We start from the raw sequence: 107244 nt of genomic DNA on the forward strand, positions 1-107244 counted from the left end.
TACTCAAAGCCAAATTTCCCTGCTACTCCAGGTATCTCTTGACTTCCTACTTTTGCATTCTAGTCCCTTATGATGAAAAGGACATCTTTTGGGGGTGTTAGTTCTAGAAGGTCTTGTAGGTCTTCATAGAACTATTCAACTTTAGCTTCTTTAGAATTACTGGTTGGGGCATAGACTTGGATTACTGTGATATTGAATGGTCTGCCTTGAAAGCAAACCGAGATCCTTCTGTCATTTTTGAGACTGCATCCAAGTATTGCATTTTGGACTCTTTTGTTGACTATAAGGGCTACTCCAATTCTTCTAAGGGATTCCTGCCCACAGTAGTGGTCTGAGTTAGATTAGCCCGTTCCAGTGTGGAAAGGCAATGTGAGGTACATGGTTTCAAGTACAACGAGGTACGGGGGCTTTTACTGACTCTGTCAAAGCCTGACTGTGTGGCCCACAGTAAACTGAGGAAAATTCTGAAAGAGACGGGAATGCCAGACCAGCTGACCTGCCTCCTGAGAAACCTGTATGCAGGTCAGGAAGCAACAGTTAGAACTGGACATGGAATGACAGACTGGTTCCAAATAGGAAAAGGAGTACGTCAAGGTTGTATATTGTCACTCTGCTTATTTAACTTATATGCAGAGTACATCATGAGGAACGCTGGGCTGGAGGAAGCACAAGCTGGAAACAAGATTGCTGGGAGAAATATCAATAACCTCAGATATGCAGATGACACCACCCTTATGGCAGAAAGTGAAGAAGAACTAAAAAGCCTCTTGATGAAACTGAAAGAGGAGAGTGAAAAAGTTTGCTTAAAGCTCAACATTCAGAAAACTAAGATCATGGCATCTGGTCCCATCACTTCAAGGGAAATAGATGGGGAAACAGTGGAACCAGTGGCAAACTTTATTTTTGGGGGCTCCAACATCACTGCAGATGGTGACTGCAGCCATGAAATTAAAAGACGTTTACTCCTTGGAAAAAAAGTAATGACCAGCCTAGACAGCATATTCAAAAACAGAGACATTACTTTGTCAACAAAGGTCTGTCTAGCCAGGGCTTTGGTTTTTCCAGTGGTCATGTATGGATGTGAGAGTTGGACTGGGAAGAAAGCTGAGCGCCGAAGAATTGATGTTTTTGAACTGTGGTGTTGGAGAAGACTCTTGAAATTCCCTTGGATAGCAAGGAGATCCACCCAGTCCATCCTAAAGGAGGTCAGTCCTGAATATTCATTGGAAGGACTGATATTGAAGATGAAGCTCCAATACTTTGGCCGCCTGATGCGAAGAGCTGACTCGTTTGTAAAGACCGTGATGCTGGGAAAGATTGAAGGCAGGAGGAGAAGGGGACGACAGAGAATGAGATGGATGGATGGCATCACCGACTCTGTGGACGTGAGTTTGAGTGAACTCCAGGAGTTGGTGATGGACAGGGAGACCTGGAGTGCTGCAGTCCATGGGGTTGTAAAGAATCTGACACGACTGAGTGACTGAACTGAACTGAACTGAAGGGGACTTTCAGGGTTCAGAGGGAGCATGTGGGGTGACCCCAGCCCAGACTTTGGGACGAGACAATCTGAGGACCTTCCTGGAGAATGTGACAGAAGGAGCAGGGATTGGTGGTGGTTTAGTCACCAGTTCGTGTCTGACACTTGTGACCCCTGGACTGTGGCCTGCCAGGCTCCCTTGTCCATGGAATTTCCCAAACTGGAAGAGTACTGGGGTGGGTTGCCGTTTCCTTCTCCAGGGGATCTTCCCAACCCAGGGATTGAACCCTGGTCTCCTGCACTGCACTGAGCCACAAGGAGGAGGATGAAGAGTGTTCCAGGAGAGGGAACAGCATCTGCAGAGGCCTCCGGGTAGAAAAGACGGAGATGCCCCAGAGGAAAAGAAATGATTCTGTCTGGGAGGATTCCTCCAGCCCCTTCCTGTCAAGGACGGGAAAGTCCTCACCAGCCTCAGGCTCCTGAGGGTTTTCTCCCAACCCCAGCAGCAGCTGAGGGTGTCAGCCCATGATCGGGCGGGGGCCTCCTCCCTTAGGGCAAAGGTTACCTGTGCAGGTCACGAGGGCTCCCCCCAGGGGTCAGCACCTTGGGCCCCCATTCCTGGCTGCTTCCAGGAGCAGCCCCACCCCTGCTCGGTGCTCCCCTGGACCTCTCTGTCCCCTGGACCTCTGCAGGGGTGTGGGAGGCAGGTGCCTCGGGAGTGCAGGGTGTGCCTTTGTGCCCCGCCTGGGGCGGTGTCGATAACCCCGGCCCCCAGGCCAAATCCAGTGCAGTCTGTCTTTGTCAATAAGGTTTTACTGCAAACAGCCGTGCCCTTTCACTGACATGGCTTCTACAGTTGTTTCTCTGTTACGACAGAAGACAGTAGCTTCCAGGGAGCTCATATGGCCTGAAAAAGTAGACTGCAGACCTCTGGGCTCAGTGCACAGAGTACTTCAAAGCTTGTAAGGACCCTCAGTAAATTCCTGGAGACCTGCTGCTCCCCACACTTCCCTGAAATCCCGTCTCAGCAAAGCACTGGTCTCATGGCTTTGTCATGGCTGAGGCCTGTTGACCAGTTTCCTGAGGACTCTCCTGCAAGGGAGATTTTCAAGCAGAGCTTTTGGTGGGCAGGGAGGAGGAGATGGGGGCTTCTTAACCCTTGACGTGAGTTGAGGCCAGATGGCCAGGGAGAGCCTGGAGGGTCTCACAAAAACAGCAGCTGTGCGGGGCGGGGTGGCTGCAAACGAGAAGGGCCGGGTCACGGGGAGGCCAGGGCGGGAGCGGGCAGCAGGCTCGAGGCTCAGCCCTGGGGACAGTGAAATGGAGACGCCTGTCAAGTGATCCCGCTCCCTGGTGGCCGCCTTGTCCGTCAGCACCCCTAATCCCGCAGAGTTTGACAGCTCTCTGCCGGCCCACGACGACAGCTGACGGCCTTCATCGTGAGGCTGGACCAGCCTGGGACGGGGCGGAAAGGAAAGCCAGCGAGGCCGGGGAGCCAGGGCCTCTCTTGGGAGGGTGTGAGGTTGGCTGGCCCCACTCTGGGGACGGCCGCGCCTGCGGCTGGAAGGCAGCCTCTGGGAGAGGACTGAGTCTGACCACCACCAGCCAGGAGCATCGCCCCAGGCCCATCTCTCCAAGTGGCTGAAGCGCAGTCCCTGGAGCTGGACAGCCAGGCGGGAAACCCAGCCCTGCCACTTCCTGCTCTGGGACTTTGATCAGATAATTTAACCTCTCTCTAGCTCCATTTCCACACTTGCAAAATGAGGATGAAATAACACCTGCCTTGCAGGGTTACTGGGAATGGTAAGTGAGATGATCTTTGAATACCATGTAGCAGAGTGGCTGGCGTAGGTGTGGGGGTCCCATCCAGTTAGTCAGCGCTTTCTCCTAATTTACACTCACTTGCTATTGTTCAAGCATCACAACAAGTAGTTAGCAAAAGAAGTGGCAGATACTTCCTCTGATTTAGACCTTGAGGGGCCCCGACGCCTCAGTGTTTGCTCTGGGGCACAGCCTGTGATAGAACATTCTAGAACAGGACGGCAGGCCTTCCTACCCCCTCTGCTCTGAGCAATCCAGGGCTCTGTGGGCAGGCCCGGAAGGTCAGTGCACCTGAACCCTGGAGGCACCTCGGACTTCCAGGATCCAGAGCCTTCTGACTCCGAGGCCGTGGAGAGAGAAGCAAGCTCTGACTGTGATGCTCACATCATGAGCGCACTGACCCGGCCGGGGCCCCACCCCGCTGCCCCTGGCAGGGCAGACTCTGCCCCACGCTAAGGGGCTGCCTCTCTGCCCTCAGGGCACCAACAGCTGCAGGGATCTCCCATCCAGCCGGCAGCTGAAGCCCCCAGAACCTCTCCCTCCCTCTCTTGGTGTTTGGGGCAAAACCTCTCAAATATGACTCCATTCTAAAGCAGTCAGTAAGCACCTACTGCGTGCCAGCCACCGTGTCCGGCGCTCTACTCAGGCTGGGGCATCCAGGGGGCTCGTGCCAAGAGGGGGACCCCAGTCGCACTCGAGTCACCACATCCGGAGCACGTGTTCCTGCCGGCTTCCCGGGACAGGTTTTCGGTTCAGGGTAACTGAAAGAGAAGGAGGCCTCTGTCTGAGCCAGCTGCCCTTGGCCGTGATTGATGGCCTCTATTAACAGCAGGCTGTAAACTGATCGAGCGCGCGGGGCCGAGCGCTCCCCCCTCGGCGAACCCCCACCAGGGAACACTCTTCACCCCCCAGCCTGCTGGCCCTGGCGTGAGGACAGCGTCAGAGAACACTCCACCATGCTGAATTGCTCCTGAAGCCCAAGCCAACCCACTAGCCCCTGGGGAGAAAAGCCCAAACCCTGGAAGCCGACCTCTTGTGGGGGGCGGGGGGCAGGCTGGTCAGGGAGGACATTCCGGAGCGACCCTGGCCGGCAGGTGTGTCCCTCGGGCAGGTCACACGCCCTGTCTGGCCTCAGAGTCCGGTGTGTCACAGGAGCCTCCTCCTCATGGGGACCTTTACAGTGTTTCTCTCTCCGCCGTCCTGCTCAGCATCCCTGAGACAGGGCCTGCGAATCAGAAGCCCTCACCCAGGATAGCACCCCTACCTCCTCCCCTCCCCTGAACAAGCAGGTAGCTGGGTGTCCTTCAAGTCGATACAGACTTTGCAAAGGGAAAATAGCAGGCAAGCCAGAGGGGTGTGAGGGTCCCAGGCAGAGGATGGCTCTCTACTCCGGACAGATGGGCTTTAACTTTCCAAACTCAGTGGGGTCTCTCATCCTTACAAGGCAGTGGGATGCAATGGGCTTGGTTTCACCCATTGAACAGGTGGGAAAACTGAGCCCAGAGAGAGGCTGCAACCTGGAGCAGAAGCAGCCCCACTCCCGAGGCTCAGTCCAAGGGTGGCCTGAACCGGGTCCTGAACCGGCCCCACCCCTGCCCCATCCCTCCGGCTGTGAGAGGCACACAGGGAGGAGCGATGACCGTTGAAAGCCAGGATGAGTATCTCCAGGGACCCGCTGGAGCGGTGACCTCAGGGCTCAGAAAATCAGGCCAGAGCCCTCGGCCAGCGCCCCCGCGGCACCCTGCTGCTTCCTGCCCCAAGTCTCTGCTTCCAGCTGCCCTCTTGGGTGGGCTAGCACTGGAGCTGGGACCCCCACGGAACCACACCGGCCACCCTGTGGCTCCAGGAAAGGGAGGAGACCTCCCCCAGTTTTCTCCCCTGTGTCTGCCAGACCCAGGCCCAGGGCCCGGCCAGGAAGGCCCAGAGCTGGGCAGCGGCTGCAGGGCGGGCCCAGGGACCTGTCACATTTTTTGGGGGTTAATTACCACTGCTTGGAATCTGAGCTGTGCCCGTCTGGGCACAACAAGCTTTGTGGCCGGGTAGGGGCCCTTAGTCTTTCTCAGGTGACAGCTGCTGGCCCTGGACAGAACTGTCCTCATTCTGGAGGCGCCACCTCCCTGGGGGACCCTAGCTGTCAGGTCATGAGCAAGGCCTTGCAGGTGGAGGGTGGAGATCGGACCGTCAAGGTGTGAAGTGGCCCATGGGTGGCGTGGGGGCCACGCGAGGGTAGCGGGGGCCCAGGCCAGAAGGGCGTCCTCCGGGGCCCGGCCAGTCAGCCAGGCCGGCCCCAGGCGCGGCACTTGCCCTTTGCATCTGAAGGGGCAAGCATGTAACCTTTCCATTTTTGCACCAGCTTAAAGAGTCTCGGTGCCCAGCACAGCGCTGGATGCTCGGCAGGCACCCGACACCGCTGTGGATGGCGCGTCCACCCGCCCACCTGTCCCCCAGCAGTGTCGTGTGCCCGGCACTTTGGCACCCCCAGCCCCTGCCCCCCCAGGGGTGAGGACGCATCACATGTGCTGCTGGTGAAAACCGAAGCATCCAGGGGGATGCATTTTCACTTCTAAAGATAAGCTAGAGCCGGCTGGGGAGATTCTTGATGAGATGTGTCACATACTCATTCTCTCGGCACCGAGGTGTCACCCTGGGGCGAGAGAGGAGGGTGGCTGCGCGGGGAGCCTGGCTGTCGCTTCCCCTCTCCGGGAGCGGCGTCCCGTCCCTCTGTCCGCAATTCCCTGTGTGCTGATGACTCCAGCCCAGGCCCACTGTTTTATCTCCAGAGGCCCACCCACCCCGGCACTGTTGCTTGAGAAGTTTGTCTTTCCTCCATTGCTTTTACGCTTCTGTCAAAAATCGGTCACATATGTTTGCGTGGACCGATTCCTGGGTCTTCTGTCTGTTCCACTGATCTACGCGTCCGTTCCTCCTCCAACGGCACCCAGTCTTGATAACTGGGTCTTTTAAAAAGGTTCCCGGTGTGTAGCAGATGCTTAGAAACGGGCATCATCATTCGCTCGTTCATCGGACATACATATAAACATCGCTATGAATAGAATTGCTGATATTCTTTCTGTTTCACTTGCAGGAAAATGTACCTTATCCAGAGGCCAAAATTTTAGGAACCCAAGGCTCTCTGAGTCCTAGAAATGACTACCAAAAATGTCTCTGCATTTAAAGAACCAAAACGTGTGCATGTAGAATTTAATTTACAGAAAAATGGATTCCAAATGGTAGAGTCCGATCTGCTGATACTCAGGAAAAGTACCCAGGAGTTACTGGAGCAGCATCTCCCAAAGTATGTTCCTTGGTACATGAGTCTTTAAAGATGCTTCTCAAAAAAAAAAAAAAGAATTTATCGTCAAAATGTTGGGGAAATATTATACACAGTTGTATGATTTTTAAAGGGATTCACAATGTGTGTTACCACATTAAAGCATTCTAAAACACCCTGCAGTAAAATCCATTTGTGCAATTTGCTTTAAACCAAGGAGCTTCCCAAGGGGCCTCCCGGGGGCACCAGTGGTAAAGAACCCCTTGCCAGTGCAGGAGACGTAACAGACTCAGGAGATGTAAGAGACACGGGTTCAATCCCTGGGTTGGGAAGATCCCCTGGAGGAGAAAATGGCCACCCACTCCAGTATTCTTGCTGGGAAAATCCCATGGACAGAGGAGCCTGGCGGGCTATAGTCCATGGGGTCGCAAAGTCGGAGACAACTGAAGTGACTGAGCATGCAAGGCTTCCCAAACCAAGTTATTTTCATAGAAACCACATTTCTCCACCCCCGACAGTAACATCCCGTGACACTATTCCTGGCAACATATTTTGAAAAACACTGCCATAGGGGGTTGCCAGCAAGTCCACAGCATGTTAGGAGTCTGGGGCTCACACAGGAGCATTGTTCACAGTGTGATCTGAGGCCCCAGGGCGTTCCCAAGGCTCTCCCGGGGGAGACCAAACTGTTTTCCCAGCAATTCTAAGAGGGCGTTTGCCTTGCTCACCCTCATTCCGCTGCAAGTGCACCGTGCTCGTCCCCAGAGGGCGGGTGACATGTGGTCTCACAAGGGGCTGAGGGCAGAAGCACACGTGTGAACCCAGCTGTCGCCTACTAAACCAGACGCAGAGGAGGTTTACCAAAAAATGTCAAACAATGCCACTCTTCTCACTTGATTTTTTTTCTTTTGGAAAATGTAAGTTTTTAGAAAGCTATTTATTGATTTTGTTATTACTTTTGGCTGCGCTGGATCTTCGTTGCCACGTGCAGGCTTTCTCCAGCTGCAGCCGGGGCTGCGCTCTGCGGACGTGCAGAGGCTCTAGGTGCACAGGCCTCAGAGGCTGCAGCTCACGGCCTCAGCAGCTGTGGCGGGGGTGCAGCAGGTGTGGCCTGCAGGCTCCAGAGCTCAGGCTCAGTAGCTGCGGGGCAAAGGCTGAGCTGCTCCACAGTATGTGAAATCTTCCCGGACCAGCGACCAGGAACCTGTGTCTCCTGTGTTGGCAGGCAGATTCACAGCCACCGGACCAGAGAAGCCCTATTACCATCACTTTAAAACAAACACATGTGAAATTTCTGTTGTCATTTTAATGCTGTAAATATTGAAAGATATGGCCATAAACACAAAGCTTTTTGGGGTCCTCAGTAATTTTGAAGAGTGTAAAGGGGATGTGAAAATGAGGAAGACACTCCTGTATCGCTTACTGTACTCAGCCGTTTAAATCAACACTTCTCCAGATGTGTGAGTTTCCACAAAGCAAGCGATTCCCCAATGCTCGCTGACGCTAACGGATTAGAGCAGACTCACAGGCTCAGGCTCAGGCCCCCAAGGTGGACTCGTCTCCCCAACTTCAGTAACGAGGCTTGGTGATCCCTGGGCTTCTGACTCATTGGTGTAGACAAGGTGTTTTTCCACGGCCTAAACTGTCCCTCCTGCCCCCACACGACAGGCATTCTCTCTCTGCCCCAGCCTGCTCCCCAAAGCAGCCACTCTGACCTCCAAAATGAGCTGAGGTCTCCATAGAGAGAGCCCCAACTGTTCCAAGTGCTTTGAAAACGTAGACACATTATACTGTGAAAGTAGGTCACTTTATGCACATTTAATGGATGTGGAAATGGAGGCTCCCTAAAGGATAAACCAGCCACCCAAATTCCTATAACTAGGAAGGGAAGAACTAGGATTGGGTGCCTCCTGCCGGTCCTCCTGCTGGGAGGACTTAAATTCTACCCAATCCCAGACACAGGGACCCTGCAGGTGCTGAGAATACAGGGAGGGCCACCGATCAACAGGAGGAACCAACACAAACCCAACGACCCCCACAGGAAGCGCCCCCCCTGTCCATAGTGCCCGCGGATGGCTGGGCCCGACCACTTCAGGCTGCCTGGACCCAGCTGGCCCCCATGCAGGCCGCATTAAGCACCCCCCCCCCCCGACTCCAGAATCCCAAAATAAGGACTGAAAGGGTCTTTGCATCCAACCAAAGCATTTCACAGACAAGGAAGCTGAGGGCGGACTGTCTTCCAGGTTCACACCACTTAGTGGCCGAGCAGGGTCAAAGCCGGGTGTCCTCACCGGGGTCGGCGTCCCAGACTGGGAGGCGGACCGAGCCCAACCCTGCCCCTCAGCGGCCCAGAGGCCCACCGCCCACCCCCGCCTCCCGCACACCCTGCCCGCGCCGGCGGGGTCCAGAACCCGCACCGGGCAGGGGACAGGCTGGGGGCTGCAGGGCGCACCCTTCACGGGTCCGGTCCCGCCTCGCCGCCCTGGTCCCTCCCCGGTGGGACGAGCAAGGGGAGGGCCGCCTCTGCAGCAAAGATGCGACTCAAATAGCATTTCCGGATTGCGAGTGCGGAGACAGCCCTTGAGTCTGCTTTTATTGTTGTCGTTGTTTATCAAGTCCTTCCTTTATAAAACGGCAAGACTGAACAGCCCAGGTCCTCTCCAGAACCCCGGCTTTTAAATACTGCAAGGGGCGACCTCGGCGCTGGAACTCTGCTGCCGCAAGGAGGCCAGTCCCCTCCCGCGGCTCGTTCACTTGGCCGACGCTCCCTTTTCCTGTCTGGTCGGGTTGAGAAATGCCTCCCTCTCCCTTGCGCGGAGCCTCGGCGCCCCGGCGGAGGCGGGCCTTGTTGCCCTGGAGACAGCCAGGTAACGCTGAGCGGTCGCCCCGGCAGCCAATAGACGCGTGAGGGGCGGGGCCAGCCGGGTCTTGTGCCGCCGCGGCGGGGCTTGCAGGTTGGCGGGCGCGTGTTGGGGGAGGGGTCGCGGGGGTCGCGGGGGTCCTGGGGTCCCGGATCCGCGGCCTGGTCGTGGGATCGGGGCTCGGAGACTCAGCGCCCCAGGGCCTCCTCCGGCCGGGGGGAGGAGCCGCGGGCGGCGATGGCGGAGGGTGGGGAGACGCGAGGCAGGGGTCGCCCGCCGGCCTCGTCCCGGAGACCCGAGGCCCTCGCTCCCGCCCAGGAAGCCCCGCCGCCGAGCGCGCCCGGTGGGCAGTGGGAGACCGAGGCCCGGGCAAGAGGGAAGCGCCTGAGCGGCCGGGCTCGGCAGGCCCGGGACCCCGGGCCCAGCCCCCGCCCTCTTCCCGTGCCGGAGCAGGCCGGTTCGCTCTGGGGCCGGGGGTGCCGCGTGTTCAGCCGCCCCTTCCCCGCCTGCGCATTTCTTTTCCAGGTGGCGGATCTTGCCGGCCCCGTGAAGGTCCCAGAAGCATGAAGCTCCTGTGTGTGGTGGCCGTGGTCGGAAGTCTGTTGGTGCCCCCAGCCCAAGCCAACAAGGTGCGGCGCCCATGCACAGCCAACCCTGCCTGTGCCCCGGCGTCCCGGAGGAGGGTGGAGGGGCTACTGCCCCAGCCCGGCCCCTCGCTGCCCTGTGGGCGGGCCGTGCCGGGGTGGGGGCGTGCTGTCTCGGGCCTAGGCTGCAGGCCCCTGGGGGAGGGTGGTCTGCGGGACCCACGTCTGAATCTGAAACGCCCAAGGTGGAGTTCTAGCCAGGGTCCTGTGTTTGGGAAAGCTGTCTAGGCTCTGGGTGCCTTCCTTTCCTCTTGGATGTCTTTGGAGTGGTGCCAGTGGCACCGCTGTGCGGGGAGCTTCAAGTCGCCTAAGGAGTGGGTGTAATGGAAGGGGTGTGAGGTTTGTGCAGATGCAGGTTTCTGGGTGGAGAGGCCCCACCTCTGAGCAAAGATTCGAGATCACTTTCATTCTTTAGGGGTAATGGCCCGGAGCTGGTAGGTCTCTGGAATTTGAGATTGTGAAAATCACTGAGGCTTTTAATCGGAGTCTGTGGTTTGCCTCCAGTTCCTCTTGGCAATTCCTAACTGGAATGAAGATTCTGTGTTGTAGTCTTTGACCTGTTCCAGAGAGGGAGAACTTGCAGAGGGTTTGCTCGAGCATTTCCACGCGAAACGCCTGGTCTCTGTGGTCCACCCCGGCCTTTCCCTTCCCTGACCCTTGCCTAGGAAGGTGGAGGTGGGGTGGGGAGGAGAGGCCGGCCACTAGGATTGCTGGACCCCGGCACACACAGGTGTGAGGCCCAGGGCAAGGGGCTGCCACCTCGCTTGCCCCCTTGAAGCCGTGGGTGTCATTTCTGCCCCAGCAGTTTCTTGAGGACCCTGTGGTGTAGCAGCCTTCTTCCAGATGTCATTCCTGCTGAACTTGGGCCGGGGAGAAGGTCAGGAGCATTCATATGGTCACCTGGAAGTTGAGAGTCTTGCTAGAACTTGAATCCAGCAACCCTGCCCACCTGACCTGCGACTTCTCTTGCAGAGTTCTGAAGATATCCGTTGTAAATGCATCTGTCCGCCGTATAGGAACATCAGCGGGCACATTTACAACCAGAATGTGTCACAGAAGGACTGGTAAGGTGTTGCCCAGGCTGGCCCTTGAGGTTGCGGGTGCTGACTGGGCCTTGTGGACCCCAGAGAATGAGCTTGCTCCCCCTTTTCCACGGAGAGCCTTACAAAGAATATTTTGTCCCTGATCACACATTCGATTGGAAATAAAATCCAGATGTCTTTAATTCCACCTGAGGGGTTCCTGGTCCGAGGAGTGGATTTCGCTTTGATTTGGGTGGGTGTTCACATCTGCAGAATGGTAACACGTTGGGAGAGAGGGGTTTTCGGGCCACGTATGGTGGGAGCTTTCTCGAAGCTCTGTTAGCTGCGGTCTTTGGTGCCACTGTCATAACCTTGTGAGGCAGCGCTCCCATTACAGCTGCAGAGACTGAGGCTCAGAGAGAAGTCCGTTCTGCTTCTGGAGTCTTGAATCCACTTCTGGATGCGTCTTCAAAAAAGAGGGAAATAAATAAGCTTTCATTCAGAGAAAGGAGGCCTGCCTGTTGAAGGGACGTCTCAACATGCTGTCCTGGCAAGAGTGGTTTAAGGAACTGTAGTCGAAAGGAGAGGCCTTGGGGGCACACTTACCTGAAAGGCCGGGGAGTGGTGGTGTGCTCCGGGGGGGCTCCATGCGGTGCGCTAGGACGGGGCCAGTGAGGTGAGCGCCAGGGCACCAGGTTTCAGCGTGCTGTGAGGGGCCTCATCCAGGCTATGTCAGGAGCTGGGGCGCCTCGTCCTGAGGGCTCTGAGCACAGGGGGGCTGACGCCTGGGCCAGGTCCCTGTGGGTGGGGTACGGTCACATGGGGGGGTGGCCCAGGACCACCAGCACCCCCTCCCTTGAGATGTTTGGGTTCTTCTTGTGGTTGTTCCCAGCTTTACTGAGATAAATCAGACATACGACGTCGTGTAAGTTTTCAATGGAAGCATGACTTGATACGCACACATTGTGGAGTGAGGTTAGCTGACACCTCCACTGCCTTGCATGGTTACTGGGGCGGGGTGGGGGTGGTAGGTCGTTTAGGATCTACTCTCTTAGCTCTCCTGTGTATGTAATACAGTGTTGCTAACTGCGGTCTCTCACTGTACAGTTGATCCACCACGGCCCCCCCCCCCAAAAAAAGATTTGGATTCAGTGACTGTGGGAGGTGGCGCACAGCAACTGTGACGCAGTGCCGTGGCTCAGGTAGCGCGTGGGGATTTGAACCCATCCCGCCAGTCCTGAGTCGTCAGAGTATGTGATTTTCTGAGAACCATTCTGGTTAGATGCAGACCCTGGATCCAGTCTGCCCGCCTTCAAACATAGCTCTGCTCCTTGTTCATTGGGAAGCTGGTCGCTTAATCCCCAGTTTGTTCCGTTCCCTCATCTGTAAAGTGGTGGCAGTATCTTGAGTATTAGAGACAAGTGTGTGTGTGTGCGCGCGCATGCTTGTGCCATGCGTGCACAAGAACAGCACTTGCAATAGTTCGTGGCGCGTGGTGAGTGCTGTATGAATGTTGGCTGATAGTCATGTATATTGTGGCAGTCTGAGCAGTCAGAGAGAATTTCCAGACACAGAGTATTATAGAAAGGAGTGTTTATTAAGAGCAAAGAGCAGAGATGATGTGGGCACTGCAAGCATAGTGAGCCAACCCTCTGACAGACCAGGGAGAGTCGATGCTTTTTGTGGGTTGTCGTCATTGTTGTTAAGTCTCTAAGTCGTGTCCAACTCTGTGACCCCATGGGCGATAGCCTGCTAGGCTCTTCTGTCCATGGGATTCTCCAGGCAAGAATACTGGAGTAGGTAGTCATTTCCTCCCCCAGGGGATCTTCCCAACCCAGGGATCAAACCCGGGTATCTTGCATTGTAGGCAGATTCTTCTTTGTCTGAGCCACCAGGGAAGTCCCTTTGTATTGTGTGGTTTTCATTTAATGACATTAGGAATAAATGGATAGACTGTCCCAGCCTGACACCAGGTAATAAGGCTATACCCCTCAGGCCCTGGGGCAAGAGTAAGGCCTGAAAACGCAAGTGTGGATTCCCCTGGAGAACAGGGTCCTACCTGGACCTCTCAGGCTGCGGTTTATCTTCCTGAGAAGTCAGTGTTAGGGGATTCCAGTTCCATGAAGGCTGGTGGGTGGAAACATGCTGGGACATTAGACCCCAGGGTTCTGGGACCCCGTGACCCTGGCCGTGGGCTGTCATGAGGGGAGCATCGCAGGCTGCCTGGAGTCCCTTCAGGAGGAGTGGGGCCTGGCCCTGTGATTCCTGACCCTGGTGCCAGGGCTAGAGGAGCCCAGCCGTGCCCTCAGGCCCTCCCACTGGCCCCTCTGCAGCGGGGGCATGCCTGTGTGCTCCCCTGGTTGGGCAGGTGAAGCCTGGGCGTCTGTGCTGAGCAGGCCTGTTCCTATGTTGCCAGCACTCTGCCATCTTGTGGGGGTTCCCGTCGCTGCGAGGGGCAGAGACCCCGAAACCTTCACCCTGAGGGTGGGGCAGTCCTGGAGCAGCAAAACACCTGAGAAGCTGGCTAGGGCAAGTCTTCCATATTTCTAAAAAGAGAACCTTTTTTAAAATAAATCTGTTTTGGAATACACGGTGTAAAGCAGTCAGGACTGCCCTCCCTCCAGCCTCCTGCACGGAGGGCCCTAGGGTGCCCCAGGGAGCATAGTTCAGCCTGCTCTGTCTATGAGGACTCCGAGGCCCAGAGAAGTTATGCACATCACCTGCAGGAAACAGCCTTCAACCAGCTTGTCTCCCTGTGACCCTCTCCCCTAAGGTGTTGTAACTGTTCCCCCTAAAGGGACATGTCATGGTTTCACCAATTCTCTGGGGGAGAACACATCCCTTGTGGGGAACCCATAAATCCTACTGACCTGCCAGAGTGACCCCCCAGACCCAGGGAGGAATCCGGGTCTCCAGAGGCTGGCCTTTGAGATGGGAGGTCCCAGGAGTGATGACCCAGTGCCGGGAGTGGGCCTGACCCTGTCCGTCTGTCGGCCCCTCCCTCGGCGCTGCACTGAGTTAAATAGGGAGCCACATGCCCAGCACGAGAACTAGAGTCATCAGGGGTTTAGGTAAAATCACCACATACTGGACTTTTAAGGGGACAGAGGCATTGGAGGACATGCCATCCCACACTGTTGGTGCCTCTGCCAGAAACCCAGCCCCAGCCTGAGGGACCCTGGGCAGCTCAGGACAGGCTGATTGATTTCAAGGATTCAGGTCAGAGCTGGAAGGGAGGGCCTAGAGGGTCATCTGGCACTACCCTTGCAGCTCCCCGGAAGGGTAAGGCCGGGGATCAGACTCAGGGCACAGTAAGAGTCAGGCTAGGGCACGGTCGCCGTTGGCAGGGCCCCCGGCTGAGATCGCAGTGGGAGGGGGTAGGGAAGTGGGGTTCAGAGACCTGGAAGGAGACCAAGTCACTGGTGGGCAGTTTGGTGTGTTCATGGGTCAGGTGTGGCGCCAGGCCTGGCCTGGTCAGAGGCGGGGCTAGTGGAGGCGCTGTCTGCGGCAGGGGCAGATCTTGGCCCCTCGGGACCGGAGGTGGGGGGCGGTGGAGTTTACGCCAGTGGGGCCCTCACCCGGTGAGTCAGGGAGGGCACGGGCCCTGAGGCTGTGGGTTGGGAAAGGGGCTCTGCCCCCCAACCCATCAGAGACCCTGCCCTCCCTGGCGAGCCCTCCCCTGCCCTGCGCCTGGCCCCCACAGCCCTCTGTCTGTTGCAGCAACTGCCTGCACGTGGTGGAGCCCATGCCGGTGCCCGGCCATGACGTGGAGGCCTACTGCCTGCTGTGCGAGTGCAAGTACGAGGAGCGAAGCACCACCACCATCAAGGTGCCCGGCCTGCCCCGCCCACTCCCTGTGACTGGCCCCGCCCACTCCCTGTGACGCGGCCCCGCCCAGCCGCGCGGCCCCGCCCCGGCACAGCCGCGGCCCCACCCACCCCTGTGGCCCCGCCCCTAGTTTCTCGCTTCCTCTGGAGCCTCACCCCCTGTCGGAGCCGCTCTCCCCTCTGACAGCATCGCAGTTGCAGGGGGAACCCGGGAGAGGGGCTGGAGGCCCCGCCCCCTACTTTTCCCTTTTCCCCTTCCCTCCTGCCGTTTGTTCAGTGGACAGTTTCAGGGTTCCCATTGTGCCCTGGGCACCATGCGCCATATTGGAAGGGGAGGTAGCTGCCCTCTGGAGCCCCCAGTCTGGTTAAGCTTCCAGAGCAACACCAAAGCCGCAGGCCCGCAGGACGGGTCCCAGACCCCCGCTTTGCTGCCCCTGAACCCCGTTCCCATGGGTCACTGGGTGAACTCAGCAGAGCTGGTGGGAGGCTGGGAGAGGCCTGGTCCCTGGCCCCTGCCTCTGCTCCAGGCAGGCTGTCTCCTCCCGCTCCACCCCTACCGTGGTGAGCCAGGCTGTGCTTGCTGGTTTCCAGCATAAGCTCCTCCTGGTCCAGCCAGCCTTTAAGCCTATTTCTGTGTGTGCTGTGAAGGGTCTGGAAATAATAGTGTCAGGAAAGAACCCTCAAGAATCTGACAGCACTGCTGAGCCCTCATGGTCTCTCGCCTCGGTGCTGCCAGAGGACCGGTGGTTCTCGTGGGGTCCCCTCCGTCGAGGGCGCGGTCAGTGAAGGTGGGGTGCGCCGTCTCTCCACGTCCGAGGTCTCCTGGCCCATCTGCAGGCACCAGTGGAGGCCACACGGCCCACAGTCCACAGGGCAGCTGGGTCTCTCCCGCACACAGGTCATCATCGTCATCTACCTGTCGGTGGTGGGTGCCCTCCTGCTCTACATGGCCTTCCTGATGCTGGTGGACCCTCTGATCCGGAAGCCGGACGCCTACACCGAGCGGCTGCACAACGAGGAGGAGAGCGAGGTATGGGCTCTGCCGGCCCCCATGCCCCCACGCAGCCTCCCTGGTCCCTGGGCGGGGGCCGTGCCCCGGGCCTCCGCTCAGCGTCCTCCCTTCTGCAGTGTTTCCTCGGGGAGGGCTGCCCTTTGCCCTCCCAGGCGCAGCAGGGCCACCCAGAGCTCCGCTGACCTGGTATCAGGCAGCCTTGGCACACTGGCAGAGGGGCAGTGAGCCCGCCCACACGTGGGTGCTCAGGCCTACTGTCCGGCTGACAGTGGGCCTGGAGCGGGCGCCTGGAGAGTCAGCAGAGCCCAGGGGGACAGAGGAGGCCTGGCAGCTCTTTATGGGCGTAGGGGCAGGGCACGCAAGGCGCAGGGCGCTGATAATGTCGGGGGCTCCTGGCCCATGCCCCTGGGTCTCGCCCCTCGGCCCTGCACAGCCTCACCTGTGCCCAAGACGGGTGAGGGAAGAGCCCCAGCATCTCCAGGGGGCGGGGCTCAGGACACCTCGGGGCCTGGGATCAGGCTCCTGTGGGCAGGGGCCCACGGGCAGCCCGCTGCTTCAGGAGACGCTCCTGCGTTCATCCGGGGGGAACCAGGCCATGCATCCCCAGGGGGCTGGACCAGGGCCATCTGGTGGTGGAGGGTCTCGCTGAGCCCGGGGAGAGTTAGCAGAAAACATGGAAAGATGTTTAGCATGAAAGAAAAACAAGTCCAGACTGAAGAAGGTGTGTGAGAGTCTTCCTCCAGGGTGTCACATGGAGCTCGGCATCAGCCTGGTTTACGTAAAACCAGAGCAGAAGGACCAGAGCCGGGAGGTTAGTGCCAGGTCAGAGGGCCGCTTCTCGCAGAGATGGGGTGATCTGGGATGAGGGGGCTCTGGTGAGGGGGTGAGTGGTCATTCAGGGCACCAGGCTTAGGCTGCCCTGCCACTGGCCTGCCCCCCTTGAGAGCGTCCTATGCAGTGTGTGCCCGGAGCAGGGAAGAGCAGGTCCCCACCCAGAAGGTCCGGGGCTGGGACCTCAGGGTGAGGCTCCCGGCCGGGTGGGGCCGTGGCGGGTCCTTGGGCCTCCTGGCCCCTCCAGGGTGCACACCCCCAGCCTCCTGCTGACACGTGCTTAGCAGGGTGGAGCCGGGCCAGGAGGTGGCGGAGCTGGAAGTTGGGTGGTCCACGTCCAAAAGGAAGCCTTGAGCGCCTACCTGGTGATTAATGCGCGGTAATAGCAGCTCTGCTGGGGAGGAGCCCATGGCTGAGCACCGGGCGATTAGGGGGAGGCGGTAATTGCAGTCCTGGCTGGGAGCGGCTGAGAGATGGGCGATGATTACACACCCCGCTGCCTCCCAGAATGCGTGCCTCCGGGCTGCGGGGCCCCAGGGGCGGGCGGCCTGTGCGGCTCTGTGTGGCTCTGTGTGCGCCCCGTCCTGGTAACCCGGCCCCTCTGTCCCCTTCTCTTCCTCCCGCTGTGCCCAGGTCCTGCAGGTGCCTGTGTGGGCACACAGACCTCTGGCTGAGCCCAGTGGGGGTGCAGGAGGGGTGTTAGGAGATGCGCATGGGGGGCTCCTGACAGGCAGGAGTGGGGACTTCCTCTTGTCTTGGTGTCAGTGGGTGAGGGCTTCCTGGCAGTGGCGCTCCGGGGCGGGGTGCTCGAGTGCCTAGGGTGCTGGGGCTGAGTGAGTGGGTACAGGGTGTCTCCCTGTGCAGTGCACGTAGGGTCGGGGAGGAGGGCCTGCCAGGCTCAGGCTGTGTGTCCGGGTGACTGGGGACTGAAGAGCACGCCCCTTGGAAGGATGGGGTCCCCCTGACGCTGGGAGCCAGCCTTCATCCCAAGAGGAAGAAAGGCTCTAGGCCTGGGCAACTCAGTGACCTTGAGGCAAAGGCCCCCTGCCCCTGCTCCGGGAGTCCCAGGATGGGTGCCCCTTGGTTCAGTGCCCCGTTCCCGTAGCCGGGAGCTCCTGCCCTGGGGCTCAAGGACGAGCAGGAAGGGGAGGCCTTGCCCACTGCCTGCAGGAGATGAAAGCCTCGCTCCCTTTGAAGGCGCCGGCGGGCCTCCGTGGGCCCGGCGCGGGGCGCTGCCTCCCCGGGATTCCAGCGGCATCGGCAGTAATCCCTGGGCTCAGACGCCCTTTGAAAGGAGGAAGCCAGCCTGTTTGCTGGGCAGAGATGGCAAACAGGGCCGCGTCATACGTGCAGTTTGGGCCCCTTTGAAGACAGGAGGGAGGGTTTCTGCACCTCGCAGCGTGGGCCTGAGCTCTGAGGGTCCCCCGAGATCACAGCCCGCGGGGCGGAGGAGGAGGGAGAAGGGCTTGTGGAGGACACAACCGTGCTGGCAGCCGGGGACCCTGGCCTCCGAGTAGCCCTCTGCTGAGCGGAGGGGAGCCTGAGATGGGCAGGGCACAGGCCTGCTGAGCCCAGAGTGGCTGGGGCAGGGCCAGTGGGCACCCCTGGAACAGCTGTCAGCACCTCGCGGCCTGGCCGCTGGGGACGTGGTGCTGGGGTTGCGGTCACAGGTGGAGCCTGCTCTGCACAGGCCGTCCCAGGGTTGACCCGGTCAGTTCTCCAAGTCTGAGCTCCTGTCCCCGCATAGCTGCTGCAGCACTGTATGTGTGACGTTATTGGCATCTGTGCAGCCTTGAGGAGACCCCTCAGTGGGGCCCCAACACAAAGCAGGACCCTGACTGCTGGAGGGGAGGCCCGGCTGCGAGTGGTCATGGGGCACAGTGAGGCCAGAGGCCTGGGGCTAGGGAGGCCAGCCCGAGGGCTTGAGCGCAGGGCTCAGGATGCACAGGTCCAAGTCAGCTATGGCCTTGGGCAGCAGGAGCCGCAGCCAGGCCGGCCTCCAAGCCTGGGGACAGTGCAGGCGACGCGCGTCGGGTGCCCATCCTGCTGCCCACCTTCCTCTCGGTCAACGGGGCTCCCCTCCTGCCCTCAGTGTCCAGACGGCCAGCTCTGGCATGGGGGCACCTGTCCGTCTGTCCTGCTCTGTGCGTCTCTAGGACAGCTGTGGCGTCTCTAATTCCCAGTAATCAGACTGTTAGCAGTGGAAGCGCAAAGCTGCCTAGCTGCCGGTCTCCTGCTTAGGAGCTGTTTATCAAGACTTCAGGTGGAGGAGAAACTGCGGTCTTGCGGGGATGTGGTGAATCTCAGCTGCTGGCTTAATGCCCCGCTCTTGGCTCCCTCTGCCCCCCCAAGACGGGACAGGGGAGCACCTAGGGTGAGGACAGCCTGCCCCCAGCTCCCAGAGGGACAAGAGGCCAGGCGGGTGGGCGGGGCGAGGGTCCCTGGGTCCCTGGAGCCACTGTGGCTCAGTCCTGGGGGGCCCACCGCCTCCCATGGCGGCCTTCAGCAGCCCCTCATCTGGACGCCCACGCAGAGCCTGCTCCTGCGCCCGGAAGGAGGGGCCCGACCCCTGCCTGGGGCTCCCAGAGTGGGTCTCAGGCTGACAGTTGTTGCTGTGGATTGAACACTTGCAGTCTGCCAGGTGCCGCTGACCACCGTGCTCGTTGTCCCTGAGAAGCCGTGCTGCAGCACCGTCCACGGCGGGGAGCAGGGTCAGAGAGCAGGGTGGTGTTCGGCACTGTGCCCCCGTCAGAGCCCAGGCGCAGAGGCAGGTTTGAGCCCACGGCCGTGCCCCCACTCTGGACTACTAGGAGCAGGGACTCCGAGCTCCTGCGGGCTGCAGCTCCGGTGGCCAGTGTGTAACCGCCGTACTGGACATCAGCGCGGCGAGTCCTGACCAGCACCGGAGACAGGGAGCAGGGCAGGGGGTGTCTGCTGCCTCCCACAGTGTCGTGTGTGTGTGTGTGTGTGTGTCATGTGAGGGTGTGTGCGTGTGTCATGTGAGGGTGTGTGTGTGTGTCGTGTGAGGGTGTGTGTGTGTGTCGTGTGAGGGGGTGTGTGTGTAGTGTGAGGGGGGTGTGTGTGTGTCGTGTGAGGGGGTGTGTTGTGTGAGGGTGTGTGTGTGTGTGCCGTGTGAGGGTGTGTGTGTGTCGTGTGAGGGGGTGTGTATGTGTCGTGTGAGGTTGTGTGTGTGTCGTGTGAGGGTGTGTGTGTGTGTCGTGTGAGGGTGTGTGTGTGTGTCGTGTGAGGGTGTGTGTGTGTGTGTGTGTGTGTGTCATGTGAGGTTGTGTGTGTGTGTGCCGTGTGAGGGTGTGTGTGTGTGTGTCGTGTGAGGGGGTGTGTGTGTGTCGTGTGAGGGGGTGTGTGTTGTGTGAGGGTGTGTGTGTGTGTTTGTCGTGTGAGGGTGTGTGTGTGTGGTGTGAGGGTGTGTGTGTGGTGTGAGGGTGTGTGTGTGTGTGTGTGGTGTGAGGGTGTGTGTGTGGTGTGAGGGTGTGTGTGTGTGTCGTGTGAGGGTGTGTGTGTCGTGTGAGGGGGTGTGTGTGTGTGTGTGTGTGTCATGTGAGGGTGTGTATGTGTGCCGTGTGAGGGTGTGTGTGTGTGTGTCGTGTGAGGGGGTGTGTGTGTGTCGTGTGAGGGGGTGTGTGTTGTGTGAGGGTGTGTGTGTGTGTGTGTGGTGTGAGGGTGTGTGTGTGTGTGTGGTGTGAGGGTGTGTGTGTGTGTGTGGTGTGAGGGTGTGTGTGTGTGTGTGTGGTGTGAGGGTGTGTGTGTGTGTGTGGTGTGAGGGTGTGTGTGTGTGTGTGGTGTGAGGGTGTGTGTGTGTTGTGTGAGGGTGTGTGTGTGTTTGTCGTGTGAGGGGGTGTGTGTGTGTTGTGTGAGGGTGTGTGTGTGTGTTTGTCGTGTGAGGGTGTGTGTGTGTGTGTGCCGTGTGAGGGTGTGTGTGTGGTGTGAGGGTGTGTGTGTGTGTCGTGTGAGGGTGTGTGTGTGTGCCGTGTGTGTGTGTGTGTGTGGTGTGTCGGTGTGCGTGTGTGTGTCCACACTGGATCGCCTGGTGCATGTGATTCCTGCCTACGGTTTAGTCAAGTTGAAGCAGACGGGCTTTATTAAGCTGGCGCTGGGGGAGGTGAGGTCGCTCATTAGGGACACGCAGCTGCTGAGTGGCTGGGGGTGGAGAGCGTGCCCCTCGGCGCCCAGGCCCGGAACCCGGGGGTCCTGACACGCTGCCCACTCGGCCCTGTGGCTGCGGTCCTTGCCCAGCTGGGCCAGGTGCGCGTCCTCGGGGTCCGGGGCAGCGGGCTCCCGCGGGGCTGGCCTGCCGGCATCACCCCTCCCGCTGGTGCTTAACCTGCTGTCCCTCGCCCCCCACACCCCACCCCCTCCCCCGCCTGGCAGCTGCATGGTGACAGAAGCCGTGCCAGCTTGGGGCATTAGCAGAGTTGCATTTACTGGGTGGCTCTGGGCTTGGAGAGGAGTGCTAATCCCTTAAGAGATGTGTGGCAGGGGATGAGAGGCAGGCAGAGCTGGGGAGGAAATCCCCCGGGCTGTGGGCCTGGCCCTCGGCTCTAATTCCCCCAAAGATCAGCTCGGGTCCTGCAGGAAATGCGCGGGCTCTGGAGCCTCAGAGGCAGAGGTGGTAATTAGGAGACCACGCTGCCTTTGACAACAGCCACAGCGTGAGGGCGGGTGCAGGGCGGCTGGGGGAGGCTGCGAGCCCCGGGGTGGAGGGGCTCCGGAGGGCGCGCAGGCAGGCCCCCCACGCTGCCTCTGCCAGACGCTGTCCCGGGAGCGGGCTGGGGTCCCGGCCCCCGCAGGGCAGCCCCGGGGGTCTCCCCGCCGTCTCTGGCCAGCACGGCCGGGTGTTCTGCAGCCTGGTCCCAGCCACGGGGCCACGTGCTCGCGTTTCCTCACGTGACAAGCCGATTGAGCCTGTGCTGACCAGGCGGGCCTGAGGCCGAGTCTCTGTGCCCCCTTGAGGGCCAGGGATGCCTGGGGTGCAGCTGGGCCTGGCCTGAGCCCCGCTTCCTGGAGTCCTCGCGTGCCCTCCAGCCGCTGCCCTGTGCTGGCAGGGCCCCCAGGGAGGCCGGACTTGAGGGCCGCTCTCCCCGCACCCCTTCTGTGTCAGGCGTTTGAGAACCCCTGCTCTCCTTCCCACGACAGGACGCTCGCTCTGCGGCGGCTGCCGCCACCTTCGGGCCCCGGGCGAACACGGTCCTGGAGCGCGTGGAGGGCGCGCAGCAGCGTTGGAAGCTGCAGGTGCAGGAGCAGCGGAAGACCGTCTTCGACCGGCACAAGATGCTCAGCTAGGCCGGCCCCAGCCTCCGGGGCTGGACGGAGCCGGCCGCTCTCCCAGCTCCGTGCCACTCTCTGGGCCCTCCCGTTCTATCCCCGGGCAGCTCTCGTTCTCCCCATCTTTTGAAATGCCGTGCTCAGCTGGGTGATCCAGGGAGGGCGCTGGTTCCCCGCTCAGGTGGTCTCAGGGTGGAGGGAAGGGGTCCACAGCAAGCCAGGGCCCTTGGGGCTGGAGCAGGCCTGCCTCCTGGCTGGGCCCTCCCCACCCCAGCCTGCACACCACCCTCCCGGCTCCAGACCCTGGGGGCTAGGTCATTGGGAGCTGCCTCCTGACCGGACCCAGCAGCCCTCGGGATGGCCCTGCTGGGAGGGCTGGGTGCTCAGCCCAGTGGTCCTCAGGGCCCCTGGTTGTGTTCTGACGAGGGTGGGCAGAGCGTGGGGCCCTGCTCACTCTGCCCCTGGCCCCCGCTGTCACCTCAGGAAGCCAGGCTGCCCCCCTGCCCCATCCCTGCCCTGCAGGCTGCAGTTGCTGAGCCACTGGTGGGACCACAGGACCCCGAGGCCGCGCGGTGGCCCCAGGCCCCTGGGCCCCGTCCTCAGATCGCCACTCGTCCCTGAGTTTCAGCGTCCCTGTGCATGGAGACAGCTGTCCTTCTGTTCCTCGCCATCATTAAATTGTCTTTTTTTTCTCTTCCTTTGTGGATTTCCAGAGATCCTGAGAGCTCAGTGTCTCACAGGCGGACCCGGGGGGCCCGGCGGGGGTGGCTGCTCCCCTCAGGCTGTGTCCCGTGCAAGGAGCAGGGGTGGGCTGGCCCAGGCGCTCTCGCGAGTTTGCGTTTCGTCTTCCTGAGTCTCTGAGTGAACAGCCTCTGATGTCAGCACCTTACAGATGCCGTGCCCGGCGCTCACTGAGAAACGTGCTGTTTGTCGTTCAGTTGTTAAGTCATTGCGACCCCATGGACTGCAGCGCCGCAGGCTCCGTGTCCGCCACGTTTCCCCAAATGAAAACCAGCTGGTGCTCAGGGGAGCAGGGCCTGCAGGGGAGGCCACGCTCCGGGAGAGGCACCCAGCACCCCGAGGGCTGAGTCGCTGCCACACGTCCCCAGCGTGCAGTGAGGGGCGTGTCCGGCAGAAACAAGGACCTGGAGGCCCAGTGGGATCTGTTTGAATTTCCCCACTTGGGGTCTGCCTGGGTCAGTGTGTTGAGGACCTGGTGTGGAGCCCTGGGCCAGGGTCTTGGTGAGGTGGGCGTTTCAGGTGGCAGCAATGTGCCAAGTTCAGAGCCAAGTGCAGGTACCGGGGGGTGTGGGTGGGATGACGTGTCGATGGGGCTGGCACTGGAAGCCAGTGAGGGATGTTCAGAGGGGCGGGTTTGACTGGGATCCTCTGCCAGCAGGAGGCTCGTGGCGGGTGGGTGGGAGGTACACGCCCACAGGTGGCCGGCGGAGGGCCTGGAGCCGGCCGGGTCATGTGCTGCTTTGTGGGCCTCAGTGAGCCTGAGAATTCTTCCGCGATGAGGATGCTTTCCACAGGTTGGCAGACGGGTGGGTCAGCTTATCAAGAATAACCCATCCAGAACAGATTCCCAGACACCCTGTAGTCCCACCATGGGCGGAACTGGGTACCCTGCATCCCTGAGTCTCGGTTGAGTCCTGCAAGCACCCTGAGCTGCCTTCTGTGGCAGGCAGCTGCTGGTGACTGTCAGGAAGCCCGGTACGTGAAAAAACAGGTAAATGTTGAGGAGTGCCTCTTCACTTCCCCTGAGGATTCAGCCATCAGCCCAGCCTCTCTAAGCGCTTGGAGTTCACACGCAAACTGCTGTCAGACGCCCTCCCTAATGTGCCTCGATGGCCTGTGCGTGACCCCAGAGCAGGGTTCCCGCAGCCAGCTCGCTGATGCCAGCTGGAACTCTTCACTTTGTGAGATGAACTCGAGGGTTGTGTGCAGAAATCCTGTTCGTGTCCCATCAGACCCGCAGCCACACTGATCTACGAGCAGTTTCTGCCACTCAGAGACAGACGGGTTGGGTTTGGCCCTGGGGACCGAGCCTCGTGTGAGTGCATGCAGTCACTCAGTGGTGTCTCTGTGTGACCCCATGGACTGTAGTCGTCCAGGCTCTGTCCATGGGGTTCTCCAGGCCAGGATACTGGAATGAGTTGCCATGCTCTTCTCCAGGGGATCTTCCCGACCCAGGGATGAAACCCGGGTCTCCTGCATTGCAGGTGGATTCTTAACCTTCTGAGCCACCAGGGAAGCCCTTGAATACTGGAGTGGGTAGCCTATCCCTTCTAAGGCAGATTCTTAGCCAGTATGGTCAGTCATCCCATACGGGAGGGGGAGGGGCTCGCCCACTCCCAGAGCCCCTACCTCTGCTCCTCATCCCGGTCAGCCTAAGCGCCTTGGTTCTCTTGCTTCCTTGTGTCCATTCTCACCCTGAAGCCCCCACTGTGGGTGTTCAGCCTGGCATGTGCCCCGGGCAGTGCAGTGCTTCTCCCAAGACTGAGCAGGGCCCCTCGGGTTCACGGTCTGCACCACGTCTCCCAGCCCTCCAAGGTGCTGTTAGCCCTTGGCATTAATCCTGGGCCACCTTCCTGCTTTTTCCCCCTCTCCCCCTCCCCCGGCAAATCCTCCCCGGCTGCTTCAGGAAAAGCAAGGCCATTAGGCGTGCTCTCACGGCTTCCTTACCCCCACCTGCAAAGACTCCTTCCTGCTTATCTTGACTGCTTCGCTTTGATCCTGGAGATGGCGTGTCGACACCTCCTGTTCAAAGCCAGCCCAGCTGTCCCCTCTCCCTGGGACTTCCATCACCTCCACGCTAGTCCTGCTTCCAGTCCTTTCCAGACTATCAACACGCTCACGTCTCCTGCCTGGAAGACCCGTCCATGGCCTCCATGCTCACCTCTGGCTCCAGGGGGTCCCCTCCCCGTCCCCGGTCACTCCTGACCCGAGCCGTCCACGGGCCGGGGCGCTGGTAACCATCCCTGTGGGACCCCGGGCACGTCCCCCGGCTCAGCACTCCAGCCCCCTGCTGCTCTGTGAGGGGTCCTCCTCCCCAATTCTGCAGTTTTCCAGGTGGTCCTATTCAGCCCGCTCAGCTCCATCTACAGTTTAATGTCTGAGTTCTCTTCCTGACACTGTTCTCACCTGTGGTTTTGTGGTCTTATGCCCGTCGCTAGCCCAGACTTGACCCCTATCTCCAGACCATCTGCCTGGCTTTCAGCCGGACCCTCCCTTCGGGGACCACAGAGACTGTCAAAATTGGTACATCCAAAAAGTAAACTCAACCTGTCCCGGAAATGGGCTGCTTTTAAGTTCCTTCATCTGGGCGGGTGGTGCTCCTACTGGCCGAGACGCTCAGGCCGGAAACCCGCTACACTTTGCAGCCCGTGGGATCCCAGTTCCCCGATAGGCCTCCTGGGAAACTTCCTGGGGCCTGAATTCTTCACTGAGGCCCTTGTCCACCTGCCTCTCTGGCCTTTAACCCCAGGTGGATTGGTGGGAGTTGCTGGTGGGGCCCCCGAGGCCCCTGGGAAGGGTGTTGGTGGCCCCCAGACATGGGCTCACAGTGGGGGTGCCACTGTAAGTGCCCAGATGGCCTGTGTCCCCAGCAGGCGGTGCTGGTAGGAGCTGCCTCCTCCCCCAGGCTCCCAAGGGCCACTGCCCTGTCGTGGGGGGCTGGAGAGCGGGCAGAGAGGGATGCCCGGGTCTGGTTTCTCTGCCCATCCCTGAGGACCTTTTCTCTGGTGCCAGGCAACTCCAGTGGGCCAAGGACCTGGCAGGGTGGGTGTGCAGAGCTGGCCTGGAAGCGGGATGGGCCTGGCTTCCTGACCCTGCTCAGCCCTTCCAACCTGTCATGTCTGAGCCCGTCTCTCCACAGTATCCCGTGGCGCACAGCCTCATCAGATGAGGGGCAAGGATGGAAACCCCCAGAAGGCCGGTCTGCCATCTAGTAACATGGGCAGGGTGTTAGAAGTGGGTGCAGACCCCAGCTCTGCCTCTCTACACGGCTATGTAAGGAACACTGTGTGTGTAAAACGCCTAGAACCACCCTGCACTCATGGCATCCCTAAGACAGCATGCCCCCCCCGCCCAGCCAGGCAGGGCCTGTGCCTCCCAGAGGGCTGTCCTCGCCGAGAGAGCGGGGCCTAGGATGCCAGAGACCCTGGCCCGTCACTGGCCCACCTGTGGGAGCCCTGAACTTCCCGGGGGGCGGGGATGCTGCGGCCCTCACCCGGGTGTGGAGCGAGTGGCTGCAGGCGGGCTGACCCGAGGGACTCCTGCATCCAGGCGGCACAGTGGCTGAGGCTCCCCTGGGCGTCAGCAGCCCGGCCCGGCCCGCCGCCCCTTGTGTGTGACCAGCGCAGACACGCCCTCCAAACAGGAGGACCTGGAGCCAGCCCCTGGTTCCCCGAGTGCCGCCACTCGTGCGAGACGACTCCAGGTGATGCCCGGGAGAGCGCTTTTTACTCTAGTGGTTACGTGGTCATGTTAATAAATTAGCTCAGAATGTCATTAGCACAAACTGCATGACTTTGTGAGTGTCAATGTGAAGGGTGCGTGAAAGGCAGCAGGTGGGCACGTGTGTGGCAAAGGATCAGGAGCTCAGAAATTCCAGAAGGGGCAACATGTGGTGCTGCCGGCTCGGGAGCCCCGCGCCAGGTGGCTTCCGGGCTGCCATCGGCTCCGACACCTCTCGGCTGCCGTGTGCCCGTTGGCCTCGTGGGTGACAGGGCGCCGGGAGGGCATCTCGTGGGTGACGGCACCAGGAGGGCGTCCCGTCCAGCTCTGCTGACTGGGCGCCACAGCGGGGCTCAGAGCAGTCTCCGCACGGACCTTGACGCGGAAACCCCGGGCTTCCCCAGTCGGGAGAGGATTTGCCGTGTAGTGGCCAGGTCTGGTGGCACCGGGTCAGACTGCCTGGGTCCGGTCCCAGCGCTGGCCCTTCCAGCTGCGTGGCCCGGGGAAGATCTGTGTCTCTGTTTCCTCAGCTGGAAGAACGGGAAGAGGAATTCATGTCACAGGTGAGCGTGTAAATGCCCAGTGGGCGTGACTTGTGTGTGCATCAAATGTGAGATGTGTCTCCCCACCGTGGCTCCCGGGGTGCAGCAAGCCTGTCCACAAGGAAGCAGCTTGGGGCTCAGCCTGGGGTGAGGTGACAAGGAGGGGCCGAAACACAGGGCTCCCCTCCCATCTTCCCCAGGGCAGTGGGCTTCGTGTCAGGGCTGGGCGCTCAGGCCCAAAGCCACACCAGCCCAGCCTAGGCCACGTCTGTCCACTCTGGGTGCCAGCTTTCTCCATTGACCACTGAGAAGGGCGGCCTGGGTGGCTTCCAAGAGCCCCTCCGGCTTGGTGCCCGGGAGTCCTGGCAGGGTGCCCGGCGGTCCCCAGCCCTGGAGCTGCGTCCCAGAGGGGCCACTGTCCTAGCTCCCGGTCAGCACCGGGGGTGCCCAGTGACCGCCCACACAAACTGGTCTCGCTGCAGTCCCCCTGGAGACAGGGCTGTCTTCCCCTAAGCGCGAGGACTTCCCCGTGGGAGACCCTGCGTCCTCCCGGGTCCCCGGCCAGGCACTCCCTGAGCCCCGGTCCACGTCCTGCTGCTGCACAGGTGCCCGGTTGAGAGGCTCTCCAGCCATGGGCCGGCTGCATCGTCCCTCCCTTGGCCCTGGGCAGGCAGCCCTGGAGGACAGCATTCCCACTGCCCTGGGCTCCGGCCAGGGCTGCGTGTGTGTCCCTGGGACGCGGGAGCCAATCATCAGAGGCGGGGCGGCCCCCTCTCCCCTCACCCGGGGCCCATCCCAGATCAGAGTCGCCCCCAGCCCGCCCCCCGCCATCCCCTTCTGGGTGTGTCGCCGTTTGAAGCTTAATCAGGTAGAGTGTACCTGGCTCCTGAGCCGGGCGGGAAGCCAGCCAGAGGCGGCCGAGGACGCGGCAGGGGCCAGCGGGCCCTTCCGGAAAACTGGTCCCTGTTCTGCAGTGGAGCTGCCGTGCGGGGAGCAGCCCAGAGGGAACGGCCTCCTGGCACCCGGCCGGGGGACGCTCAGCCACCTGCAGGGAGGGCAGGCGCCCACGCCAAGGACAGCAGACGGGCCAGCCGTGTGGCTGGGGGCATCACTGCCAGCGGGGTCTGTCCGTGGGCTCACCCTCGGGGCCACTGCCTGCTGCCCGCCAGTCACCGGAGACTGACGTGTGAGCCTTCTGGGTGGAGATCGTCCCGGGAGTCGTCCTGGAAAGGAGCTGCAGGTGAGGGGTGAGGGCCGGGGGAGGCTGGGCCTGGGGCTGACAGGGGAGTGGGCCCAGGGCTGCAGAAAGCCATGCGGCAGGCTGGCGGGGTCTCATCATAGTCCTGTCTCTTAGGGGCTGAGGGACCACAGGCCGCTGGCTGGGCTGGCTTCCCCCATCACCTGTTAAATGGCACCTGCCTCGTCCCACTGCGGTGAGGGTCAGATGAGCCAAGAGGTCACACTTGTGTCCAGCACAGAACAGGGGCTAGAGAAGTGCTTCTGTTGCTGTTTCAATCCTGCTATTCATGCAAGCGTGGGATTGCTTAAGCTCATGGAAGCTCCCCAAGCCTCGGTTTCCCCATCTGCAAAATGGGGATGAAAAGTCACCACCAGGGGTTTAAATAGTTTCAAGCACATGGCAGGTGACCTGTGAGGGCTCCCTGTCAAGACAGTTGAGGTCTGTCCCCGTTCAACCCCCACATTCCCTGCATTCAGGGCCCAGGCTTTTTACCCCGCTGCCGAAGGAAGCCTCTGCATAGAAAAATTTCACATTTTCGGCCCAAGGCCTCTGCAGAGCTGCTCTGCACGGACGTTAGGCGGCAGATGTGGCTTGTGAGAGCGCCTGCTTTCCAGTGGCACGCTCCAATCATCCTGGGGCCCTCATGTGTGACCACACACGCGGGCACCCCTGGGGACCGGGAGAGGGGCCTGCCCTGCAGGAGGCGGCTGGGACGTGGCAGCCACGGGCCTTCTGCGGGAGCGAGGCACACAGGCGGTGGGGGAACAGCAGGCCGGAGCCCCTTAGGGAGAGTGTCCCCAGAGGCACAGGCCTGAGGATTCGGGGAGAAGGAGAAAGCAGAGGGCAGGAGGGCGCGGGGGCATTGTGGACACGGAGAGACCCATACTGTCTGCGGGGAGGATGGGTGGCCGGGGGTCGGGGTGCCCCAGAAGGGGAGCTGCCCAGCTGAGAGGGGAGACGGGGAGGAGAGGGGGTCCGCAGGGCTGAGGGCCGGGCTGGGGGTGCAGGGGTGCGGGCAGCAGGCACAAGGGCATGTCGTCCGAGGGCGCAGTGGTTCAAGTGACCTCTGGACGAGGGGACTGAGTGTGGAGGAGTACGTCCGGGTGGGCGTGCGGGCAGCAGCGGCCGGGACGCTTCCTTGCGGGGTCCCCCAGGGTGGTGCTGCCCCACAGCAGAGGGCCAGGTGGGCTCCAGGTCCTGGCTGGAAGGGACCGTAGAGGCCGTGGTTGTAATCACGTTTCAGCCAGACGCAGAGAGCTCCGATTCTAAAACGTGGAAACCTGAGACAGACGGGAGGGTCCAGGAGCATCCTGAACCCACAGGAGAGGGACCCGGGGGTACATGCTAGCCGACGTCCTCCCAAGGACTCGGGGTGAGGACCCTTCCTCATAGGGACGTGCGGATGGCCGGGACGCGGGCATGCCTGTGACCCAGGGGAGTGAGCTGCTCCCTGCAGACCCAGGCCACGGCGCTGTGTTCCCAATGGCCCACGGCCCAGCATCACCTCCCACTGACAGATACCCTGGATCCACGTGGCGGAGGGCGGGGGAGGCTCAGGAAATCTTGAACTTCTATTCTGTGGCCCCTGAAGGTTTTTTCCCATGTGACCCCCAGCCACCTAGAAGGGAGGCTCCTATGTGCAGTGAAGGGAGCGGAACTTCCTCCTCTGAGTCCGCGACAGCCTGGGCCTCGGGCACCTGGGGTTGGCGCGGGGCTGGAGCAGCAGCCCTGGAGGCACGCTGCTGGCCTGGCAGGCAGCCCGCGGGGCTGGAGGCTTCCATGCTGCCCCCCAGCTCAGGGCGACTGGTTGCCGGGTCAGGCAGCAATCCCCGCAGAGTCGCCTGGTTTAGGCTTACGGTGCCTTTATGGCCCCCAGAGGGTGATTTCCCTTCCTCTCTCTTCTCCCTGGAATCAGCCCTGACTAATCTCAAGTGTTCTGAGCCCCCTGGAGGACAAGCCCTGTGCCGGCAGTGACCGGAGGGCCTCGCGGGACGTGCATGGGCAGCAGCGTGCATCCCTCTGGGCGCTGGAGCCCGGGCGCTCGCTGCCCTTGTAGCCGGGGTCCCGCCTTTGCGTCCCTCTCCCAGCCCCCACCCCACACCCCAGCCCCACCCTCTCCCACGAGGCTTTGGGCGTCTCTGACCTCTCGCTACGCACACGCTCTCTGGAGCGTGCCGACAAACCGCTTTGCCTTGGTGAGGCTTGTCACGTTCGCACTTGGGGGCTCTGGGCTGAGCGTCCAGCCATCCTGGCTCCTACGCTGTAGCCCTCCCCACCTCCACTTTGTGTGCAGCTTACAGTCGGGGGCAAGGGACAACCTCCTGAACCCCTTCCTTCTGCGTCTCAGGCTTCTCCTGTCTTCGGGCTGTTAAGAAACACCCATTCCTGGCAGCCTGAGGACGCCCGGCCAGCCCCAAGGTGTACGCGTTTCTCTCGGATGCCACGTTGAAAACCCATCAGCTGTGTGACCCTGGGAAGGTCACTTTGCCTCTCTGCGCCTCAGCTTTCCTATGTGTAAAGCAAGGGTGACGACCGTCCCTGCTTGGAGGATTCAGTGACTGTGCACGCGTGTGCATGCGTGTGCCGGCGTGTTCACGCAAGGGTGTCACTGAGGAGCGCGCCTCACACGGAGGACACCGCCCTGTGTCTTCACTCGCTCCTCGCCTCCTTCGGCTCTTACCTCTCAGATGCATGTAGTGAGCAGCGTTTACTCGGGAGCCCCAGGCCTGGGGGTGGATCTCCGCTCTGCCCTGTGCCAGCTGTGTGACCCTGGGCAGCTGTGTGACCTCCTTGGGCCTCCGCGTCCTCGTTGGTAACAAGGGGCCATGGGCCCCCCAGAGCTGTAGGGAGCACGCTCAGTGCGGAAGTGAAGTGGAAGGCACGGCCCGGCCTCATCCACGCCCCCACCCGGCACAGCAGTTGCAGGTGGTCCCCTGTGAGTGTCCCAGAAGGGGGTCAGGGGAGGTTTGGCGGGTGGATTCACCCGGCGGGAAGGTGCACACTGAATGCATACACCGTATTCAGAGACGTGTGTGAATGCAGTTACCCTGGTCCTTCCAAGACCTGAGAAAGGGCCGGGCCCTCGTGTACAGTCTCCCCTCCAGATGATCCCCGCTCAGACGTGGCTCTGGGAGCCGCTGGATGCGGCGCTGGGCAGGGTTGGCACCTGCTGCCTCAGGCCCGTCAGAGCCACATCCCAGGATCGTAGTGTTCCGGGGGTCCTCCCAGGGCCAGGCCAGCCATGCTGGCAGTACCAGCTGCCAGGGATCCCTGGCACGGGACTCACGTACAGCTGAGGTGTCAGTGCCCCCATTCTGCAGGTGTGCAAACTGAGGTCTGTGCCGTGGCTCCCTCACCAGCCAGGCAGAGTCAGGACCCGGTCCAGGAGGCCCAGCTGCAGCCCCGCCTTCCCCTTATGGGGCTGCCGCTCACCCAGGGCTCCTGGGCCGTGAGCTGTTCCTGGGAGCCCAATATTCCTCCTGGGGGCTGGGGGCAGTTGCCTTCAAAATCAACCCCTGTGACTCCCAAGCATCATAAATTCTGGGTGCAGTCAGGGAGTTAGGAAGGATTAGCCCCTCTGCCAACGCTGGCCCCCACAAAAACCTGTAAAGATGAAGACTCTTCCCCCAAGAGTGGGGTGCCCCTGCGTGGCTAAGGAGGTACTCAGGCCTCAGCCTGGACAGAGCCTGGTGAGCCGACCCCCGCTGTGTGACCCGAGCGCTCCCACAGCCTCTCTGAGCCGCCAGCTCCTCCTCTGTAACAGGCTGAGGGCTCTGGGCCATAGAGAGCAGGGCGCCCACCAGGCTGTCCTCGGAAGAGCCCCGTCCACGGCCTTCCTTTTGCGCTCCCCTCCCACTTCCAGAGTCCCGGCAGGGCGCCCACTCAGGGCCTCCTCTCCAGAAGTGGCTGCAGGCGGCAGCCTGGGGCAAACCGTGACGAGGAGGGTGGTGTGGGCGACTCTGGGCTCGGGGCTCACAAACAGCACTGCCTCACTCGTTCATCACACGCCAGCGGGCACAGGGGTTCAAACTAGGCACCCGAGCCCGGCGGCTGCCCAGGGAACAGGGCAGCCTCAAGGGCAGTCATGGGCTCGTGGCCGCCAGGCCTGTTGCCCCTTCTCCTTGGTCGGATCCAGAGTATCTTGGAGATTCTGAAACGATCATTGTTGAGTTGAGCCTATTGAATATTGGGGTGAGAAGTGAGGTGATCCTCCTAGAAATAATTACCGGCTATCAGTCTCCCAAGGGAGACTGCGACATTTCTTATTTAAAAAAAGAAAAAGCATTTGCTTGTGCTGGAGATTTTAAGGTGAAATTCCTTGAAATGTATTCTATCCAAAGTTAGGAGGCTTGAGAGGCCCACTGGGGGTCTCTGGGTTAAAGGCAAGCAGCTGTCTCCACTGCGGGTCTTTCTCTGGGACGCATCTCCAGGACAGGATGAAAGGGCGTTTCTCAAAGTGTCTGACTGCGGAGCACTCTGGGAACGCTCTCAGCAGACACCTTGCCTGGAGGCGGGCGGGGGGGGGGGTGCAGCACATGCATGCTGTCACTCTAAGTCCCTGGTTTCCTTACAGATTCTCCCAGTTCAGGGCACCAGGGGCAGGGGAGGCTCTGAAAGATGTCTTCGTAAAGTGCCAACATGCTCCATCAAGCGTGATCTGCTGTAGGAACCCCCGAGTGGAAGGAGAGGCAGGGGGGTCAGAGAGCTCGCCCCATGCCAAGCCTACTTCCAGGCCCATTCTTCCAGATCTACTTCTGGGTCTGAAGTGACACATTCAGCCCATTTCTGGCCTCAGTCCCCCACCTCTGGCTCCAGTCCAGACAGTGAGAGAGGCTGGAAAGGTGGAATTGTGTTATCTGCCCTGTAGATGGCCCAGCCCACTCAGAGCTCACAGCCCAATGGCTGGATCGTGATGGGTCATCCCCCCCAGGGCTGCCCGTGACAAGCAGCAAACATCTCTGCGGCAGGTACTATGCATGTCAAAGATGAAGCGAAGACCGGAGTTCTTGCACCTTCTGTTTACAGCCTGGGTCCAGGGGCCGTGTCAGCAGGGGCTCCAAGCAGAGGGCTCTCTAGCAGCCTCCAGGACCTGAGAAGGCCCTCACGCATCACCCTGAAGAGAGCCTGGTGAAGGCCCACTGGGGGTCTCTGGGTTAAAGGCAAGCAGCTCTCCACTGCGGGCCTTTCTCTGGGACGCATCTCCAGGTCAGGATGAAGGGGCTCGTTTCTCAAAGTGTCTGACCGCGGAACACTCTGGGGAACGCTCTCAGCAGACACCTGCGGTGGAGGCTAAGCAGACGCGTGCTGTCACTCCAAGTCCTCGGCTTCCTTACAGGAAAGGAAGAGCATAGGGCCAGGGGAAGGGGGTGGGGGGCCAGGTGACAGTAGACACCTCAGAAAGGGAGGACCCGGGTGGGCAGGCCGTGCTCCAGAAGCCATCAACGGGAAGCTGAGATGATGTGCCGTGGGGGTGGGGGAGTGGTGGGCAATGAGAGCCTCTGGCAGGATGCGGACAAGGAGCTAATGGGGGGGCGGCAAATGCACCCGATGCAGAATTGCGAGCAGCGAGGACTGGGGGAACGGAGCCCAGGAGACCCCACTGGTGGCTGCCTGACCAGCGCCCAGGGCAAGGAGCCCTGCCCGCGAGGAGCCATGTCCCTGGAAGGGCGGAAAGTGTTGCTTCAAGCCCTCCTTTACTAGCCACCAGTGCCTCAGGGGCGGGGACAGACCCCAGGCACTTTTTCAGAAGCACGCTTTTAGCTACTAAGTTGATTCATACTGACACAATCTGCTGGGGGTTTTTGTTTAAAGTCCAAAATGTGTTTAATGATACATATTTTCTATATCTGTATGTAATAAACAGTTAACTGATGTGAGCTGACCTACCCCCTCTGGGAGAAAAGTCATCGATGTTAATGGAAAACCTCATGGCTCTTCTTGAGGATCCTCCCTTAAGCTGAATTTTCCAAAAGCTCTGGGGACTCAGGTTGGGGGAGTCACAGTGGATTCCGGACCCTGAATTTCAACAAACTGCAACTGCTATTGCTCCTCACCGCCACATGGTGTCACTGTCGACAAGGGTTCCGCCCAGTCAGGGAGCAGAGGCCACAGACCGGCCCCCAGCTGCTGGTCAGATCCCACTGGGGTTCTGCAGATGGAGGAGGAGCCCGGTTCTGGAGTTCTTAAGCTCAGGCAGGGGCCTCTTCCCCGGGTTCCCAGGGGTTCAGCTTCAGGTACTTGACTTTTTACCTGGTCCTCCCCTCCCACGGCCATCCTCCTTAGAGCATCTTCAAGGGGCATTATCGCCCCAGGACCACCTGGGGACCTCTGGCACCGCTCTGACCTGGCAGGAGCTCAAACAGCACCCTCATTTGAACCTGCAGTAGAACAGCCCCTCCGACAGGAAGCATAGATTAGTAAGAGCCCCATGTTAGGTCAGCGCTGCTCTTCTGAACTTTTGATTCAAATGGTAAACTCTAGGAGAAACAGAGGGGGAGCTGGGGTGGGTGATAGTTCATGAGATCACTGACTGCGGGGCCTTGGGCAAGTAACTTCACCTGTTGACCGGATGAAATGAGCGTCCCTGGGGGCTCAGTCAGTGAAGAATCTGCCTGCAGTGCAGGAGACCTGAGTTCCATCCCTGGGTGGGGAAGATCCCCTAGAGAAGAGAAAGGCAACCACTCCAGTATTCTTGCCTGGAGAATCCCATGGACAGAGGAGCCTGGAGGGCGACAGTCCACGGGGCCACCAGAGTAGGACACACGACTCGGCGACTAAAGCACCACCACCTCCCAAGAATGGTGTAGGAATAGATGTGATGTCTCACTTAAAGCACTTGGCACGAAGCCATGCACATCAAGGGTGATAAACGACAGCTGTTACTATTTCACGTGTTTTGTGCCTGGCTCCGTCCCAGTTCCCAGGGCAGTCCCATGCACAGATGCCCTCCTGAGGATAACCTACACCCTATGTCCTTCTGCTCCTCACCAGGGTAGAGCTTCCACAGAGGAAAACACGGCTCACAGCCCACCTGCTGCCGTGGCCTCAACTGAGCTCACTGCCGTGTTATCCGTCAGTCAGGTCAGTTCAGTTCAGTCGCTCAGTCGTGTCCGACTCTCTGCGACCCCATGGACCGAAGCACGCCAGGCCTCCCTGTCCATCACCAACTCCCAGAGCTTACTCAACCTCATGTCCATTGAGTCGGTGATGCCATCCAACCATCTCATCCTCTGTTGTCCCCTTCTCCTCCCGCCCTCAATCTTTCCCAGCATCAGGGTCTTTTCAAATGAGTCAGTTCTTCGCATCAGGTGGCCAAAGGATTGGAGTTTCAGCTTCAGCATCAGTCCTTACAATGAACACCCAGGACAGATTTCCTTTAGGATGGACTGGTTGGACCTCCTTGCAGTCCAAGGGACTCTCAAGAGTCTTCTCCAACACCACAGTTCAAAAGCCTCAATTCTGCGGCAATCAGCTTTCTTTATAGGTCTTTATAGCCGCATTATCAGTCCTTGTCTAACAGGAAAGAGAGACCTGGTTCAAGAAACACACGGTCAAGCTGTGAGGTTTCTTGCTTCAGTGACTAAGTGAATAGGTACTGAATACTGAATCAACTCAAACAGACACTAAGCTGTATTTATTAAAACTGTCATTAAATGTAAATAAATGTCTGACCTCTATCAAATTATATTTAAATAAATTGAATATGAATAGCCAGGGGTCACATGGGAGAGGACAGTCTGGATCTCGTATTTTTAGAGAACAAGAGGACTGATTGCAAATAACTCCGAGCACCCCGCCCATGCCCCGCGCTGGCAAGGGCCTGAGGGGCGCCACCTCAGAGGGAGAGGACGCCTGCTCTCTGGCGGCTTACTGTCTGGCTGAAGACTCAGAACGCCCACGTCGGGGGCTGGAGAATTCAGACAATCAGCACAGGCGGGACAGCGAAGCAGAGGGGCCACAACAGGCCGGGTCTGTGTCAGCCGAGGGGTGAGGTCAGCAGCAGGCAGAGTGTCAGGGCAGCTGGTCCTGACAGAGCGAAGGGGCCGTTTGGAAGAGATCATCTGGAACCATCCCTTGAAGGAAACTTCCCTCCCCCGCTTGGAGGCCATGGAGCAAGGAAGGGATGTGTGGTTTTGTCCCGAAGCCTCATGCCCTCTTTCGAGACTAGATGCTTAGGGGACTGTTGACTCCCCAGTTCCCCTCTGCAGAGGGCGGAGCTAGCTGGCCCAGCCTGGGAGCTGGAGGAGGGAGTGATGAGAAGGTGCAGGGGCCTCTCAGGGGTCTGAGCACGTCCCCCATCGGGGACAGAGCTGGCCTTCTGTCACACGGAAGGCCTAGCCCGGCTTCCGGGCCCCCCCTGCCCCATCACTGCCCATGGGGGTGGTGGGACCCTGAGGTCTCCGGAGGGGAGGGCACGATAGCAGAGCATGTCACGGGGCAGAGGGTACCGACGGGACACGGCAGACACACAGGGAGAGGGCAGGTCAGTGACGACAGAGTGGGATCTGATAACCGCGGGTGAGGGGGCTGCGGAAGGGGTGGTAGCCCCTAAACGCAGCCCAGGCCAATCATTTCTAAAGCAGCAGCGCCCTGGAGTCTGGGAAAGGCTGTGTGTAACAGTCCCGCGACCAGCCCAGCTTCCTGCCTCATCCAGCCTGTCATTCAACAAGCACTTTTCTGTGTAGACTGGGCAGCCAGGCTCTGCGCACAGGGAGGCAGGCGGGACAAACCCAGGGGGTCGAGCCGGCACACGCCCCCTCCCCCCCTCCCCCAGCTCCCCAACCCTCCTCCAGGCTGGGGGCCTCCAGGTGTGAGGCCCCGCAGGTGGGAATGACCAGACGTGCCCCTCATTCTCAACTGAGAGGACATCGCCGGGCAGGCCCTGGAGGCGGTGTCTTCCGGTGTGTTTCTTTTCCTGCTTGGTTCTCAGACAGTGCTATTCTCCTGGGAAGGATGTTTTAAATCTCTCCCTACTGGAGACCGTGGCTCAGAGAGGTCACCCCAGCAAGAAGGGGTGAACGGGGATCCAAACCCTGCTCCGCGAGTGTCTTCAGCAGCCCACCGCCTCCGCTCCTGATGCTTACAATCGGCTTGGAGGGTCGCGGGGGTGGGGGTGGGGGACACAAAGGAGCCCCCAAAGAAAGTCCTTTTCTAACTGACATGTCCACTCTCCTCTTTAGAGGCGGTTCCCCGGGAGCCTCTGCGGCGCGGCGCACTCCAGGCAGCAGGCCAAGGTCCCCGAGGGCGGCGAGGACCAAGAGCCCAGCGCGGGGCGGCCGGAGCCACAGGGTTGCGTCCCTGGGAAGGTCCGCGCCCGGCCCGGGATCCCGCCTCTGCGCGGCCGCCCAGTCCGCCTCGATGGCGCGCCTTAGGGGGACCTCCGAGCCTTCCCCCAGAGCGGAAAGAAGCGCTGACCAGTCCGTGCGCCCCGAGCCGCGGCCGGCGATGTGACTCGCCCCGCGCGCAGGGCGCGCAGACCCCGAGCCGGGGCGACTCGGGGCTCGCTCGGTCCGGCTCCGCGCGGCACCATGAACGACGACTTCTGCCGGGCGCTGGCGGCCCCCGGGTGCCTGCCGCTGGGCATCGGGCCCCCTCCGCGGCCGGCGCCCCCGGCCGGCGCCGAGCCCCTGGGCGCCGTGCCCCTCCTGCTCTACCCGGGCGCCGCCGGGCCGCCCTACTGCGACGCCTACGCGGCCGCCTTCCCGGGCGCGCCCTTCCCCGGCGCCCTGGGCGCCTGCGACTACCCCTTCGAGCCCGCCTTCATCCAGAAGCGCAACGAGCGCGAGCGCCAGCGCGTCCGCTGCGTCAACGAGGGCTACGCGCGCCTCCGCGGCCACCTGCCCGGCGCGCTGGCCGAGAAGCGGCTCAGCAAGGTGGAGACCCTGCGCGCCGCCATCCGCTACATCAAGCACCTGCAGGAGCTGCTGGGCGCCGCCCCCGACGGCGCCGCGCCCCGCGAGCCCCGGGCGGCGCCCTCGCTGGCTCCCGACTCGGCCGAGCCCTCCTGCGGCTCCTCCTCGCCCTTCTTCGAGTCGGAGGAGTGCCCCCACTGAGCAGGCGGGGGCCGCCCGGGCTCGGGGGGCTCCGGGTCCCCGGGGTCCCCGCCGTCCGACGCTCCGGGGTCCGCCGCATCCTCCCCGCGCCAGCGCCACCCCGGCCCCGGCCCTTACAGCTGGCGGACAAGGGCAGGAGAGAGGCCACCCCGGGTTCGGGCTCCGGCTTGGCCTCGACCCCGCGCGGGAACAGGTTTAAGCCCAGGTTCCAGTGTGTACCGGGCCATGGCGGCCCTGATCTGTACCCCGGGGCCACAGGCGCAGCCCAGAAGGCGAGCCTGCTTTGATGGGCGGGCCTCGCCTGGACTCTCCAGGAGATGGCCTCAGACACCAGCGTCTCTTTGGGAGCTTGCCAGCCCGCCTCCCAGGGACACCCGGAGGGTGAGCTGCAGGCCAGGCAGCCTTTCCCGTCATACTGTACTGTGTGGGCATGCGGGCCACGTGGGTGGACGGCACTGTGTTTGCACCAAGGGGCCAAATAAAGAGGCTGCGTTCCGCGGTTCCGGGTCATTGTCCGCCCGCTTTTCCCTGGCGACCCAGTGTCCTTCCTCTCAGAGCACTTGCCTCCGGCGTGTGTGGGGCGTTCTGTTCGCTTATGCATTCAGCTGACGTTTCCGCAGAGCTCAGTACCTTCCAGGGGCAGTACACGGAGGGGGCAGAGTCCCAGGAGCAGACACCTGCCCCTCGCACAGTTAGGGGCGGTGGGGTGGGGTGGGGAGCAAAGGTGTGCACACCCAGGAGCCCACCACCCGGGGACGCAGGGGTGAGAGTGGAGGGTCTTGGCCAGACAGCTGCAGGTCGAGATGGCAGGGAGGGTTGTGGACTCCTACTGAGCCAGGCCACCCAGCACCTTTTCCGGACGGTGTCTTGGGGTGGGGAGGGGGACTCATCTTGACCCCCAGGAGCTGGTGTCGGTGGCCCCTCAGTGGGCTCAGTGAGGCTGGGGGCTCCAGATCACTTCCTGAGCTCTCTGTCCGCCGCTCCAGCCTGGGCCCATGTATGACCCTCCCCCTGCCTCCTTGGGGACATACCAGGATGCCGCCGGCTGGGCTGGGGAGGGGTGACAGCTGCCTGGCTGTGGAGCCCAGGGCTGGCCAGCGGGGAGCCAGAGGAGGCTAATTTTACCCCCGGAGCAGGGAGAGTGATCCCGCCCCGCCCGCTTGGCTCAGCAGGGCAGGCGCCCCAGCTTGGCAGCCCAGTCCGGGAGGCAGGGGCGCTGGGACGCAGGGAGGAGAGGGCAGCGGTGGGGGAGCAAGACAGGCCAAGGCCGCGGGAACCATGGAGCCATCCCCGGCCCACGACGAGGGCCTGCGGAGGAAGCAAGCCAAGAAGCCCGTCCCAGAGGCCCTGCCCAGGCCGCCCCGGGCCTTGTTCTGCTTGACCCTCCAGAACCCCGTGCGGAAAGCCTGCATCAGCGTCGTCGAGTGGAAGTATCCTTCAGGGCCCGCGTGGAGGGGGGGGGCTCAGCAAATACAGGCTCGGGGGCCGGCCCCGGGGCCCGGGGGTGCAGCCGGGGGGCCTCTGGGAAGCCAGCCCTGACGCAGGCGCAGGGCCCGAATGCCGCCTCAGGAAGGTGCTGGAAGGTGTGGAGGCCCTGACATGGGACGGGGTGGCGGGGGCCGGCAGGCCGGCTGGGAGGCCGGTGGGGTGGGCACCGAGCTCTGTGCGGACATCAGGCCCAGCTGGGCCACACACCCTGGGCACAGGGACGTGACCCCCTCCACGCTGGCATCAGCTCTGGGAGGAAGAATGGTGAAAACACCCGGCTTGCTGGGGCCGGGGTACAGATATGTGGGCAGAGGGAAGGCCGTTGTCATGGGGGTGCTGAGCGCACGGGCTGGGAATATTCGGAATAGTTCTGAGGGGTTTTGGAAGACTGGGCTCCCACCAGCTGTTGCCTAGAAGAAAGAGAGTGAGGGAGCTCAGGGGTTAGGGAACGCGGAGCCGGGACGCCTGGTGGGACCGGGCCTGCCCCCACACGCCGCGCTCACCCTGGGCCCCTGCCCGCTCCATCTGGGGGAAGGGGGCCTCTCTTGCCTGCCTCCCGGTGCCTCTCTAGGCCTCTGCCCTGAGCCCTCCTCTCTTCAAACCAGAGGAAGGGGGCTGGGAAGGGCACAGGGCCCTCCTGTGAGCCGTGGACACAGGACACACCCCCCGCTGTCCGCTCACGCACAGCTCCACTCCTCGTCATCACCCCTCAACCCCCGCCACCCCCACCTCCCATGGCGGCCTCCCCCAGGGTCCCTACTGCTCACCAGCAAGTCCAGGGAGCCTGGGGGTGTCCTCTGGAAAACGGCTGGCTCACCCTGTGCAGAGGACACTGAGACCTGGGGGTGCAGATGCCGTGGGGTTGTCTCCCCTGCTCAGACTGCAGAGGCCAGGTTTCAGGGTGCACAGCCACTCCCAGTCCCACCCCGGGGGCCTCGCCCGGCTCACAGCAGCCCAGCCTCCCTGGCTGCTCCTCCGAGGCCCCGAGGACTGTCTGACTGTAGCGCCTTCGAGGGGACAGAGGGGTGGGGGGCTGGGCAAGGGGTGGGAGTGTATTGACTGAGATGGGATTCAAGACTCCCTGAGCGTTAGAGCTGAGTAGCCCCAGACGGGAGCCAGTGCCTCACGGTCCGTGAACGTCTCAGTCAACCCCCTGTTGGAGGAGGGTCCCTGCCCGCACCCCCCAGGAGCAGAAGTGCGATGTGGGCCCGTCGCCCGGCCTTGTCGTCCACAGAGACCCCCAGCGCACTCCCCGCTCTGCCCGCAAGCCCCGCGCGTCACCGCCTCCTTAACTCCACCCCAGGCCCTTCGAGAGCATCATCTTATTCACCATCTTCGCCAACTGCGTGGCCCTGGCCGTGTACCTGCCCATGCCGGAGGACGACAACAGCAGGCTGAACCTCGGCCTGGTAAGAGGGCGGGTCCTCCGCTGCTGGCCTGCTGCCGGCGGGGGTGCTGGGGCTTCACTCCCCACCCCCCGGGAGGGTAGAGACCCCTGTCCCCGAGACCTGCAGGGCGGGCTGAGCGGCTCTGAGCTCCGCAGGAAACCTGGCTGGGCTGCATTCCGTCATATCAGCAGCCAGTACTGAGCAAGGACCTGCCGTGCCAGCTCCGTGCTAAGTGCCGAGGCAGGCCGAGCGCGGGCTGGGAAGGAATGTCCAGACTCGGGAGCATTTCAGAAGGGAATGAGTTTGCTAAGAACAAAGATGAGACCTCCTAACAGACCTGAGAGAGGCAGCGCTTTCCTGGTTTAGAAGCCAATTTTCATGGCCTCAAGACAAAGAAAATTCCTGCTGGAAGGTTGCTGTTAGGTGGTTGGTTAGGGTGGACTTCCCAGGTGGCACTAGGGGTGAAAACCCCACCTGCCAAAGCAGAAGGCGTACAGGACATGGGTTCATCCCTGGGTCGGGAAGGTCCCCTGGGGGAGGGCAGGGCAACCCGCTCCAGTATCTTGCCTGGAGAACCCCATGGACAGGGGAGCCTGGGGGGCTACAGTCCACAGGGCCTCAAAGAGTCAGACACGACTGAGTCAACTTAGCTCGCAAGCACGCATGATTGGTTAGGGCATTAGAGGGTGGGCATGCGGGTCAGCGTTTTGGCCTAACTTGGAGTCAGGAAGCTTGTTAGTGATGATCAGGGGACTTTGGCATGGGTTACAAAGGGCCTCGGTCAGCTTTGGAGGTGACCTTGGCTCTGGCTCCACTTCTGTGGCTCTGGGTCCTTGCACCTGTGGCCTTGGGACTCACCGCTAAGCACCGTGTGAGAGTGGACTGTGTCCTCCGCACCCCAGCCCCTAAACCAGTCCCATTTGACAGATGCAGAAACTGAGGCTTAGTGAGGCCAGTGATGGGCTGAATGCTGATTTCCCTTCCCTGGATGTGACTCGGAAGAAACTTGCTTCTGTGGAGCTTGCTTTTCTGGGAGAGTTTGCGTTAGCACCACCCTCCCTTCGGCCCAGCACCCACAACACGTCCACAGGCCAGGAAATGCCGCAGCTGGAGGGGGTTTTCCAGGGTCAGGTTGTCCGGCTCCTGCCCACCTCAGTCTGTTTGTGATGAGAAAACTGAGGCTTGGAGAGGATAAAAGATGGACTTACCTGAAAACCAGATCATGGTCAAATGCCCGACATTGCCCAAGTGCTTATTAGACGCCCAGTTCTGCACTAAATGTTTTGCATTATTGTCTCTTTTCCTCCCCCGTGAAGTCGTTAGACTCAGGGTGTCTGGGTACCCTGCCCAGGGTCCCCCCACATGTCTGTCTTCCCAGATAGTCTCAGACTCGGGCTCTGACTTTCAGACTTGACTGGATTGCTGTGCCGCCAACGTGGCGACAACCCGGACGCCCCGGGAAGCCCCTGGAGACTGTGGCCCCAGGCATCTACCACCCAGGCTCCCGGGGGACAGGGCATTGGCCCCCCCCATTTCAGCAGGCTTTTCGGGCACTAACTCTGCGGGGAGGGCAGGAGGAAGCCGGCCGCATGCATCCAGGGCCTGGAAGGACAGCGTTGTCTCTGCCTCTGCGTGGCGCTGCTTTCCATGGGATCCATGTATCTTGGGTTGGGGAGAAGCTGGGAGTCTAAGTGTGTGCTTGGCTATAACTGGAAAAATGCAGAGAGTGGGATCCAACGTGGGCAAGGTGGCTGTGGGGAGGCGCTCCTCGGAGCCCTGGGTCCCCAGGACGGGTCCCTTCTCTATGCCCTGCGTCTACCCCACCCTTCAGGGGTTTGTGTCTAGGGTCGTCGGTTCCGTTTCAACTCCCTAAGAGGTTGACGGCTTTGGAAAGGCTCTCCATCCTCTGGAGAGCGTCAGAGATCTTAGCGGGCACATCGCCTTCCATCTTGAAACAAAGCAGCCCCCTCAAAGAGTCCAGACGGTGCTGTAGGTTGACAGCCTATAGAGACGAGACAATGTGCCCCCAGGCAGGACCATGCGGGAAGACTTCCCAGAGAGCCACCGCCTTGGCGAGGGTCGGAGCTGGACGGGCTGTTGCTCGTCCATAAGGGACCCCCACTGTGATGGCCCGAGAGAGCAGGGACGCTGATGGTCCCACGGCTGGCTCCCCTCTGAGGCCTCCCACCCCCACTTGTCTGTTACGTGTTCAGAGGTCTTTTTCTCTTCTTCCCACGATTGACTGACTGCCTTACAAGAATCTGAGGAAGGCCAGGGAACTCCCAACCCCCACCCCCAGCCATCCAGCAGAGCCACGGCTGGGAGAAGGGAGGCCCCCGGACCGCCATTCACTCTCTTCTTCGTTTAAGAAACATTTGTCGAGTGTCTGTTACGTCCCCGGCACGTACGGGGGACAGCCTTGTGAGCCAGAGTTCCCATCTTCACAGAGATCAGTCCAGTCCATCAAACAAGCAGTTAAAAAGACAGGAGATGTGCGGGGTCGGGGGGCACGAGCATGCTGTCCTGAAGGAAAAGCTGGGTGAGCCAGCTGGGCCACCCCAGGGAGGCCCCAGGGGGTGGCAGGCCTGACCTGGGCCGGGAGGGCAGAGCCGGCGTCCCGGAGTGTGACCTGCTCGGGCGGGCCCTGTGCTCGGGGACGACGCTCTGCCGTCGTGGTTGCAGTGAATCATTTCATCATCTCGTCTTCATGTTTTGTAAACGGGGCCCAGCAGGGGCAGGTGCACGGACCGGGAACTGGGGGCAGTGGCTCGCTCATGGTCCCACCGTCCGCTACCTCCCTGCCTTCCCTGCCTTGAAGGACAGACTCTCAGCTCAGGCCCCGCCCGCTGGGGCCCTGGGTACCCTGGCAGGACCTGCCCGAGGTCCTGGGAGGGTAAGGTTTGTGCCCATGTGCCGTGTGGCGTGTCCGGACAGCTGTCCCCAGCTGGGGCTGCCTGTACCACGGCCCGGTCAGAGGTGCCCTGCAGGGTCCGGTCCCGCCCCCACCCCTCCGGCGCTCAGTGTACCCCTGGGGGAGGCCTGTCCCCCTCAGGCAGAAGCAGTGGGCTTGTGTGCAGGGGGACGCCCAGTTCCACACCCACCTCAGGCCGGGGTGCAGCTGGGTCACAGGGTGGGGAGTACCTGGGTGAGTCTGTACCCGCCAACATTAAACAGGCCGAAGCCCCCCACCAGGAGAGGCTGCTGGGGGAGCGCGGTGGCAGGAAGGCGTCCCAACACCTTCAATGGCACTGGTCCTGGGCCAGGCCTGCACATGCCCCGTCCCCGGGCACACCCGTCCTGGAGCGGTCCAGAGGGGCGCCGGGGCTGCAAGGACCCCAGGCCTGAGGAGAAGGGGCCCCAGGCGAGGGCCACGCGGACACAGGGCCTGGGGCATGAGGTGGAGACGTGAGCTGGGGTCAGAGTGGTTCTCAGGCGCCTCAGAGAGTGGGCTGGGGGCGGGGACGGCAACGCTGTGTCCGGTGACCAGAGGCCTTGGAGCCGGGGGGTTGGGTTAGGAGGTGGGCTCCGTGGACCTGGCGCCTGATGGGCGTGGGATGGAGTGTTGGGGGGGAGGCGGGGGTTTCAGGGAGGGTGACGAGCAGGCAGTGGTGTCGCAGGCGTTCCTGGGGGAGGGGACAGCCAGGGCCACCCCCGGCCCTGCAGGTGGGGCCCGAGCCCTCCGGCCCTTGGACGTGTGAGTTGGAGCCCTCGGCCACAGGGGCTCTCCCACTGGGGGTGACTGCGGGCGGGCAGGGGTGGGCCTCACACGGCCCCGGGCTGCTGGCCCCTCCCTCGGGAGCGGAGCCCTGACACCTGTCGGAAACGAGCGCCCCTGGGAGGCCGGGGCCCCTCCGGGTGCCACTCCGGCCCCACCCACCAGCTCTCACCCAGGCTGACAGGCTGAGCTGGGGGCCCCCGTGATGCTGCGTCAGGGGGAAGCCCGGGGTCAGAGCAGCAGGGGAAGCAGAGGCCCAGAGGCGGCCAGGAGGCCTGGGGAGATGCTGTGCTCAGAGGCCTGTGAAGGTGGGATCAGTGCCCACGTCCCAGCCGCTGTGATGGCGTCCCAGCTGGCAGTGGGGACGTGGGCCCTGCCTCAGCCAGGCTGGAGACGCAGATGGTGGCTCAGACAGGGGGCCCTGGGGCTGCAGCTGTGTGGTCTCGGGCGAGTTGCTTCGCTTCTCTGCGCCCTCAGCTGTGAAAGGGGTTAGCACCGTGAACTTCTGAGAAGGTTGTGCATGAGTCAAGACCTTGTGGGCTGTGCTAGCTACCTCATCTATCAACACAGGAGCCTTTATTGTGCTGGGTCTCAGTACCCCTGTGCGCGCTTCCCAGCCAAAGAGCCCCGGTCACAGAGGCCCTGGGCTGTTCTGGACTCAAAGGATGCAACTCGTAGCGATGAGCAAAGGATTATCTCAGACAAACTCTTCCTCTTCACCCAACCCACCATCCGTGTCCGACCTCTTTAACCCTTTTCTTCTCCTTCCGACATCTGACTTATCTGGACAGCTTTGCTGGCCTCCACCCCCTCCTCCAGCCGAACTCCGTCATCACCATCTTCGTCTTGGGTGTCATGCATTGGGCACCTGCCCTGTGCCAGGCACTGCACTGACGCGCCCAGGGCCTTGTCCCCCTGAACGCCCGCCGTGGCCCCACAGGGCAGCACAGTTTTATCAATGAGTAAAGGGAGTGCCCGTCCAGTGGGCTCTGCAGGCAAACCTGGACCCTTGGTTGGGCACTGCGTGTGGCTCCCTCCGCATCAGAAGGGGATGCAGGAGGTCTCTGCTTCCCTGGGGAGTGGTCCCAGGCAGGGCAGGAGGAGGGGGCGTCCAGGAGAGCAGCTCCCGGCACCTCCCTAGGAGCCCTCTCTCTAGACTGTGGAGTTTCTGCCTCGCAGGCCAGGGAGGATGCTCAGAGATCCAGCCCCGCCTCCACGACCCCCGAGGGCAGGCTGCTTTATACCTGCAGGCCTGGCCGACCTGACTGTGCCAGGGCTCCCCCAGCCTAGTGCAGGGTGCGGACACGGTCACACAGGGCCAGCATGTGTCAGGAGAGCAGGAGGACGGAAGAGGCCCTGAGCCATCCTGGGGCCGGTGGAGGGGCAGGCAGATGGAAGCCCAACTAGGGCCCAGGACCCCGGGAGGTCAGCTCTGACACTCTAAGGCCCACCTGCTCCCTGAAGCCTGAAGGGGCCCTGCCCCAGGGGTCTCCTGACTGAACTAATGAAAGGAAACCTTTGGGAGCGTCTCCAGCCAGCCAGGCCAGGCCGAGGGGACCCACGTGGAAAAACAGCGGTGGCAGTGACCAGAGTGACCAGTTCTGGGACAGGCTAGAAACATTGCTTTAGCTGCTTATCTGTGCCCACAGCAGAAAGTAAAGACATGACCCTGATTAAAATAGAGAAGGAACACATGTCGTAGGTTGATTCAACGCATAGAGACCCAGGAGGAGAGTACAGCTGGTTCAAAGAGAATTCGAGAAACAGAAATCTATGACCCTGGAGAAAAAAATTACAGGCTAGGGTTGCCGGGTGAGACACACAGCGGGCCGGCGTCCTACAGGGTGCGTCCATCAGGGACGGTGTCTATCAGGCAGGAATCTGTGTTCCTACTGGGCAGAATCCTGAGAGTCAGAGGGACAGCCCCAGGTCAGTGTTTTCCAGGGTGGGAAGGGGAGGGGCTCTCGGTGACAATCTAGAAACTGTCGGCAGCGTGTGTCCTGGGCCTATATCCTGAGTGTGTTTCCTGGGCCTGTGTCCTGAGTGTGCGTCCTGAGCATGTGTAAGCGTGCGTCCTGGGCTTGTGTCCTGAGCATGTGTCTTGGGTGTGTGTCCTGTGTGTCCTGAACGTGTGTCCTGAGCGTGTGTTCTGGGCGTGTACCTCGGGCGTGTGTCCCGAGTGTGTGACCTGAGTGTGTGTCCCTAGCATGTATTCCAGGCATGTGGTCCGAGCGTGAGTCCCAGGCATGTGTCCCGGGCGTGTGTCCTGAGCGTGCCACTCACGTCTACAGGGCAGAGGCCGGGGGTCTGCTCTGCTGCCCCCAGTGCACAGGACTGCCCCCTCCTGCCGACCAAGAGCCGTCCACCCGCAGGAGAGGCGGGGAGGAGGCCCCAGCAGACCCCTTGGCCAGGCCTGCTAGTGGAGGTTCCAGCAGGGGCCCAGTGCCAATTTCCGAGGTCTGGAGGGTTTGCTGATGCCGGTCAGGCTGGCCTGGGGTGGCCAGGGGGCTAAGGGGCTGGCCCTCCCCGCCCCTGCCCTGCGCCTGCTGGCCATCGGGCCCCTGACATTCCTGGGCTCGGGTTGCCGTCTTTTTATAGGGTCCGGAATGCGCCTGCTGCCACTGGGCCTGCCCCACCTCCCCAGGAAGTGGCCCACGCTGGCCTTGCCCATCAGAGACCCCGGGCCGGCCGGGCACAGGGTCCAAGCCCAGGCCACTGCTCGGGGGTCTGGTGAAATGCCTGCCCTCTCCCGCTGGGGGGCTCAGAGTTCCCCACGCTCCTCCGTGACCCCTCAGCCCAGGTGCTGTGTGGGCACCGAGAGGGTGGATGGACAGAGTCGGAGCTGCCCTACACGCCTGGCCCAAGCTGGTCGGCCCCAGGGGGCCCGGTGGGGCCCAGGTCTCAGGCAGCCGCAGTGCCTGCCGTCCCTGCCCCGGTCTGGCTCAGGCGCAGCTCCCTGCAGCCTGTGAGCCCCAGCCAGGGGGTCGGTCCCTGTCCTCCAGAACTGTTGGGGGAGCCTGTCTGTCCGGCCACACGGGGGTGGCTGGTCCGTCCCGTCTGTCCCCTCCCTGTGTTCCCAGCCCACTGCCAAGCCCTGAGGAACCCAGGCTTGGAGGACAGAGGACAGGATCTGACGAGCCCCCTGGGGGTCCCCGTGTGAATTTTCTCCCCTCCCAGCATGATGTGGTGGTTGAGGTCATGGGGCCTGGGTTCTCATCACGGCCCTGCCAGTCGGCTGCTGTGTGATCCTGGAGAAATTACCTAAACCCTCTGTGCTTTGGTTTCCTTGTCCGTTCGGTGGGGGTAGGAGTGCCGCCCTTCCAGGCTCCTGTGAGGATGACGTGCGTGCGTGTGTGCATGCATGTGTGTGTGCACGTGTGTGCATGTGTGTACATGTGTGTGCACGCGTCTGAACGCACATGTGTCTGTGTGTGTGCATGTGTGTGCATGTGTGTGTGACTACAGCAGGGCCTGGCACACCAGCTCAGTGAAGCAGCGCAGCTGCCAGCACGCCGGCCCAGGCCCCGTCTCCTGCCCACAACGTGGGTGCCTCGATTTCTTGCCCCCTCAGGTGACCGGGCTCCCCCTGCAGCCCTCAGCCCTGCCACCCTCCTCGGGACACACTTCTGACCCCTCACTCTGGCGCGGGCCCCGCAGGAGCTGGCTCTCCTCCTGGGAAGGGAAGCAGAGGCCGGAGGAGGGGTCTCAGGTCCCGTCCATGCGGGGAGGGTGCGTCAGGATGAATGCAGCCACTGCCCTCCCGCCAGCGGGCCCTCCTCCCAGCCTGGAGGCTGAGGGGTCCTGCAGACACACCCCAGGGCCTGCACTCCCAGGCAGTGGCGCCGCAGGCCAGCTCCCCAGGACCCCTGGGGCTGAGCCAGGGCAGGTGGGCCAGGGCCTCACCCCTTCGACCCACCTCCCTCACCTCCGCGCAGGAAAAGCAGCAGAGCAGGGGTGCCCAAGAGTTACCCCCTGGGTACCGGCTTTGCCTGGGCCCTACGCCCACCCCTCTGGGATGGACAGAACTGGACCGTGCTTGGTCTCCGCTCTCTCACTCTGCGGCCTGGCCCCGGTCTCAGGTGGCACCCGGGAGCGGCGGCCGTGGCCCTGTCCACCCTCGAGACCACAGCGTTCTAGACATGTGGTTCCCTAGGCTGCTCTCTGCTGTCCCTGTGGGCAGTTCAGGAAGCAGTAGTCCTTGGCAGGGCTGCCCCCTGCCATCTCGGGGGTCCCCCGGTGCCCTCAGGCCCTGCCACCGCTCAGGGTGCTGTGAGGAAGCAGGCCCTTGAACCTCCAAACCCTGGGCTGAGACTCTGTTTTGCTGGGGAGACGGCCCCCCACTTCAAGCCCTCCCACACACCGGGGCAGGGGACTTTAGGAGACAAACCTCCCGAACTGCCCCCTACACCTCCCAGGGCAGCGGGCCCAGCATCTGCTTGGGGAGCAGATCGGGGAGGACCCAGTGTGGGCAGCATCTTGGAGCGGCAGCAGCTGGGGGCCTGCTCCGAGCACAGCCGTGAGACCCCACCGGCACCCTCTGCACACAGGCTCCCTCTCTCAGCCAAACCCGCTCCGGCCCACTGACGCAGATGGTCCTAACAGTGAACGGCTGTGAGTGGAAAAGTGGAATGCTCCACGCTCACCCAGCAAGATTTGTGTCCGAATAGGTAACAGTGCCTGGGCCCTAAGGCAGGAGCCTCAGGCCTGGGGGTTGGGGAGGCCCTGCTGCCTTTGGAACTGTGACTGGAGCTGCCCGGCTCCATCACCCTGCCCCGGACCAGCCTGCAGGGCCTTTCTGTGGACCCTGCAGAGTCCAGAGCCCTCCAAGGGGCTGCTGGCGTCAGGGACCCGGGGTCCGGGCTTGCTGTGCTAAAGGCCCCAGTGTGGCCAGACAGGGGGATTGAGGCCCGCAGACCCCCGGACGGAGCCCCGCCCTGCCCCTATCTCGCCACGGAGGCTGGGGCCTCAGGGCACGGAGAGTTGGGCCAGGATGGCTGACCCTTGGAGACAGAGGCAGCAGCAGTATGGGGTGCTGTCTGAGCCCCGCTGTTCTCAGCACAGGGCTTCCAGGGGTCTGGCTCCGACACCCCCAGGAGCAGGTGAGTCAGGGTCACAGAGCAGGCCCACCTCCAGCCAACACTGGCCGGCCCTGGAGCCTCAGTGAGCGGCCCGTCTGTGGAGGGATGTTTGCTAGTTAAGGCCCGTCCTTGCAGGGGTTTCACTGGGGGCTCAGTGATACCTCAGAGATGGGATTTTCTCTGTCTGTGATACTGGAAAGCCTGGTTAGACCCTTGGGTCAGAAAGATGCCCTGGAGGAGGGCTCGGCCACCTGCTCCAGTGCTCCTGCCTAGAGAATCCCGTGGACAGAGGAGCCTCGCGGGCTGCAGTCCATGGGGTCACACAGCGTCGGACGTGACTGGAGCGACTCAGCACGTGTTTCAGGGAGCTGATGGTCTCGGCTTCTGGTCAGACAGGCTAGTGGTGCTCGCCAGGGCAGTGCCGGGGCTCTGGGGTGGGCACTGTCTCCCTGCGTGGGTGTCAGAGCCTGGGGTCCAGCGTCCCCTCTCAGAAACGGAGATGGCGAGGCCTCTGAGGCATGCGGCGTCAGAGATGGGATTTTCTGTTGTATTCATTCAGCAAATGTTCCTTGAGGCCCTACTGTGTGCCAGGTGGTCCCACGTGCTCCAGCGTGGAGCTTTGCGGACGGCCTGTGAGGCCAGAGCCGTCTGTGGCTGGCGTGTCCCATCCTCTGTGGTCTGATGGGCGCTTCTCCCCCGCGGACCTCGACGGCGCCGAGCTGTGCAGGCTGGCCTCGGGGCTCACCGCGTGGCTTCAACGAGTCCGCCTTGGCCTGTGACCTGCCCGTGTGCCTGGGGGTCATGCGTGTTGCTCTGACAGCTTTCAGAGGCCACTTCTGGAGCCTGCATGGTGCCCACCGCAGGCAAGGACCGAGGCCTGGGGACACCGACGCCCACAGATACCCATGTGGCCGCTGGGTGCCAGACGCAGGGGACGAGGCAGTGGCTCCAGGCTGTACAGTCAGGTGGGCGGACGGTCAGGAAGGACGAGAAGGGGCGTGGCAAGCGGGGACGGCTGCTGACAAACAGCCCAAGCTGGGGATGAAAACAGCAGGGGAAGGGAAGGAGGGGTCCTGGGCCCCAGCGATGACGCTGGAGTTGGGGGTCCCAGAGAGAGAAGGGTGCCGTCATGGGGCTCTCTTGGAAGGATGGTCCCGGCAGGGCAACAGCAAGGGCAGAAGCCCTGAGCCCCGGAGCCTTCAGTGGAGTTTCGGGGGAGCTGTGCCTGGCGTGGGAGTGGGGGTGGAGTCCTGCCACGAAACCTCCCCTCACCCCCCACCAGCAGAGACTCAGGGACTCCACCTAAGGTGACCTTTGCCCGCTCCCCAATCCCATTGCTGATGGGGACCGCCGCCTCTTCTGTTCAGCGGCAGGGACACCACGGGCAGGCCCAAGCTTTGGTACCCCACGTGTGGTCTCGGGGGCTGCAGCTGAGGGAGGGGTGGTGAAGAGCGGCCCCGTGTTTGCGGAGACAGCGGGACACACGGGAGGAACTCGCCCCGGGAGCTCAGAGGGCTGTTGGCGGGTGCGAGGTCTGCTGGGCTGAGGGGCAAGCAGAGGGGCGGGGGCGGTGGGAGATCCGGGGGCCTGGATGTCATGTGGGGGGTGTCCGGGGGTCGTGCGGGCCTAGGAGGCACGGGGGCACAGGTTGTGTGAGTTTGGGGGCAGGCGGATCAGAAAACATTAGGGTGCAGAAAGGTTTGGACGTGGTGGGTGCTGGGGCCCAGGGCAGAGAAGTAGGAGGCGTCCAGGGAGAGCCAGGTGGGAGTTCCACTCAACAAGTTGGTGCCATCGGCTGGGCCGGGACCGTATGGAGGAGCGGGATCCGGGGAGGGGCGTTCAGGTCAGAGGCGGGACACACGGGGCCCAGCCCTGGCAGCCCCTGGACACAACCATGGACCACGGCTCCAGTGGAGCAGTGCAGGGGGACACAGGCGCGGCCGAAGGGAAGGGGGTGCGGGGGGAGCAGGCAGCCAGGGAGCTCCGGGAAGACTGGCCACTGGGGACTTCAGATGGCCTCCAGGTGGCACTTAGTGAGCAGCGGGGAGAGAGCCAGGGCTGGGGGGCTGGGGTGAGTGACTCCACGTGACCCCAATCCTGTGGTGAAGGAAGGGCCTGGCCCCCTGCCTCCGGCAGGATACACATGCCCACAGGGTGCCCACACAGAGTTCGGTAGCTCCACGCGCTTCAGGGTTGGGCCGGGAGCTAACGGCCGCGGACCCTGAGTGACCCGGGGCCTCGATAAGCTCCCTGGTGGCCAAGCGGAAGCAGGATGGGCAGGGGCAGGTGCAGGTGCCTCCCCACCACCCGCCCCTGTGCGTGGCCGGCCGCCTGGCCTGTGAGCTCTGCAGCTATTCTGGGCCCTGTTTTCCCTCTGCTAAGCCCACTTCTGCCCCCGGGATGGCAGCTGCTAGAGCGTTTAAATGCTGACTTGACTTCACTCACTGCTCCTTCTGCACCCTCGGGCTGCCGGACACCCAGTGGCCTGCCCTGCAGGGGACGGGACCCCCGACTGCCTCAGCTCTGCTGTGCCGCCCCCACCCTCGCAGGGAGGGCCCTGGACAGTGACCCCCCAGGGCGATGGCCCCAGTTCCCAGCTGCCTCACTTAGCTCAAGCACAGGCCCTACACAAGCCCTTCAGTAGGATGGTGCAGCCTTGCTTTCCAGTCCTACCTGCCATTTTCTGGAAGAAGGAGAAAGCTTTGGGCTTACAAGTTGGTGGAAGAAATAAGGGGCCCGTTAAGGAAAGCAGGCTTAGCCCATAGCCTCAGGTTCCCCCCTCTGGATAGAAGGGGAAATCATGCTTTTAGGAAAATTCTTTAAATACTAAATGGGGAGGTCTCTGCGACCTGATCTGTGTGAATGAGCTGTTGGGGACCTTGCGTCCCACGCCTACCCTCTTGGAAGTAAAAGTGAATTCCCTTCTGGGTCGCTAGCCAGGTGGCCCTAACGTAGCAATGGCTCTGCTGGGTGCTGGCCTGGCGGGGGCAGGTGACCCATGGGGATACAGGTGTGGGTGGTGGGGCTCAGGCCTCCTTGGGGGTCGGCTCTGGAGGACGCTCTCTGTGCTCCTGTGGTCGGTCGTGCAGGGCCATCCAGGGGTCGAGCCTGTGAGGGGCGTGGGGCAGGGGCAGGTACAGAGCTCTGAAGCCTAGCTCAGAAGATGGTGGTGTCAGCCTGGAGCCCTGACAGGGTGAGCTGCTACTTTGGAAATAGCTGCCTCCTGGACCCGGGGAGAGGGAGGGGTGACTGGGCCAGGGTGGGCATGGGGCGGGGACAGCAGAGGCCTGGAGGAGCCCCCCTTTCAGTTGGGGGCTGGGCAGTGGGGGCTGAGCCAGGAGCCTTAGCCCCTGAACTGTGGGGCCCCCTCCACGGCAGTGACCCTGCAACGCCCCCCCCACCAGAGTGATGGTGCTTGTGCCCGCCAAGTGGTGCCTGTCGGCTTTGGATGGGCCGAGGGGGGTCACAGAAAGTGGATGAAAGGGAAGACTCTGACCAGCCCGGAAAGCCCCTCCTGAACCCCAGTGAGTGCTCCCCCATCCTCCTCCCGTGAGTCCTCGGGATGAGGGAGAAGACGCCCACACGGGAGCCACCTGGGGCCTTCATCTGGGGGCTGTTCAGACTGTTCATTCGTTCGTCCCTTTCTAGCCTGGAGATGTAGAGTCATTTTTTTGAAAAAGAGGAACTTCCCTGGTGGTCCAGTGATTGACTCTGCCCTTCCACTTCAGGGGCCGTCATTTTGGTCCCTGGTCCTTGAACCAAGTTTCCACAAGGTAGCGTGGCCAAAAAAATAAAAGAGCAAAAAATCAACACCCCCCCCCACCGCCCCAGTAGTTTATATGGGGTCGCGGAGAGTCGGACATGACTGAGCGACTGAACTGAACTGAACTGAACTGAAGACAGGAAAGGAACCAGATAGAAACATGTGTGGCTTTTTCAGCTGGGGATACGCTCAGAAGACGGAGTGGGAGTGGGAGGAGGAGCAGAGCTTGTCCGAGGCGGCCCCAGGGCCTGGTGTGGCCCCCTGGGGAGGGGCCGTGCGGGAGGGCGGGGCCGTGCGGGAGGGCGGGGCCGTGCGGGAGGGAGGGGCCGTGCGGGAGGGAGGGGCCGTGCGGGGGGGCGGGGCCGTGCGGGAGGGCGGGGCCGTGCGGGAGGGCGGGGCCGTGCGGGAGGGAGGGGCCGTGCGGGAGGGCGGGGCCGTGCGGGAGGGCGGGGCCGTGCGGGAGGGAGGGGCCGTGCGGGAGGGAGGGGCCGTGCGGGAGGGCGGGGCCGTGCGGGAGGGCGGGGCCGTGCGGGAGGGCGGCAGGGCGGGGTCCCGAGGCGGCTGAGCCCCGGTGTGACCCCCTCGCCCCGCAGGAAAAGCTGGAGTACTTCTTCCTCGTCGTCTTCTCCGTCGAGGCCGCCATGAAGATCATCGCCTACGGCTTCCTGTTCCACCAGGACGCCTACCTGCGCAGCGGCTGGAACGTGCTGGACTTCATCATCGTCTTCCTGGGGTGAGTGAGGCTGGGGTGCGGGGCTGAGCCTGGCGGAGACCCCAGGGCCCCGAGGCGGGTGCAGCAGTGAGCAGGGTGGGGGCAGTGGGGGCGCCAGCAAGTCGCACCCTCCCCAGCCAGGCACAGCCAGCCTGCTTGCTCTCTGCACACACGGCTGGAAACGTGTGCATGCTTCCAGGGCCCAGCAGTTTCTGGATGTTCATAAATTTCTCAGCCTTCGTGACCATCTCTCCACGGACTGGTGTGGAGCACGTGTCACTTGAGTTCACGAGAATGGACACTTGGTAACCTGCAGGAGTCTGCTTGGGCTTCCCAGGTGGCGCTGGTGGTAAAGAACCCACCTGCGAATGCAGGAGACATGAGACGCAGTAATTCGGTCCCTGGGTCGGGAAGATCCCCTGGAGGAGGGGAACACGACAAGCCGCTCCGGTATTCTTGTCTGGAGAATCTCATGGACAGAGGAGCCTCGTGCACTCCTGGAGCACAGTCCATGGGGTCACAAAGACTCAGACACGACTGATGTGACTGAGCACGCAGGAAGCACACAAGTCAGCTTGGGCTGCCAAGACAAGATGCAACAGACCAGGGGCTGATACCACAAAAATGTATTTTCTGATTGTTCTGGAGGCTGGAAGTCCAAGGCCAAGGTGTGGCCAGGTCTCTCCCGAGGCCTCCTTTCTTGGCTCGCCAGCGACCACCTTCTTGCTGTATCCCCACGCGGTCCTTCCTCCATCCACACACACCCCTGCGGCCCGTGCCCACGTTTCCTCTTGTACTGAGGACTCCAGTCAGACAATTAGAGCCCACCCTGACAGCCTCCTTTTCACTGAGTCGCTTCTTTAGAGTCCTGTCTTCAAATACAGTCATATTCTGAGATCCCAGGGGTTAGGGTTTCAGCAAATGAACTGGGAGTGGGGTGGGGGGGAGCATGGCTAAGCCCATGACATGAGATGTAGCAGCCGCCACCTAACTGTAACAGGGCTTCCCAGGGGGCATGTATGGTTGTGAGAGCTGGATCATAAAGAAGGCAGAACGCCAAAGAATCGATGCCTTTGAACTGTGGTGGTGGAGAAGGCTGCTGAAGGTCTTGCTTGGACAGCAAGGAGATCAAACCAGTCAATCTTAAGGGAGATCAACCCTGAATATTCACTGGAAGGACTGATGCTGAAGCTCCAGCATTTTGGTCATCTGATGCCAACAGACAACTCACTGGAAAAGTCCCTGATACTGGGAAAGACCAAAGGCAGAAGGAAAGGAGTTCATCAGAGGTTGAGATGGTGGGACGGCATCACTGATTCGATGGACATGAGTCTGAGCAGGCTCCAGGGGATAGTGAAGGACAGAGAGGTCTGGCATGCTGCCGTCCGTGGGGTCACGAAGAGTCGGACATGGCTGAGCGACTGAACTGAACACACAGCTTACTCCAGAGGCTGCTGTCTTAACCACTAAGCTGCCCTTCAAGTCAGTAAAAACCATGGCGCTTACTGAGCAAATGTACAATACTGCTCTGGGCGAACACGGAGAGGAGGGGATTCTGGGAGTCAGCCTCTGCCCTGGACGGACTCCTGGCTGGAGGCCGCACTCCCATGTGGTGCGGTCCAGGGGCAGCTGTCAACAGGATCCAGAAGGGCTTGAGACGGACGTCAGAGTGACCTGAGAGCAGGAAGGACGGTCCGGGGCTTTGTCAGACGGGCAGCAGGAGGAATGCCTGCAGGAGAGCCAGCCCCAGGCTTTCTCCTCCACGTCCCCCCGCTGCGGGGCGGCTGGAACTGCCCACCCACCCCGGGGTGAGCTCAGTCCCCAGGCCTGACACAGATGCTGTGACACCTGCACCTCCACCTGCACCTTCAGGGCCAGAGTGGATATCACCTATGGACCCAGTGTTCATCTCACTGAGCCTGAACACGGCTGCGGGGGCTTTTCTAAAATTCCCCAGACAGACAGACATCACCAGAGCAGCCCCGGGTCTGGGGCCCCATACTTGCCCCCCCACCCCACCCCACCCCACCCCACCCCCACCTCCCTACAGGGACAAGGGCCCCGACCCCGGGCAGAGGCCTAGCTGACCGCGGGCCCCGTCTCCCCCTTTTGTCGCCGCAGGGTCTTCACCGCGATCCTGGAGCAGGTCAACCTCATCCAGAGCAACACGGCCCCGATGAGCAGCAAAGGCGCGGGCCTGGACGTCAAGGCGCTGCGGGCCTTCCGCGTGCTCCGCCCGCTCCGGCTGGTGTCCGGGGTGCCCAGTGGGTGGCGCAGCCCTGCCCCTGCCCCGGCCTGCTCCCTGCCGCCCCTGGGCCCCTGCGGGCTTGGTGTCCCGGGGAGGGCCGGGAGAGCCAGAGGGAAGCTGAGTGCGCCCCGCCCGCCCCGCAGGCCTGCAGGTGGTCCTCAACTCCATCTTCAAGGCCATGCTGCCGCTCTTCCACATCGCGCTGCTCGTGCTCTTCATGGTCGTCATCTACGCCATCATCGGCCTCGAGCTCTTCAAGGGCAAGATGCACAAGACCTGCTACTTCATCGGCACGGGTGCGCTGTGGGGCCGGGGCGGGGCGGGGCGGGGCTGTGGGCGTGGCGGGGTGGGGAGGAGATGGGGCGGAGCTGAGGGTGGGGCGTGGCGGGGAGGAGCTGGGGGCGGAGCTGGGGCCGGGGCGGGGCGGAGCTGGGGCCGGGGCGGGGCGGGCCTGGTGGCGGGCGGGGGCGTGGCGGAGGGCGGGAGCGTGGCGGGGCGTGGCGGGGGCGGGCTCCTTTTCAGCGTCCTAGACAGAGCTCTCAAGTCCCGTCGGAGGCCCTGCCCACACCTCCGCCCCAGCCGCCTCCTTCTGCAAAGCTCTATGGGTACAAGTGATCCACGGCGTGCCTCGCAGCCTCGGGTCCCTAGAAGCCTCACTTCCAGGGAGGTCTGCCCGGAGCTGCTGCCCGCAGGCGCCGCTGTGCCTGCCCGTATCCATGGATCCGTGTCTGGATCCGTACCCACGCCCCCCGCACAGACCAGCTTCCCTGCGGTCTGCTCCGCACTCTCCCGCGGGGCTGTTCTCCCGACTTCACAGTCTTGTGAGACGCCCCCTCCCATTCCCGCCTGGGGCTCACTGCTCTCGCCGCCCGCCCTCAGACATCGTGGCCACGGTGGAGAACGAGAAGCCGTCCCCCTGCGCCCGGACGGGCTCCGGCCGCCCCTGCACCATCAGCGGCAGCGAGTGCCGGGGCGGGTGGCCCGGCCCCAACCATGGCATCACCCACTTCGACAACTTCGGCTTCTCCATGCTCACCGTGTACCAGTGCATCACCATGGAGGGCTGGACCGACGTCCTCTACTGGGTGGGTCTGGGCCCGAGCCCGCCGGCTGTCCCCTCACCCGCGCGCTCGGGGCCGTGGGTGGGCCTGCCAGCCCTGGACCCTGCAGGGCCCGCTGCTCCCCTCCCCTCCAGCATCCTGGGGGAGGGGTTGAGGTACCACCTGTGTCCGCAGCCCCCTGAGCAGTGAGGATGGAAACCAGGAGCTTGGCGGCTTCTGTCTCAGCTCCTACCTCATCCCCAAGCCTGGCTGTGAGTGACTCCGCCCCCTGATGGCCGGGAATCTCAGATTTCCCAAGGGAGGAAGGGCCCTGCGAGTCTCTCTCATTGCTGGGCAAGGTTGCTCTCCCATAAAAAGACGACTGGATATCAGGTCCCTTGTCTGTAGAATAAAAATGCCAGCCCCATCATCGGGTAGTTATGACGGTCAGTGAGGCTGTTAACTGGGTCCCCACAGTGCCGATGCACACCCAGCGTGTAGTCCTCCTGTTGAGAAGGTTCTTTATTTGCTGTTACTCAGAGCTATTTGATTCTCCAGCAATGGAAGGCATGATCCCATTTTCTGGATAAGTAAACAGAGGCTCAGAGAGGCTCGGTGACTTGGCCTCTGGTGGCTAGTGAGCAACACGGCCAAGACTGACCTCTAATCCACCCAGCTCCAACCCCGGAGCCTGGCCACGGGATGACACTGCCTATGGGGCACAGTGGTAGAACTGTCAGATGCTTTGCAAACGTAAAGGATTAGTGCGACTGGCTCTCGTGAGCTCAGATTATGGGAGCCAGTTATTAAATTTTTCAAAGGACTGTCACACGTGTTGTTTCACCTGTGACCAGCCTGTGAGGGGCGCGCTCTCATCGTCCAGCCCGGGAGGCGCTGGGACAGGGCTCAGAGATGCCAGGGACTCATCAGAGCCACAGGCGGTTCCAGAAGGAGCTGGCCGAGTGCAGGCCGAGGCTTGGAGTGTTTCTACTTGGAGAAATCTTGGCTGGAAAAGAGGCTGGAGGCGGCCAGCAGGATGGGGTCCAGGCAGGGAGCCGGGCGGTTGGAGGGAGGCAGGGCTCTGTCCCACCAGCCAGGTAGTCATCAACCAGGCCCCAGTGCTGTGTCTTCAGGCCAGACCTGGGTGGCCAGGTGCTGCAAGTGGGCCAGCTTGCGGAGGGCCTGGACCCGCACACTGGGGACTCACACCCGTGTCTGGACCAGGTGAACGATGCCATCGGGAATGAGTGGCCCTGGATCTACTTTGTCACCCTCATCCTGCTGGGCTCCTTCTTCATCCTCAACCTGGTGCTGGGCGTCCTGAGCGGGTGAGGGGCTAGAGGCAGCTGGGGTGGAGGGAAATGGAGAGGGATGGAGAGGGTGGGTAGGGAGAGAGGGAAGGGGGACTGTGACTTAGAATGCCCACTCCTCCCCGGGTCCCCTTTAGCCGGGAGCAGGCTCCCTGCTAGCAAGGAAGAGCAAAGATGCAGGGGGAGCCCCCTTCCTCCAACCCTCCCTCCTCTCGAGCCTTCTTCCATCCTTGCTTCCTTCGGCCCCTCTGCGTGAAGCCCCCGAGACCCCAGCCTGCAGCCCCTGGAGGTGCAAGGTCTGAGGCTCAGCTCCAAGAATGGCCTCCAGACTGAGCACGCAGACAGGGGCAAGAGGCCCCAGTTTAAACCCTTGCACTGCTGCCTGCTGGCTGTGTGACCTTTGCTAATTCCCTGACCCCTCTGCACCTCAGGGTCCACCTCTGTCACAGAGGAATGATGTCAGGGCCTGCTTCACAGGCTGGCTGGGAGAACCACACGAGTCTGCTCCTATGACATCCTTGGAGCTGAGGCCGGCACACCACGGGTGCTGAGTGCTTGTGGCCATTCCTCTGTGAGGCTCCACCGCAGCCGCGGCGGGCAGCCTGGAAGCGGCCACCACCAGCCCAGGAGCTGCCCTCCTGGCACTGGGGGGTTTGTGGACTTGGAGGAGAAGCACCTGCTTTCGTTTTTATTGACTCTAACTGAAACTTGTCACTTCCTTTCATGAAGTGGTCACAGTGCCGCCCGTGACTGGTCCCAGTAGGAAGCCCTTGTCAGATCCCAGTGTTGCAAGTATCAGTACCTTGAAATTACGACGGTTTTTAGAACTGAGACTAGATCTTGCCAGTTAATGAATTACTAAAGAAGCATTTGTTCAACCACTAAGTCATGTCCGACTGTTTTTGACCCCACAGACGGCAGCCGGCCAGGCCTCCCTGTCTTTCACCATCTCCCGGAGTTTTATATGTAATTTTAACACCATTTCTTTATAGCTCAGCAACTACATTTTCATAGCACTGGTTCCATTGTCAGGCTCTGGTTTCCAAATGAAACATTTTACAACGCTGCCCAAAATGCTCCTAATGGAACATTTCCCCCATGGTTCTGAGGAGAGACCCATAGCTTTCGCAGGAGGACCGAACGGACCGGGGCACAAGGTGGCCAAGAGCCCTCTTGGACCCTGCCCAGCAGTGTGAGGGCGCAGGCGGTGTGAGCAGACCCTCAGGCTGGCCACCCCCAGCCCTGCCTGGAGCCCTCCCCGACCCTCCGGTTCCCATCCCACTGCTGCAGCCTGGTTTCTTCCAGGCCCAGGAGCCCCCACCCCACCCCCAAGGCCTTCGGTCTGTAAGCAGAACTAAATACGTCCAGCGGCCTTAGGCGTCAGGGCTGCAGGGAAAACCAGGCAGTTCTCGGCCTTCCCCAGGCAGCATAAACTGACTAGGGCCAGACCAGGAAGTCAAGCCAGACGTCACTGGGGCTCGAGCCACAAGCCAGAGCCTCCCTTGCTAGTTCCTGGGGTGGGATGAACGTACTGGTGGGCTGGGCCGCAGGAGAGGCCCGAGGTGGTGTGCCCAGCCCTTTGTGGGGTTGAGTATATGGGGCGTGTGCAGTAACCTGCTTTTGCTCCAGGCTCTTCAGAAATGGCAGTTGGGGCTTTTTTTTTGTCTTTGTATCTTTTGGTCCAGAGTTTGCCCCAGCTGCACATGCAGGCGTGGATTTTTAGTCCCATGCAGTTTCTGTGTATCTTGTTGCTGGAGGAGAGGTGTGTCCGGGTGCAAGCAGTGTGCAGAGGGTCACAGGTCCCAGCCTGTCTCGGGAGGGTCCAGGCAGTTCTGTTAGGCAGTGGATGGTCGTGTCACTAACCCCTGCCCAAGGTCACCCAAGATGAGGCAGGAGAAATGAGTTGGGATGAGAAGGAACAATAGAAGGGGGCCGAGTGCGCCAGGTATCCTGGAGGGCGGGGCTGGGGGGAGGGCTGCCCTCGGCCCCCAGAAGGTCCCCAGACCCCCGCGATACCCGGGCCAGGAGGATGGGCGCGTTCAGCCTCAGAACGGGCTCGGTGACTCAAGAAGCTCCATCCCCGAAACTGGTTCCTCCTCCTCCTCCTCCCCGGCCCCCTGCAGGGAATTCACCAAGGAGCGGGAGAAGGCCAAGTCCAGGGGAACCTTCCAGAAGCTGAGGGAGAAGCAGCAGCTGGAGGAGGACCTCCGGGGCTACCTGAGCTGGATCACGCAGGGCGAGGTCATGGACGTAGATGACTTGAGAGAAGGTGGGAGCCGCGGGTGACGGTCAGCACCCCGCCCCGAGCTGCCCTTACGCCAGCCCCCGAAAGGGCATCCCTATGCCCTGCTCCCCCACAGCCCCGGGGCCTGACGATCAGTACTGACGGCTCCACTTTGCAGATGAGGAAGCGTTGCCCCTAGAGGGCAAGCCTGACCCCTCGAGGTAGAGGTGGTCAAGTGGGCCCAGGGCCTGCCCAGAGCACTGGCTACCAAAGTACCTCGCTGCCCCCAGGAACCACCCTCCCAGCGGCACAGGCTCTCTGGCTCCCAGGAATCAGGAAAGCGCAGAGGGGGGGTCCAGGCCCATGCAGTGTCGCTGTCCCAGGTGTCCCCAGTCAATGCCCTTTCCTGGTGCATCCAGCCCAGAGGGGAGCCTGGCCACCTGTTCTCTGTCCCCAGGGAAGCTGGCTCTGGATGAAGGTGGCTCCGACACGGAGAGCCTTTACGAAATCGCGGGCTTGAACAAAGTCATCCAGTTCGTGTGAGTGTCTGCCCGGCTCTAGGTGCCCCCAGCCCCAGTCACCCCTCCGTGGGTAGCTTCTGGGTCACGTTCCCTGAGTGCTGGTGGAGGGCACTGAGCAGATGACCTATTTCCACATCACGTCAGGAGACACTGGGAGCCAGTGAGGTAATTGGTCCTGGGAACCTCTGCTCCAGCAGGGGAGGCAGGCAGCATCGCAGGCCTCTGGGGCAGGGGGCTGGAGCCCTGGCACCTTTGTCTCAAGAGGACCATGTGTTTACTTGTTTGGCTGCTTCCAAATTCTCACACAATTGTGACTTTGAGAGATCCAACAATAGAGAAATGCGTCAAAGAAAAGATGAAGTCCTTGCTGCCCTTCGAAGAGGTAACCATGGTAACAGGCTTGTATCCCTCCAAGGCTGCTGCTACGCATTCATCTCCCTTACACACACACGCACGTGTGCACACACACACACACAAGTTTTTTACATGACAGGGTTTCTCATATTAACCACTGTCACTTCAGAACCAACAAAAGTACCCAACACACAGGAGGGCTTGCTGGATAAATGAATACGATCCACACATAAACTAGAAACTGACATTCTAAATTTAGAATGATCTATTTAGGGCAAATTTATACACACAAAAACTTGTTTTTAAAAAAAAAGACTTTCTTTTCTCGGAGCAGTTTCAGATTCACAGCAAAACTGAGCAGAAGGTACGGAGACTGCCCACCCGCCCTCCCCTGACCATGCCCGGGGCCCCACCATCAGCACCTCCACCAGATGGCCCGTTTGTTACAACTCATGAACCTGCGTGGCCAGCATCATCACCCCGAGTCCAGTTTATGTTGGGGCTCATCCTGTGTTTGATGATGCAGACCCACCGTTGTAATATCATACGGAGTATTTTTGCTGCCCTGAAAAGCCTGTTTCTGCCTTTTCACACCTCCACCTCCCATCCCTGGCAACCTACCACTAAGCTTACTGTCTCCAAAGTCTTGCCTTTCCCAGAATGTCACAGTGTGTAATCTCAGGCGGGCTCTTTCTACTTAGTGACACACATTTAAGGTCCCTCTGCAGCTTTGCGAGGTGTGATAGCTCTCACACACAGCTTCTGGTGGTAGATCTTTGAACATAAAATAGTCCACAGCATGAAAATATCATGGTCTAGTTAACCTGTCCAATCTGGGGCAGTACAAACAGTGCTGAAGGGAACAGTTGTGTGTCAGAGTGAACATCTCTGCCTGGTGGATTCCCAGAAACAGACTTGCTGGGTCAGGAGGTGTGGGGATTCTGAGCCTAGTAAACACTGCACAAAGGCTGTGCCAATGTTGGAGGTGCCCTTGCTGCGAACCCTCCCCAACACCAATATGACCAATTTGCTAAAAAATTGACTTTATAACTGGCAAAATGGGGCATTCCAGTGTGACTTTACTTAAGATGGAAACAGAGCCCTACTCTGGGCCTGGCACTGCGCTAAATTCGGCACCTGTGTCGTCTCGAGTGACCCCCAAGGTCAGCAGCACTGCTGTTCTCCTCTGAAATGTGAAGATATTTGCTCTAGGAGGCAAGATTTGCCACCTGTGCATGCAGCTCACATTCTTGTCTCCTCTGGTGTGGCTGGAGGAGGGAGTGGGCGGTCAGACTAAGTGTGGCCAGAGCCGCCTGAAGGCAGCCTTGGGGAGGTGGGGGCTCTGGTAACACCAGCTTTTCCCCTCCCTCCATGCCTGCTTTTCAGCCGACACTGGAGGCAGTGGAACCGCGTCTTCCGCTGGAAGTGCCACGACGTGGTGAAGTCCAGGGTCTTCTACTGGCTGGTCATCCTGATTGTTGCCCTCAACACGCTGTCAATCGCCTCGGAGCACCACCACCAGCCTCTCTGGCTGACCCACCTGCAAGGTGAGACGCGTGACTGGCAGCCAAAGCCAATGGCACCTCAGGTTCTGTGAAGTCAGTTAGATGTTGACGTCATTTTCTAGGAACTCTAGTGGTGGTCCTCTCCTCCTCGTGGCATTACCAGGGGAAATATTAATAACAGCAACACACTGGGGACCCGCCAGGTGCTTGCCAGGTGCCTGGGCGAATGATCACAAACACAGCTGCTGGATGGACCGGGGAGCAGTAACCGAGTGCTTCACACACCCAAGTTCGCTCGAGTTCTACACAGCAGCCTCCCACCAAGTGTTTATAGCATACAGGCTCTATGTAAGGCTCTATGTAAGGCCAAGTAAAGCATGCAGGGAACACAGAGAAGGAAGGCACCTCTCCCAACCTCAAGGAGCTTCCTGAGCCAAAGAAGACAGATATTGATGAGTGATGTCAGCTCAAATAGGGAGGGCAACGATGGAGGTAAATGTAAGAGGAGGATTACAGAGGAGGGGAGGCTGGATAGGAGAAAGACACTCTGGTTAAAATGATGAAAAAGATAAAAGAAGGAAAACTGCTAGAACACTACCTTTTTCTGTGGGGAGGAGACAGGAAATAATGTTAGAGATCAGATGCATGTTTGCATTCATCCATCTAATCGTCTATCCACTCATCCATCAGTCTATCCATGCATCTGTCCATCTGTTCATCCATCCATCTAGCCATCCATCTAGCCATCCACCCACCCATCCATCCATCCATGCGTCCATCCATCCATCCGTCCATCCATTTAACCATCCATCCATCCACACATCCATCCATCCATGCATCCATCCACCCATCCATCCATCCATGCATCCGTCCATCCATTTAACCATCCATCCATCTAACCATCCACCCATCCATCCATCCATCCACACATCCATCCATCCATTGAACCATCCATCCATCCATCCATCTAACCATCCACCCATCCATCCATTTAACCATCCATCCATCCACACATCCATCCATCCATCCATCTAACCATCCACCCATCCATCCATCCATGCGTCCATCCATCCATCCATCCATCCATCCATGCATCCATCCATCCATTGAACCATCCATCCATCCATCCATCTAACCATCCACCCATCCATCCATTTAACCATCCATCCATCCACACATCCATCCATCCATCCATCTAACCATCCACCCACCCATCCATCCATCCACTTAACCATCCATCCATCCACACATCCATCCATCTAACCATCCACCCATCCATCCATCCATCCACACATCCATCCATCCATTTGAACCATCCATCCATCCATCCATCTAACCATCCACCCATCCACCCATCCATCCATCCACTTAACCATCCATCCATCCACACATCCATCCATCTAACCATCCACCCATCCATCCATCCATCCACACATCCATCCATCCATTTGAACCATCCATCCATCCATCCATCTAACCATCCACCCATCCACCCATCCATCCATCCATCCATTTAACCATCCATCCATCCACACATCCATCCATCCATCCATCTAACCATCCACCCATCCATCCATCCATCCATCCACACATCCACACATCCATCCATCCATCCATCTAACCATCCACCCATCCATCCACACATCCATCCATCCATGCATCCATCCATCCATTTAACCATCCATCCATCTAACCATCCACCCACCCATCCATCTATCCACTTAACCATCCATCCATCCACACATCCATCCATCCATCCATCTAACCACCCACCCATCCATCCATCCATTTAACCATCCATCCATCCACACATCCATCCATCCATCCATCTAACCATCCACCCACCCATCCATCCATCCACTTAACCATCCATCCATCCACTTAACCATCCATCCATCCACACATCCATCCATCTAACCATCCACCCATCCATCCATCCATCCACACATCCATCCATCCATTTGAACCATCCATCCATCCATCCATCTAACCATCCACCCATCCACCCATCCATCCATCCATCCATTTAACCATCCATCCATCCACACATCCATCCATCCATCCATCCATCCCTCTAACCATCCACCCATCCATCCATCCATCCACACATCCACACATCCATCCATCCACACACTCATCTCACCATCCACACATCCACACATCCATCCATCCATCCATCTAACCATCCATCCATCTATTCATTGCAGCCAGCATTCTTGAGAACCCCTTAAGTGTGTCAAGCATCGTTAATGCACTTCAATAACCAATATGGACAAAATGTGAACACTGTCCACCGAGAGGGCTCAGAGATGACTTTGAGGTCCCTGGTCTATGCAGATAAATGAATGGCAGTGCCACTTGCTGAGATGGGGAAGACAGTCAGTGACCAGGTATTTTTTTGGGGTGGGGCAGGACAGGCAGTCCCCATCAGCTTAGTCTTGGGCATGTTGAGTTTGAGGTTCCTTTGAGACATCCCAGCTAGACACTGAGGAGACAGACGTAAAGTAGGTCTGGGACCCAGTGGAGAGGTCTGGGTTGAAAAGTCAGAGTCTGGAGTCACCGGCAGGCATGATAATCAAAGCTTGGCCTTAGAAGACATCACAGGTCCCCAGAGGATGGTGTGTACTCACATGCTCAGCTCAAGTACAGCACTCAGGGTGAGGTGGGGGTGCCTCTGTAGAGGGGTACAGGAGAAGCTGGAGGAATCCCAGGGGGATGTGGTGTCCAGGATGCAAGGGAAGCGAACGTTTAAAAAGGCAAGAGGGGACTTCCCTGGCAACCGAGTGGTTAGGACTCTGCCCTTCCACTGCAGGGAACATGGGTTCCGCCCCTGGTTGCTGTGCATCTGGGAGGTCAAGGAAATGGGGTTAAAATGCCTGTGGCTTGATTGCTGGACTGAGGAGGGTGGTCCTGCCAAACACTGTACAGTTTACCTTGTTAGAAATCTAGGCTGTGTCCCTTCAGTGGGGAAAATTCACCAGGTTTTACTGGATTTGGAGGGCAGGTAGAGGAGAATGTCCTGGAAACGTGGGGAGGGTGCCGGGTGCGGGGCCCTTGTATCGCTGGCAGTGGGGGGGTCACTGGGGGCCTGGGCCAGGCGGGATGCGCAGGGGAGTGGCGCTGAGCTGCGCGGGCTGCCCTGCAGACGTGGCCAACCGGGTGCTCCTGGCCCTGTTCACCGTGGAGATGCTGATGAAGATGTACGGGTTGGGCCTGCGCCAGTACTTCATGTCCATCTTCAACCGCTTCGACTGCTTCGTGGTGTGCAGCGGCCTCCTGGAGATCCTGCTGGTAGAGTCTGGCGCCATGACGCCCCTGGGCATCTCGGTGCTGCGCTGCATCCGTCTGCTGCGGATCTTCAAGATCACCAAGTGAGCGGGGGCGTGGTCCCGGAGTCCCGTCCCTCCCGACGCCCCTCCCCGGCTCCATGCCCCGCCCCTACACCCTCCCAGAAGGGACGAGGCCCCGCCCGCCCCCTCCCACCGCCCCTCCCACCCACCTCCCCGTCCCGCCCCTCCACCCTCCCACTCCCAGCAGGGGCGTGGCCCCCCCCGCCGCCCCTCCCTCCTCCCTGCCCCGCCCCTCCATCCTTCCAGCGGGGGCGTGGTCCCGCCCTCCCCTCGCCTGCCCCGCCCCTCCCACCACCACCACACCTCCTCCTGCCCCGCCCCTCCCCTCCACTGTACCATCGGGGGCGTGGTCCGGCCGCCCCGCCCCGCCCCTCCCGCCTGCCCCCCCTTGGCCCTTCCAGCAGGGGGCGTGGTCCCACCTGCCCGCGGCCCCGCCCCTTCACCCTTCCCCCTCCCGCCTCCATCTCTCCTGTTTACTTACTTCTCACCAGGCCCACTGAGGGGCATGGGAAAGAGGAAGGAAAGGGAAGAGACTGGGAGAAGGAGGAAGGAAAAGAAGCCGGAAGGGGAGGAGGAGAAGGGGGCTGTGAGGAAGGATGGCGACGGCGGGGGCGTGGAGTGGTCGCAGGCCCTGGGTGCCGGGAGGAGTGGGCCTCACCCCCGTGGGGTTCAGAGTCTAGTGGTGGCCCCGGGAGTCAAACGGCCACCCTCCTAAGGAGCAGGAAGTGACAAGCCGGGATGGGCGCTCGGGATCCGGGCCGCCCCACCTCAGCCCCGGGCCGCCCTCCTCCAGGTACTGGACGTCTCTGAGCAACCTGGTGGCGTCGCTGCTCAACTCCATCCGCTCCATCGCCTCGCTGCTGCTGCTGCTCTTCCTCTTCATCGTCATCTTCGCCCTGCTGGGCATGCAGCTCTTCGGGGGCAGGTACGACTTCGAGGACACCGAGGTACGGCGCAGCAACTTCGACAGCTTCCCGCAGGCCCTCATTAGCGTCTTCCAGGTAGGCCGGAGCCGCTCGCTGCCTGCCCTGCCAGGTGCGGCCTCGCTTCCTCTGATCCGCCCCCGCCCCCGCCAGCCGCGGATGGTTTGGGTCGACGTTGGAAGGGGACTCTTGGACCACGTAGTCCCCAGGGAAGACCCTCACGTCCCTCTGTTCCCCCCCACCCCAGGTGCTGACGGGCGAGGACTGGAACTCTGTGATGTACAACGGGATCATGGCCTACGGCGGCCCGTCCTACCCCGGGGTGCTCGTCTGTATTTACTTCATCATCCTGTTTGTCTGCGGCAACTGTATCCCCTGGGGTGCAGGGCTCAGAAGAGAGCCCGGAGTGGGGAGGGGCCGGGAGAGGGGCTGGGACTGGGGGTCCTGATGCCCAGGCCCTCTGCGGGAGGTGGGGAGCACCCAGGATCCGGGGCAGGGGCGGGGACACAGCAGGTGCCATGTGGGGACAACAGTAGGGCAGCTCCTTCCAGCAGGAGGTTAAGGGACTTCAGGGCGACTGGTGACAGCGGGGAGGAGTCAGTCCCAGAAAGACGGGGTGGGGGGGGCAGGCAGGTCCTGCCGAGCCCAGCACCCCGGCTCCTTAGCAGCGCCCCAGACATCCTGCTCAACGTCTTCCTGGCCATCGCTGTGGACAACCTGGCAGAGGCTGAGAGCCTGACTTCCGCCCAAAAGGCCAAGGCTGAGGAGCGCAGACGCAGGAAGATGTCCAGGTGGGTGGGTGACCCCGCAGGAGTGATCTTCGAGAGGGGCGGCGGGAGGGCGCCTGCACAGGAGAGCTGAGTGTCCTGGACCAAGCTGCGCTCCTCTGTGCTGGGAACCCAGACAGTGCCACCCCGCACAGCTGCCTCCTCACCAGCCGGCAGACCCTGGGGTGGCTGACACCGAGCCTGCCAGCGCTGCTTGCTCATCGCGGCAGGGGCAGGGGGGAGCAGAGGACGCACTTGGCCTGTGCTGCTCCTGCCCCCAAGGAGCGCCCCCGCCTCGAGCCTGGGGTGGGGTCGGGGAGGGTGCCCTCAGGCTGAGCAGACGCTCAGAAGGTGGAGGTTCTCTTCCATGGAGGAGCGGGGCCTCTACTTTGGGTTTGCTTGGTTTTCCAACTCAGGGGTCTCCCGGACAAGTCAGAGGAGGAGAAGGCGACGGTGGCCAAGAAGCTGGAGCAGAAACCCAAGGGGGAGGGCATCCCCACCACCGCCAAGGTGAGCCCGTCAACCCATGGGGTGCTCTCAGGGGCCACGGGGAGGGGCCTCTGAAAGTTCCCCTTTCGCCCATGCCTTAGCGTGGGTGCTACGGGAATGGGGCTGTCTGCCTGGGCCCCTGCCAGGTGAGGGCAGCTCCATTACAGGAAGCCTTTGCGCTGAGGGCACACACGCCCCAACCCAGGAAGCAGACTTCCTCTGTATCGTGCCCCCTCCACATCTGATGCTCCATGGAGCAGCGCAGACCAGCTTCCAGCCCTGCCATTCTGTCCTGGCCTGGGGGCTGAGAAAGTAGAGCTCAGAGGGGCAGTGGTGGTGGGGGGTCCTGGCCTAGGGACTCCTCTGTCTTCTGTGAACTAAGCGGGTGGTGTGGCATTCAGGCTCAGACAGGCAGGGGTCCCGGTGGCTTCCTGGGCCTGGCTTCCCCTTCGTGACATGGGAAAGACCATGACAGCGGCACCCCCAGGCTGGAGGGAGGCTCAGGTGAGCTCTCACCTGCATGCCCTCCAGTCGGTGGGGACCACAGCTCTGGTTTTCATCTTCCTCATGTTCCTCCCTCCAGCTGAAGATCGATGAGTTTGAATCCAACGTCAACGAGGTGAAGGACCCCTACCCCTCGGCCGACTTCCCAGGTGAGGGTCCTGAGACTGAGGGCGGGGTGTGCAGGGGCAGCTCCTCTTGCTGGCTGTTCCCCCTGCCCCGAATGAGGGTTTGTGGAACCCGACCCCAGGAGAGAGAAGCTCAGAGTCCATTTATCTCAACGGGACTCCTGCCCTCATCAATGGCACGAGCTGGGGGCCTGCCTGGTGGGCAAGTCAGGGGCAGAGCCGGGCCCAGCACTGCGGTCACTTGCAGAGCAGGGCCCCCTGTTCCCCCAGCTTGTGAGCCACGCCAGGATGGCGCATCCAGCCCCAAGACAGGAGCTGAAACAGCAAGGCTCTGGGACCTTGCTCCTGGTTCCACTTCTGGAAGGTCCTGAGGCCGACAGCTCTCAGGCCAGCGTGCTGTGGGGAAGGGAGGGTGCCTGGCTGGACCCTGCCAGCCCCTCACGCCACATGTCACTCCCTGCCTGCTGGGGGTTCATGGTTGGGTTCAGAGCACAGGATCCAAGGGAGTAGCGAAGCATGGAAAGACACCCCGGCCTCTCTCCCTTCCCCACAGGGGACGATGAGGAAGATGAGCCCGAGGTCCCAATAAGCCCCCGGCCCCGTCCGCTGGCTGAGCTGCAGCTGAAGGAGAAGGCGGTGCCCATTCCAGAAGCCAGTGCCTTCTTCATCTTCAGCCCCACCAACAAGTGGGTGGCCCCTCGGCGATGGGGCAGGGTGGTGGTGGGGTCTCAGAGAAGGCTGCTTCCTGCTTCGAGAAGACCTCCTTCTCCCAACTCTCTGGGCCTACAGTTACACTGTGAGAAAGGCATTCCTTTAACTTCAGATTTCTTGCCCCATTTAAAGTGCCAGCATCCCCAGGAGACATATATTTTAAGCCTAATGCATTACTTACACCCGAGTGAGACCGGATATGTTGGTTCCTTTCTGAGACCAGAGTGGGGCTGCAGTTCTCACAGGCTTCAGTCTGACACCTTTAGATAACAGACCATAGTTCTCCTGGAGTTTCAGCGGTCAGCCTCAGGGCCTGAGGCTGGAGAGCAGCCTGCCCCGTGTTTTGACGGGAGCCATGGGATGGGCAGAGTGGTGGGGGAGGGCTTGTTGGGGGATGGGATGGGGCTGTGTAGCAACAGAAGGGGGGCGGGGCCCAGCAAGTCCAGCAAGAGACCACCTGGATGCGGCTGACCTTATCCGCTGACCAGGGCTGAGGCTGCTGAGGCCTGAAGGCCCCGTTCAGAGCCTCCTGACGCCCCCTCGCCCGCAGGCTCCGCGTCCTCTGCCACCGCATCGTCAACGCCACCTGGTTCACCAACTTCATCCTGCTCTTCATCCTGCTCAGCAGCGCCGCCCTGGCAGCCGAGGACCCCCTCCGGGCTGAGTCCGTGAGGAACCAGGTGACGGCAGCCAGCTCAGCGTGCCCCACTCCAGGCCTCAGGCACCCACACCTCACCCTGAGCCCCACCCCGTTCAGCTGTATCCGCTATGTGGCACCCGGCGTCACAGTTGCTTCGAGTTTAAGTCCCCAGAGCTGAGACTGCCCAACTCACTCCTTGTGGACAGTGTGGTCACAGCATGCGCCCTAGACCGGCTCTGGGTGCTGGGTTTTAGCCGTGATGATGGTGGGGATGGCAGTGCTGGTGATGGCATTGATGCTTGGGATGGTGACGGTGGTGGGGATGGGGGTGTGGGTGGGGACGGGGGATGGGGGTGGGGGTGGGGAGGATGGGGTGGGGATGGAGGGATGTTGGTGGGGATGGGGGGATGGGGGTGTGGGTGGGGATGGCCTTGACAGTGACGGTGGTGTGGTGATGGTGTGATGATGGTGGGGATGGTGGTGGGGATGGTGGTGACGGTGGGGGGGATGGGTTGGGGGGGTGGCCTTGACGGTGACGGTGGTGTGGTGACCGTGCTGATGCTGATGACGGTAACGAGGCCGCCCCTGCTCTGCTCCTTCTCTCACTGACTTCTGGCCTGCCACCAGATCCTCGGGTATTTTGACATCGGGTTCACCTCCGTCTTCACTGTGGAGATTGTCCTCAAGGTGAGTGAAGGCCATGAGACGACAGCCCGGGCCGGCTGGGGCTTACACAGGCTGTGCTCCCTCAGGGGCTGGGCTGCAGGGAGGAGGGACAAGCCAGAAGGCGGTGAAGAGCAGCAGGGACAGACTCTCAGTACCCAGGGGACTAGGTGGTCTCGGCTCAGGACTAGCATGAGCGGGCGAGCAGGCGGGTGGTGCAGGCCTGGGGTACGTTCAGCGGGCAGCCCGTGCGCCTCTCAGCAGAGCGCCCTGCGGGTCTGTGAAGCCTTGGGCACCTTCTTCCACTGTCCAGGCTCGGCTCGCCTAGGTGTGGCCGGGGAGCAGTGATCTGTACCCAGACCTTTGTTGTCAGTGACTGAAAGGGCTCCCCCAGGGTCCCAGAGAAGCGGCTGTTGCCCTGGGCGGGGTTTCTAGCAGCTCCGCCCTCTCACGCCCCCCACCCTATGCCCCCGCCTCCATAGCACACCACTGCCCTCCTGCTCTCACAGCGGACACACTGGATTCACACCATCATGGTGGGGGGTCCTGGGGAAGAGGTCTCCCATCTGTAACTGGGAGCCGGAGGGAAGAGGGGAGCCGTGCAAGGAGAGCAGGCCCAGGGCCGGCTGCAGTATGAAGGGAGGACAGTCCCTTCATTCAGGGGCCTGTTTATTGAAGGAACTGATCAGAGGGAAATGGTGGCTCCTTGGGGTCCAGGAGGACTTCTTGGAGGTGGTGACGTTAGAGTTAGGCCTTGAGATTGGACAGGACTTCATCAGAGAGAGAGCAGGGCAGTCCAGGACAAACAGTGACTGACACATTGTACAAAGGTGTTTGGGATGTGCTCAGAGAGCAGAAAGTGGCCCCTTGGGGCTGGCATACAGCGCGTTTGGGGTGGGGTGCAGCGCCGGGCAAGGTCTTTAGTCTTTACAGGCTGTTGAGCCTGACCCAGCCATGCCTAGGACACTTTCCAGGGAGGAAGAGGAGAGAGGAGGAGGAAGAGTAGGGGGAATTGTATCTGTAGGGCAGAGGGCAGGGCTTCCGTAACAAGGAGACCTGCGGCTCCCATGGCCTCGCTGCCCAAGAGAGGTCCCTGCGCTCCCAGAACTGGGCGCTGAGGATGGGGCAGTGCCCTGAGGACTCAGCCCAGAGTGTCCCCAGGCTCCACCACTGGGGGCGTGTCCCAGGCTCCACCACTGGGGGCGTGTCCCAAGCTCCACCCACCGGGGGCGTGTCCCAGGCTCCACCCACTGGGGGCGTGTCCCAGGCTCCACCCCACCAGTGGGGAGCTTTCCCCACCACCACCAGCAAGCCGCCTCTCCCCGCAGATGACCACCTACGGGGCCTTCCTGCACAAGGGCTCCTTCTGCCGCAACTACTTCAACATCTTGGACCTGGTGGTGGTGGCCGTGTCCCTCATCTCCATGGGACTCGAGTGAGTGGGGCAGCCACCCGCGTTGGTTGGTGGGCACTGAGCTGCCTGGGGATGGCATTTAGGGTCCCTTGGGCTGGCACCAACTGGCCTGAGTGACAACGTTCGGCGGGCAGAGTGTGTTTGGGAGACCAGGAGGGCATGTGGAGAGAGGGCAGAAGCCCCCAGCCCCGTGGGGAACACGGTGCTCGCGCCTGGAAAGCTCCTATCTGACGGAGGGTCAGGTCTATGGGCCGCCCCTGTGAGAGGCAGTCCAGGGCTGGAGGCCCCTCTGTCCTGGGACACACCCTGCCTCAGGGGAGGGCCGGGCGGACAGGTGGGGGTGAAGGGAGCTGGGGGCGGGGGGAGGCTGAGCAGGCTGCCCCCAGGTCCAGCACCATCTCCGTGGTGAAGATCCTGAGGGTCCTGAGGGTGCTCCGACCGCTCCGAGCCATCAACAGAGCCAAAGGCCTGAAGGTGAGAGGGGCCCAGAGGGACCCTCTGGGGGAGGGGATCCCAGGCCTGACTCCAGACTCGGCCCAGATACCACCGCTCAGCCCGCCCCCTTTGCGCAGTGGGGATGGGGGTGCGCCTGGGCAGCTCTGTCCCTGGAGCCCCTTCTGTCCTCGGCAAGCTGGGAGGCAGCTAGGCTTGCACCCAGGGGCCCCTGGGCTGGGCAGCGAGAAGAAGCAGGTGCCGACCGGGGCTCCCGCCCCCACAGCACGTGGTGCAGTGCGTGTTCGTGGCCATCCGCACCATCGGGAACATCGTCCTGGTCACCACCCTCCTGCAGTTCATGTTCGCCTGTATCGGCGTCCAGCTCTTCAAGGTGAGCCCCCCCGGCCCCCCGCCCAGCGCCGGCCAGCCCACGTCCCCTCCGAGCAAAGGGAGGCCAGGTGTCCTGAACGCACGGGTGCAAGGCGCACTGTTAGGAGCCTGAGCGCAGACCCTTTGGGGTGGCCCCCCACTGGCTCTCCAGATTGAGGCCCCAGTCTGCCTACCTGAGTAGCACCCTCCCTGCTGTCATCCCCTCCACCCTCGGGGACAGGGCCAGCCCTAACCCTTGCCTACCCCGCTTCTGCAACCCGAGTGCCCGCCGATGTGTCCACCGGGAACTTCTGCAGGGCAGAGGTGGGGGTCCACTGTGTCACATCTGGGAGCCCCCCTCCTGTTCTCAGTTTCCTGGAAGAACTCAGCCATTCATTCCCATATGGGACTCAGCCAGCCCTGCAGTCCGGCTTCTCTTCCAGAGCTGACTGCTGGATGCCTCTGGCTTTTAGATCACGTGTAGGACACAGACACGGACCTGGAGGACACATCCCTATTCATGACCTTCCGGGTCCTTCCAGAACCCTCTGCTCCTGCCCCCAAAGCACCATCTTTTCAATCGCGATTATATAACCTCAGTCATTCTTAGGCCTGCAATGGCTTCATCTTAGAATCCTTCATTCATTCAACAAATATTTCTGGAGCTATTTCTCTGGGTCCAGGCCTCTTTTAGGGCTTGAGGGGGCCACGCAGCAAACCCCACAAGGACGTCCCTGTGGGCAGGAGCAGACTTTGAGGAGAGCTGTCAGGGTGGGGCTCCCAGAAGACTTTTAGGGGCCGGGTCCTGTGGGTTTCTGTCCTGGAGGGGCAGGAGTGGCGTCTGGACTGACTAGCTGAGTCTCAAAACACTGCTCACAGCGGGCTGCACACGGCCCATCCCCAGCTCCAGCCAGGCTGCCCTACCCTCCTGCCCAGCATTGCCTTCTGCAGCTTGGGGACCCTGGCACCCCTGAGGGCAGGGTCTCGATGTGACCGACTCATTCTCACCTTGGCACCATCTGGCCGCCGCATCGGAGCCCCCCAGACTCGCTCCCCAAGGAACAAGGGGCAGCTGCCCTTCCGCCCTGCTCCCTCCTCAACAGACTCCCAGTTCCCGCCTGTCCACATCGCAGTCAGACAGCAGGCACAGGTGGCGTGCACGTCGCATCTGTAACACGCTTGGGACATGCATCCGTATTACATCTGCCTTCCAAACTAGACTGGCTGTTTAGCTTCAAGTGCCCGGAGACCTGCCCAGGGGCAGCCGGGTCCTCTGCCTCACGTTCATCTTCTGCTCCGAGTCGTTGGGAGGTGGTGACAGGGCGGGGTGTGGCCTTCAGCTTGTCCTGTGTCCCTGACCGAGGCAGTCCCCTTTCCTGGCCCTCGAGGGGCCCAGACCAGTATCTGCGGGTTCAAACTTAATTTAGCCACAGTCAGACTGGCAATCACCTCCTTTTGCCCAAATGAAACCTTCCGTGGGTGCCCCGTGTGTGAGGCAGATCAGAGGAGAAGCAACTCGTGCTGAAATCCACAGAGGGGCTCACAGGGCCCACCCAGCCAGGACCCCCGCGCCATGTGGAGATAAGAGGTCTCATCTGTCCCAGCTGGGCTCTGTCCCGGGGCCTGAGCAGGAGGAGTGGGGAGGCGGGGCAGCCTGGTCCTTGCTCTGTGACAGGGAGACCCAGCAGAGGGGGCAGGGGCTGTGCCCATGTTTCCCTTCCTTGGGCCGGCCTGGGCACCAGCAGCACCATCACCCAGGAGCCGGTGCCCAGCCTCGCCACTGTCTGCCCGGTGGGAAGCAGGGTGTGATGGACGGTCCTGGGCTCTGCCCCACGGCCAGGCTACCCTGCAGAGGAAGACCCAGACCCTGCCCTCCTTCCTCCCTGCTGCCCCATTGTTCCACCCTGTTTCCATGACAACCTGTCTCCCTCCCTCCCGCCGGGACCCAGGGGAAGTTCTTCAGCTGCAACGACTTGTCCAAGATGACGGAGGAGGAGTGCAGGTGTGCGGGGTGGGGGGGCCTCGTGCAGGGCAGGGCAGTCCTCCGCTGGGGAACTGGGGAACCTGAGCCCCTCGGGCTTACAGGGGCCCCTTCCTCGGGTGACCCTGGGGAGGGTCCCAGGTCCAGACCACACTTACTGCCCAGGGCCGGGAGGACGTGGGGAGAGGGCCCACGTGCAGTGTGGTGACCTGGCCCTCTGCCCTCAGGGGCTACTACTACGTGTACAAGGATGGGGACCCCACGCAGATAGAGGTGCGTCCCCGCCAGTGGGTGCACAACGCCTTCCACTTCGACAACGTGCTTTCAGCCATGATGTCCCTCTTCACTGTGTCCACCTTCGAGGGATGGCCTGAGTGAGTGAGCAGGGACCCTGGAGACACAGCCATGCCCAGGGGAGGCCCGGGAACCACCTGCCCTCCTGTACCGGCTGGGTGTGGCGGGGGCTCTTGCGGCGTGTGTGCAGGATGGGGTGCTGGTGGCTTGCTCCAGGGACAGCCTGACCAGGGCCTGGGCCTCTCCGGTCACAGGGCACCCTCCCCGAGTGGTGGAGGGGACATGGCACCCCATGCGGGATGGGAGGCAGGCCCCTTCCCGGATCTGCTGCAGCCTTTCCGGGCCGGGTCCTAACTTCTCCCCCACGGGCGACTGTCCAGGCGTCCCCCCACGGCCGGTGGGACGGAGCCCGCCCTTCCTAGCTGGGCTTGGCCTCAGCCTAGCCAGCCCAGCCCACCTCTGTCCTCTGCCCACCCAGGCTGCTGTACAAGGCCATCGACTCTTACGAGGAGGACAAGGGCCCTGTGTACAATCACCGCGTGGAGATGGCCATCTTCTTCATCATCTACATCATCCTCATCGCCTTCTTCATGATGAACATCTTCGTGGGCTTCGTCATCGTCACCTTCCAGGAGCAGGGGGAGACCGAGTACAAGAACTGTGAGCTGGACAAGAACCAGGTGCTGGGCCGCCTGCCACCGGCGTGAGACTCGGGTCAGGAAAAGGGCCCTGGGTGGGGGTGACCCCCGGCCCTCCTCCAACCCACCTCCCACCCGAAGCATCACTGGGTGGTCGTGTGGGGTCCCCTGTGGACCTGTCGTGATGCCCAGAGCCTCTAGAAATGGGCATTGTCGGCTCCAGAGGAACCAGAGCCTGAGGGAGACCCTTCCCTGAACGGCCCTGCAGAGGCCACAGCCGCCCTTGATCTGCCGTGGGCAGGACCCTCTGGCCCGGGAAGTGGGCGGAGCGTGGGTGGGTGTGGGGCGTGGCGTGGGCGTGGCGAGGGCGTGGGGCCGGGCTGGGTGGGGCGTGGTGTGGGTGTGGGCATGATGGGCGTGGGTGTGGCATGGGCGGGGCGGATGGGAGGGACGTGGGTGTGGCGCGGGGCGGGGTGTGGTGTGGGCGGGGCGTTGGTGTGGGGCGGGGGCGGGGCGTGGGGTGGGGCCGGGCTGGGTGGGGCGTGGTGTGGGTGTGGGCATGATGGGCGTGGGTGTGGCATGGGCGGGGCGGGGGCGTTTGTGTGGGCGTGGCGTTGGTGTGGGGCGGGGGCGTGGCGTGGTGTGGGGCCGGGCTGGGTGGGGCGTGGTGTGGGTGTGGGCATGATGGGCGTGGGCGTGATGTGGGGCGGGGCGGGGGGTGGGGGCGGGGCGTTGTTGCGGGGGTGGGGCGGGGACGTGGGGCTGGGCTGGGTGGGGCGTGGGCACGATGGGCGTGGGTGTGGTGTGGGCGGGGCGGGCGGGCGGGGCCTGGGTGTGGCGGGGGGGCGTGGGCGTGGTGTGGGTGGGGCTTTGGTGTAGGGCGGGGCGGGGACGTGGGGCCGGGCTGGGTGGGGCGGGGTGGGGCGGGGTGGGGCGGGGCCCGGCGCTGACCTGCCCGCCGGTCCGGTCTCAGCGCCAGTGCGTGCAGTACGCCCTGAAGGCCCGCCCCCTGAGGTGCTACATCCCCAAGAACCCCTACCAGTACCAGGTGTGGTACATCGTCACCTCCTCTTACTTCGAGTACCTGATGTTCGCCCTCATCATGCTCAACACCATCTGCCTGGGCATGCAGGTGAGGCCGCCGGGACCAGGATCCCGGGGACCAGGGCCCGGGCAGCCCAGAGGAGTGGCCCCAGGATGGACGGCCGGCTCCGCGCCAGCCTTTGTGCTGAGGTGCCCCGCGGGGCAGAAAGGGGAGTGGGACGCAGGCCCGGGTGCAAAGCACACGGCGGTGTATGAAGGCGGTGATTCAAAAGCACATGTGGCCGCAGCCACTCTGGGACGGGGCTGGCCACACAGGGGGTGGGCCGTGTGGGAAGCCCGAAGTGCCTTCCTGTTTTCCTTCTGCTGTTGCATGTCTGGGTGGTGGAGATGGTTGGAATGTTGGCTTCAGTCCCAAGAAAAGTGGGTTTAATATTCACGGAACAGGGGTCTCTGAGGAGATGAGCACAGTTGGTAGACAAGTCACAATCAGCAGCGTCAGTGCGTGCTCAGTCCCTCAGTCGCATCCGACTCTTGAGGACCCCGTGGACTGTAGCCCGCCAGGCTCCTCTCTCCACGGGATTTCCCAGGCAAGAGTACTAGAGTAGGTTGCCATTTCCTTCTCCAGGGGATCTTCCCCTCCCAGGGGTCGAACCTGTGTCTCCTGCATTGGCAGGCAGGTACTTTACCGCTCAGCCACCAGGAAAGCCCCTCACGCAGCATGGTTATCAAGCCTTAATTATCTGATCCCTTATGCCCGTGAATCAATAGAATCTCACAGCAAGGCCCCTGGCCCAAGAGTCACACACACTCCCAAGGACCACAGGCTTCCGGGTGGGGCGGGTCTGGAAAGGGAGACCCGAGCTGGGGGCCCAGAGCGGAGGAGCCAGGCTCACATGGGGGCCCAAGGCAGCAACAGGGTCCGGCAGCCCAGCCAGGATGGGCAGGGCTGGGGCGGGGGCAGCACCAGAGCCTCTGCTGCCTGGGAATGTCTCAGGGAAGAAGTAGGCTTCTGTCAACTTTATTTTTAAAAAGGTGAGAGATTCCTGGGAAATGCTGGAGGACACAGATCTCAGGAGGGTCGTAGGGGAGACTCGAGGGGGCTGAGGGCGCTACTTTGGGCTGCCTCTGTGTTCCCGGGTAGGGGGGAGCAGCTGGCAGGCACAGGTGATTGCAAGTGCCACCTGCGGGTGGTGCTGGTCGTCCCAGCCTAGAATCAGGGGGCTTGCCTCCTGGTCCTGCACCCAGGCGGCTCCGGGGAGCTGGCCACAGAGCCTCCCGCCCGGCCTCCCAGAACAGATGTGTGTGGGTAACCTGCTCACGGGACCGGGGCTGGGCCCCCTCTCCTCCCTTCACAGTCCTTCCGGGGAGAGGGCGTGGCCATGAGGCCCGGTACGATTCTGGACGTGGCCAGAGCATGCTCCTGGTTCTCTGAGACTAAGGAAAGCAGGGCAGGGGCTGGGGAAGAAGGCAGGGCTCTGGGGGAGCCGCCCAGCCCCTCCCTGTACCCCTCACAGCACTACAACCAGTCAGAGCAAATGAACCACATCTCCGATATCCTCAATGTGGCCTTCACCATCATCTTCACGCTGGAGATGGTCCTCAAGCTCATGGCGTTCAAGGCCAGGGTGAGTCCTGGGCTCTGGGGAAAGGTGAGCACATGTGGCCAGGGGGCGACCTTCCTGTGGAGCCCTCCATGGCCTCGTCCTCCTGGGCAGCCCCTCGGGCACTCAGAGCCAGCCGACCACTCAGTTTTGGCTGCAGGAGTGGACTGTATGTGCCGGTGCCCCTTTGGTCCCTGAGCGTCTGAGCGGCAGCCCCGGGGCCGGGAAGTGTCCTGGTCCCCAAGTCCACGACCCCACCCCCACCCCGTCAGGTCTGCCTAGACTGGGTTTCGGGGGTCGGGCGGAGGAAGACTTCCCTGTGTGGACGGGACCCCAGCCCTGAGTCTCCCAGGCACGCTGCCTTCCCGTTGGACCACTTTATGCTCTGGAGGGAAGGGAGCAGAGGAGGGGCCCTGGAGCACCCCTGGGAAGTGGCAGGGTACCCCCCCAGCAATTCTGCATCCCTCAGACAGGGGCCGCCGAGCTCCTTCCTTCCACAGCTCACCCTGGGACCCCCTCCCCCAGGGCTATTTTGGGGACCCCTGGAACGTGTTCGACTTCCTGATTGTCATCGGCAGCATCATCGACGTCATCCTCAGTGAGATCGACGTGAGTGCCAAGCGGGCGGAGCCATCGCTGGGGCGGGGCCATCGCTGGGGCGGGGCTGAGGCCACAGACCCTGGTGGGGCACCCACTGGTGCGCAGCCCAGCACCCCAGGCCACAAATCCTGAAGAGCAGACACCTCAGAGTCCAGGCACAATGAGGGTGCCAGGTGGCCCAGGGCAAGCGCCACAGTGGACAGGAGACGTCCTTTCTGGGTGGGGTGGCCAGGGAAGGCTTCGTGGAGGTGGCGCCATGTGAAGGGACCTTCAAGGAGACGTCCTTTCTGGGTGGGGTGGCCAGGGAAGGCTTCATGGAGGTGGCGCCATGTGAAGGGACCTTCAGGAAAGGGAGGTGGGGAAGGGACAAGCCGCACTGGCAGGGTGGCTGCAGGAGCAGATGGATAAACAGAAGGTCCAGGGCATGGAGAGCTCAGCGCAGTAGGAGCCGGGCAGCATGTGGGAGTGGGGGAACTGCTGGAGAGGCAGGTGGGGTTCTCGGACCTTGTGTCGCCGGCAGCGGGGGGTCACTGGGGGTCTCTGAACAGGAAACTTGTAAACAGTGAATCTGGAGGTGAGGACAGGAGGTGAGACCACTGAAAGTAGGTGCACAGTTAGGGAGGCGGTTGTCTCCTCCTCAGATACTTTCCTCGTGCCCCCACATGCACTAGAGATACTGCAACGAACAGGGGCACCAGGGGAGATGGGCAGTGAAAATCAACCCACCACGTGGCAGGTGTGGTCAGTGAAGGGGCGGGAGGTGGCATCGGGGGGCCCCAGTCCAGCCTTGCAGGAGGCATGCGTGCAGGGTGAGGGGCAGAGCACGGCCCCTCAGTAGGGTGAGCTAGGAGGGGGTGGGCTGAGGGCCAGGGGGAGGCGTGGTGGCAGGGCTGGAGAGTGGGGAGCTGAGCCCAGAGAAAGGGCAGGGGCTGGACCACGGACCTTCTTCAGTTCAGTTGCTCAGTCGTGTCTGACTCTTTGCGACCCCATGGACTGCAGCACACCAGGCCTCTCTGTCCTTCACTGTCTCCCGGAGCTTGCCCAAGTTCATGTCCATTGAGTCAGTGATGCCATCCAACCATCTCATCCTCTGTCGTCCCCTTCTCCTCCTGCCCTCAATCTTTCCCAGCATCAGGGTCTTTTCAAATGAGTCAGTTCTTTGCATCAAGTGGTCAAAGTATGGGAGCTTCAGCCTCAGTCCTTCCAATGAATATTCAGGACTGATTTCCTTTAGGATGGACTGGTTGGATCTCCTTGCAGTCTAAGGGACTCGCCAAGAGTCTTCTGCAACACCCCAGTTCAAAAGCATCAATTCTTCCACGCAAAGCTTTCCTTGTAGTCCAACTCTCACATCCATACATGACTACTGGAAAAAGCATAGCTTTGACTAGATGGACCTTTGTTGGCAAAGTCATGTCTCTGCTTTTTAATATGCTGTCTAGGTTGGTCATAGCTTTGCTTCCAAAGAGCAAGCATCTTTCAATTTCATGGCCACAGTCACTATCTGCAGTGATTTTGGAGCCCAAGAAAATAAAATCAGTTGCTGTTTCCATTGTTTCCCCATCTATTTCCCATGAAGTGATGGGACTGGATGCCATGATCTTCATTTTTTGAATGTTGAATTTTAAGTCAACTTTTTCACTCTCTTCTTTCACTTTCATCAAGAGGCTCTTTAGTTCTTCGCTTTCTGCCATAAGGGTGGTATCATCTGTGTATCTGAGGTTATTGATATTTCTCCCAGCAATCTTGATTCCAGCTTGTGTTTCATCCAGCCCAGCATTTCGCCTGATGTACTCTGCATATAAGTTAAACAAGCAGGGTGACAATATACAGCCTTGAGGTACTCCTTTCCTGATTTGGAACCAGTCTGTTGTTCTGTGTCCGGTTCTAACTGTTGCTTCTTGACCTGCATACAGATTTCTCAGGTCAGGTGGTCTGGTATGCCCATCTCTTGAAGAATTTTCCACAGTTTGTTAATTCGTCCTTTGTTAGAATCCTAGATATTGTTCTGAGGGGACCAGAACCCCTGGAGGCGCTTACACCTGGTCTGACTTTGGCTCTCGGAGGACCCCTCTGGATGCTGCATGGACAGCAAGCTGCAGGGGACACTAGGGGTCACTCGGGGGGCGCGGTCAGGAGGTACCCCGATCACCTGGTGAGGGTGGTGGGTGAGCTGTGGAGGGGACAGGTGCCCAAAAGCTGGATCTCCTTGGAGTGTTGAGCTGACAGCATTTGTTGAGGAACTTGATTTAGGGGGAGAGGAAAAGTAATCAACTGTGACTGCAAGGATCTTGCCCAAGAAACTGAGCTTCCGTTTTCTGAACTGTGGAAACTCCGGGAGGAGTGGGAGTAGGGCTGGAACCAAGAGTCCTGTTTGGGGCATGACAGCTCAGGATGCTTGCAGTGGTGACACGGAGCGGGCTTGGATTCACAGGCCTGGAGCACACAGGCTGGTCAGGCTGGAGCCCTAAGTGGGAGACTCTAGGAAGGAGCTGGCATTTAGAGTCATGGGAGTGGGTGAGACAAGTGGCAGAGAGCAGGGCGTCTGGAGGGTGAAGGTCTGGGGGCTGGCCGGTGGTACTCCTCCAGGACCCCTGCCCTGCGGCCTCCCAGGGAAGGACGCCTGTTGGGAGTCGGGACGGGCGAGAGGCAGAGCGGGCTGCAAGCCTGGACGGTTCTCTCTTTTTCCTACAAAGAGAAAGAGCCTCAAAATTGGAGAGAGTGTGAAGCCAAGGAGAGTTTCTTTTGAAAACGGGAGAAGTTACAGCACATCCTGGGCTCAGGGGAGAATCAGGCTGTGGGGGGTCGGGGGCGACTGCAGGAGCCATGTCCTTGGGCGGGAGCCCTGGGGTCCCCGGGGAGTGCTGGCCCTGGGAACCTGGTTCACCCCCCAGCAGGAGGGGGACGTGAGTCGCGTGGTCGTGTGGACAGCGGGATGAGTTAAGTGCTGCCCGGTGCCATGGGAAGGAAGGCGTCAAGGACACAGGTGGGGGTGGGGGTGGGCATCTCCATGATTCTGCGCCGGGGCTTGGGGTTCGGGAGCTGCCGTGCGTGTGGGGTGGGTTGTGCGTTGTTGGAAACAGAGGTCAGGAAACACGGATCACTGCCCCCAGCATGTGGCAGCTGCCTCATAAACGGAGGGAGGGGATGGCCGGAGCACAGGGAAGTGGAGGTTCCCACGACATCCAGCCAGCAAGGCCTCCGGGCTGTGGCCAGGGAGCACCCAGGCCGTGGGCTGTGGGGGTGACAGACAGCAGGGTGGCCTCACTGAGAACCAGAAGCTGGGGAGGCTGCAGGTGAAGGGGGGGAGCAGGGGACAGGAAGGGCATCCCGGATCCCAAGGCTGGGATCACAAGGCCGCGTCTCCCAGACCGCGTGCCTGCCGGCTGCGTCCAGGAGAGGCCTGGCCAGCCCCTGATGGGGACGTGGGTGGCCGTGGTGAGCTTACTCCAGGAGTCTAGGAGAGGACCAGCCCCCAAGCCGGGGCACACCCACAGCCCCCCAGTGAGCACTGCAGCCCTGCCAGCCCAGGGCCAGCCCTTGTGGGTAGGTGGGGGCAGGATGGGGGCCAGGGGAGGGGGCAGCCAAGGAGTCTGCAAGGGGAGGCCTGGCAGAGAGTGGCGCCTTCTGTGGTGAGAGGCAGGCCTGGCCTGGGGTCTAGTTCACCCCACACGCAGGACAGACGGAATTCCGTCCGTACACATGCTGGCTGGAGGGGGCGTGACCGAGGCGGTAGACCAGGGCGCCCCGGGGCCTGTGTGCATGTCTCCTTCACGCTCAGGCCTTGCTGGGAAGTAGCCCCCGCGGGCCCAGGGTTTGGGGGCAGCACCCTCGCCGCTCAGTCTCAGCCCAGAGGACAATCAGTCACTTCTTGGAGCTGGAGGTCCGTGTGGGGTCAGGGGTGGGTCGGGGTCAGGCAGAGCCCTTTCTTCTGTGCAGGAGGGACGAGGCTGTCGTTGGTCACCGTGGGATTTTTAAGGACAGCAGATGTCTGTCACCAGGCCTGTTTGCTTAAAGTCATGTTAAGACTTTGAATTAAAATGCAGACTCATATCCCTGCCATATAATCCAGAGAGCAGAGAGGGCGGCGCCGTCTGTTAGCGCTTTCTGCCAGGAGGGCTGTGCCCTGTCCATGGTGGCAGCCATGAGCCACAGGTGCCTGCTGGTAGTGTGAAATGTGGCCAGTGCAGCCAGGGACGTGAATGTCTACGTCTATGTCGTTTTCACTGTAATCCAAATGGCCACATGTGGCTGCGGGTACCCCATTCGTGGCACATGTCTGGCACATGGCTTGTCATCCCTGGCTGTATGTTAAATCACCTGGGTGCATTTACACCTTGGAAGCCAGGCCCAGTCCCCAGGAGCTGACTTAATCGGCCGGGTGGGGACCCAGCAAAGGTGCATGTTTTTTTAAGTTCTCTGTGCGATTCTGATGTGCCCCCTGGTCTGACAACCTGTGGTCCAGGAGAAAGCTGCCTGGGGAACCAGTCTCCCAAGTAATTATAGGTAAAACCATGATTCCTCATCCCAGAGCTCCAGAAACAGGGCTTCTCCAGAAATGTCGCCCCAGGGAGGAGTTCAGAGTCAACAGGAGAAAAGGCTGCCCCTACACAGCCCAGCCCATCTAGGAGGCTGGCCCCTGAGACGGAAGCCTTGGTCCGGCCACAGGCAGGGGGTCTCAGACTCTCCCAGAGGGCCTTTGTCCCTGGAGCATGGGACTCCCATGGGGACCAGCACCCCTGGATTCTCCTGCGACCGTGAGCAGGACTCTCCTCTGTGCCCTCACACACAGCCCCAGCTCCACAAGCCACAGGCGCACAGGCTGCATCCTGGAGGCGAGGGGGATCCTGCCCATGTTCAGTCTTCCCGCCTCTTGCTCCCTGGCCCCCGGTCTGTCGCCTCACCGTCCCCACAGCTTCCTCCTCACACCCACCCACCCAGCCCCTAACCGGCAGCCACCCCGGGTCTTCACCCCCGCCTTGTTCTCTGTAACCCTCTGGGGTCTGTCCTCTCTGACCCCTCACCTCTCTCCCACCGTGTCCCTCCTCTCTCCCCTCCCCCTCTCTCTCCACAGACTTTCCTGGCCTCCAGCGGGGGACTGTATTGCCTGGGTGGCGGCTGCGGGAACGTTGTAATTCCAGGCTGCATGAGCCTGCCCCGCTCGCCCGCCAGCTCTGCCCTGCAGCTTGCATGCCCCGGCCTGGCCGCTGGACTGCATGGGGCGGATGCACTCAGGGCCCCCTGCCCCGAGCAGGCCCCCGAGGGTCCGGTTGGGGGCGGGCGGAGACTCTGTGCCACCAGAGTATGCATGGGTGTGGTGGGCAGTGGGGCTCTGTGCTGACAGGAGCATCCGGAGAGGACTGGGTGGCAGAGAACCTCAGTGACGGGTCACCAGCCCCAAGCTTGTGGGGACACCAAATGCCGGGCAGGGGTTCCTCCCTGGCCATCCATTCAGTGTGTCAGGGGGCACATAAGCAGAGGCCTTCCGGCTTGGGACAGCCACGTGCGGGGCAGGGTGGGCGTGGAGTGGCCATTGAATCGATGGCCACAGAGCAGCTGAGCTTCTGGGAGACTCTGCGCTGGGGGGGCACTGGGGAGGGGCGGGCGCGCTGCCTGGGTCCTCGGCTGAGTGGCGGCTTGGGGAGGAGATGACTCGAGGCAGGACAGAGGGCGGACGGAATCCCTGTCCGCCCAGCACACTGCTTGGCGCCCCGCCCACCCCTCCTCCGGCTGAGCAGGCCCAGGGCCCCGGGCCCCGCGAGGATCCATGCGAGGTCCCAGCAGGCGCCGCGGGGTGGGCTGGAAGACCCCCACCGCGACACGTCCCGCACACACTGCCCTCCCCGCCTGCCTGCCCTCACCCCGCCCGCCCCCGGCCCCAGACTGACCCTGGGGCTGCGCCCCGCAGGACCCCGACGAGAGCGCCCGCATCTCCAGCGCCTTCTTCCGCCTGTTCCGCGTCATGAGGCTGATCAAGCTGCTGAGCCGCGCGGAGGGCGTGCGCACGCTGCTCTGGACTTTCATCAAGTCCTTCCAGGTGTGCAGGCCCGCCCACCACGGACCCCCATCATGGGACCACGCCCACTCTGGGACCACGCCCATGCACCCACTCCAGGACCTGCCCTCCCCAGAATCCCTGCCCACCGCGGGGCCACACCCACACTATGACCACGCCCACTGGGGACCCGCCCACACGCAGGACCCCTCTCACCAGGGGGACCACACCCACCCACGGGACCCCACCCAGCAGGGGACCACACCCACCCGGGATCACACCCCCGGGACCCTGCCTACCCATGTGACCCTCCCCACCCATGGGACTCTGTCCACCCCCGAAGCCCACCCACTCGGAACCCTCTCTCACCTACGAGACCCCGCCCACCCACAGGACCCTGCGCACTAGGGGACCTCGCCCACCCACGGGACTGTATCCACATGGGTTACGAGGACGTCGGGGCCACCCTGGGTGCAGCCCATGGGCCTCGGGGCCCCGGTGAGCTAAGGGAGGACCCCGTACAGGGTGCGCGGTGGAGCCCTGCACCCTGAGCCACCGTCTTCGCCCGCAGGCACTGCCCTACGTGGCTCTGCTCATCGTCATGCTCTTCTTCATCTACGCGGTCATTGGCATGCAGGTGAGGGGCCAGAGGGCCCTAGGGAGGCCAGCCGGCCTGCAGGCTGCCTGCCTCCTGCATCCTGGAAGCCCGGGGTTGGCCACAGCCCCAAAGGAGGAGGTGGTTCCCAGCGGGCGCAGCATCAGTCAGGAGGAGGCAGCCCAGGGGAACCTTTCGGGCAGATGGACAAGGGCGGAACTGCTCTCCAAGGCCCCTGTTGGAGGCTCTGGTGGTCTCAGCTACCCTCTCCTGGAGCACCCTGCTCTCTACATTGAGACCCTAAGTCAGCTCTTGGTTAGGAACACTGTCCCCCCTCCCAGATTTATTTGGCTTGAGGGGAAAAATTTCACCCAACCTTGGAAACACAAGTGAGCCTTGAACAAGGCAGGTTTGAACTCTGGGTGTCCACGTATCCGTGAATTTTTCAGAGAACTGCATGAGGGCTCCACGGGATTCCTGGTTGGTTGACTCCATGGATGTGGAGCCGTGGATACCGAGCAGGGAGCTGACTGTAGACTTATGCCCAGGCGTTGCTCAGGGGTCGGCTGTAGCCACTTTTTGTGACCTGAGGTGGAGGGTGTCGGGGGAGCTGGGGCCGGTGGGAGACCTGTCCAGGCCCACAGTCCAGCCCTTTGTGGCCTGCAGATGTTCGGGAAGATCGCCTTGGTGGACGGGACCCAGATCAACCGGAACAACAACTTCCAGACCTTCCCGCAGGCAGTGCTGCTGCTCTTCAGGCATGAGGCCCCCGCCGCCCCTCCCCCAGGCTGTGGGGGGCCGGCTGGCTTTCTACACGTGGGCCCTGCGCTTGCTCAGAAGGGCCAAGGCTTTGCTGTCCTTCTCAGATGTTCACCCTGGACAGCCCACGCCCCCGTTTCAATCACTCTTGGACGAGTGGCCGCCGTCTCCATGGTGCTCTGGGGTCCTGCATGTCCCCCACCCTCGCTGCACCGAGGCAGGAGGCAGAGGTCCAGTGTCCCTTGGAGGGAGGGTGAGGCCTTGATGACCTCTGACTCCACGCCTCAGTGAATGCCCCACTGGTGATGTGAGTCCTGGACTGATTTTGCGCCTCCATCCAAGAGGCCCCCTTTCTGTTTAGCCCCTGCCCAGGGCACCCCATGAGGGGTAGAGCAGGGGAGCCTTGGAGCAGAGGGGCAGCCCGTGGACCCCAAGTCCTGGGGGCTGCCAACCTGCTCCCGAACGTCCTGCTCGCAGGGGGCTGGCGGCTCCCTTCCCCGGGGCCCACAGTGAGAGGCCCGGGACCTGTGCCTTCCAGGTGCGCCACAGGCGAGGCGTGGCAGGAGATCCTGCTGGCCTGCAGCTACGGCCAGCTGTGTGACCCCGAGTCGGACTACGCCCCCGGGGAGGAGCACACCTGTGGCACGGACTTCGCCTACTACTACTTCCTCAGCTTCTACATGCTGTGCGCCTTCCTGGTGAGGGCCCGCGGGCGGGCGGGACGTGCCAAGCCCGGGCGAGCCCCACGCCCCGCCCTGGCCGCCTCTGCCCCTCCAGGGACGCAGCTCAGGGACACAGGAGACAGACGGGGCTCCGGCTAGGGTCCCTGTTCTGGTCAGTCTGCGTGCAGCTTCTTTTCTTGGGTGCGATTCTTAGGCTCCAGAAGAGTCGTTAAAAGGTTTTACCTTTTTGTTTTTGTCTTTAGCAATTAGTAATCAAAAAATCAAAAGAATTTACTGAGACTTGCACTAAAACAGAAGGCTTCTATTTTATTTCCTAAAATAGACAGCAAAGCCATCCGCCCCTCCCTCTTCCCTTGGAAGAGAAACTGGCCCTCTTTGAGAGTCTGAAAGCAGAGCCCTCTCAGGGGCCAGGAGCAGAGCATGGACCACTCTGCAGCATCAGGGTGCCGTCTCTGCACACAGGAGGCAGAGAGACCACAGTCCCGACCCTCACTTTTTCTTTCCGATGTTTACTAAAACGCTTTGAGCATCTCGTGTTCCCTGAGCTCAGGGCAAGGGACAGAAACGTGAATAGGACACTGTCCTGGCCCTGAAGACAACCCCTGGTGCCAGGGGTCCGTGTGCAGCGAAGCTTGCATTTCAGAGACACACCAGGTGATACAAAATAGGCGAGAACAGCTCAGGGGCAGCGTCCAGGGGGGACCAGCATCCCTTGGGGGTGAAGAGGAGAGGCTGAGGTTGGGACTTAGAGCTTGAGTCCTGGAGCCCGGGCGGAGGACACCTTCTGGACCCGAGCAGTGACACAGGCTGCTCGTGTGCAGGACACAATTGCCAGAAGGGCTGGGAGGCAGGCCCCCTGGAGAAGCTGTGGATCCAGGCCCCATAGACCCCCCCAGATCCCGTGGACACCCCCAGGCCCCTTGGACACCCCCAGATCCCGTGGACACCCCCAGATCCCGTGGACACCCCCAGGCACCTTGGACACCCCCAGGCCCCGTGGACACCCCCAGATCCCATGTATATCCAGACCCCGTGGACACTCCCAGGTCCCATGGACACCCCCAGATCCCATAGACACCCTCAGATCCCGTGGACACCCAGGGCCCGTGGACACCCCCGGGCCCCATGGACACCCAGACCCCGTAGACAGCCCCAGATCCCATGGATGCTCAGACCCCATGGACATCCAAACCCTGTGGACACCCCAGGCCCCCTGGACACGCAGACCCCGTGGACACCCCCAGATACCATGGACACTCAGACCCCATGGACACCCCCAGCCCATCACCGTGCCACCTGCCTCTCTGTGCAGGGACTCTTCTGTTCTCCTCCCACAGATCATCAACCTCTTTGTGGCCGTCATCATGGATAACTTTGACTACCTGACACGGGACTGGTCCATCCTGGGCCCTCATCACCTGGACGAATTCAAGGCCATCTGGGCGGAGTATGACCCAGAGGCTACGTGAGTCCAGGCTGCCGGCCCTGTGCTGGACCGTCCCTCCCCAGCCCCTCCCCCATGCTAGGCCCCACCTGGCATCCAACAGCGAGCCACCCTCCAGTCCAGCAGGAAGGAGTGGGCTTTCCCTCCCTTCGTTACCCAAGGGCCCAGGGCAGAGAAGTGGAGTCTCTTGGGGTTGGGAGGGAACCCACAGACCCTGGGGCAGAAGCCCCCTGGTCTTCCCTGGGAGATGGCCATCCAGCTTCACTTGGACACTTCTAGGAGCAGAGAGCTCACTACCTCCCCAAGCATTCTAGGCCCCACTGCTCAGAATGTGGTCACTGACCAAGCAGCTGAGCTTGATGAAAGTGCAGGTCCCGGCCTCGCCCTACACTGACCGACTCAGAATCTGTACTGGGGTAACCTGACTTCCGGGGCCTTCGAGTGCACTTGAACTCTGGGGAGCCTGGCTGCCTTACGTTCTTTCTAAGGTCACCTGCTCACGGTTGATGACTTTCCCAGGTGTCAGGCACTGTGCCTGGCAGGACGCGCGTTAGTTAACCCTGTGACAGCACTTGTAGTCTCCACCCATCTCTGCAAGTTGGCTTTCACCTCCCTTGATCCACACCCTCTACTTCTATTAACACAACCCAAGAGCCCCCAGACAACTTGACTAAAGCCCAAGGAAGGCTCCCCTGTGGGAAAAATGAGGTCTGGATCCCAGTCCTGGAGATCCGGTATCTGAGGGGACACTGGCCTTTTCTTACCTGCCCCCCCGCCCCCGCCAACAGAGAACCCATCTGTGCGCTGGGCAGCGGTGAGTTCAAACACTGTTCCTTCTTCAGAAAGGAAACCCAGCTTCCGCTCCCCACACATGGCTGGAAGTCGGGAGGTGTCCCTGTCTCCTGGCTCCCTTCCCTGGGCCCTTCTCCGAGCAGGGAGGGAGGTCCGGGGGATGCCCAGTACACAGGTCCGGTGTCCCCCTGCAGGGGCAGAATCAAGCACCTGGATGTGGTGACCCTGCTGAGGAGGATTCAGCCCCCGCTGGGCTTCGGGAAGTTCTGCCCCCACCGGGTAGCATGTAAGGTAACTAGCGCTGCCAGCAAGGAGTGGGCACCCCCCTCCCACCTTCACCAACTCCCATCCCCGGAGGAGGAGGCACGGGTCCTGGGGCAGGGCCAGTGGATGAGTCACTTTAGAGAGTTGTTCCCTGGGTGCCACATCCCTGCTTGGGACCTAAATCTCAGCAGTGTCCCCAGCTCACGTTTCACCCCCTCAGGGAGGGCACCGTGGGCACCCTGCACCCCAGCCCCATCCCCCACCCCTCATGGTCACTCTCCTCCCTCACCCCATGGTCAGTCTCCCCAGCCCCGTCCCTCCCCCCACAGTCAGTCTCCTCCAGCCCCTCCCCCCATGGTCAGTCTCCCCAGCCCCGTCCCTCCCCCCATGGTCAGTCTCCTCCAGCCCCTCCCCCCATGGTGTCTCCCCCAGCCCCTTCCCCCATGGTCAGTCTCGCCAGCCCCTCCCCCCATGGTCAGTCTCCCCAGCCCCTCCCCCATGGTGTCTCCCCAGCCCCTCCCCCCATGGTCAGTCTCCCCGGCCCCTCCCCCATGGTGTCTCCCCAGCCCCTCCCCGATGGTGTCTCCCCAGCCCCTCCCCCCATGGTCAGTCTCCCCAGCCCCTCCCCCATGGTGTCTCCCCAGCCCCTCCCCCATGGTCAGTCTCCCCAGCCCCTCCCCCCATGGTCAGTCTCCCCAGCCCCTCCCCCATGGTCAGTCTCCCCAGCCCCTGCCCCCATGGTCAGTCTCCCCGGCCCCTCCCCCCACAGTCAGTCCCCCAGCCCCGTGCCCCGCCGCCCCCACCAGGCGAGGCCGAGAGCCGCCCGGGGCCTCCCCGCAGTGAGTGCCTCTCCGCACAGCGGCTGGTGGGCATGAACATGCCGCTTAACAGCGACGGCACGGTCACCTTCAACGCCACGCTCTTCGCCCTGGTACGCACGGCGCTGAAGATCAAGACGGAAGGTGCGGCGGCCCCTCCCAGGAGCCGGGCTTTCCCGCAGGTCCTGCCAGGCCCTCCGAGCTGAAGGTCGGGCTCAGGAGTCTTGGGGAGAAGCAGAGGGCGGACCCGGCCGAGGCCATGTTAGGGCTCAGTGGGCGCCCCCGGGTTCTGTAGGGCAGAGTCACCCAGCCTCTGTCCTCACACAGCCAGCTCTGACAGCGGTCGGGTGGGAGGCAGCAGTGTTAGTGCCAGAGGCATGGGCCCATGGAGGTGTCAGGCAGGAGCTTTGGGGCAGGGCTTCCTGCCGGGAAGACAGACAGGGTGGGGGGGCAGTGAGGGGCCCTCGCTCACACAGGGAACCAACTGGGTCAGAGCCACCCCAAAAGGGACCATGGCAGGTGGCAGGCAGCGGCAGGGAAGGCTTCCTTGGAGGGCGAGGAGAAGGGGGCCGGGGGTCAGGGAGGGGCTGAGGCTGAGCGCCTGGAGGGCTGCCTGGAGGAGGCTGAACAGACCAAGTGTGCGGGGGGATTGATGACTGTCCTGGGACGGCAGGGAGGACAGGAGGGGACAGCCTCTGCAGTCAGCTATTCTGGATGCTGGAAACCAAGGCCTGGGGCAAACGTGACCTGTGGCTGGGCTGCCCCGGGGGCACAGCAATCGTGCCCCCCCAGCAAAGTCTGTGCCCAGGGCAGCAGCCACCACAGGGAAAAGCCGGCCACCGTCTACTGAACGAGAGGTGGCCCTGTCAAGTGCTGCTGGCCTGGCCTGTCCGTTGCCCCAGGTAACTTCGAGCAGGCCAACGAGGAGCTGCGAGCCATCATCAAGAAGGTCTGGAAGAGGACCAGCATGAAACTCCTGGACCAGGTCATCCCTCCCATAGGAGGTGGGTACACCCTGGGGCCCAGAGGCAGCCCTGCCTCCACGGGGAGCCCAGGGCTGTTGGAGTGTGGCCTGGCCCTCTATAGCCTTGGGCGGACCCCATGGGGTCAGGCCAGCAAGAGGAGGGGAGCCGGGGGCCAGTCCCGGCTTGGCCCCACACTGACCCCAGCCTCAGATGCCTGCCGGCCGTGGTTGGCCCCTCTGCAGATGACGAGGTGACGGTGGGGAAGTTCTATGCCACGTTCCTCATCCAGGAGCACTTCCGGAAGTTCATGAGACGCCAGGAGGAGTATTACGGGTACCGGCCCAGGAAGGACGCCGTGCAGATCCAGGTGAGCCCGCCCGAGCTCCGGGGCTCCACTGCCGAGCTGGTCTCCGGACTCCAGCTCCTTCTCTGTGTCTCTGGGGGCCCGCAGGGAAGGCAGACAGGGCAGGAGAGGCCAGGAGGAGTGCGGGATGAGATGACGGCTCTGGATGGAAGATGCCTCAAGCTCAAGGGAAGAACCCGGAGCCCTTCCATCCCTGGGATGATACGACCCAAAGCCCTGGGTCCTAACCCCTGAAACACAAATGAATCATTCGGTATGCAAAGTTTGTGGCTCCAGTGCTCCAGAGCACAGGCTCAGCGCTGGTGGTGCCCGGGCTTAGCTGCTCCATGGCATGTGAGATCTTCCCAGACCAGGGGTCAGACCCGTGCTTCTTGCACTGGCAGGTGGCCTCTTGACCGCAAGCCACCAGGGAAGCCCTTGTCTGTTTTTAATTTCAGTGTTTTAACTATAGTGCACATAATGGACAAATTAAAAAAGCATTCACATAATTGGGCCATGTGTTCAAAACTTTATTTCAATTTTTACTGTGAAACAATCTCAGAGTTTTAAAAGTTGCATGCGTAATATAAAAGTCTTTTTTTTTTTTTTCTGAACCATTTGAGAGTCATGCCCAGTGTTCAACCCTGAGCAGGTCAGTGTGTATTTCCTGGAAACAAGGGTATGTTCCTCCATAAGCCTCCTGCATAACTGTGATGCAGCCGCCAAGATCAGGAAACGGATGCCTTTAGTCCCGTGGAATCCTTAGGCCCCATGCATGTTTCACCAGTGGTCCTAATAATGTCCTTCACGGCAAAAGGATCGGACCCAGAATCACGTGTTGTGTTTGGCTGTGCGATCTCTCTAGTCTTTAGCTCCTTGAGTCTTTCCTTGATGTGACCTTGACATTTTGAAGATTCCAGCCAGCACAGCCCTCAGTCTGGGTTTGTGGGACGTTCCCTCATGACAGGTCGAGGGCTTGCCTCTTGGACAGGAATGTCACAGCAGTGAGGCTGTGTTCTCTTTGCAAACTGTCAGGTGACACCAACCTTGATTTGTTCCATTGCTGATGATATGAGATTCCAAGGGAACATTTCATGCAAAGATGGGCTCGATAAAGGACAGAAATGGTATGGACCGGACAGAAATGGTATGGACCGAACAGAAGCAGAAGATATTAAGAAGAGGTGGCAAGAATACACAGAAGAACTGTACAAAAAAGATCTTCACGACCAAGATAGTCATGATAACGTGATCACTGAACTAGAGCCAGACATCTTGGAATGTGAAGTCAAGTGGGCCTTAGAGAGCATCACTACGAACAAAGCTAGTGGAGGTGATGGAATTCCAGTTGAGCTATTTCAAGTCTTGAAAGATGATGCTGTGAAAGTGCTGCACTCAATATGCCAGCAGATTTGGAAAACTCAGCAGTGGCCATAGGACTGGAAGAGGTCAGTCTTCATTCCAATCCCAAAGAAAGGCAATGCCAAAGAATGCTCAAACTACTGCACAATTGCACTCATCTCACGCGCTAGTAAAGTCATGCTCAAAATTCTCCAAGCCAGGCTTCAGTAATATGTGAACCGTGAACTCCCAGATGTTCAAGCAGGTTTTAGAAAAGGCAGAGGCACCAGAGGTCAAATTGCCAACATCCGCTGGATCATGGAGAAAGCAAGAGAGTTCCAGAAAAACATCTATTTCTGCTTCATTGACTATGCCAAAGCCTTTGACTGTGTGGATCACAATAAACTGTGGAACGTTCTGAAAGAGATGGGAATCCCAGACCACCTGACCTGCCTCTTGAGAAACCTGTATGCAGGTCAGGAAGCAACAGTCAGAACTGGACATGGAACAACAGACTGGTTCCAAATGGGAAAAGGAGTGCGTCAAGGCTGTATATTGTCACCTTGCTTATTTAACTTATATGCAGAGTACATCATGAGGAACGCTGGGCTGGAAGAGGCACAAGCTGGAATCAAGATTGCCGGGAGAAATATCAATAACCTCAGATATGCAGATGACACTCCCCTTATGGCAGAAAGTGAAGAGGAACTCAAAAGCCTCTTGATGAAAGTGAAAGAGGAGAATGAAAAAAAAGGTTGGCTTGAAGCTCAACATTCAGAAAACAAAGATCATGGCATCTGGTCCCATCACTTCATGGGAAATAGATGGAAAAACAGTGGAAACAGTGTCAGACTTTATTTTTTTTGGGCTCCAAAATCACTGCAGATGCTGATTGCCGCCATGAAATTAAAAGACGCTTACTCCTTGGAAGGAAAGTTATGACCAACCTAGATAGTATATTAAAAAGCAGAGACATTACTTTGCCAACAAAGGTCCGTCTAGTCAAGGCTATGGTTTTTCCCGTGATCATGTATGGATGTGAGAGTTGGACTGTGAAGAAAGCTGATTGCCGAAGAATTGATGCTTTTGAACTGTGGTGTTGGAGAAGACTCTTGAGAGTCCCTTATACTGCAAGGAGATCCAACCACTCCATTCTAAAGGAGATCAGTCCTGGGTGTTCATTGGAAGGACTGATGCTAAAGCTGAAACTGCAATAGTTTGGCCACCTCATGCGATAAGTTGACTCACTGGAAAAGACTCTGATGCTGGGAAAGGTTGGGGGCGGGAGGAGAAGGGGAAAACAGAGAATGAGATGGCTGGATGGCATCACCAACTCTGTGGACATGAGTTTGAGTGAACTCCGGGAGTTGGTGATGGACAGGGAGGCCTGGCGTGCTGTGGTTCATGGGGTCGCGGAGAGTCGGACACGACTGGGCGACTGAACTGACTGACTGACTGAACTGATGATGTGAACTCTGATCAGCTCACAAGGTGGCATTAATGGCACATGCAATCAGAAGAGGTCATGTGTGTGAAGTAAGAGGATTTCCCAGCCTGGAGGCCTGGGCGGGGATGAAGCCCCTGTGAGGACAAAAGAAGACAGCTCAACAGGGCTTGGATGATCCCAGAGGCTGGAGGAAGAGCCCCAGGGCAAGAATGAACAGGCCTGGGCCTTCAGGGAAGCCCCGGTTGCCAGGATTAGGAGAGAGTGAGGGAAGCAGTCTATCCTCCCCTCCTGGCCTGGAGGGCCCCTGAGTCCCTTCTCCGTCCCCAGGCTGGACTGAGGACCATTGAGGAAGAGGCAGCCCCCGAGATCCACCGCACCATCTCGGGAGACCTGATGGCTGAGGAGGAGCTGGAGAGAGCCATGGTGGAGGCCGCGATGGAGGAAGGGATCTTCCGGGTGAGTGAGGCCGTGGCCCCCAGTGTGTGTGCTCCAGGATGGAGGCTGGGAGCCCCGCCACGCACGCGGGGCTGGGGATGCCCGCTGCCCCGCTGCCCACAGCTCCCGGGACGCCCCACCAGTGACCCTCCTGCCTGAGGTGCCCCGTCCCTCCCTCTGTCCTCTCCCAACCTCCCGTTCCTCCCCTGCCCGAGCCCGAGGCAGCTCCACCCATCAGAAGCCCACCCACTTCGCTGGAGGGACTCTCAGGACCACCTTGCTGAAGCTTCTTGGATTATTCATAGGAATGGGGGCCCAGAGAGACCCTCTGAGATGTGCAGTGCCGCTCTCCAAGTGCGGAGGCGGGACTACAGCCCTTCCTCCAGACGCCCGGCTCCAGGCTTCCCACTCCCCACATTCCTGCCCGAATATCTGGTACCCTGCAGTTCTTAAGGGTGTCTTCTCCACCCCCCAAACTGAGGACACCCTGAGGATGCTAGTCCCTTCTCTGACCTCAGCCTGGACCGCTCCCCTCTGGCCCTGTTCCCGGCGCCGGCTGGCGTCTGGGGTGGTGGGCCCTCTGCTCCCAGCCCCTGCTCTCAATCCCTGCCCTCTCCTACTCACCCCAGAGGACTGGCGGCCTGTTTGGCCAGGTGGACAGCTTCCTGGAAAGAACCAACTCGTTGGCCCCACACATGGCCAACCAGAGACCCCTCCAGTTTACTGAAATTGAGATGGAGGAGATGGAATCGCCCGTCTTCCTGGAGGACTTCCCCCAACGTCCGAGCACCCACCCCCTTGCTCGCGCCAACACCAACAATGCCAACGCCAACGTTGCCAGTGGCAACAGCAATCATGGCAACAGCCAGGCATTTCCCAGGTAGTGGCAGCAGCCAGCAGCCCGGGAGTTGGGGCTGGGGTGGGACCGGGTAGACGTGGCTGGTGGGCTCCGGGCCTTTGGGGGCACTCTCTGGGGTCCAGTCTTTGCCGTGCTGCGAGACTGGTGTGGCCAGCAGGGGGCAGCCTCGGGTCGGCCTCAGTCAGCACTCTGGCTTTTCTTCCATTGTCTTGGCTGGTCCGCAGTAGGACCTGTTAGGTTAGGAGAGGCACACCCGAACAGTTAAGGTTGGGTCGTTGGATCTGGGCTCCAGTGGTTCCCCTCTCGCCAGCTCCGGGCTGTGGACTGGATATGATCGGTGATCGAGTGCCAGGGATCAGGGGATGAGCAGAGAGGGCCTTGGCCATCATAGAGTGGGCTGGGCTCCGCGCAGACCTTCTGTTCTCGACCTGAGGCCCGGGGCTGGCTTGTCCTTGGCCTGGAGAGCCTGGGTTCCTAACCCTCACCCTCGGCAGGGCAGAGGTCAGGGGAGCGGCTGCTTCTCAGGCCAGGCTGCTTGCGCCCCGTTCCAGCCAGAGAGCCCCTGAATTAAGTCCACATGCCTGGAGGGCGCCTGCACTGCGGGGTCAGTGTGATGCTGGATGCTGTGGACGTGCAGATCCGGGCCTGTGCCCAGACCATTGCAGTCTTGTCGGGGGGTATGTGCCATGGGGTCCAGCTATGACCAAATGACCTCAGAGAGTAGGTCCTGAGAAGACAGAGGGCCTGGGACCCAACTAGCTAGGGACACTGAGGGAGCTTCCAGAACCGAGGACTCTGGGGTCAAGACCACTCCACAGCAACGGGCCCAGGCCTGAGGGGAGGCTGTGGGGCCCAGGAAGGCTGGGATGGGGCAGCCCGCGGCTCACTGGCCACGCTCCCGTTTCAGTGTCCACTACGAAGGGGCATTCGCAGGGGAGACAAAGACGCCTGCTGCCAGAGGAGGACCCTTCGGCCGGCCCTGGGGGGCCCTGGGTCAGTCTCTCCTGTGCCCCTGAGGGGCTGACCTTCTCCCAGAGAGGTCTGGGAGCCTGCTGTTCGGTTGGGGAACCCGGCCAGGAGGTGGGAGCCAGTGGTGACGGGGACCAGCTCGTCACCCAGGCAGAGGAAGGGGCCACACAGGGGCCAGAGTAAAGGTGGGGGGTGTCTGCACTGTGAAGGGGCCCTCTCTGGGGACGCCCCTCCCCAGCCAAAGGACAGCTCCTGGACACACCGGCAGCTCAGCTCTGCCCTTCAGCAACTGACCTGGCAGCTGCCCAGTGGGTCTTAGACCGCTGCACGAGACAGGAGGGAACCAAGGAAGCTGCAGTTCACAGGGGATGAGGGTGCTCGGTGTGTTTTCTGACCCTGACACACTCACACACATGCACACAGATACACACATATCTCGCACGTTCACCCACGCACACTCACACAAAATCAGCTCGGCCAAAGCTGGTCAGGGTCTGGCCTTGATCCCCTCCCAAGCCCACAAGGACAGAGACCAGGGCAAATGGGGGCGGGGGAGCCCTGCCCGGCCTGGGGTGGGTGGACCTCTAGGACCCTGAGGGCCTCAGGGTGGGGCTGGCTGGCCGACGGGAGCTCTGTGGACCCAAGGCCCCCAGGAGGACTGAGCCCTGGGCCACTCTGCCCACAGGGCCCCACAGCAAGTCCCGAGTGGAGTGGCCACAGGGACAGCTGCCCCGGAGAAGGACGCCCGGGGCCCAGGCCCCCGCTGCCTCCTGCCAGGTAACAGGCCAGAGAGGACAGGAAGCAAGCTCCAGGCAGAGAGGGGGTGGCAGTGACTCAACAGCAGAAGGGACGGGACCCCTGTCCTCCCCCGCCTGGGATCTTGGCTGGGCCTTCCCCATCCCCATGGGCTCTGGCCTCCCTGAGAGGTCTATGCCTCGGTGCTTTCCAAACAGCGTGTGGGAACAGAGTCTCAGGTGCCCGAGGGGAGAAGCCCCACCCCAGGGTCCCTGTCCGCGGAGGCACCGCCCGGCAGTAGGACAGCAGACGAGACCCCCGGGGGCCCAGCTCCAGCCACGGCCCTGCTGATCCGAGAGGTGAGGGTGCTGCATCCAGGGTGGCCCTGCCACGGCCTGGGGTGGAGAGGGTAGTGGGCGGGCCACCACCTCTGGACCACCCACCCAGTATGCTCTCCCTGTAGGCTCTGATTCGAGGGGGCCTGGACAGCTTGGCAGCAGATGCTAACTTTGTCATGGCCACGGGCCAGGCACTGGCGGAGGCCTGCCAGATGGAACCGCAGGAAGTGGAGGTGGCAGCCACAGAGCTTCTGCAGGGACGCGAGGCCCTGGAGGGCATGCCCGGTGCCCAGGGGTGCCCAGGCCTCGGGTCCTCCCTGGGCAGCCTCGACCAGTGTGAGGGCTCCCAGGAGACCCTGATTCCCCGCAGGCCATGAGGGCCCCGGCATCTGCATGGGCCTGGGCTGTCGAGACCGAGGGTGGGGGAGCTGGAGTGGGAGGGTTAGCCTGGCTCGGCAGCCTCGATGGACAGAGGGATGGGCTGGGGCGGGCGGGAGCTCAGGAAATGCGTCCAAGGTCAGCGGGCAGAAGACGAAGCCACTGTCCTCACCAACAAGCAGCGTGAGTGGGCAGAGCTTCTGTGTCGTTCAGAGGCCTGGTCAGTGCTGGCAGGACATTAAAGTCTCCAGGCTTGCGACAGGGCACTGCCTCTGCTTGTCTCCTTCTGGGGGCCCTGCTATACCTCCCCCCACCCCCTGCTCCCACGGAGGGGATTGTCCTCCTGTGGAGGCCGAGGGGCCGCTGAGGTCGCATGGAGCTTCCGCGCGTCCAGGCCCTCACAGCCGCCCTTCGCCACAGCTCGACGGGAATTCACTGCTGCTGGCCCACCCCGGAGAGCCTTAGCGGGGCACGCTCGCGGCCTGAGGGAGCAGGGCCCTGGCATCCGCCTCCTGCTCTCCCTGGGTTCCTCCCCATCACGTGCTCGCTCTCGCGGCTTCCCGGTGACCTCCGCCAGGCCGCCCGTCTCTCGGGGGAGGGCGTCCTCCGGGGGCTGGGTCCCCCTCCCTCCTGCAGGGCCGGCCCTCTCTCTGGACGTCACCGTCCTCGTTTAGTGCCGAGCACCCCCGACCCCGTGGTTGTCCCCACCCCAGTGGCCCGTCCCCACCCCAGTGGCCCAACCCCATCCCCAGTGGCCCGTCCCCATCCCTGTGTCCCGGCCCCGCCCCCAGATCCTGCCCTGACCCCGCGGCCTGGTCCCACCCCAGTGGCCCGTCCCCACCCCAGTGGCCCAACCCCATCCCCAGTGGCCTGGCCCCATCCCTGTGTCCCGGCCCCGCCCCCAGATCCCGCCCTGACCCCGCGGCCTGGTCCCACCCCTGTGGCCCGTCCCTGTCCCCGTGGCTCCGAGGATGTCACTTGAGCCAAAAGCCCGTCATGCCCAGAGCCGACCTCCTCACCCCTCCCTGCAGCCTGTGACCTGGGGCCCCACTCTGCTCAGACCTGGAGTCAGGCGGACCCTCCCCCGCCCTGCCCCATGGGCCCCTGTCCCTCTGTTTCTTGGCCCGTCCCCTCCCGCGGTGGCTCCCCGGACACTCGGTCCTCGTCCAAGACCTCACCTACTGCCACAGCCTCTCAACGGCCTCGCAACTTCTTGCCGGCCCCCCAGACTGACCCTGATCCTTTGAAATGGAGAAAGCTGCCGTCTTAACCCCTTGCTTAAAGCCCCTGAAGCCTCCAAAGCCTCAGCACAGGGTGCACAACCCTGGCCCTGGACCCAGCCCCGGCCCCCGGGCCTGTCTACCACCCTCCAGCCCCCGCGCCCACCCGGGGACAGCTGCCCCGCCTTTTAGCGAACCCTGAGCCTCGCCTGTCGTCAGCTTCGCTGCTACTTCCTGCAGAAAGCACCCCCCAAATACTCCCAAAGGCTTGGGGGCCCCACGACGCGTGTCCCCACTGCAGCAGGTCACCACTGTGACATTATTTCACACCAGCCCGAGGCCTTCCCTGGTGGCTCAGCTGGTAAAGAAACTGCCTGCAGTACAGGAGACCCGGGTTCAGTCCCTGGGTTGGGAAGATCCTCTGGAGAAGTGAATGGCTACCCACTCCAGTATTCTGGCCTGGAGAATTCCATGGACAGAGGAGCCTGGCGGGCTACAGTCCATGGGGTCCCAAAGAGTCAGACATGACTGAAGCAAGTAAAGCTTTCACTTTCAGCCCGAGGCCAGGTTGTACCAAGGCAGGAGCAGGTCCCCCAGGCTTATCCTGAACCCCAGAGCTGAGCACTCTTCTACAGTGTCCAATCGCTATCAAATAAACGCAGGGAAATGCTGACCATTGTGGCCTCTGCCCTGCCCAGTGCCCCACCGCCCCTGACCTGGGGTCACCGGCCCAGGGCTGCAGCCTCCCGCCCTCTGTCCAGGACCCGGGGATGGGGCAGGGGCACAGGCCTCCTGAGGAGAGGGCTGCCTCCCTGGCTCCACTGTCAGTGAGAGGACTCACATGTCCCTGCTTCCCTGCCTCCTCCGGGGGAGAGAGAAGATGGTCCACCTGCAGCCTGGGTGAAAGCTGATGTGGAAAAGTCTACAAAAGAATGTCACCATTCAGGAGGGGAATTATTAATGAGCGTAATGCCCAATGTACAGAATGCCAGCTCTGCAGCAGGCTCTGCTCCAGGGGCCCCGCGTCCATTTCTTCTTGTTCTCAACACGAAGCGTCATCCTCATTTTGCAAGTAGGACAGGGACAGGACAGGACAGGTAACGCGCCAGAGGCCCTGCGCTGGTAGGAGGGCTCAGGCGGGACTCAACCCCGCGCCATGGCTCCACGGCCCTCAGAGGAGGTCTGGCCAGCCTCCTAGCCCAAGGGACAGGTGCCAGCCGGCTCCGAGGAAGCTCAGCTCTCACCCTCTGGGAGAGTCCAGGCCATTTCCTCTGCCACATGCAGGACCTTCTGATGGTTGGTGTGTACACAGTCTTGCCCCTCCCCAGCTCCCCTTCAAATGATCGATCGGTGGGTGTCTCCATGGAGGGCTGCCAGGCCCCCAAATAAAGGACAAAGGGAACACAGGGTGGAGAGCTGCAGGCGGGGGGCCACGGGGGGGGGCAGGCGGGCCCCCCTGGTCAGCAGAGCCTTCCAAACAGGTTCCCAGCCAGAGTGCTGTCTGCTGCACCCCAGCTTCTCCCAGCCCATCCCCTGCAGACCTGGGGCCCAGCTGTGCTGGGGGATCTGCAGAAGGGGCGGGATGAAGCTGGGGGCGGGGGCGGGCACGGGGCCAGGTAGGGAGCGTAGGGCGGGGGGAAGCCCCTTCCTCATCTGGAAGCTGTGGAGCTCAGATGGAGTGTCTCCGAACCAAGGAGGTGGCCTGGCTCCCAAGTGCGGAGGCTCCCTGGCTCTGGTCCCGGTGTATCTCCAGGTCCAGCTCTGACCGGGCTGAGTGGTCCTTGAAGCCAAGCTGCCCCGTGCAACATGACGGAGCACAGCCCTGGAGCCTGGCCAGTGAAGCCCCAAGGCCCTCCACCTGCCCCACGCTGCGACGTCAGGCATTCACGTGCCCTTTCAAGCTTGTTCCTCCTGTTAATGGGGGAATGATTTCTGTTCCCAGGCTGTTGGGAGATGTGAGTGTGACCACGGAAGGGCCCGGTCCTCCAAAAAGCGGCTGCTTGGACTGGGTCAGAGCTGGTCACTGAGAGAGCCCGACCTCATGGGGTGGAGGCTGACCTGATGGGGCTCTGATTCTCTCGTGGGGAAGCTGGGCGGCTCGGCTCCCAGCTGTACATCTCAGCATCGGGCTGGTCCTCACAGGCTCTGCAGCTCCGACCCCCAGTCGGCAGGTGTGGAGGCCTGCCACAGGTCACTGGAAAAGCCACAGCCAACCCAGACCTAACCCTGGCCCCATTCCCTGGCATCTGACCCCAGTTACACGTCACTCCTGCCTTGGGCCCGGTAGCTATGGTGGCAGTGGACACTCGCTCCCCCTCCCCTGCAAGGGTCCCATTGCCAGTTTACTGATGAGCCAGCTGAGGGCGGGGTCTGCCTGGCAGGGCTGGATTCGTCCCCCAGCTCCCTACCCCATCACGTCTTCTCCTGTGCCACACAGCTGTCCCCCAGTGGAGCCTAAATCCGTTTTAGAAGCATTCTAAAAGAAGTTGGCCTAGATACACAGGGCAAAATAATAATCTTGGTGTCAAACAAGAATTGAAAACACTAGGATGTCAGAGAAGCACATGGAGGATCAGCTGCTGGGGTTTGGAGGGTTCAGAGGAGGGAGAGCCAAGCACTGTTTGTTTAAAATGATCAGAAGAGGAGATTTCATTGTGGTCAGAAATGAAGCCAAGACCCAAAGGAGGAAGGCGCATCGGAGTCGGAGTCAGTGTGAGGAGCCCGGCTCCAGGAGGAGGCCCGAGAGACGGGCGGGCCCGGGCCCAGCCCGCTTCCAGTCACGGGCCCTTTAAAACGCCTCTGCCAGTTTATCGCTGTCATCACAGAATGGTAGTAGCGACCTTATCAAACCCAGTTCATAGTGCCTGGCGCAACGTCTCATCCAGCCTTACGACACCTCCAGGAAGTGGGTTATTAATAAACTCATTCCAGGAAAGGCCGAGTTAGCTTTCAGGCCAGGGGTCCAACAGGGGCCCGGACACCACTCTGGAGCTGCTGACTTCCCGTCATCAGGAAGGCAGTCCCTAACCCAGCCCTACCGTGCCCCCTACGATCTGGGTCATGACCTGCCCAGCACCTGCCCAAGCATGCGTACCCCAGTGCCCTCGGCACCTCTGTGCACCCAGCAGCCTTCCTCCTCCGTCCCAGCCCGGCTCCTCTGGCGGGCCTTCTCCAATGACCCCGGGAAATTCTGTTCATTTGAGAGGGCCACTCCCCACCTGGTTCCATAAGAATGGCGTCACTGGCCACTGCAGTCGCCTACCTTTAATACGCCCTGAAAGAGCTCAGGACAGAGATCAGAAAAGAGGTCCCCTGTGCTCAGGAAAAGCCTGCAGAGCAGACCATCAGCGTTAGATAGCTTCAGACTTTATGAGCCTAATTTCTTGTATCTTCTCATACCTAGAAAAGCACTAAAATCATCGGAGACATCCCCCCCCCCCCCCCCCCCCCCGTGACTAGCAAACCCTTAGTGAGATGTTTGCTCGGGGGCACATACCCCTTCTCCAAATCACATGAGGCTTGTAAAGTCAAAAGGACCCAATGATGTTAAATAAAAGAACCCAGACGCCAAATAGATAATGTAACAGGCTTTCAGGGCTAGGCGCCCCGGGCGGGATTCCCGGACCTAACAGAGCGAGGTCGGGGAAGTCTGCCCCGAACAAAAGGTACAAAAGGTAACCTGTATAGCTTTAGGCAAGATTTGAGTGGTGGTCCCTCATAGGTCAGTTGCGGAGGGGGGGGGGCGGGGGGGGCGAGACTGGGTTCGTTGCCTGGTCTGCTCAAGGCTGTGCTGACGCAGCGGAATAGTTCTTGCTGTTTCTGGATAAGAGGTTAGGAGCGGGTTGATTTCTACCAGGAACCGCTACATCAAGGACACTCCAGCAGTGGGGGAGGGAATGAGAGAAGAGAGCACAATAGTCAGAGGGGCTTTTTCCCACCGGTGGGAAAGGGAAGAGGAGAAGGAGAAGCCAAGATGGCCACCGTGGGTCCGGCCTTACAAGGCTGACCTGCTCTCACCTCCACTGGACAGCTCCATGTTGCTGCCAAGAGCCCATCTCCCGGGCTGTAGTCTTCAGTAAGTCCCGAAGCAGAGCTGACCTCACAGCTCTCAGCTGAAAACTCCTTCTTGTTGTTCAGCCGCTATCCCGTCAGACTCTGAGACCCCATGGACAGCAGCACACCAGGCCTCCCTGTCCATCGCCAACTCCCGGAGCTCGCTCAACCTCCTGTCCATCGAGTCGGTGATGCCCTCCAACCATCTCACCCTCTGTCGTCCCCTTCTCCTCCCGCCTTCAATCTTTCCCAGCATCAGAGTCTTTTCCAATGAGTTGTCTCTCTGCATCAGATGGCCAAAATATTGGAGCTTCAACTTCAGCATCAGTCCTTCCTACGAATATTCAGGATTGATTTCCTTTAGGATGAACTGGTTTGATCTCTCTGAAGTTCAAGGGACTCTCAAGAGTCTTCTCCAGCACCACAGTTCAAAAGCATCAATTCTTCAATGCCCAGCACCACGGTCAGAAATGGCAGCAGCCGGTACTCTGTCTCTGAGAAGACAGATCTGTCTGGGGTCTCTGGGCAGCTACCCAGCCCTTTGCAGAGGCCCCGTTTCACAGCAGACTGATGGAGTGCCGCAGGAAAGGGTGAATGAGCAGGGCCAGGGTCAGTGTTAGGGGAGCCACTGTCCAAGCCCACCACCCTGGCCAGGCGCCATGGTAACCGCCTGCACGAGTGATCTGACAACAGGAGGACCTGGGAAGGAACTTGGAACCAACAAGCTCTCACCAACCTGAAGAATTTGGAAAGGGCCACCAGTCCATGCATCCTACCACCTCCCAGAATCCTCCTGGCTGGAGTCCCTCTTGGCCGAGTGATGCCCACCCCCAGGAAGGAACTTGAGTCAGAATGATCGGCTGAGACAACGCAGAAACTAACCCCATCACCATAAAGGCTGAGACGGCAAGCCACAGGGCAGAGTGGCTCTCCTGGGCTCCCTCACCCTCCTGCTCCCGCCTGGGCGCCCCTTCCCAATAAAGGCTCTTGCTTTGTCAGCTTATGTGTCTCCTTGGACACTTCATTTCCTAGTGTTAGACAAGAGTCCATTCTCGGGCCCTGGAAGGTGTCCCCTCACAACATTAGCGCAGGTGTGTCCTGACACCCACGCCATGACCGCTCCTTGGCAGGTGACGGCCAGTGGCATGGAAAGGCCCCGGGGTTTTCCTAATTGCTTCTCCGAGTGGTTCCTGAGGATGCCTTCCCCCTTCTACGTGCCAGCAGGGCTCCACGTAGCCTGGAGGCCAGAACCCCAAAGCAGCGTCTGTAGGTCTGTGTGATGAGCTAGAGTCCTGAGAGACGCTGGGCCCTGGGCATCTTTCCAGACCAGAACACCGGCTCTGCACCTTCTAGGGACGTCAGTACAGGTGAGGGGGGGCCGCTGCCCACCAGCTCGCAGTCACAGTGGCTCAACACAGAGAAAGCTCATTCCTAGCAGACACCCTAAACCACGCGCACTTGTGTGCGGTGCCAGGGTGTGCACGTCTGCCTACAAGCGATACTTGTGCGTTCTGCTCGCAATTCATTGGTCAAAGGAAGTCACGGGGCCACAGCTCACACCAGAGTGAGGACAGGCCGGCTTGCCCTGTGCCAGAGGCAGCGAGCCGGAAATACTTGCCGGGGACGCTAATGACCAGACACTAGCCAAGTGACCTCTGAGCCCATTTCCTCTTCTGCAAAATGAGGACAATGAGTGTTTGCCTCACAGACCGTGAGGAGTGAAAGAGAAAGCGCATTAAGACCTTCGGCCTGGGGCAGCCCTGGGGCAGGTATAATAAAGCGTAGATGCCCTCCAGGTGGTGCCCAGGGAGGCTGAACTGGGGGCATCCATGCTCTGCAGGGGTCCGGCATGCCAGGGGCCCTTCTGCCCTGCAGACACCTACCTGACTCTCAGCCCCTCCACTGACGGAGGCTGGAGATCCTCCCGGACCCCAGCGACGAGAACCCCTTGGGCAGGCAACCGCAGCACCCCCCCTGCACCCAGCCTCACGCACACTCATCTCCCACTTCCTGTCCGTCTTACGACAGTCAGACGTCGGGGGATCTTAGAAGAAGGGACGGCAGTGAAGGAAATTCATTTCCATTCTGTGCGGAGCCTTGTGCTAGGTACTCCGCCCAGGTCACCCCATTCCCAGCTCATGACAGCCTGTGATGAGGGAGAGGATTGTCCCCATTCTCGGGTGGGGGGCGGACGATGGGCACAGCTCCCCAACTTGCCCTGGTCACACGGCCCGAGTGGTCTAGCTGCATCTCCGTGACTCTGGCTTCCGGCTGTCTTCTGTTCCTTTGTGCAGACTCGACTCTTCTGCAAACCATGAGCTCACACGAGCAGTCCGGTGTTCAGCTCGTGGGTCCCACCACGCTGAGGGTGCACTGCCCACTCTGGGGTTTCAGGTGCCAGTTCAGCAGCTCGCTGCGTGACCCTGGACACATCTCTTCACCTCCCTGGGCCAGTCTCCTCACCTGAAAAGGGCTCTTGTTGAACAAGATGACCTTAGGGCTGAAGGCTGAGGTTGCCTACACCTGCTCTAACACTGTCTTAGAAAGCACTGCAGAGAAGAAGGGATGAAGCT

The 107244-nt window shown here is 61.3% G+C and overlaps 3 protein-coding genes across 5 annotated transcripts; all 3 read left to right on the plus strand.

The window, feature by feature from the left end:
- Window positions 1-9140: 9140 nt before the first annotated feature.
- On the plus strand, window positions 9141-22765 carry TMEM9 (transmembrane protein 9). 2 transcript variants are annotated; one of them, XM_055418933.2, is made up of 6 exons: window positions 9141-9436; window positions 9956-10059; window positions 11047-11138; window positions 14817-14925; window positions 15822-15953; window positions 21921-22765. In XM_055418933.2, the coding sequence occupies exons 1-6, from the start codon at window positions 9364-9366 to the stop codon at window positions 22065-22067; spliced, it is 657 nt and encodes a 218-aa protein (XP_055274908.1). In that variant the 5' UTR covers window positions 9141-9363; the 3' UTR covers window positions 22068-22765. The 2 variants fall into 2 exon arrangements, with proteins under 2 accessions (XP_055274908.1, XP_055274909.1); XM_055418934.2 differs by lacking the exon at window positions 9141-9436 and adding an exon at window positions 9438-9523.
- Window positions 22766-37819: 15054 nt separating this feature from the next.
- On the plus strand, window positions 37820-38344 carry ASCL5 (achaete-scute family bHLH transcription factor 5). The gene has a single exon (XM_055418779.1). The coding sequence runs from the start codon at window positions 37820-37822 to the stop codon at window positions 38342-38344; it is 525 nt and encodes a 174-aa protein (XP_055274754.1).
- A 1149-nt stretch (window positions 38345-39493) lies between these two features.
- CACNA1S (calcium voltage-gated channel subunit alpha1 S) lies at window positions 39494-99661 on the plus strand. Of its 2 annotated transcripts, XM_055418936.2 has the most exons (44): window positions 39494-39774; window positions 41136-41241; window positions 54370-54509; window positions 56610-56752; window positions 56880-57032; window positions 57616-57821; window positions 59001-59104; window positions 61210-61355; window positions 61768-61849; window positions 63572-63732; window positions 66836-67061; window positions 67834-68041; window positions 68211-68331; window positions 68640-68754; window positions 69147-69240; window positions 69803-69872; window positions 70402-70534; window positions 71110-71239; window positions 71827-71886; window positions 73191-73297; window positions 73663-73750; window positions 73995-74102; window positions 76030-76082; window positions 76289-76435; window positions 76834-77035; window positions 77967-78125; window positions 79552-79662; window positions 80164-80247; window positions 85313-85369; window positions 86147-86275; window positions 86805-86870; window positions 87495-87586; window positions 88126-88285; window positions 89608-89735; window positions 90701-90797; window positions 91630-91732; window positions 92491-92592; window positions 92796-92920; window positions 96012-96140; window positions 96749-96999; window positions 97886-97971; window positions 98633-98724; window positions 98901-99041; window positions 99146-99661. In XM_055418936.2, exons 1-44 carry the CDS (start codon window positions 39623-39625, stop codon window positions 99395-99397), a joined length of 5619 nt encoding a protein of 1872 aa, XP_055274911.2. In that variant the 5' UTR covers window positions 39494-39622; the 3' UTR covers window positions 99398-99661. The 2 variants fall into 2 exon arrangements, with proteins under 2 accessions (XP_055274911.2, XP_088701332.1); XM_088845206.1 differs by lacking the exon at window positions 85313-85369.
- Window positions 99662-107244: the final 7583 nt, after the last annotated feature.

The sequence above is a fragment of the Moschus berezovskii genome, chromosome 17, assembly GCF_049115385.1.
Source record: "Moschus berezovskii isolate FMDL1 chromosome 17, NW_MosBer_1.0, whole genome shotgun sequence".
In the NCBI taxonomy this organism is placed as follows: Eukaryota; Metazoa; Chordata; class Mammalia; order Artiodactyla; family Moschidae; genus Moschus; species Moschus berezovskii.

Excerpts from the sequence above, each read along its gene's own strand:
- CACNA1S (XM_055418936.2), top strand. The coding sequence starts at position 39,623 with ATGGAGCCATCCCCGGCCCACGACGAGGGCCTGCGGAGGAAGCAAGCC. Across the intron at positions 73,298-73,662 it reads CTCATCTCCATGGGACTCGA|GTCCAGCACCATCTCCGTGG; the intron begins GTGAGTGGGGCA and ends GGCTGCCCCCAG. Across the intron at positions 80,248-85,312 it reads TCATCCTCAGTGAGATCGAC|ACTTTCCTGGCCTCCAGCGG; the intron begins GTGAGTGCCAAG and ends CTCTCTCCACAG.
- TMEM9 (XM_055418933.2), top strand. The coding sequence starts at position 9,364 with ATGCCTCCCTCTCCCTTGCGCGGAGCCTCGGCGCCCCGGCGGAGGCGG. Across the intron at positions 9,437-9,955 it reads GTTGCCCTGGAGACAGCCAG|GTGGCGGATCTTGCCGGCCC; the intron begins GTAACGCTGAGC and ends TTTCTTTTCCAG. Across the intron at positions 10,060-11,046 it reads CCCCAGCCCAAGCCAACAAG|AGTTCTGAAGATATCCGTTG; the intron begins GTGCGGCGCCCA and ends CTTCTCTTGCAG.
- ASCL5 (XM_055418779.1), top strand. The coding sequence starts at position 37,820 with ATGAACGACGACTTCTGCCGGGCGCTGGCGGCCCCCGGGTGCCTGCCG.